At 44.1% G+C, this 144,179-nt stretch overlaps 1 protein-coding gene across 1 annotated transcript; it reads right to left on the minus strand.

The window, feature by feature from the left end:
* Positions 1–30,055: 30,055 nt before the first annotated feature.
* On the minus strand, positions 30,056–98,338 carry LOC144482173 (NACHT, LRR and PYD domains-containing protein 3-like). The gene is given in 10 exon segments (XM_078201381.1): positions 30,056–30,176; positions 30,338–30,447; positions 36,814–38,552; positions 50,848–50,913; positions 50,997–51,168; positions 53,377–53,577; positions 79,072–79,125; positions 82,727–82,791; positions 88,716–88,788; positions 98,201–98,338. Coding segments are annotated over 10 exon segments (2,739 nt in total).
* Positions 98,339–144,179: the final 45,841 nt, after the last annotated feature.

A 144,179-nucleotide genomic window follows, 5' to 3' on the forward strand; every position in this document is an offset into this window, starting at 1 on the left:
TGGCACTGCTACCTCACAGTGCCAGGGGCCCACGTTCAATGTTGTCCTTGATTTGCTGTCGGTGTGCAGTTTGCACGTCCTACCCATGTCGGCATGAGTTTCCTCTGGGTGCTCCGATTTCCTCGCACAGTCCAAGGAGCTGCGAGTTAGGTTGGTTGGCCATGCTAAACTGCCCCTTAGTGTCAGGGGTATGAGCAACGTAAATTCATGTGTTTACGGGCATAGAGTCTGGGTGGAAATGCTGTTGGTGCAGGCTTGATGGCCCGAATGGCTTCCTTCTTCACCGTCGAGATTCTATGTGTGAGATTTTCTGGCTGTATTCACCCCGAAATTGAAAATCCCGCCTGAGGTCAACGGACCTTTCCATGGTCGCTACGATTCACGTGGAGGGTGGAATGGGGAAACTCGCCCCTCCAAATCTATTACTTTAAATAATGTGTTCACGACTTTAAAACAATTATGACATTTATTTATACATGTGAAATAATACTCGTGGTCAATCATTAGAATTGGTTTAAGAATGAGAATTCTAGTGAACCAATAACAGTCTATTAACTACTTCAAAGTTGTAGGAAAATAACTCAAGTGCAAGTACAAACACATTCCTTCCATAAGAGCAGGGGACTCCGTTTTCAATGTCAAACTGTCTTTTTAAATCTGGACCTCAATGGACGTTTCTGGGTTGCTGTGTCATAAGGGGTCCTGGGTTGGAATATTTTGCGATGTGCTGGGGCCTGTTGCGATGGCTGCGCTGAGGGTCCCAGTCGGCTTCACACATCGGGAGTTTCGTTCGAGCTGCTCAGGAAACGTCAATATTCAATTTTCTTTCAATTTTAGGCGGACCGTCGGCGATCAGAGGTTATGGGGCAATATTGAAATGCGAGATAATTATAACTGAATAGCATCATTTAAGGAAACAAAGCCAAAACATACTGATGATAAAGCCCATATTAAAAAGATACCGCTTCAGCAGCTTATTTATTGCATCAGACCAGTGCCATGCTGCACAGTGCAATTAGAGCAAGAGCATGAACATGATAATGTTGAAGTACAGGGTGCAGTGTTGGAGGGAGAGAGGGTCCCTCATGGCGGCCAATGACCCGTGCCGGTTCATGTGCCTCCTGCATTCCTGATGGCGCTGCATCTGATCCAGCAGCAATTGTCTCTGTACGTGGCAGCTCCTGGCCAGATGATGCAGTATGAAGTGCCACCATATTCTTGATAACCTGATGATGGCGCACATTGTGCTGTTTCAGCGGCTCAATTTGCTGTAATGGAATGTCATTATGCTGTCTCACAAACTTGCTTCAAAACCTGTATGTGGTGAGTATTGACGTCAGCAGCGCTTTTCAGCTGCTGGGAGACATGTCTCAAGGTTTCTTCTTGGATCCTTGCTGTGGCCTAATAATTTTCAGCCCATTTACAAACCTCAAGAAACTGAGGATAACGGAATTATTCAGTGACCAGTATGAATGTGACATTAAGGAGGTGTGGGCTCTTCCATTGAAAACGCTGAAGGCTCCTCCCCGCTGAAGGCCCGGAGCCTTCCTTCAACACAGTAGCCATGTCAATGCAATTGTTGCAGTCCTTAACCGTTGCATTTTCCTGTATATCAATGTGGAAATCAGAAATATCATCCTGCTGCACGGCTCCCCCCTGGTCTGCTGCAGCTTCAGTGCTGCACTGCTGTGGTATGCTCGCTTCATATACTCTCTCTCATTCTTCAGTCGGGAAAAAGATGCATAAGTCTAAGGACACATGCCAACCGACTCAAGAACAGCTTCTTCCATGCTGCCATCTGACAACTGAATGGATTTACATCGCATTAAGTTGATCTTTCTCTACACACTGGCTATGGCTGTATCACTACATTTTGCCCGATATCCTTGCCTTCTGCATGAACGGTATGCTGGGCAAAAAGCAATATTTTTCACTGCATGCCAATACATGTGACAATAACAAACCAAATCAAAATTAAAGTTTGTTGCTATAGAGGAGGAGAGGCATAGAGGCTCATAACTGCAGGAGGTTGTTGAGCGCCTCATCATTCCTCTCGCTCTTCGAAGAACTTCAGAATTTACTGCAATCCCCGACATATCAGCAGATGACTGTAGAAAGGCAGTAGTCGTTTGGCATTGACTCTAGGAGGCTCTCGTTGGAGTGGAAGGGGAAGAGTTTCTGCGAATACTCCACCAGTCATGCAGCTAGGTCTCTGACTGCTACACGCCTGAGCTCGCATATGGCGGGAGGAAGATGATTAAATGCCACTGCTCTGTTTGACTCGGGCTTAGTTAGTGAGTAAGAATATGTTTTGTTTAGCTAGTGAGGGATGAACATATTTTTTGGAGAATTTGTTGTGCTGAGCTCTTTTGCTTATCAGACTGCTCCGGGAAGGTTGATTTGGGCACCTGGATTGCTGTGATGTGGTGGGCTTGATGCAGTGACCTTCAGTGTTGTGTAATAAGTGAGTCCATGGATTTTTGTTATGCAGGAATGCTTTATTCTGCTGAGGGTATTGGTGGGCTTCCAGTTTTATGTAAAGCATCTGTTGTGGTGTATTTTCTGTTTTAATAGAGAGATTTTAGGGTTTATCGTGCTGACTCTGTTGCCAAATTAAACGGTATTTGTGGTCATGTGCATGTGCACTGCGGTTGTTTATATGACTGAACCAGTGGCTTCCTTTATCATTGAGGAGGACTGATTTACTTTAAGTAATTAGAATTAACTGAATTTTTCCTTTATCGCTGGGATTTCAAATCAGTACCAGTGCTAATAGGCTGACCGTCCCTAAAGTTGCCATAAAATGGGGCATCTGCAGGACAAAAAAGTGCATCTCAGAATGAAGTTTTGCGCTTGACAGGTCAATGCCTTTCAAATCGTTGTCGACAGTACCAAAATCAAAATTTTTGGATGGAACAAAGGTAAAGTTTGTCCCAGTTGGACGAGTGTTTTTTCTCGATCAAATGAACTTATTGTGAGAAAAGCCAGACACTATTGGACCCCAGACATTACGTTTTCACTGTCCCTTTGGGTTCAAGTCTGTGCATTTGAGAAGTTATGGGCAGGATTGCATCTCCGAAAACTATGGCCAGGATAAGCTGTGAGAAAGAAGATGAAAGAGTGCAACATTTTGGCCTGGCAGCAGCAAGGCAAGATCTGTGCTCTGTGGCATAAACTGAAGAGTAAATCGTGCATGTCGACCCTGATATATCATGAGCGAAACATAATTGGTATCTACTTGGTTGTTTTCCACGAAACCGGAGTAACAACATCATCATCTATATATTAGGTTATGTATACATTATTCTGCCAGAGAAATAACAGAGAAAACGATCATTAGGTTAATGTAAGCTTTGCAGAATAAACCAGCTGACACAGTCCATCGAACCAACAGCAGCAACGTCGGTGTACCACACCTGATATGGGGGTCAGAAAAAAAGAATACCAGAAGCTTCTCCACACAAATTTTCTTCTGCATTGTCAAATATGAAGAACATTTTAATGACATGTGGAAGAAATGATCTCTCCACCAAGTGATCATGCAAAGACATACATTTGAAATGTTCATACACAAGGGCCCACATTGCATCAACAGATCTTGAGGAACGTTGAAAGCCACTGAATTCAATCATCCATGAAGCAAGAGGAACATTATTTGGCATCCGAACATAAAAGTTGGATTTCGGCATTGTCTGCTAAGATAACATAATTCATTATTCCAAAAAAGAAAGCCATGATGAAGAACATACACTAAACATCTGAAGCACAGCATGACCTTCAGGCAAGCAGAACAGCCATGCCAGAAACGGAGATGCTATCCTGGGCAAAGGCAGATCAATTTATGTAAAAAAAAATCACTGCTTACAATGAAGAACGACAAGTTCAGTCAGACTGGTCCCAAAGCCCTGGCAACAACAAAGATTAGTTTCGGAGTCTAGCAGATGCTGAAGGACTCAGTGAAGAAAATAAACCAATTTCCCGCAATGCTTCTAAGATTGATGCCACTGAGTCCGGGCTTGACACTCGCTTCCAAATTCCTACCCCGACTGATTTACATCGAATCTTATAATCATCGGATCCCACAGTGCAGAATGAGATCATGACAATCTGCCTCATTGAACTCATAATGGGAAGCGGCCACCCAGAGAACAGTTGTAAACATGGAAAAGAAAGAATATTTGCTGAACTGCTCAAAAAAAGAAAGCGCCAGCCAGCGCAAGAATATTCAACGTGTTTACTTCTCTGTTGGAAGATAGGCTCTCATCCGCAGCGTGTACGTTAGGCAAAGTCACCTAACGACACACAATCAACGATGACAGAGCAAGCTGCATAAACACAACGTAGTTCTATTCTTAGCACCAGGAACATGTAATTTTATGCGAATTAGCAGAAGAGTCTCCATGTACCAGTGGAACAATGACACTCATGCGAACAGATGTGCTGTGGCTATGATCTAATCCATATACGAATTATTTATTTACTTTATCATATCTCAATTTGGTATTCAATGCTTTTAAAGAAGATGGTGCCTACACAATTGTGAGTACATTTTCTTTTCACACAAGCTGTTCAGCCTCATCCCGTCCTTCTATAACAACATACAATGCATTCCATAATTTCAATTCTCCCATTCCACTCAGACTAAGAATGAAAAATGAGGTGAAATATGGCCTCTGTTCCAGGCAGTTGTGTCATTTCTTTGCCTATGATTCCAATCTGTAGGTACGAAAGGCATTCACTTACTGACTCGGCCAGACTGTAAGCTCTGCCATCTGAAAAGACGTTCAGTGAAGGCAAAAAAGACATAATTTGACATCCTGAACAAATCAGTCATCAAGGCTGAAAATGTTGTAGTAGTCATGGAAACGTTGTGAAAAGTGCTCAGTGAGTCTCTGTCAGATAAATTGAACTGTTTCTTCCTAACTAAACTTGCAAGTCAAGCAGTGATGGTGAGGCTAGTTTTCTGTTTGTGTTTGTGCCCCTGATTAAACTAAATGAAAATCCACAGGAAGAGGATAGCCAATGCAACTAAATTGGGTTCAGGGTGAAATACATCACTACCCTTGAAGCAGAGCCCAAAGCACGGATAGGAAAAGTAGCCAATATCTTCGAACAAATCAAAACACGTGCGCAGGATAACATGGAGCTGACACTTAGGAACAATCTGCTGGTTCGTAACGTTTGCATTCCCAGCGCCAAATGCAATGGTTATGGAAGGTTGGCGGTACATAGCGGCCTAGAATTTAATTTCGCCTCCTTTCATTGGCTGGCTCACCACAGGTCTGCGCCGATTGAAAACCAATCACGAATTCAGAACTCTAACAAAGGGAGAACTCAGAAGTTTTGCGGGAATTATCATATAGAGACAACTTTGGAGGATCACGCACGGCCACTGGATGGAAGAATGTTTCAGACATGTGGCCTCCTATATGGAGAGATAGCCACAACAGATGTCAAAGCTACGGCTGAAGAATGCTGGAAAGAGGTTTACGGCTCTAAACGTCGACTAATGCGGAGTATAGTCAGAGAAAGAGGGAAACAGTGACACTTCATATGAGCTAGCATCCATCGGGACAATTGACAGTGACTGTGGGATCTTGGGAAAAGGCGCCGAGGTCCAACATTACTACCAGCCATGTCACTTGACAGCATCAGTATTGCAGTTTGTGGCAGGATCTGCCTCTCAAACATTTGTCTTGACAAACGCCAGGAAAGATGCAATTACTGACGAGAGGTCAACTAAAGGTATTGCTTCTTCCCTGTACCTTATCTCTCGGAGACAGAAAGAAGTATTTGTGGTCAGCAAATACATCGTAAATTGTTGCGTCCAGAATGAGACACATCATTCCAGCTGAGACCTAACAAGTCATCAGTAATATTTTAATCTGATATATTTTACCATATATCTCCCCTTACCTCCAACGTACGTTCTTTTTCGTTTCTCTCTTCCTTATGAACATTTCCAACTGCCACGATCCTGTTTCACCAATCTTTATCCTCAACATCCTGCATCCAACCCACTCACTGTTTATCACTTATGCAAAAAATGAAGTCATATGAAAAACGGCCCTTCCCCATTCACCTGTGATTCCTGTTTTATTGGAAGAAATAACATCTATGCGGATACTGCCCGTGCATCGATACATTGCAGTTTCCATGACAATTCCGTTACATTGCTCTTGATTGCACAACCTTTCGAAGACCATGCACATGACACGGACATATCTATCTCCTTCAGCCATTTCAGGAAATACAGCAATGACTTGACTAAGTTCATCAGACAAAATTTTCCATTCACATATTTGCGACCATTTCCATTTATTAACGCATTTTCCTTACAAGCAAATAATCCTGCTGTATTTAATTGTGCCCTCTCGGAATTCCATCATCAGTAACATCAGACCAACGGCTAAATTTAGAAGATTCATAACCTTTAATCTCACCATTAAGAAAAAAATCATTCACATCCTGAAAATTAACCTGAATAACTCGCATATACTACCACGAAGGACAGATTTGCCAGTGCATCCAGTATTTCCATCTTGTTTCCCTCAGCAATCCTGTTCTCCCACCATTCGTTGTTCCACTTTATTTTGGTACAAAATGAATTGGAAGGGGATAACTGAACCAGTTTGTTCAGTAACTGGACTGTAATTCATGTCATTCTCAATAGAACCCAACTGTGCCTCTGGAGTGATAACCACGTATATTAACAGGTCGAAGAATGAGGTGTGGCTCAGAATCTGAGGGCAACCGACTCGTATTTTACAACATCGGCTGAGAATGTGAGAATAGTCGATCGAACGGTTCAACAGCGGATCAGAATCTTCTTCACTGTCCACCATGCCACAAATCTTGGTGTCATCGGCAAACTTACTAACCTTGCCTCCTAAATTCTCATCCAAATCATTAATATAAATGACAAATAACAGTGGACCCAGCACCGATCCCTGAGGCACCCCGCTGGTCACAGGCCTCCAGTTTGACAAAGAAACAACCCTCTACAGACACCCTCTGTCTTCTGTCATCAAGCCTATTTTGTATCCATTTGGCTACCTCACCCTGGATCCCGTGAGATCTAACCCAATCCTGTCTGCTTTTGTTTTTAATTTTTTACATTTTTAAACACTGAAACCTCTTGCCCTTGTTGGGAATATCAGTGCGGTTTGAGAAAAGCAAACACTGATCCCACACTCAACACAGGACTGAGCAGAGTTTCTTGTAGAGTACATAGTGGTGGAGGAGAGGAAAGGGTGCAGAATATAGTGTTGCAGTTCCCGATAGGGTGTAGAGAAAGATCAGCTTAATATATGGTAGGTCCATTCAAAAGTTGCCATTCTCCCCAACACTAAAGCTTTCCACAAAGCAAGGCTCACAAATTCAACACCAGTTTCCTTTGTCCCCTCTCCCATCATGCTGTGCGCGGAGTCTCTGATCGATGCTAAGGGCCTAGTATTTGAGGATCTGAGCTGAACCCACAATCTGTCTGATTCTGAGGAAGATTACTGCCCACTCAGTTACAGCTGGCTGCAGTATCCCCTTGAAATATATCTGTTGTGTAAAGAACTGCATGTTTTTCCCCTGTGTCCCTTAAAGAGCTATTGAATAATCTTTAAACATCTGCATTAATTATCACAGAACGGGGCCAACATGGGGGAATCTAGTATCAGGGAGGGCACAGTTTAAAATTCATGGAGCTCCCATTAAAGATGGAGATGAGGAGGAATAATTTATTCTCTCAGGGTGTGGTTAGTGTTTAGAATTCCCTTCCCCAGAGAGCAGTGGGCGGTGGGACATTGAATGTATTCAATGGAAACAAGTTAAAATGTGCTACAAAAGGGAGACCTTCTACACCTCTCTCAATCTGTGTTTCTCTCTCTTTCTCACTCTCTATGCCTGTGTCTTCTGTCCCTCTCTCCATCTCGCTCAGTTTCTGCCTCAATTTAATTTGTTTTTTTCATGATCATTTTAAAACATGACTGCTGTGACAATGTTAAAGATCTGTCCTGTGTCCAGTTTTAATGCCGCTTCTTGTAAACCATTTAAACATATGTTTGTTGTGTCTGCTCAACTGTTCTTTTGTCCTTTTATGGACAATTGAATGAGAGTTTGCTGTGTTAAGCTGTGACGATAAACAGCATGATCATTTTCAGAGTTGTTAGTTCTGTTCAGTTTTAGAGATATTTGCTTTGTACAACTGAAGTGATGTGTGCTGTGACAATTCTAAATGACATTTGTGGTGCACATTTCAAACAATATCTGTTGTGTATATTTTAATTGATAAGAACACTTTATTTTAAATGCTATTTAATTTTAAAATTTCTGACTGTTACTTTTCTGACGTTATTAATTTGTACTTGCATTCCCCATTTAGAATTCAATTTGTGTCCATGTTGTTATGAAGTTGCACATATACGGTTAAAAATGTGGTGTTTGACAGATGTACACATTGAAAAGAAATGCTGAAACCAAAAGAAGAAATCACACAGCATTGTCTCTTTTAAAAGCCTGTGTCTTTGTGCTGGGGGTTTAAACTGTAGAAAGCAGGCTGCAGAAGACAACATTGCAACATTTGTATCCAGAGCAGCATCCAGAGTCCCAGCAGAGCAAAACAGCTTCTGAATTTGGAGCAAGAAGCACTCAGAGACACGGAACCAATTGAATTCAAATCTGAGTGTTGTTGACAGCCTCAAGCCTATCTCACTGTATTTCTCTGTGTATCTGCGTGTCTCTCTGTATTTATACATACAGATACACAGGCAGATACAATGCAAAATACAGAGAGACAGGCAGATACACAGAGAAATACAGTGAACACGCAGATACACAGAGAAATACATAGAGACTGGAAGATACACAGAGAAATACGGAGAGACAGGCAGATACACAGAGAAATACGGTGAACAGACAGATACACAGAGAACTACAGAGAGACTGGAGGATACACAGCTTACCCAAATCAGTGATGTATTTTGTGAAGAGCTGGGATCCAAGAACTGACCCCTACGGGACCCCACTAGTCACTGGCTGCCACTTAGAAAAAAGATTAATTAATTCCAACTGACTGTTTCCTGCCTGCTAACCAATTCTCAATCTGTGCAATTATACTACCCCCAATACTATGGACTTTAAGTTAGCGCACTAATCTCCTATGTGGCATTGGTCCATCCATTAGTGTGCAGTGTAGATATATCAGAATGATAGCAGGATAGCAAGGGTTAAATAACAAGGTGGTGAAATAACACATCGAGGATTTTAGTCCCCGGACAGAGAGTTAACTTCAACGCTGAGCAATGTGATGCATTTTGGATAATAAGTTGAGGAGAGAAAATATAAACAAAATGGGAACAAGTTAAAATGTGCAGCAAAAGGGAGACCTTCTATACCTCTCTCAATTTGTGTCTCGCTCTTTTTCTCACTCTCTGTGTCTGTGTCTTCTGTCCCTCTCTCCATCTCGCTCTCCCTCTCTGGGAATCTGAAAAATATCCACAAACATCAGTCAGCCATTTGGCGTTTCTTCACAGTGGCCATTTTATGTGAACGCAGCACTGACATATTTCTGACAGAGTTGTCTCCTCACTAAGGTAACGTTAGGACGTTAAATGTGACAGCGAAGCAGCTTTAGAGACAAAAACGAGGGTTATGTATCTCTCTGTGTCTGTGTGTGACAATGTATGTGTGTGTATCTCTGTCTAAGTCTGTATGTGTGTGTGTCTCTGTGCATGGTGTATCCATGTGTCCGTGTAAGTGCCTTTGTCTCTCTGTGCATGTGTGTGTGTGTGTCTTTGTGTGTCTCTGTGTGTGTGTGTCTCTGTGTATCTCCGTGTGTGTGTGTTACTTTGTGTCGCTGTGTCTGTGTGTTCATATTTGTGCATGTCTCCGTTGTGTGACTGTGTGTGTGCGTGTGTGAGACTGTGTGTGTGTGTTTGCGTGTGTGAGACTGTGTGTGTGTCTCTGTGTCTGCCCATTTAGTGCGTCATTCTAACTAAATTTTTTGTGGGGTGTTTTACTTGCAATCTTGTCTTCATTTGAATTCAGATTATCTGTGAGAGTTGCTGTGGCCGTTTAAGGCAATGTGCTCTGTGGTCATTTTCGATAATGTTTGCTGTGTTAGTTTTATATGAAAATGTAATTTTATTTTTCCCGTCGAAGTCATAAGATGTGATCATTAATCATATTTTCTGTGTTCATATTAATGGATATTTTGGTGGATTTCTGCATATTTTCTTTTTTGCCGTTTTGAATAATCGTGTACACCTCGATCAGGTCGCCCCCTCAGTCTTCCCTGCTCCAACGAAAACAACCCAAGTCTATCCAACCTCTCTTCATAACTGAAATGCTCCATCCCAGGCAGCATCCTGGTGAATCTCCTCTGCACCACCTCCACTGCAATCACATCCTTCCGATAATGTGGCGACCAGAACGGCACACAGTACTCCAGCTGTGACCTCACCAAAGTTCTGTATAACTCCAACATGACCTCCCTGCTTTTCAAATCTCTGCCACAATTGATAACTTCCTCTGTAAATTTAGAAACCCGACAGTGCTGAAGGAGGCCATTCGGGCCATTGTGCCTGCACCGACAACAATCCCACCCAGGCCCTATTTCTGTCACCCCACATATTTACCCTGCTAATCCCCCTGACACTAAGGGGCAATTTACCATGGCGACTCAATCTAAACTGCACATCTTTGGACTGTGGGAGGAAACCGGAGCACCCGGAGTAAACTCATTCAGACACGGGGATAATTCTCTCTGGACTCTCACCAGTGGTGACCACAGCTGTATACTTGATCCTAACTGTGGTCTACACTTTATATGTCCTGTTTTTATATGTGTCTCTATATGCCCTGTTTCTGAACTGAAATCCCACTCACCTGATGAAGGAGCAGCGCTCCGAAAGCTAGTGGCTTTTGCGACCAAATAAATCTGTTGGACTTTAACCTGGTGTTGTGAGACCTCTTAATGCATTCTATACATCGGCCAGTAAAGGAAAGTATTCCATCTGCCGGTCGAAACCACTTTATCGAGCTGTCCTGCTACCTTCAGCAATCAGTGGACACTCACTCAAAGATCCCTCTATTCACACACACAGGGAGATCTTATTAGAGAGAGGGGGGATTATTATGGGAGATTAAAAGGCCCAATGTGTCATATGGTCTCAATCTGATATCTCTCTGCCTCAGAATTATTCAATACTGGCTCGGTGTGTGTGCATCACCAGAATCAAACACATGCCGCTGTTCTTCACATCCAACTCTGTAGCTCGGCCTTTTGTCCCCTTTGCCACATCAGGGTGTGGTGTGAGTTTGGATCTCTCCATCACATTGGAAGTCACCGGCAATGTCCAATTTCAGAATAAACTTCAACTTTGTTCCAATGATGTTTAACCTTGGACTGAGCCATTGTTTTAATGTGGACCTGGTCACCGACCATCACTGAGATTGACCTGAACCTGTCAATAAATGTTCCATTGTTTTGTAAATAAAGATTGCGACATTTGCAGCGTCTGTGCCTCTGGTTTGTGTCTCTGTTGGTTGGTCACAGTTGGCGATGGGGCAATGTTAAATGGACAGTTTAATGGGATTGGATCACCATTTGGATTTATAAAAGTGTTGCCCCGGGGCTGGGGAATGGCGGCGATGGGGAAAGATTGGATTGGCCAGGGTTGTGTTGCTGGGAACACAGGAGGCTGAGGGGTGAGTGAACTGAGGTGTCCAGAATGGTGAGGGTGGGAGACAGGGTGGAGAGGAAAGGGCAGTTTCCCCCGAGCAGAGAGAGGTGACTTACCCGGGAGGGGGGGGGGGGGGGCAGTGGGGGGGCTGCCACAGATTGAAGGGGATTGCTGGCAGCATTAGAGGGGACATTAGGAAGAAGCTTTTCACTCAGAGGCTGCTGCCTGTCTGCAATTCGCTGCCTAAACTGGAGCTTCAGACACAAAGCCCTGGGCTTCACTCCATCAGCAGCCGCACCTGGAGCTGAAATGCTCCCGGCTGGAAACAGGGGGCTGGGGGCTGCCTGACTGGAAGCTGCGGTTACAATGGGCGGCTAGTTTCCATTCCCCGAGCTGCTGCCGCTCTGATGGGCTGAATGGCCTCTTTTTGCGCCGGGGGCCCGGCTTCCAATCCCGGTTTGCGGCTGCGCCACCAGCACTCACCGCCGGCGGCCATCTTGCGGTTGCCAGGGGAGACGGAAGGCGGCCATCTTGCGGTTGCCAGGGGAGACGGCTTCAATGCGGCGGCGGCGGCGTCCCGCGCGCGGCCCTCTGGGAGAATTGCCCTCCCGCACTTGCGCACCGGTAGGTAGATGTTAATTATTACTAAATGTTGTTGGTTTTTATTTCTAATCCGCTCCCGGCAGAATTTCGGTTCCGATTCGGGATCGTCGCTTTTTAAAAAATTGTGTGTTTAAAAATCTGACCCGCGCGGTGCAGTCTGGGAGAACACACCGCGCATGCGCGGTCCCGCCCCGGCCTCTGGCCATAAATATGGATTTGATTTAATTTTGATTGGTTTCCTGGCGGGGTTTCCGGCTGGGAATTTCTCGCACTTTCCCCATTGCTGAACACTCACTTCTTCCTTTTTATTTAAAAATAAACGGCGGCGAAGGAGGGGCTCGCCGTGACGTCGGGTCAACATGGCGGCGGTCCCGCCCCTCCACAGGCCCCGGATGTTCCGCCAACGAGCAGCGGCTCGGCCGGTTACGGCAGGAGGTGACACTGGGAGGAGCGGCAGCAGCAGCAGCCGGGAGTGTTACAGCGACCCCTGGTGGCTAGGGAGGGAAACAGCAACAGCACAGTCTCTGCCCCAAAGGCTTCCCCAATTCAGCTGCTCAGAGGCACTGGGAACCTCTTCAAATGTAAACTCCAGCTTCTCAAATTCTCCATCCATCTATCTCACCCTCCCTGCATCCATCTCATCCTCCCTGCATCCATCTCACCCTCCCTGCATCCATCTCATCCTCCCTGCATCCATCTCACCCTCCCTGCATCCATCTCACCCTCCCTGCATCCATCGCACCCTCCCTGCATCCATCTCACCCTCCCTGCATCCATCTCACCCTCCCTGCATCCATCTCACCCACCCTGCATCCATCTCACCCTCCCTGCATCCATCTCACCCACCCTGCATCCATCTCACCCTCCCTCTATCCATCTCACCCTCCTTCCCTCTCTCCATCCATCCCTCTCCTACAACAAGAACCATTCATTCAGCACAACATCTTCCCACTCATTCCCCCAGTCTGTATTCCAGCCTTTATCAAATCCACTCAGCTCCCAGATACTTTAAACCATTAGATATTACAATTCAAACATTATCATCTCTCCAATTTAATATTTGTCCAAGGCGATCACAGACAAAGGAAATTTGGCATGCCCACTACGACTCTCAGCAACTTTTACAAATGCACCACGGAAAGCATTCTTTCTGATTGTCTCATTTTTTTATGGCTCCTGCTCTACGTCTGAGGTCGCGTTCCAACCGACTCAAGAACAGCTTCTTCCCAGCTGCCGTCAGAGTTTTGAATGGACCTATCTTGCATTAGTACACCCTCGTGCATTGCTACACCCGAGCTATCACTGTAACACTACATTTTGCACTCTCTCCTTTCCTTCTCTATGAATGTTATGCTCTGCCTGTCTTGCGTGCAAGAAACAATACTTTACACTCTATGTTAATACATGTGACAACAATAAATCAAATCAAAAGATAAATCATCCTTTAAAATCCCAGCAGATGAGAAAGCGACTGGAAGCTGCATCTGAATCTCCTGTTGTTCGGTCAACCATGACAGACAAATCTGGGACATTGACATGTAATAAATGACTTTATCAGCTGAGTTTTATTTGTTAACTTCAAGTTCTGTACCACATTTAGAAATTAAAATATTTTGTGCCACCAAAACCAGGGATGTACTGCTGAAGCTTTATAAGGCTCTGATCAGACTACCTTTGGAGTATTGTGAGCAAATTTGGACCTGTATTAAAGAATGTGCTGGCCCTGGAGAAAGTCCAGAAGAGGTTAACAAGAATGATCCCGGGAATGAAAAGCTGGACATTGGAGGAGCGTTTGAGGACTCTGGGTCTGTTCTCAGAGTTTAAAAAGATGAGCGGGTCCTCATTGAAACGTACAGAATACTGAAAGGCCTGGATAGAGTGGACATGAGGAAGATGCTTCCATTTGTAGGAGAGACGTTGATCCGAGGGCACAGCCTCAAAATAAAAGGATGACCCTTTTGCACCAAGATGAGGAAGACTTTCTTCAGCCAGAGGGTCGTGAATCTGTGCAATTCATTGCCATAGAAGGCTGTGCATGGCCAGTTCATTGAGTGTATTTAAGACAGAGATAAATATGTTCTTGATTGGTAAGGGGATCAAATGTTATGGGGAAAAGACGGGAGAGTGGGGTTGAGAAACTTATCGGCCATGATTAAATGACGGAGTAGACTCAATGAGCAGAATACCTTAAATTCGGCTCCTATATCATATGGCCTTTTTAGTTTCACGCTCACTGTTAGCTACAGTATTTACACTAGTCCCCCACTCTTTATTAGCTTCAGTGTATGCTTTAGTTTCAGCATTCCAACCGAGCAGTATTCAGTTCAAACTAGCACAGACCAGACAACACAATAAAGTCAGTTTAAATTGACATAATAGATGATATGAATAGTTTGTTCTGAAGAAATGATACTAATTTGAAAGTGATTAATTCATAGTCTTTGAAGAATTTCCCCGATTCAATGTGATGCTTTTAATGGTGTAGAATATCTACCACTTTTCAGCGCCGGCATCTGCAACTGTAGATGGATGAAAAACAACAATCCGACAAACACCAGGTAATATCTGTCATGGTAAAACAAACAGTTTTATAAATAATGGCAATATCTGACATGATGCATCTGTCCTGAGATCTTTGGGATAATCCAAAATAAATCATACATTCAGAAATTAAATAAAGCTGAGGCGAGTGTGCAGGAACAGAGTGAAATTGTGAATTCTACCTTTCTATGGTATAGCTCTGCATCTGCTCAGTGAGATATGAGAAACAAGGAAAGAGGGAATCGCATTTCCAAAGCTCCGATCCTGTGCAATGCTGCGCCAGTGTTGCTGTGTTGCTTTCGTTCTAGGGATGTCTGTTTCAGAGGAAATGCTATTACTTTTGTCCAACTTAACTTTAATTTGGATACGGGGCGCTGAGAAGTCAGTAACCGCTGTCGTGCATGAGTTTGTTGCTTGTAGTTTGTGATCTGTGCGTGTTGTGTGTATTTAAGAGAGATTCTGTGTTTCTCTCTGTAAGTCTCCCTGTCTATCAGTACACGGGTAAGAGTGTGGAAGTGTCTGGGTGTGTGTGTTTGTGATAGTGTGTTTCTCTGTGCCTGTGAGTATGTGTGTGTGTGTTTGTGAGTATGTGGGTGTCAGTTTGTGCCTGTGTGTCTGGAAATAGGTGCAGATGTGTTATCTTGGAAACAGGAATTCCAGAGTGCAGCAGAGTTTACCCACTCCCATTCTGAATGGGATTAGTGTCTGAAAACTGCACCAAATGTACACATTACAGTCTGAGATCATCCCCAACTACAATCTCCAGACAATATCTCCCATAGGGAATGAGGGAACAGAGTTCATGTACAGTGTCTGGTGATAAAAGGGTTAATTCACCAGCCGGGGTTCCTGCTGCAAACTTCAATCCCTGTCAATATTGTTCAATATTCACGCTGCAGGAACCGGTTCCCTGATGCAGACATGGGACTTACTGAACTTGTCTGAGGCTCACAGAGAGCAGCCCCTGCAGTAGCTGTGAGCCACCAGCAGATAGTGGCATTGTATCACTTTAATCACCAGATAGTGAAAGAGGTTTTGAGGAGAGGCTGGTGGAGCCTTTAGTTCATTCACAGAGACAGAGAGGAAACTCTGACAAGATTGACCAATCTGCCCTCTGCTGGGTACTGTCAGAATCACACACACTGTTCTCTCTCTGGAGAATGATCTCTGCTGCTCCATTTTGAAAGGAGGGTGAAGTCTCTGTTGCTGAGAACACTGACAACACATTGCTGCTTAAACAATGGTTTGCAGCAATCTTTCCTTCAATGTGGAGTCTAAAACTACAACAGTTTCCCAGCTGGGAAACCAGGTAAGCAGGGAAATCACTGCCAGGCTGGAGGAGCTGATGGAATAGGGAGGGAGAGGGGCAGGAATGAAGGGTTTGGAAGGAGCTGTCGAAGATCTTCACAATTCAGGATTTCACTGTAACCGGTGGAGCAGCAATGTTTATAGATTGAAATGTTCACAATGTCACTCTCAGTCCCCGTCTGGATCCTTGCAGCGACTCCAGATGTCTCTTCGCATTTGGACTGAACTGATTACCAAACAGCCTGAAACAGAGTAAAGAAGAAACAGGAAATAAACAGATTGAACAACAGATTAAGTAACAGGAAACTGTAGTTAATGGGACAAATCCTCTGGTCTCTGGATCGCCAGAGGCCAGACACACATCCGAAGATGAGCATCGGGACCCTGTGGATGTCCTGACGCACTGATCTACCTGGGAATTGTCCCAGAGATATTAACTACAATTGGGGAATTCCCCTGCTGCAGTTAGAGTCAGATACTTGGGACAGATCCACAAAGTTTACCTGGATAGTTAATCAGGTAATGTTAGACAGCTCACCCCCTGGGCTAATACCTGAATAGCACACCCCAGTCCCCCAATCACTTCTCACTGATCCCCATACTACACCTCCCACAATCCGACTAGACCCACTCATAGAGTCTCAGAGGTTTACAGCATGGAAACAGGCCCAACTTGTCCATGCCACCCTTTTTTTTAAAAACCCTGAAACTAATCCCAATTACCCGCATTTGGCCCATATCCCTCTATACCCATCGTACCCATGTAACTAGCTAAATGCTTTTTGAAAGATAAAATTGTACCCGCCTCTACTACTGCCTCTGGCAGCTTGTTCCAGACACTCACCACCCTGTGTGTGAAAGAATTGCCTCTCTGGACACTTCTGTATCTCTCCGCTCTCACCTTAAACCTTTGCCCTCTAGTTTTAGACTCCCCTACCTTTGGGAAAAGATATCAACCAACTAGCTGATCTAAGCCCCTCATTATTTTATAGACCTCTATAAGGTCACCCCTCAGCCCCCTACCCTCCAAGGAAAAAAGTCCCAATCTATTAGCCTCTCCTTATAACTCAATCCATCAAGTCCCAGTAGCATCCTAGTAAATCTTTTCTGCATTCTTTCTAGTTTAATAATATCCTTTCTATAATAGGGTGACCAGAATTGCACACAGTATTCCAAGTTCGGCCGTGCCAATATCTTGTACAACTTTAACAAGACGTCCCAACTCCTGTATTCAATGTTCTGACCGATTAAACCAAGCATGCTGAATGCCTTCTTCACCACTCTATCCACCAGTGACTCCACTTTCAAGGAGCTATGAATGTGTACGCCGAGATCTCTTTGTTCTGTAACTCTCAACAACGCCCTACCATTAACTGAGTAAGTCCTGCCCTGGTTCAATCTACAAAAATGCATTACCTCGCATTTGTCTAAATTAAACTCCATCTGCCATTCGTCAGCCCACTGGCCCAATTGATCAAGATCCCGCTGCAATTGGAGATAACCTTCCTCACCGTCCACCATGCCACCAATCTTGGTGTCATCTGCAAACTTACTAACCATGCCCCCTATATTCTGATCCAAATCATTAATATAAATGACAAATAACAGTGGACCCAGCACCGATCCCTGAGGCACACCACTGGTTACAGGCCTCCAGTTTGAAAAACAACCCTCGACAACCACCCTCTGGCTTATTCTGCCAAGGAGCCAATTTTGTATCCATTTAGCTACCTCACCCTGGATCCCGTGAGATTTAACCTCATGCAACAACCTACCATGTGGTACCTTGTCAAAGGCCTTGCTAAAGTCCATGTAGACATCAACTGCACTGCCCTCATCTACCTTCTTGGTTACCCCTTCAAAAAGCTCAATTAAATTTGAGACATGATTTTCCACTCACAAAGCCATGCTGACTGTCCCTAATCAGTCCTTGTGTCTCTAAATGCCTGGAGATCCTGTCCCTCAAAATAATCTTCCAATAATTTACCCACCACAGACCAGTGAGGGCCTGTAGTTTCCAGGCTTTTCCCTGCAGCCTTTTCTGAACAAAGGCACAACATTTGCCACTCTCCAATCTTCAGGCAGCTCACCCGTGACTATCGATGATTCAAATAACTCGAATAGGGGAACCGCAATTTCCTCCCTAGCCTCGCACAAGGTCCTGGGATATATCTCATCAGGTCCCGCAGATTTATCAACCTCGATGCGCTTTAAGGCTTCCAGCACCTCCTTCTCTGTAATATGTACACTGCTCAAGACATCAATATTTATTTCCCCAAGTTCCCGAACATCCATGCTTTTCTCAAAAGTAAATACTGATGAGAAATATTCATTTAGGATCTCAACCATCTCTTGTGGATCCGCACATAGATGACCTTGTTGATCCTTAAGAGGGCCTACTCTCTCCCTTGTTACTCTTTTGCCCTTTATGTATTTGGAGAAGCTCTTTGGATTCTCCTTTGCCTTATTTGCCAAGACAATTTTGTGTCCCCTTTTTGCCCTCCTGATTTCTCTCTTAACTCGACTCCTCCACCCCCTATACTCTTCAAGAGATTCACTTGATCCCAGCTGTTTATGCACATCATGTGCTTCTTTCTTCTTCTTGACCAGGGCCTCAAAATCCCGAGTCATCCAGGGTTCCCTACTTCTACCAGCCTTGCCCTTCACTCTGAGAGGAATGTGTTTACCCTGAACCCTGGTTAACACACTTTTGAAAGCATGCCACTTACCAGGCGTCGCTCTTCCTTCCCACAGACTCCCCCAATTAACTTTTGAAAGTTCCTGCCTGATACCATCAAAATTGGCCTTGTCCCAATTTAGAATATTAACTTTTGGGACAGACCTATCATTCTCCATAGCTATCTTAAAACTAATAGAATTATGGCCACTGGTCCCAAAGTGATCCCGCACAAACACTTCTGTCACCTGCCGTTCCTTATTTCCCAAGAGGAGGTCAAGTTTTGCCCCCTCTCTAGTCGGGCCATCCACATACTGAATAAGAAATCCCTCCTGAATACACTCAACAAATTTCTCACCATCCAACCCTCTTATACTATGGCTGTCCCAGTCAATGTTGGGAAAATTAAAATCTCCGACTATTACCGCCCTATTTTTCTTGGAGCTATCTGTCATCTCCTTACATACTTGCTCCTCAATTTCCCGCTGACTATTTGGGGGCCTATAGTACAACCCTATCAAAGTGATTTCCCCCTTCTACCCATATCGACTCAGTGGCCGAACCCTCGGATATATCCCCTCTCAGTACGGCCGTGATGCTTTCCCTGATCAAAAGTGCAACTCCCCCTCCTCTCTTACCTCCTGTTCTATCTTTCCTATAGCACCTGTACCCTGGAACATTAAGCTGCCAGTCCTGTCCCTCCCTTAGCCATGTTTCAGTAATTGCTATAATATCCCAGTCCCACATACCCATCAATGCCCTGAGTTCACCTGCCTTGCCCGTCAGGCCTCTTGCATTGAAATAAATGCAGTTTAATCTGGACTTCCCTTGCTCTCTGTCTTGCTTCTGTCTTATGTGTCTGGTACTAGGATTACTGACACTGCCCTTACTAATTAATGTGCTCTCTTTAACTTCCGTGCTGTCCTCAAACTTCTCTTTTGTCTCCCTACTGCTTTGGATCCCACCCCTCTGCCAAACTAGTTTAAACACTCCCGAGTTGCTTGAGCAAATCTCCCCGCCAGGATGTTAGTCCCCCTCCAGTTCAAATGTAACCCATCCCTCTTGAACAGATCAGCCCTTCCCCAGGAAAACTCCCAATGATCCAAAAATCGAAATCCCTGCCCCCTGCACCAGCTCTCAAGCCAGTCATTCATCTGTCTAATCCTACTATTCCTACTCTCACTAGCACGTGGTACTGGTAGTAGTCCTGAAATTACTACCTTCGAGGTCCTACACGTTAGCCTTCTGCCTAACTCTCTATATTCACATTTCAGGACCTCATCCCTTTTCCTACCTATGTCGTTGGTACCAATATGTCCAACGACCTCTGGCTGCTCACCCTCCCCCTTAAGAATGTCCTGCAATCGCTCAGAGACGTCCTTGACCCTGGCACCAGGGAGGCAACACACCATTCTGAAGTCTCGATTGCGGCCACAGAAACGCCTGTCTGTGCCTCTAACTAGCGAGTCCCCTATTACTACTGCTCGTTTGCTCTTTGCCCGACCCTGTCCCACAGCAGAACCAGCTGTGGTGTCACAGGCCTGGCTACTGCTGGTATCTCCCCCTGACAGGCTATCACTCCCGTAAATCATCTCTCCCTCCCCTCCAGCCCGACTACCTCCCACTAGCCCTTGAACAAATCTGACTAAACCTCCCAACTTGGCCTCATCCTTCCAAACCTCTCCTGAACTGACATAGAAACATGGAAGATAGGAGCAGGAGGCGGCCATTTGGCCCTTTAAGCCTACTCCACCATCCATCACAATCATGGCTGATCGTCCAACTCAATAGCCTAATCCTGCTTTCTCCCCATAACCTTTGATCCTGTTCGCCCCAAGTGCGATATCCAGCCGCCTCTTGAATACATTCTTGGCTATATCTCTGACTTAAACTGATGACTCAAGAAGCAACCCCAACACACTACTCTCCAAAGCTATTAACCAATCCCAACCTCCGACCACGCAACCAAATCTAACGAGACACCCAACAACATGACCAACTCCCAGCCACCATCCAAACTGCTGATTAACCCTCCAAACCAACACAATACAACTCGACCACCCTCCCGACACCCAGAACTAATCCTTGGAACTCTCCTCAGTTCCCTGACTAACCATTCATCTCGCGACACACCAACCCATTCACTGCCACAATCAACTAACACTTATGGAGCTCCCCGGAGTCATTCTACTGTAAATAAGGTGTGCTCGCTCTACCGCGACTCCACTCTGCTCTGATGGAGATCGCCGGGGTCACTGCTGTAAATAGGGTGTGTGCTCTCTCTTCCCCGACTCTACTCTGATGGAGCTCCCTGGGGTCACTGTGCTGTAAATAGGATGTGTGCTCTCTCTTCCCCGACTCTGCTCTGCTCTGATGGAGCTCCCCGGGGTCACTGTGCTATGAATAGGGCCTGTGCTCTCTCTTCCTCGACTCGAGTCTGCTGTGCTGGAGCTCCCTGGGGACACTGTGCTGTAAATAGGGTGTGTGCTCTCTCTTCCCCGACTCTACTCTGATGGAGCTCCCCGGGGTCACTGTGCTGTAAATAGGGTGTGTGCTGTCTCTTCCCCGACTCTTGTCTGCTCTGATGAAGCTCCCAGGGTCGCAGTGCTGAGGATTCTGGGAGAAATATGCAGCAGTTTCAGGTTGGGGGAATTTTTAAACATACCGGCAATCTGCTTACCATTGCTGCTGCTTGGAAGATTCAGGCCCATTTATATTTTAAATCCATTTATATTTTAATTGTTACACTAAAAATTAACACAAACACTCACCAGATCTCCTCCAGACTCCTGCAGGTCAGTATGAGGCGGCGGAGAGCAGGGACAGATTGATCTGTGAAAGAGTTTAATCCCAGGTTCAGAATCCTCAGTGTCTGGTTTGTACAGAGAGCGGAGGTGAGATCCTCAGCACAAGAATCTGTCAGAGCGTTCTTATCCAGACTGGAGACCAGAGAGAGGAATAACAGGAATCAGGCTCAATCCCGGTGTTTTAAATAATAATGTTAATAACAATAATAATGTATTGTATCAGACATTCCAAAAACACAACTTGCATTTCAGTAGAATGAGGAAATACTCAATGCTGAAAATGAAATATAAATAAATTGGAAATGCTCAGCAGGTTAGGGAAATATTTGTGAAGAGAGAAACAGGGGTAAAGTTTGAGCTTCCATTGGAACTGGGAACGGGCAGTAAATTGACAGGTTTGAAGTGACAGCGGTGGGTGGCTGGGGAAGAAACAAAGAAAGGATAAACTGGAATTACAGGAGTGATTAAATGATAAAAGTGATGATGGGACAGGACCATAATCATAGGATCCCCATGTCCTTACTCGGAGTGGCTCGGGAGGGACATGGGATGGTCAGTGGTTTGGGAATGCAGTTTGTGGTGAGGTTGAAGATAATGGCTGTGATTTTATCAGAAGCTCTGAAGTCCCAACATGGGGATTGGAAATGGGTGGTGTGTCCGTCCGGGCAGGATAGGCAGAGTTATGAAGGTGATATTGTCAGAGGCGGACAATTAACGGCTGGCAGGCAGGGGGAGGGGCCCACTGAGGCAGCCTTGTCAGGGGGCAGTCCCGGTTCAGGCAATGCTGGCACCATCTCCAAAGGCAGCCAGCAGGACTTTCAAACACAGCAGCTCTGGAGGGAGCAGCGAGGGAGCTCTGCTTATTGAATGAGGGGCTGAAATGACAGAAAGCAGAGCAAGGGTTGCTCCCCAATCACTAATTCCTCCCTGGAGGGGCTCCTCCCGGCTGCTCGGGTTCAGAGGGAGATCCTGTTTCCTCAGGATGGAAGGAGAAGATTATCCCATCGGTACAAACAAGTCTGGATGGAAATTGCTGGGAGGTGAGCAGGTTTCAGACACGTGGTTACAGAGTGGAAAAGGATGAATGTCCTGATGTGTTCTGCCACGGTGAGTGCAGCACAGCCTGATATGTGAATAAGGATGAGAGGGAAATTGTAGATAGAACATCTCCACCCAGACACTGGCAATGCAAAGGCAGCAGCATTGACTGTCAGAGACATGTCCGTTAGGCTGGCACAAGCATAGGCTCGAGCAGGGTTGACCAACATATTCACTGGGCAAACACACGTCAATGTTTTTCTCACTCAAGGGGCCGATAAGTAAATTTCAGAATGATAAAGTTTGGCACAGCAGAAATTTCAATTAAAAACTAAACTGAGATATGAAAAGAACCAACCTGCTGAGCACAATAATGAGTAATAAATAAAGATGATTATTAGAGTTTAATCCTCATCAATCACAAATTGTTTCTCTCCCACATTTGCTGCAGATTGGCTCAAAAACCTATCAGCAGCAAACATGGGAAATGAATGGGATGTGATTGGAGGAGTAGCTCCATGCAGATTCTTCCAATCAAACTGAACTGTGTGACTGAGATTCTTGAAACTCGCTCCGGGGGCCGCATTGAGGGGCTTCGAGGGTCACATTCGCCCCTTGGTCCACACGTTGGACAACCCTGGGCTACTGCATGTGTTTGGTGAGTGAGTAACAGTTTATGTGTTTGGAAAGAGAGCAAACATCATCAGGGAATGAGTGAAGACGAATGGAGACATCCAGGTCTTGCCATCCTTACGCCAATGGAAGATGAGGTGCTGGATCAGGAAGGCCTGGGGACAGAGTGGGTAATTACTGCTGGTGAGATGGGTTGAGTGGGTGGCCTAATGAATGGGCACAGGAGAGCGTCTGGTGAGGACAAAGCATAGAGCTTGTTTATCCTTCACTGGTCATAGAGAGCAGTCTGAAGGACGTATTGGGATAAGAACAAAATAACTAGGAGCAGCAGAAGGCCATTCAGCCCCTCGAGCATACTCCATCCCGTCTGTTCTAATTGCAGTCACAATTATTTTCCCGCTCGCTCCTCTGTAACCCTTGATTCGCTTCTCAATCCAAAGTCATTGCTAACTCAGCTTTGAATATATTCAATGACTCTGTCTGCACTAGTCTCGAGGGAATAGAGTTCCACTCTCCCGCGACCATCTAAGAAATAAATTTCTCCTCATCTCAGTCTTAAGGGACTGACAATTACATTTTAAAATCTGTCCCTTGTTCTGGTCTCTCTTACAAGAAGAAACAGCCTCTAAGCAACCACCCTGTCTCATCCCCTCAATGCGATCACTCCCTGAGCCTCTCCACATCCCCTTGAAATATTTTTGCATCCTCCTCACAATGGTGCGAGGGGCAAGGTTTAAAGGAGATGCACGAGGCAGATTTTTTACACAGAGAGTAGTGGGTGCCTGGAACTCGCTGCCGGGGGAGGTAGTGAAAGCGGATATGGTGGTGACTCTTGACAAGTACATGTACATGACAAGTACATGAATAGGATGGGAATAGAGAGATATGGTCCCCGGAAGGGTACGGGGTATTAGTTAAGTCGGGCAGCATGGTCGGTGCAGTCTTGAAGGGCCGAAGGGCCTGTTCCTGTGCTGTAATTTTCTTTGTTCCTTGTATTTCTCTCCAATAGAGAGAGACAATTTGTTACATGTAGCTTCAGGAACAAAACTTAACAAACGTGCGGCAACGGGAGGAGATGGGATTCCATGAACCCCACAGCCGGTAAGAGGACCAAGCCCTCAGATTTAGCATCATTCTCCATCACACTCTAAACACCAAACCAAATGAACTAACCAACTCCACATATAAGCAAACAGGCACATTAATATCTGACAGGTGAGGGGAATCCGTCCACTCAGGCAGCACAGGCAGAATCACTGAATTGTTACAGAGCAGGAGGACGCCATTCGGCCCATTGTGTCTGCACTGACTCTCCGAATGAGCAACTCACTAAGTGTCATCCCCCTACCTTCCCCCCAAAACCCTGTGCATTCCAGAGCTTAACCACTGGCTGCAGGGGAAGACCCCATTCAGGCAATGCTGGCATCAGATGTAAAGGCAGCCAGCAGCACTTTCAAAGGCTCTGAAGGGAGCAGTGAGGGAGCCCTGGTTAATGAACAAAGAGCTGAAATGGCAGAAGGCAGATTAAACCCAATTCGCTGACACTTACCTGGAAATTCTCAAGGCTGTATCGGTTTGGAGGGAGGTTCTGTTCCCTCAGGAGTGGAGGAGGAGTCCTGTCACATCAACCCAAGCAAGTCCAGATGGAAACTGCCGAGGGCTAGAGCAGGCAGCACGTGGCTGCAGTGAGGCAAAAGGATCAATAACCGGATATGTTCTGACAAGGTGAGCGTTAAACTTACAGGCTGATATGTGAATAAGGATGAAAGAGAAATTGTGGAAAGAACATCTCCACCCAGACACTGGCAATGTCCAGACAGCAGCATCAATCTTCAGGAACATGTCAGCCTCTCTATGATGGGTTCCAATCAGTCAGAGATGACTGCTGCACTGCCGACACTGAGTGACCATCCTGGTGGTTCCATGATGGGCAGTCTGGCAGCATCATAGGCTTGTGTGTGTCTTTGTTGGGTGAGTAACAATGGAAATTTATGTGCTTGTAGAAGAGGGCACACAGCCTCAGAGAAGGAGCCAAGAGTGACAGTGTCTGGATTGTGTCATCCTTATGCCAATTGAAGATGCAGTGCTGGAGCTGGGAGACCTGGAGGCTGGGTGGGCAATCGCTGATGGTGAGATGGGTTGTGGATCCAGAGAGAGTGAGTGAGTGAATGGATGGGCACAGGACAGACTCTGCTGCTCGAGTCCATAATTTGGCAATTGTGTGTTCACCATTGGTCACATGGAGCTCTCCATTAGGAAGTCTGCAGGACATGTTGGAATGTGCATTACCCTCTAACATTCTTCACTCTCTCACATAAAACAACAGCTGCTGTGAGCGGGAGACGGCGTGCAGCTCTGCAGATGAGGAGGGGTCGCCAGAGGATGGATTGTCATATTATTCCCCATAACGTCTGCCAGAGCAGATACTGCCTCACACGAATAGCAAAGGGGTTACAATCTGGCAGCACAGGACAGCACACACAAATCCGAGCAGCTTATGGAGGCAGCAATAGCTGAGTTCACTCACACTCTTGAGGGGAGAGGGAAGAGCCAGCTTGTGGAAGGTGAAATGTGACTGGAGTCTTTAACAAGGCAGCAGATACTGGAGCTGCAGCGCAAGGTATTCTAACATCGGGTGGAATTTCCAAAGGCTCTGTGTATCCATACACAAAGGATGGAGGAGTCAATCCAGGCCAGCAGTGTTACCATGTCTCAGGTATGAGCACAAATAACATCCTCCACAGAGAGATTGGTGACCTTCATGGAGAGTCACATTCAGCCTATCACCCACAGGAAATACAAATGAACCTGCATGTTCTCAACACCTCCATGAGCTCTGTGGAACACGGGCTGCGGGAGGGGTGGGAAAATGTGTCTGGAGTAACTGTCAGAACTTCCCCGCTGAGCAGGGAGGGTCCAGTTTGCCCTGAATGGATAGAGGTGCGGCTGCCTGCAGCATTTGGGAGCTCCTCTCAGGATGCCCCTGGTGTGGACAGTGCGTCCTCTTCTGCTCCGACTGTGACACAAGCACCTCACGAAGCTATGATGACAGAGACAACTCCAACATCTGTGCAGAGGACCCGCAGTTGGCCGGATCCTTCCAGGACTCAGGAAATCCGAAGACAAAGGCCACGGTCATCGAAATTCTCAGAGGAGAGGTAAAGATCCTGCCTGCAGCTCAGCGGAAAGTGCGGGGATGGGGGTGGTTGTCATGGTGGGGTTGCTTCCTTGGGTTTCACAGGGTGAACACAGTAAGATGTTTAACACCACCAGGTTAATACACACAGGGTTATACTTTGTTGTTACCTGTCACTTTGTTATCCACGTATTTTCAGTAAATTCAGAGATGGAGCACCACTAAAAAACTCCTTCACCATATTACTGGGTCTTTAACAGTTCACTGGGAATGGGAGATGGGAAATACAGCAGTGAATGAGGTCAATACAATTCCAATACCTTTGTTTCATGTCGTGACGGCTCCAGGGAAATTATGGAACATTCAAAGAAACAGCAACAGTGCTGGAGATGGTGAAGATTTATTACATCGAATGGCTGTGTGAATTCAGGTTCTTGGAAAACATGTCAGTATCACTGAATCTCGATCCTTCCTGACACATATCCCATGTCCCTGGCCTGTGGTCCATGGGGTTCCTCATCATGAAGCACCTGGTCAACATTGTGTTGCATCACACTTTGTTCAAAGCTTCGCCACTCTAACTCCACGTTGTATCACACCAGGACATTTGAGACCCTCGCTGAGTATATTGAATAGTTCCACCAGATCTATCTTTAGAATTCCTCTGGCCTGCGCAATGGTCACACAATTTGTCCTGTCGCAGCTGTTTTTTCTCTCTTCTGTGACTGTGTTTGGGTTACACACAGGCACAATTACCCATCCCTACAGTGGGTAACGCTTGTCTTTATTAATTCTTTCAAGGGTTGATGGTACCACTGGCAATGCAAACACTTGCAGCCCATCCCCAATTGCCCTTGAGAAGGAGGTGGTGAGCCAGCTTCTTAAATTCTGCAGAGCATCTGGTACAAAACCGCTAGGAAGGGGCATCCGGGACTATGATCCCGCATCAGTGATGGAAAAGCACTTTATTCCAAGTCAGAATGGTGTGTGGTTTGGAAAGAAATCTGAAGCTGGTTGGTGTTCCATCCTTCTGATCTCCGTGCCCATCTCGGTGATGGATAGTGCCTGTTTGGATGATGCTGACTCAGGAACCTTGGTGAGCTGCTACATTCCACCTTGTATGTGGTAAAATACTGCCACTGTGCGTCAGTGGTAGAGACAGTCAATGTTTAATTTGGTGAATGGCCAGCTGATCCAGTGGGCTCCTTTTTCATGGATGAGCTTCTTCAGTGTTTTTGAAGCTGCAGTCAATCCAGCAAGATGAGCGGATTCCAACACATTGCTGACTTGTGCCTTGGAGATGGTGGCAAAAATTTGGGAGACAGGAGGCGAGTTCCTTCTCTCCAAATTCCCAGACTGTCATCCACCCTTGGAGCCATAGTGTTTACAGTTCAGTGTCTGTTCAATGGTCCCAGTGCGCCCCTACCACCTAGGATGCTGATGGTCGAGGATTCAGCGATGGTGCTGCCATTCAACGTAAAGGGAATATGGTTAGATTCCCTTCTGTTGGAGATGGTCCTTGCCTGGCATTTGTGTAGTGAAACATTACTTGACATTTATCAGGTTCAGCCTGAATGTTCTTCAGACCTTAAGACGCTATCTCTGTCGAAGAGTCATCCAGATTCGAAGGATTAGTTGTTCTCTCTCCACAGAAGCTGTCAGACATGCTGAACCTTTCCAGCATTTTCTGTTTTGTTCAGGTCTTGCTGTTTATGGACATGGACTGCTTCAGTCTCTGAGGAATTGTGAACAGTACTGAGCATTGTGCAATCATTAGTGAGCATCCTCACTTCTGACATTATAATGGAAGGCAGGGCATTGATAAAGCAATTGAAGGTGGTTGGCTTTGGACATCACCCTCAGGAACTCCTGCAGTGATGTTCATGAGGCGCTGGAAGGATGACACTTTTCTGACGTTCAAGAGCAGACTGATGGAGCAGCAATTCATCAGATTGGATTTGCCCTGCTTTGTTCCACATTGTCCGGTAGATCCAGTGTTGTAGCTGCACTGGAACAGCTTGGCGAGGGGAATGGCTAGTTTGGAGCACAATTCTTCAGTACCATTGCTGGGGTACTGCCAGGCTGACAGAGTTTGCAGTATGCAGCGCCTTCAGTCATTTCTTTACCTCACATGCAGTGAATCAAATTGTGATCTGTAATGCTGGGGACCTCAGGAGGAGGCCGAGATTAATCATTCTACTCAGCACTTCTGGCACTGATGCTCTGGCCTCCCTCATCAGTAATGATGGAATTCTTGTGGCATGTTTATAGAATCATAGAATTCCCGCAGTGTACAAGGAGTACCTTTGGCCCACATAGTCTTCACCAATTCTTTGAAAGAATATTACACCCAGGCCCTATCTCTGTAACTCCACATACTGCATTCATCGTGGACCCAAATGTAAGGATTTCATTTTTGATGAGACTTTGTAGAAATTGAATTGTTACACAACCTACACACCCTGAGACACCGAAGGACAACTGAGTATAGCCAATCAACCGAACCTACACATCTTTGGACTGTGGGAGAAAATTGGAGTATCCAGATAAAACCCACACAGACACTGGGAGAACGTGCAAACTCTACACATAAAGTCACCCAAGGCCAGAATTGACCCTGGGTCCCTGGCGCTGTGAGGCAGCAGTGCTAACCACTGTGCCACCTTGTCGCCTAATTTAACCGGCATGTCCAACATTTTGCGGCAGGTCTAACACTAGTTATGACTGTATATGGCAAGACAGCAGATCTCTGATCTGATCCATTGGTTTTGGTGTGATTGAGCTCGGTCTATCATATGCTGCGTCCACTCTGTGGTCTGGTGGCCGTGTGCTGGAGCTTCACATCTCATCTTTAGATAAACTCAAGTCTCATTTGGTAGTACATGTAAAGAAAATTAGTCGTAGTAACACAGTACTGGTTGCTGGGGAAAGCCACTGTCAGCTTCCTATAAATGAAAAGGTACAGTTCACCTCTCCTGCCTGTTTCCTGTCACTCAGATAACTTCATATCCAGGCTGCCTTTGCCTCTTTTATTTCATGGTCTCCAACTTTGCTGCCAAGCTTATTTTGTGTCGACTAATAGCGGACAGTGTTTTTAATAACACGAATACTGATAGCAATGGTATATTTAGCATCATTATTTGTGTTCTTGAAAACAATGTCCATTATTAATAGGGACATCATTCAGACTATTCTGCACTGTGATTATTGCCATTGCCAGCTGAGCTGTGCCTTGAACTGCTGGGTTGTAAGCTCTGGAATTATCTTCATAACCCTCCCCACCTCGATCTCTGTATTCTCTTTTGAGATGCTCCTTAAGCTCCGTTTAACGTAAATTTGAGAGTGGATCCATTGGAGTAAAACTCATCAGAATTCAATGTAGTTTGTAATCTGCCTTGGCGTTTGCTACCAAATAAACCTGTTGGACTTTAACCTGGTATTGATTGACTCCTTACTGCACCAATATACAGCAGTTTTCTATGTTTAATCAAATTGAGAAGCCGACAGACATAAACATCTATAATCTGAATGACAAATTAAAATAAATTGAATATGTGACCAGCCATATCTGCGAATTCTATAAACATTTAGTTGTTTTGTCCATCTTTTTTATTCTCATGAATGGTTTTGAGAATAATTATAAGTGATTAGTTAAATCTTTCACTCCTGAATCTTGCAGTTTATTGTAACTCAGGTTCAGATACATCACTGACTGGTTTGTACTGAGAGCAGAGGTGAGAATATCTGAGGCTGTTACTCTCCAAACTGGAGATCAGAGAGAGAAAGATTTCAGGAATCAGAGTGAATCCGTGGTGCTTAACACGCACACTGACAGGAATAATGTGGAATGGTTACTAATGACACTATTACTGACACTGATAATAATTTACAGTGTGAGACATCCACTGATCATTAACACAATCTCACACAGTCTGATACTTACTCCAGTTTCTGTATTTTACATTCTGGATTCCTCAGAGCCACAGACAACAGTTTCACTCCTGAATCTCCCACTTTATTGCCACCCAGACCAAATGGAGAAAGTGAGAAACACATTAAATTTAGATTAATGTTCAGCAGAAAAAATAGCTGAATCTATTTTTGTGTCAGAAACTTAGCACCAGTGGTGAACTGATTCAAGTTACGATACGATACCTCACCCAAGTTGATCTTTCTCTACACCCGAGCTGTGAAGGTAACACTACATTCTGGACCCTTTCCTTCCCTATGTACGGTATGCTTTGGCACTCACAAATGTGACAATATTAAATCAGATAATATCAAACCCTTTCTGTTGAATGGAAAAGGCAATAATTGAAAAGGCAGCATTGAAAAATGATGATCAATTCACTCTCATTGGTTTCCCTACTGGGGGCAACCACTTTTACACTTCTCAAAATGTATATTTTGTTTAATTGTCCATGGGATATGGGTGTTGCTGGCTGGATCAGCATTTATTTCCCACTGCTAAAGGCCCCTTGAGTAGGTGATGCACACATCCTGTGAACAAGCAAGTAATTTTTAAACATGTCCCACATTCTGGTTTTGTTTCCTGATCCTCAGAATTACCCTCCTGAATCTCACTGAACCTGCTAAGTTTCCGGAAATTCAAATCATTTCTGCTGTTACATAAATCCAGGATTTTCTGAGAATTGTACATTTTACTGAGAGCTAAATGATAAAGCTGTGAGAGTGGATCGCTCGGGATACCCTGTGCTTCTTAACTATTGACATTATAACATCTGTATAATGTCTCAGGGTGAGTTAAACTGTGAAACTGTGCTAACTGTTGCTTTAAGATCCATCCCCTAGATTTGATACACGGAAATATTATTCTCCCATTAGAAAGTTGAAATATATCTGTTTGATTAGTTTATAGGGGAGGGGTGTCTCCCGCTACATTCCACAGTAAACGGGCTCTACTTTTTCTGCAGGTATGACTCGTGTTCTATCTCCGGGAATTACCGGGAGTTCCCTCTTCCCGGTAGATCCTCACATAGAAAAAGGATTATCCGAAAATCCTGTTTCATATCAATGACAGTCTGACTGGAGAATTTCCAGCAGCAGGTTTCCTCATGCAGGAAATTCTGGTTTCCTCGGCTCAGATGCAAGCTCTGCAGTCCTGCCACATTTAGTTGTGAATGGTAGTGGACGATGAAACAACAGAAGGAGGAGGCTCCACAAATATCCCATCCTCATGACGGAGGAGACTGGCACATCAGTGCAAAAGATATGGTTCAAATATTAGTAACTAACTTCAGTGGCTGAACCATCCAGAGGTCCCCAACATCAGAGATATCAGCTCATTCCATTCACTCCACATGATGTCAAGAAATAGCTCAAGATAATGGATGCTGCAAAGACCACTGATCTTGACAATATTCCAGTAACTGTACTGAAGATTACTGCTCCAGAATTTGCTCTGTTCCTCGCCAAGCTGTTCCAGTGAAGCTACAACACTGATGTTTACCCAAAATAGTGGGAAATTGCCCAGATATGACCGTAAACAAAAAGGAGAGAACAAATCCAATCTGTCCATTTACCACCCCATCAGTCTACTCTCAATCATCAGCAGAGTAATGGAAGGCGTCATCGAGACTATCAAGTAGCACTTAATTAGCAATGACCTGCTATCTGACTCTGAGCTTGTGCTTCCTCAGGGTCACTCAGCCTCCTACCTCATTACAGCCTTGATGCAAACACGGACAACAGAGCTGAACTCAGGATGTGAGATGAGAGTGTCTGCCCTTGACATCAATTCAACGTATGACCAGATGTAGCAAAAAGGAGCCCGAGAAAAACTGAAGTCAATGGAAATGGGGGGGACAAAAAACTCTCTACCGGTTGGAGGAAGACCAGCACAAAGGAAGACAGTTCTGGTTGTTGAACCATCTATAAGATGCAGTGCAACAGGCACCATGGCCCGTTACACAGCACCTTCCAAACTGGCGATTTCTATCCCAAGAAGGACAAGGGCAGCAGATGAATGGAAACATCACCACCTGGAAGTTTCCTTCCAAGGTACACACCATCCTGACTTGGAAAACTATCACCGTTCCTTCACAGTGATTGGGTCAAAATCCTGGAACTCTCTTTCTTACAGCACAGTGGGTGCACCTACACCACAGGAGTCCCTAAATGCAATGCTGGTGATATAATTGCGAGCATAGTTGCTCTCCAAGCATTTGATACAGGTTTAATTCCCTGCTTTCCCAGTTTATTGGAGTGTGTGAACAGAGGGTCATCTCATCTCCAGGAAATTACAGCAGGAATTTCTCAGGGGAGTGCCCTCGGCCCAACCATCTTCAGCTGCTTCATCAATTACATTTCCTCCATCATCAGGTCAGAAGGGGAGATGTTTGCTGATGTCTGCACAACGTTCAGCACCATTCCTATCTTCTCAAGACAGTGATGCAGAACATTTCCATGTTTAGCAAGGCTTGAACAAGGGAAGGGCTGACAAGTGCCAGGCGATGACTATCTTCACCAAGAGAGAATACAGTAATTCCCCTTTACATTCAATGGGATTATCATCCCCATGAATCCCCAACTGTCAACATCTTGGGTGTTTGTTACCATTGATCAGAAACAGATTAGCCACCGAATACTGCAGCTATAAGTGAAGAATAAAGGCAAAGATTTCTGCACAGAATAACTCACCTCCTCACTTCCCAAAATATTTCCACCATCTACAAGACACATGTGAGGAATTTAATTGAACATCATCCACTTGTCTAAATGAGTGCAGCTCAAAATTCAGGAAGCTCGCCACGATCCAGGATAACTCTGCTTGTTGACTGGTTCTCCACCCATCACCTTCAACATTCATTCCATCCACCACAGAGGTACAGAGCTAGCAGTGTGTACCATCTACAAGATGCAGTGCAACAATTCACCATGGCTCGTTACACACCACCTTCCAAACTTGCGATTTCTATCCCTAAGGACAAGGGCAGCAGCTGAATGGAAACATCACCACCTGGAAGTTTCCTTCCATGGTACACACCATCCTGGCTTGGAAATATATCACCGTTCCTTCACAGTGACTGGGTCAAAATTCTGGAACTCTCTTTCTCACAGCTCTGTAGGTGCACCTACATCACAGGAGTCACTAAATGCAATGACAGTGATATAATAGTGAGCATAGTTGCTTTCCAAGCAGTTGATACAGGTTTAATTCCCAGCTATATCAGTTTGTTGGAGTGGATGAAGAGAGGGCCAGGAGGTAGTAACCACAACTGAAAAGAGTGGGTCAATCCAATTTAGTCAAGTCTGCGGCTCCAGCCTTGAGAAGTAATGTGAAACTTAGCTGAGGGTCTGAGGGTCAGTTGATCATTCAGCTACTCTGAGCCGGCCCACGCTGAGTTCAAAAAGGAAATGGTGAATCTAATAGTGACACAGAGGAAACGAAATTCGTTGGTTGTTTAAAAAATGCAGTTTTTGACTGGCTTTATATTGCTGTGAATTGGAGGAAGCAACAGAAAAGTTCAATGATGGTTCTGCTGTTGATGTGGTGTACATGGATATTAAAAAATCATCTGATGCAGTGGCACAACAGACTTGTGGTATAAGCTCATAAAATAAATGGGAAAGTAGCAACGTGGATACAAAATTGGATGAACAATGAGTAATGGATATTTTTAAGGCTGGAGGATGTCGGTAATGGAGAACCCTAGAGGTCAGTATTGGGATCTTTGCTTTTCCCTGATATATATGAATGATCTGGGTATTTGCAGTGTAGAGGAACATTTCAAAGTTTGTTGATCACAGAAACCTTTGAGGCATCGTAAACTGTGAGGAGAGCTTGGACTGAAAAACGGACTATGGTGGAGGGTACAGATTAAGTTCAATGCAGACACGTGTGAGGTGATACTTTCAGGAAACATGCACACGAGCAAGCAATATAAAATAATCGGTAGAATTGTTAACGGATTGCAGGAACAGAGAGACTGGATGTATATGTGCATCGATCATTGCTGTTCGCAGGGCAATTGTAGGGAGCACTTAATAAAGAATACAGCATCTTCGGCTTTACTGTTATGAAATAATTTACGTTTGTGGGCATTAGAAAATAAATCATGAGTTTAAGTTTAATTTGTGTTTCTCTGCTTGTGAGCTCAGAAATGGCTAAAACTTTAATTTCGCTTCATGTTAAACAAATCTGCCTGCCTGCAGGTTTTTGGTTTCACTTTAAACTGTCCCTGCATTTTAATTTAAGGTTTACGATGTTGTAAGAGTTATGGAGGTTTAAAGAAATGGTTGCTTCTATTCACAGGCCCACAATGAATGATAGAAGCACTGAGTTTCAGTTACAACCAGTTAATCCAGGAAGCAAGATGGAGTTCACAGAGGCTGCCAGTCGAGGCAGCGCAATGCTGGGATTCAGAAATCAGGTCCCAAAAGATAAGTCGCCGTCAGATACCAAGGAGGAAAAGAGGAGTGCCAGGAAGACAGAAGTCAAAGTGTCAAAAAAACCTGAATCTGAAAAAGCTACTGCTCCCGAAGTTAAACAGAGGAGCAGAGAGAAGCTCCCAGTTAAAGACAGAGCTGCTCGGTGCAGACATGTTTAAGGTTGCTCACGAGAACCCAGACATCTGATATAATCCTAAAGTTGATGACACCTTAATACAGACTATGAAACACTGGTGTCTGCTGGCATGGCTGAATATGAAGGAATAATGAAAGGAAACATTGAATACTGAAGGGGGGTCCTTGGTGAAGACATCTGAGAGAAAGCATTGTTTGTGAAAAGATTCCAAAAGCTGTTTTTTTTTCGAGAGTGAAGCTTAGAGACACTCGTGTGAAAGCAAGAGTCCCAGTGAGACGAGATTTCTCACAGTGTGACAAACCTTGGGAGGATTTGAAGAAGAATCCACTGAAGTTACTTTGGGTGGCATTTGTCCATTAGTTTCACAGTGTGGTGTATCTGACCACACGTGGCTTGTTGGTTTTCATTGACTGTGTACTTTCTGAGAACATTAAAGCATAAGATCTATTTGTTAACTTGTGACATCCTTACAGATCTGCAGACATCTATGAAGTTACATGGGGTGAAGTAGTGGTGCATTATAGTTATTTTTTAACAAAGATTTTAGTATTTTGTGAAAAGTTAATCGACTACCTTGTTATTCTGTTCATCTACATTTTTAAATAATAAAACAATAAATAAAAGTTATGATCTACTGAGCCAGCTCTTAGCCCTGACTGTCCAGTAGTCAGATGGGATCGTAACATTGTCAATAGGGGCATAGAGCAAAGAGTCTGTGCTGAACCTGCAAAATACATCAGTTAGATCCCTGTTCAGCGCGTCATACTTTAGGAAGTCTGAGAACACATCGGAGAGGGTGCTGAAGAGGTTTACAAGATTGGTTCAGGGATATGAAACTTCAGTCATAGGATCGATTGGAGAGGTTGTTCTCCTTGGAAGGAAGAACGCGAAGAGGAGATTTGATAGAAATGTCCAAAATAGGGATGGTGCTGAACAGAACAGGTAGCAAATAAAAAAGTTGCTGCTCAGACAAGGATCAAGAAAAGATTTAAAGTGATTTGCAAAAGATGCAAATAGTGTGAAAAAAGCAATTCTTTTGAACACAGTGAGTGGTTCAGGTCTGGAATGCACTGCCTGGAATTGAGGTGGAGGCTATTTTCTTCTGGGCCTTTTATGAGACTGCAGTCAGAACCATGGAACAGAAAACTCGTGGGCTGCTGTAACCTAACAGGGAGATTTATTTTCATAACTGCACACTGTAAAGTTTAATACAAGACTGAACTGCCACTGCGACCATGACTGATGTCACCAGTGATCACATGACTTATAAAGGAACACTGTCCCGTTATAACACACACCAACTATAATAGATAACAGAGGCAGCGTGCAGGAAAATAATCCTGACAATAATTAGCCACAAACTGTAAGCTATACTGAACACAAGAGAAACAAATTTCTTTCCAGCATCATACATAATCAGATGGTTTCTGTTGGGAGAGTGACATATCCTTTTTTTTAAATTTTGCAGGGAGGCCTTTGCACCTCTAATTATTTAAAATTTATGCCAATAATGCTTTTATTCACTCAAGGATTGTGTCATCGCTGGTTATGCCAACATTTATTGCCCATGCTGATTTGCCCACGAGAATCTGCCTTCTTGAACCGCTGTAGTTTTATCAGAGAATCAGATTTATTACAGGTTCAGAAGGAGGCCAATCGGCCCATCATGTCTGCAGCTGCCCTCAAATGAGCTTTATGACTTTGCGCCATTCTCCCGCACTTTCTCTGTGACCATTGGACACTGTTTCCCTCTTGATTTCCTCAACTGAACATGTCTCTGCTTTATTTAGAACAAAGGAAGTAGCTTCTCAATGAAAATATCAGGGACGAGACCAAACAAACAGTTACCTCAACTCCTGACACTTGTGCAGAACACGTCCCAGCTGCTGGAGGCCTTCACACTGAATGTTGCAGTTCTGTAGATCGAGGTGTTTTATTGTATCACAGAGTCCAATGACATGAGACAGGACCGCACAGTCAATCGGGGTCAGTCCGAATCCGGCAAATGAAAGTTTTTCCATAGATCCCACTGTGTTCCGAGCCAGTGCTTTATTCTGAGACTCAAATAGGGAGTGGAATGTGTTCAGGAGCTTCCTCTTCCCAATTCTAAATCTTCTGTTTTCATTCTGTCCTTCAAATTTCTCCTTCACCCAGGCAATCACTCGGCAGGTTGTTTGATGAAGAAATGGACCCAGAAACTTCTCCAGGGGTCGAGCTGACTGTGGGGAGGACAGACCAGCAACAAAACGGAGAAATATCTCAAATCGCCCATCTTCCATCCTGTCGGCTTCATTGAGGAATTTCCCGATCTCCCCAGGATCTGGAGTCAGGAATTGTGTGAGTGCAGCTGCAAACTCTTGGATGGTGAGGTGTGGGAATGTGTAAACCACACTCTGGGCAGAAACATCTCTCTCTAAAAGTTCCATCAGAAATCCAGACAGGAACTGGGAAGGGTGTAGATTGTACTCAATCAAATCTCCATTTCTAAACACAATCTTCTTCTCGGAGACTCCTGTGTAGGCCATCTCACCAAGCTTCAGTAACACATCACGGGGGTTTTCAATCTCTCGGCCATGGTTTTTCAGAATGTTGTAAATATAGTAGGAATATAGTTGGGTGATGGTCTTGGGAACTTGCTGCTGTGTCCTGTCTCTTTGTGTAAAGAAGGGACCCAGTGACAGACCGAGGATCCAGCAGTAAGAAGGGTTGTAACACATGGTGTACAGGATCTCATTCTCCTCCACGTGTTTGAAAACAGCTGCTGCCACCGTCTGATCTTCAAAAAACTTGTTGAAATATTCCTTCCGTTCATCACCAACAAATCCCAGGATTTCAGCCCAGACACTGACGTCAGCCTTTTCCAATAAATGTAATGCAGTGGGGCGGCTGGTCACTAGCATTGAACATCCTGGGAGCAGCTTGTGCTGTATTAAACTGTACACAATGTCAGACACTTCACACCAGCATTCAGGATCTGTGCACATGAACTGAGGTTCTGTATTTCTCCGATTGTCGGCAAAATCAATCCTGTCCTTGAATTCATCCAAACCATCGAATATAAACAGCAATCCCTCTTGGTTCCTCCAGAGCTCTCCCAGAATATTCCCAAAGTAGGGATACTGATCCAATATCAGATTCCTCAGGTTTATTCTACAGTTAATCGTGTTTAAATCCCGGAATTTAAAACTGAAAACAAATTGAAAGTGTAGGTATATTTTCCCAGTGGCCCAGTCATAAACAATCTTTTGTACCATTGTTGTTTTTCCAATTCCCGGCACTCCGCTCACTGCTGCTGAATTCCCAGATTTGGATTTTCTCTGGGAAAAGCTGCTCTGAAACAATTGATCAGTTCGGATTTTTTCCAGTTCTCTCCGGAGATGTTTCTCTCTCCACTCTTCATGGTCTCGGCCTCTTGCCAGCAGTTCATGTTCGACAAGTGTCCGATCTCGAACAGTAGAAATAACCGTCAGCTCAGCGTATCGATCAACCAGCTGGAAAATCTTAACCTTCTCCTTTATGAGGATAGTGTTCACTCTCAGTGTTTCAGTTTGTACCCGGAGTGTCTCCTTGTGTTTCTGTTGGAGATCTTCAATTAGAACAGAGAGAAAATGTTAGTTGCATTAAAATACCATCTTTGCTGAATTGTTAGACTTACTTTACAGTGTCAGTCAAGGTTTGTGCAGGAATTGAAATTAAGTTATTGGAAACCTCGCTTCCCAAGCACCAATTTTCAATTAAAGTTTCAGATCGTGACTTAACTCTAATATTTCCATAACTTGTCCATTTGATGAAGGTGATGTTTCCTCTCTGATGGTTAATGCTTTCCAGCCTGCCCTTAATACAGACACCTCACTGGGAGTCTGCAAGGATCGTGGTTACATGTTAGACGATTTTTTAGTCCATTAGTCTGTGAACTAGTCGGTGTTCCCAATCTGCTGCAGAAATGGGATATTGGATATGAATGGGAGATGGAGAGATTGTAATTGTTCAGGAGTCTCACTGTGACTGCATCCCTCCTTCAACAGGTTCCCTTTCATACTGTGTGAGCATTGGAATTCCAACAGTTTTGAACATGGAAAGTTCTCCTATTCTATCAGGCTGTAACCTCGTCACCCATGTTACTGGGGAGCCGGTTGGCTCAGTTGGTCAGATTGTGGGCCATATTGTGTCAGCAGCATGGGGTCCGATCCCCGTTGTATCTGGGGCAAATTCCGGACCTCACTCCTTGCCTTACCCGTGCCGGAGATCATTCAGCCGTGGTTCAAACCTGCCTTCAGACAGAGAACTCAAAGAATACCCACCCCTTTGATGTAGTGTATTTCAGTAATCAATAACTATGTTTCAGCAGTTGTACATGTAGATACATTAACTGTGTTTTGATAACCATTCTGCCATGATGGCAACAAGAAAAAGAACAAGGAGCTACTTTACGAAGTGTAATATGAAACCAGGAAACATTCACAGTTCATTTGAACTATTTAACAATAATTATAATTCATGGTTAATTATGTTACTTGTTTCCTATCACCTCGTTTTGGGAAATGGAAAATGTATTTATCTTCGTTCATACATTGGGTTTGAAGGAAAACCCTGAATTAAGGGATTCTCCTTTCAGTAGAGTAATGTGCTCTCTTTAACTACCATTAGGAAACTAACCAGTAATTTTGTAATAAGCCTAAATATTCCCTTTTCCTCAGAGACATTCTTCAGATTAATGTTCAATTGTGTGAACACCTGTAGTATCATCATTTTTATCAAAGGTTGTCTGACCTCTCAATCTGTTCTGTGATATGGGAAAGATTATTGGGGGCGATTCTCCCATCCCAACGCTCTAAATTTTTAGTGCGGCGGGCCGGAAGAATCGCTTGTGGGCCGATTTGTGGGATTCAAGCATGCATTCCCGACGCGCACGCATCTCCGAGTGCCGGATATCCAGCACGGTGGGGACCACGCTGAAAACCAGTGGGAACAACTGGTACGAGATTTTAATCTATTTTAACCTTATTTTAAAGTTATTAGCGGGCCCAGGACTGAAGCCTCCGAACCCGCAACATCTCCCACTCTCGTCAGTGCAATTTCACTCCGGCGCCGTTCAGATTCGCTCCCCAGTTTCAGGGAACTAACAGGAGACCCCGCTGGAGTGAAGGGAGGGGTGCAATTGGGGCCCCTCAGGGGGTTGGGTGGCTTCAGGTTGTTCCCCCCTGGGTATGGGCACTGTGGCAGGGCCAGACTATGCTCCCGGCACTGCCTAATGGGCAAAGTGCCCATGCCCATGGGGCACCTTGGCACTAAGAACCAGGCATGGGGCAGTGCCAAGGGGGCAGGGCCTAGGTGGCCTCCGTGGGCGGGGTGTCTGCATTCTTTGGTGGTGGGGGGCATCTGCTGGGCGGGACTAGGGTGTCTGCCTCCCATTGGTTGGAGGGGGGGGGGTAAGAGAGAGAGAGAGAGAGAGAGAGATCCGGAGAAGATCGCGGTGCTCCGGGACGGGAGAGGGTCGGGGCTGGCCTGGGAAGTTGGGGGGGCCGTTAGGGGCGGTGGACCCAAGGGGCAGCACTACGAGGGTCCCGTGGCGGGCCAGCAAACTGCAGGCTGACAGCTCGGGGGCACTGCGCATGCGCAGAGGTCAGGCACTGTCAGCCTCTGGAGTGAATCGGCCCCACCCCCCAAACCTTTAATGAGATTCACGCTTTTGACCTCTGCATTGCACACTGTGTGGGAGATTAGAGTTTGAACTCCCACTGAAAAAACAATCGTCATTTATACAAGTTTCCCGCCAATTCAGCACATAGAACCCTTTTGGGAGAATCGCCCCCAATGTTCCTCATTTCTTTACCATTTTCCCTACAGTTCAAAATGGAACAAATCAGAGCCCCGGAAGTACAGGCCTCTCAGCCTGACCACTGTTATTGGGAAGATACTGGAAGGGATAATAAGAGATATTCTTTATGAAACATTAGAAATTCACAATAAACTTCCACATTTCGCCCTAACGTGGGGAAAATCAGAGCTAGGGAACTGCAAGTCGACCAGCCAGACGTCCGTTACCAAGTGGACATTGCAAGTGATAATATAAAGTTTTCCTTATGATCACTGGGAAAGGGAAGAGACCATTAGAAATTCACAGAAGAACTGAAAAAGGTCCAACTTGCTGGAGTTTGAGGCAGTGAGCAGAATCATAAATGATGGAAATACGGTGGACATTGTCTCCCTAGACTTTTAGAAAGCCGTTGATAGGTTTCCTCACCAAAGAATGTTGTTATATCAGTGGAAATTTGAAACTCTGCTTCAGGAATCGTCTTCAATATTGCAACTAAAACTTAGTGGACCAGATGTAGTTTGGCTTGAAGACATGTCACAAATGATCTGAACAGAAAATATTGGGTAAGATCAGCATCCATGGAGACAGTAATTATCATTTTTATTCCATATGGCGGTACCTCAGAACTCAGTCACATTGGACTCAAAATGTTAACTATCGTTCTTTCTCCAGGTACTGCGAAAACTAAGTCTATCACACTTTTTTTTTGTTTTTACAGATTTCCACATCCATAGTTTTATTAAAAATGTTAGCCCGGGACTCTCTACTCCTCACAGTCTGATATTCAAGAGCTGAGCAAGGTTTAACATATGAACTAGGAGCTTGCAGCATTAACGTGATGTCTACAGTAAGTTTGCAGATGCCAACAATACAATGGTTTACATGGTAGAAGGCAGTGAGATAAAGAAAAGTTTAGATCTGTGATAGCAGTGGGCACTCATTGTTCATAAGTTAATAACATATAGGAGTAGAATTGGCCATTCGGCCCATCTCGTCTGCCTCGCCATTCGATCATGGCTGAAATGCTCCTTATCTCAATTTTCCAGCCTTCTCCCATTACCAATTAAAAATATGTCTCATTCCTCCTTAAATTTACTCACTGCCCCAGCACCTCAGGGTCGCCAATTCCACAGATTCGCAAAACAACGTATTAAGATAGATGTATCTCATACATAGTGGTCGAGCCAATATTGAACAGACGGGTTCTTTGCGCGAAAGATATTGAGACACAGAAATAGATCTCAGTGCCAGCATACACATATCATTGGAGGTCTGTGATCAATGTTGAGAATCTGTAGCTAAAGGTAACACGACATTGGGTTACATTCACAGAACCAATCAATATTAGATAAAGAAGCAGTAGCTACAGGAGAGTGAGAGCAGAGGACACCGGGGCAGACATTCAATAGCCCTTAGGGGAGAGAGAGTGAGAAGAGAACACTGGGATACTGAGACAGACAACAGAACCTAGAGGAGAGCGTTAGAGGACGACACTGGCACAGACATTCAACAGCACCGAGAGGAGAGTGAGAGGGGAGAACACTGGAATACTGGGACAGTCAGCAGCACCTAAAGAAGAGGGAGAGAGAAGGACACTGGGACAGACAGTCAGCAGCACCTCGAGGAGAGTGCGAGAGGAAGACACTGGGTCACTCAGACAGATAGTCAGCAGCATCAAGAGAAGATTAAATATACAGCAAAGACTGCAGTGAGAAATTTGAACACTAGCTTGGAGTTTGGAGATGCTGTGTTGATATCAGGATTCAAAAATGGTGCGGGGCCAGGGGAAGCAGCTGATTGGGTAAGTATGATCGGGTAAGTTTTTATTGGTTTTATCACTTATGGTTTTTAAAGTCTTTATTTTGTGGTTTCTCGTTTGTCCCTGCCATTATGCAGGAACAAGGGACCGGGAAGAAGCGATGTAGAGTATTTGATATTATTTAATTTTAGATATCTTTCAAAAGGTAGAGGGCTAGGTCATGGCAGGAGATCTCAAAGTTGTGGTGTGCTCCTCGTGTTCCATGTCGGAAGCCCACGTGTGCAGCAAGTGTCTCCAGCTGCAGCTGCTGGAAGCCCATGTTTTAGAGCTGGAGGTCGGCTGGGACACTATGGAGCATCCACAAGTATTGAGGATTACACTTATGGACAGGTGGTGACACCGCAAGTTAAGTCTCAACAGGCAGGAAGGGAATGGGTGACGACCAGGCAGATCAGGAGAACTAGGCAGGCAGTGCAGGAATCTCCTGTAGCCATCCCCTGCAAATCAGGTATACCGCTTTGGAAATGACCTCTTAGGGGAAAGCAGCAACAGACAAATCTGTTGCACCAGGGTTGGCCCTGCTGCATAGAGGATGAGAAAAAAGTATGGGAATGCAATTGTTATCGGGGATTTAATTGGAAGAGAAATAGACAGGCCCTTCTGTAGTCACAGACAAAATTCGTGGATGATACGTTGCCTCCCACGTTCTAGAGTCAAACATTTTTCATGGACAAGTTAAAAAAAGACAGTAAGGGAGATTAAGAAAAGTGATAGGCAGATAAATCAAGGGCCAAAATCAAACAGTGCCAAAATGAACACACAGTGGGAATGGGACAATTGACAAAAAGACTTTGTGCTTTAACGCACAGAAAATTTGAAATAAAGTGGATGAATTAATCGTGCAAATAGATGCAAACAGGTGTGATGTCGTCGGGAATGACTGCAGATTGACAAGCGATGGGACATCCAGTGCTGTTCACTATCTAGGAAGGAGAGTCAACAAGGGAAAGATGATAGAGCTGGTTTGCTGGTTAAAGAGGAAATTAGGTAAATAATGAGGTAGGATATGAGCTCTGATGATGTGTAATCCGCATGGGTAGTGCTGAAAAGGCTCAGAGGTTACAAAAGTTTAACTTGGATAAGTGTGAGGTCATGCATTTTGGTCACAAAAATAGGAAGGCGACTTATTATTTAAATGGGGAGAGACTTCGGGGTGCTCTGGTGCAGAGGGATCTGAGTCACAGAAAACTACAATGCAGGTAGAACAGATAATAAAGAAAGCGAATGAGATGTTGGCATTTATATCGTAAGAAGTTTAACAACACCAGGTTAAAGTCCAACAGGTTTATTTGGTAGCAAAAGCCACACAAGCTTTCGGAGCTCCAAGCCCCTTCTTCAGGTGAGTGGGAATTCTCTTCACAAACAAAGCATATAAAGACACAAACTCAATTTACATGAATAATGGTTGGAATGCGAATACTTACAACTAATCAAATCTTTAAGAAACAGAACAACGTGAGTGGAGAGAGCATCAAGACAGGCTAAAAAGATGTGTATTGTCTCCAGACAAGACAGCCAGTGAAACTCTGTGGCGGTTACAAATAGTGTGACACGAACCCAATATCCCGGTTGAGGCCGTCCTCGTGTGTGCGGAACTTGGCCTTCAACAACCAGTTCTTCATCCAGACACACGGAACAGCCATGGGGACCAAATTCGCACCTCAATATGCCAACATCTTCATGCACAGGTTCGAACAAGACTTCTTCACCGCACGGGACCTTCAACCGATGCTATACACTAGATACATCGATGACATTTTCTTCCTTTGGACTCATGGTGTACAAGCACTGAAACAACTCTATGATGACATCAACAAGCTCCATCCCACCATCAGACTCACCATGGACTACTCTCCGGAATCGGTTGCATTCTTGGACACACGCATCTCCATTAAGGACGGTCACCTCAGCACCTCACTGTACCGCAAGCCCACGGATAACCTCACGATGCTCCACTTCTCCAGCTTCCACCCTAAACCTTAAAGAAGCCATCCCCATACGGACAAGCCCTCCGTTGACACAGGATCTGCTCGGATGAGGAGGATCGCAACAGGCACCTCCAGACGCTGAAAGATGCCCTCATAAGAACAGGATATGGCGCTCGACTCATTGATCAACAGTTCCAACGCGCCACAGCGAAAAACCGCACCGACCTCCTCAGAAGACAAACACGGGACACAGTGGACAGAGTACCCTTCGTTGTGCAGTACTTCCCCGGAGCGGCGAAGCTACGGCATCTCCTCCGGAGCCTTCAACATGTCATTGATGAAGACGAACATCTCGCCAAGGCCATCCCCACACCCCCACTTCTCGCATTCAAACAACTGCAGAACCTCAAACAGAACATTGTCCGCAGCAAACTATCTAGCCTTCAGGAGAACAGTGACCATGACACCACACAACCCTGCCACAGCAACCTCTGCAAGACGTGCCGGATCATCGACACAGATGCCATCATCTCACGTGAGAACACCATCCACCAGGTACACGGTACATACTCTTGCAACTCGGCCAAAGTTGTCTACCTGACACGCTGCAAGAAAGGATGTCCCGACGCATGGTACATTGGGGAAACTATGCAGACGCTGCAACAACGGATGAATGAACACCGCTCGACAATCACCAGGCAAGACTGTTCTCTTCCTGTTGGGGAGCACTTCAGCGGTCATGGGCATTCGGCCTCTGATATCCGGGTGAGCGTTCTCCAAGGCGGCCTTCGCGACACATGATGGCGCAGAGTCGCTGAGCAGAAACTGATAGCCAAGTTCCGCACACACGAGGACGGCCTCCACCGGGATATTGGGTTCATGTCACACTATTTGTAACCCCCACAGAGTTTCACTGGCTGTCTTGTCTGGAGACAATACACATCTTTTTAGCCTGTCTTGATGCTCTCTCCACTCACGTTGTTTTGTTTCTTAAAGACTTGATTCGTTGTATGTATTCATATTCCAACCATTATTCATGTAAATTGAGTTTGTGTCTTTATATGCTCTGTTTGTGAAGAGAATTCCCACTCACCTGAAGAAGGGGCTTAGAGCTCCGAAAGCTTGTGTGGCTTTTGCTACCAAATAAACCTGTTGGACTTTAACCTGGTGTTGTTAAACTTCTTACTGTTTTTACCCCAGTCCAACGCCGGGATCTCCACATCATGACTACCATCGGCATTTATATCGACAGGAATAGAATATAAAGGTAAGGAAGTCGTTGCAATTATGCACGGCATTGGTGTCGCCGCACCTGGAGTATTGTGCATAGTTTTGGTCCCCTTATTTGAGGAAAGATGTCGTGACATTGAGGCAGTTCAGAGGAGATTCATGAGATTAATTCCAGAGATGAGGGGTTTGTTGTATGAAGAGAGATTTAAAATAGATTCAGCTATACTCTCTGGAATTTATAAGAATGAGGGGAGATCAAATTGAAGCTGTTTAAGATGATAAAAGGTATTGATAAAGTCGGCATGGAGCGGATGCTTCCGCTGGTGGGGCATTCTAGGATGAGAGGTCATAGTCTTAGGATAAGGGGTAGCAAATTTAACACAAAGTTGAGGAGAAACTACTTCTCCCAAAGGGTTGTGAATCTGTGGAATTCACTGCCCGAAAGTGCGGTGGACGCTGGGACAGTGAGTACATTTAAGGAGTTAGACAGATTTTTAATTGGTAATGGGCTGAAGGATTATGGGAAGAAGGCACGAAAATGAGGATAAGGAGCATATCAGTCATGATGGAACGTTAGAGTCTACTGGATGGGCGGAATGGCCTAACTCTGCTCCTATATCTTATGAACTTATGAAAACTTTAATGGGGTTGTAGATAGACCCACAAACTGTAGTGGTGAGGTTGGGGATGGTATTTAAAAGGAAATTAGTGACGCATGTGCTGAAGGAACATCAGTAATTGTGGGTGATTTTAATCTCCATATAGACTGGCCAAGTGAAATCAAACACAATAACGTCGAGTAGGAGTTCCTGGATTGTATACGGAATAGTTTTCTGGAACATTCTATTGGTAGTGGGGAAAATGCTATAGTTCATTAATTGCACTTGAAGACAGTGGCAGGATTGGACAGTCAGCATGGATATATGAAATGGAAGTCTTGCTCGACAAATCTACTTGATTTTTTTCCAGGAAGCAACGAGCAGAGGTGACGAAGGTGAGTAAATGTTTGTGATTTATTTGGACTTTCAGAAGGCTTTTGACAAGGTCCCAGGTAAGAGATGAGCCTGTAAAACTCAATACATTGATTTGGGAGCAGTGTATTATGATGGACAGGAAATAAGCTGGCAGGCAGGAAACAGAGTAGCAATAACTGGGTCTTTTTCCAAATAGCAGACTGAGACTATTGGGATACCGCACGGATCGGTGCTGGGAGACCAATGAAATGGTTAATGTCACCCAAGCTGCGATGAAAAAAAAGTTCTTATAAAAGTTTTCACAGATAAGCACCAAGACGAGTAGCTTAAGGGGACTGTGATTGGTTTTAATATCTGAATGATATGAGCTCAATCAATAACTGAGCGGACTGAGGTAACTCCTAAAATGTGATTGGTGTATGCTAATTACCTGCAATTGAATTTGAGGCTATAATTGCTTCTGTATTTAGGAATTCTGTATTCTGGCTCGTTACAGACTGTGACCTGTGACTTTCCAGAGACTTCACTACGTAGATGATTAAAACAGTTGTTTAAGAGAACTCCGTGACTTGGTCTAGTTCCTTGACAGATAAAGTTGTGATCAATTAAAAGGCTGATACCAATTACTACAACATCACTTATTCATGATATATATTAATGATTTAGATGAGGGAACTAAATCTAATATCTCCAAATGTGCAGACTACACAAAACTGGGCGGGTGGGTGAGCTGTGTGAAGGATGCAGAGATGCTTCCATGTAATATGGAGAAGCTGATTAAGTAGGGAAATGCATGGCAGATGCGGTGTGAACTTAGCCACTTTGGTCGCAAAAAACTGGAAGGCTGATTACTATCTGAATGGCTATAGATTAAGGGAGATGTGCAACGAGACCCGGCTGTCATCGCACACCAGTCACTGAAGGTAAACATGCTGGTGCAGAAGGCAGTAAAAAAGGCAAGTGGTGTGTTGGGCTTCATGCCAAGAGGATTCGAGTACAGGAGCAGCGATGTCTTGTTGCAACTACAGGGACTTTGTGAGATTACACCTGGATATTACATGCAATTTTGGACTCCTTATCTGAGGAAGGTTGTTCTTGCTATAATGGGGGTGCAGAGAAGGTATACCAGGCTGATTCCTGGGAGTTCCCCACGCCGGCTGCCCCGGCCCCGCCCCCACCGACCGCCGCCCATCCCAGGGTACAGAGAAGGTATACCAGGCTGATTCCTGGGATGGCAGGACTGATGGATGAAGAAAGATTGAGTCAATCAGGATTATATTCACTGGAGTTCAGAAGAATAAGGGGGGGATTTCATAGCAACCTAAATTCTAACAGGGCTAGACAGGATGGATGTAGGTAGTATGTACCCGATGGCGGGGAATTCCAGAAATGGGATCGCAGTCTGAGGTCACAGGGTACACTATTTTGGACTGAAATGCAGAGAAATGCAAAGAGTCATGACCGTATGAAATTGGCTATTACAAAAAACAATTGAAGCTAAAACATTGTATGTTTTCAAGAAGGACTTAGCTGTACCTCCAGGAGCTAAAGGGCTCAAACAATTTGCCGGGATAAGGCTAATGAGTTGAATGTTCAACCATGATCATAATGAATGGTAAAGAACATAAGAACATAAGAACATAAGAAATAGGAGCAGGAGTAGGCCATCAAGCCCCTCGAGCCTGCCCCACCATTCAATAAGATCATGGCTGATCTGAAGTGGATCAGTTCCACTTACCCACCTGATCCGTATAACCCCTAATTCCCTTACCGATCAGGAATCCATCTATCAGTGATTTAAACATATTCAGCGAGGTAGCCTCCACCACTTCAGTGGGCAGAGAATTCCAGAGATTCACCACCCTCTGAGCGAAGAAGTTCCTCCTCAACTCTTTCCTAAACTGACCCCCCCTTTATTTTGAGGCAGTGCCCTCTAGTTCTAGTTTCCTTTCTAAGTGGAAAGAATCTCTCCATCTCTACCCTATCCAGCCCCTTCATTATCTTATAGGTCTCTATCAGATCCCCCCTCAGCCTTCTAAATTCCAACAAATACAAACCCAATCTGCTCAGTCTCTCCTCATAATCAACACCCCTCATCTCTGGTATCAACCTGGTGAACCTTCTCTGCACTCCCTCCAAGGCCAATATATCCTTCCGCAAATAAGGGGACCAATACTGCACACAGTATTCCAGCTGCGGCCTCACCAATGGCCTGTACAGATGCAGCAAGACATCTCTGCTTTTATATTCTATCCCCCTTGCGATAGAGGCCAACATCCAATTTGCCTTCTTGATCACCTGTTGTACCTGCAGACTGGGTTTTTGCGTCTCATGCACAAGGACCCCCCAGGTCCCTCTGCACAGCAGCATGTTGTAATTTCTTTCCATTTAGATAATAATCCGATTTGCTATTATTTCTTCCACATTGAATAACCTCGCATTTGTTAACATTATACTCCATCTGCCAGATCCTCGCCCACTCACTCAGCCTGTCCAAATCTCTCTGCAGACCTTCTACGCCCTCCACATGATTCAATTTTCCACTTATCTTTGTGTCGTCTGCAAACCTTGTTACCCTACACTCAGTCCCCTCCTCCAGATCGTCTATATAAGCAGGTTCGAAGGGCCGAATGATCTGCTCCTGCTCCTACTTTCGATATTTCTACGACATGATTTTGCCTGCACACTTTCCTGCTCACATCACAACTGGATAGTGTGCACAGCTGTGGTTACCCCCCAACATAGAGTCAAAAACTCACAGAAGCAAGCTACAAAAGTGATTAACAGCTTTGAGAAGCTCAGCTACATGGAAAACATCAAGGACCATGGTTTATTTATTTTGAAGTACTGATACAAACTCTAATTGAAAGAGGTCGAGTCAATATCTGAGTGAGTGCAGAATTACTATTGATAGATGATTCCAGTCTTCAAATTGTGTGGGATCAGATAGCACATGTTTGAATTATGTAAATGCAGGAATAGAGTGGATGTTCAGCGTTTCGTTATCTCCAGAGAACTATGAGCCTCTGTAAGGTGTTTCGAGTAGCTGTGGCGACTCTAAAGAGGAAGCCAGTCGAATCCTCTCTGGCACAGAGACTGCATCATGTGGAAGAGAAGTGCATATGAGGAACAATGGGGCAACGGGATCTACACGATTGGATTCAGTCAGCTGAGGGATTCGAGGGGAATATTAAACACAGCATTTTTCCATTTAAACTCGAGGCGTTTCTATTTTTGCTGCTACAAGAAGATTGCATGGTCATTGTTCGTGGCAGAATTTGGACTGGGAGGCACCAGTGGAAGATATCATTCGCCATGATGCCTGAAACCTTGTTATCTTTGTTTGATTGACCTTCTGGGATTTTCATGCTCAGTATTTTGGTTTGTGTTTGTTTCGAATGATTTCTATGGAACCATAGAATCCCATCAGTGCAGAATTCGGCCGATCAAGTCTGCACCGACTCTCCAATAATGCATCTTACCACGGCCTACGTATCCCTCCCTCCCTATCCCCGGAACGCGACACATTAACTACGGCCAATCCACCTAACCTGCGCATCTGTGGACTGAGAGAGAAAACCGGAGGACCCAAAGGTGTTCGACACAGACACGTGGAGAACGTGTAAACTCCACACAGACAGTCGCCCGAGGCCGGAATTGAACCCAGGTCCCTGGCACTCTGAGGCAGCAGAGCTAACCACTTTGTCACCGTGCCACCCCAGTGTAGACAAACCTTAACTTCTGGAGCAAGGCTCTACTCTTCACTGCCATCCAGACCATTCATGCACACACATAGGTTTGTATGAGATTCATATTGTAGCAGGATTCTGTGAAGTGTATAAGACATCAGAAATACTAGAAATGAGCAGCTGATTAAGTGAAAAGATGCAATGGCAACACATTAACAGAATGCAAGAAAAATGCTATGAATTGTAATTTGAATCTCTGCATAGTTGAGGATCAATGACAAACCCCAATCATGTTCAGCCCTGTTACCCCAGCCTTTATCTTTCTGATTCTCAGGTTTTTGACTACCTCCTAAACAAAGGCGGTAATTAATCATTCTGATTCTCAGAAGTGAAATGGTTTACAATCTCAATTTCCTCTCTTACCTTTCAGGTGACTGGGCAATTCAGATAAATCTTGTGCAAAGTTCATCTCATCGAATGCATCAGAACCTGTTTAAATAATTCATGAAATCAAATCAGTGATATCGGCAGTGTGTAAATGTGAAATTGAATTCACTGTGATTTTACCGTACCAAGCTCCTGTATTTCTTTCAGTATTTTATCCAGCTTTGGGACTCCGTGACGCATTCTGACAAAGGATTCCCACATCACCCTTCGAGCCCGAGATCCTTTTTCCATCACCAGATTGAGAAGAAGTTTGGAACTGTCCGCCCGGTTTCCCTTATCCACGAGCTCAGTGACTTTCTATGAAGAATAGTGATGAAGAATAATGAGACGCAGAGTGAAAGGTAAACACTGAGAATGAGATGGAATCTGCTCAGTGATGGGATTTCCCAGTTGTTTTCAGCTCAGAAATCAGTCACTGGGCCGGGTCCTGATCCGCAATAAACATGGACTGAAAATTCTCTTCACATCACATTCCAGTCATTAACGATTAAGAAATGAGAATCAACTAAACTCGAATCAAAAATATATTTCAAGGAGAGTGAGGGATCACTGAGAATCTGCAGTATTTTAATGTAATTAGTTGTCTGCCCTTCAGAGTCCAACATGACATCTGGTTGGTTACTGATTGACAATATGATCCATTTCTTTCTCTCAATTCCTGCTGCATCACTTTGTGATTTACTCCGAAATCCGGAGGTGATGAGGTAGTTTGTTTCTCTGAGGAGGTCATATGTCTTTGGAACTCTCTTCCTGAAAAGGCCATGGACTAATTCTAAGACGGAGGTAGATGGACACTTGGTAAACAAGGGGGTGATAGTTTATAAGGGATCGGCAAGATGCAGATTTGAACTCACTATGAAATCGGCCACAATGATGTTAAACAGAGGAGTGGAACAGCCCACTCCTGTTCTCTGTATGTAAATAAAACAGTGGCGAGTAAGAACTCAGGGAGCAAGGATAGGATGCTTCTGATTATTACGTTATTTAAATAGAAGAATGGAAATCCTAAAATGAAAATTAGCTGATGAATAAACTTTTGACTAACCCAAACACCGACTCTTGATTTATGTCCGGAGAATGAAGCAATAATAATGGTGAAAAATCTAATCATTTAATCATTTCTACTCATTAACTCAAGTGTCAGAAACAGAATGTTATTTGTCAATTTATTTCTGGCATAAAAGCTCAGTAAGGAGGATTGGTGAGTTAGATAGTTGAGAGATAAACATGTTCAGCTGCAAGTGGGAGTCTGAAGAAGTGGCTGTGCAGAGTCAGAGCAATGGAGAATTTCAGACTGGAGTTTACAAAGGAAAGTTTCAAATTCATTAACTCATTTAAAATAGAATATTGCTGCTGCCTCACAGCGCCAGGGATTCAGGTTCGATTCTGGCCTGGGTCACTGTCTGTGTGGAGTTTTCACTTCCTCCCTGTGTCTGCGTGGGTTTCCTCCGGGTGCTCAGGTTTCCTCCCACAGTCCAACGTTGTGCGGGTTAGGTTGATTGGCCATGCTAAAATTGACACGAGTGTCAGGGGGAATAGCAAAGTAAACATATGGGGTTACGGGAATAAGGCCTGGGTGGGATTGTGGTCGGTCCAGACTCGATAGGCCGATTGGCCTCCTTCTGTATTGCAGGGATTCTATAAATCATTCTATGAATATAGACCGGTTGGAGACTTGGGTGGAGAAATGGCAGATGGTGTTTATTCCGGACAAATATGAGGTAATGCATTTTGGAAGATACAGCATGTAGGAATTATTTAGTAAATGGTAGAATCCTTAGGAGTATTGACAGGGAGAGAGATCTGGGCGAACATGTCCACCGATCACTTAAAGTGGCAACGTAGTCAAGAAGCATACGGCATGCTTGCCTTCATCAGTCAGGGCATTGAGTTTAGAAATTGACAGGTCATGCTGCAGCTGTACAGAACCTCAGTTAGGCCTCATTTAGAATATTGTGTATAATTCTGATCACCAAAGTACCAGAAGGATGTGGATGTGCTGGAGAGGGTAGAGAAGAGGTTTACCAGGATGTTGCCTGGTCTGGAGGGTATTAGCTATGAACCCGGTTTGCTCTCATTGGCATGACAGAGGTTGAGGAGTGACCTGATCGAAGTTTACAAGATTATGAGTGGCATTGACAGAGTGTATAGTCAGATGCTCTTTCCTCAGGTCGAAAAGTCAGGTACTTGGGACACCGGATTAAGGTGTATAGGGAGATGTTCAGAGTAGATGTGCGAGGGAAGTTTTTTTTTACACAGATGGTGGTGAATGTCTGGAACGTGCTGCCCAGGGGGTGGGGCGGTGATGGGAGGAGGTACGAAAGCGGCATTTAAAGGCCATCTGGATGAAAACATGAATTGGATGGGAATGGAAGGATACGGACTCTGTAAGTGCATATGGTTTTAGTTTAGGCAGGCATCATGGTCTGCGCAGGCTTGGAGGGCCGAAGGGTCTATTCCTGTGCTGTACTGTTCTTTGTTCTATCCTGGGTCCCTCCCTCTTACCCGATGCTCCTGTCCAGTGAAAATCCTCTCATACGTTAACGATAAGCTGACTCCATCCACTCCTCCTTCCATTGCCTGTTCTAGTCTGTCCCGGTAGAATTTTGTCAATTTGAACAGTTGATAATCATCACACTTTGTCAGGAACTGAGGAATTGTGGAGTTTGGATCTGTAAACACAAATGGAGTAAAATAAACACATTTCTGTCAATGAATTCCTATTAATGTTGTTACACTTCCCTTTACAGAGAGCAACTAAAGCCTCCTGTGAGCCACATTATCAAACACCTTCTGGGAACACAAACATTCAGTGAAAGCATATTTGACCTGACTATAATCACCTTTGTCCTAAATCCATTCTCACCCTTGGTTAACAAGAGTCCATCAATTTCAAATATAAAATCAACATTTTTTACATTGGTCAGTGGGTGTGAGGGTTCCAGGCAAGGCCGGGATTTGTTGTGAATCCTTAATTGTTATTGGAAAGCTGCTGAGACACCATTCTGAACTACTGCAATTTGCATGGTGCGTATACACTGAGTACTGCTGGGAAGGGAACACCAAGACTTCTATACAGGAAAAGTGAAGCAGCAATATTGTTCAAGTAAGAATGGTGTGTGGATTAAAGGGCAACTTACAGATGATGGTATCCCCATGTATCTGCTGCCCTTGGCCTTCTAGGGTGGCAGAGGTCTCGGGTTTGGAAAGTGTTGTTGAAGGAGCCTTGGTAAGGTGCTGAAATGCATCCTGTAAATGATGCATATTGCTATCACTTTCATCGGTGGCAAAGAGAATGAGGTGGTGGATGGGTGGTGTCAATCAATTGAGCTACTTTGTCCTGGGTGATGTTGAGCTTTGAGTGTTCATGGAACCACAGTAGACAAATTGCAAATTTTCAATTTGTGCCTTGTACATTGTAGACTTTGGGGAGACAGGAGATGACTTACTCTCCAAAGAATGCCTCGCATCTGACGTGCTCCTGTATTGATATGGCTAATCCAGTTCAGTTTCAGGTTAAAGTCACGGTGAACAACTCTTAGGTAAGGAAATACCTCTGGCATTGGAATGGGCAGGTGAGCGGCTACCAAGCATGTAACTGCTGGGGCAGAGGAGTTTGCAGCAGGTTGCTTCGTGACGGGTCAGAGCCAGAAAGGCTGTGCCTTTGCGAATACACACAGCGCATGTGCAGAATTGGAAACACAAAATTTCAGGACAACAAGCATCCTGGCAGGAGACAACCCAGAGATACAGGGCTCAAAAATAGGACAGTGCAGAAAATCTGGATGTTTGATTACCCTGGTCAAAAACAATCTCCAGAATGTCAAGAATGGCCAATTCAGTGATGGTAATGCTGAACTGACTGTCAGCCGCAGATGGTTAGATTCTCTCTTGTTAGAAATCATCATTCCTTGGCATTGTATAGCACAAATGCTGCATGCTATTTGATCAGCTGGATAACTCAGAGCCAGGACATCCTTCTTGATGGCAGTTTAAGTCTTGCCCTGACCCACTTTATGGTCCTGTGACCCTTACATTGTTCAGAAAATTCCCTGTCGCATGAAGGCAGACACTTAAATTTTCAGCCTACACCGCCTTAATGTAGGATTCCGCCTCGATTTAGGCTCGAGTACGAGGCGGCATAGTTAAAATAAGGCGCCCTTTCACTACATGAAAACCCACAAGAAATGAAAGCATGAGTAGGCCACCAGTTCCTTCAAGCCTGCCCCGCCATTCAGTACAATCATCGCTAATCGATGCCGGCCTCAACTCCTTTCCTGTGCCATTTCCCCATTGCCCTGCATTCATCCATCGATCAAATATTTATCTACCTCTGCTTTAAATATTTCGCATGATCCAGTCTCCATCCACCTTTGGAGCAGAGAATTCCAGAGATTGACTTTCAAGAGTGAAATTAGGAGAAGATTTCCCACACAGGAACTCTCTTCTGTAAGTTATGCGAGATGTGAGCTGATCTAACTGTCTTTGACATCACGGGAATATTTGACCAATTGTGACATTAGGGAGTCCGGGTAGAACTGAAATCAGTGGGAATCAGGGAAATCTTTCCACCGGCTGGAGTCACACCTAACAACAATTGTTGTGGTGGTTGGGCGCCAACCATCTCAGCTCCAAGAGTTCTTCAGTGATGTGCGAGGCCCAAGCATTTTCATTTGCTTCATTAAAGACTTCCTTTCATCAGAAGGCCAGAAGTGGGGATGCTGACTGATTGCACAATGTTCATTTGATCTCATAACTATTCCAATACTGAAGCAGTCCTTCCCCATATAATACAAAGAAGACTATACGCATTCATGGGATGCTAAGTGGTAAGCACCCCCCAGTCCCTCTCACCCACAGCACCACCCATCCAGCCCCACCCACCCTGCCCACTCCCACAGCACCACCCACCCAGCCCTATGCCCCAGTCCCACCCCGCAATCCCAAACACCCACGCAGCCACCCCTTGCAGTTCCTCCCAACCAGACCCTGAACTTCCCCCCACCCACAGTCCCACACACGCAGCACCCGCCACTGCACTCCCACCCACCAAGCCTCTGATCCCCACCCCACATCCCACTCGCACAGCCCTCCCACTGCAGTCCCAACTGTCAGGCCCCCTCCCTGCAGTCCCAGCCACCGAGCCCCAAGTGCCCCTCACCCATGCACACACCCAAGCCCCTTATTGCCTCGCCCACGCACCCCCACACATCCCCCCCTCAGTCGCTCACTCCCACACATCCCCCACCCCACACCCCTCCACTCAGTGCCTCACTCCCACTCACTAATCGCTCTATTCGCAGCGAATGTTGGGGAGATCCAGCCCCACTGCAGTTTGTCCCACCCAGAGATGCTTTTGCTTTTCTCATACCAGCCTTCAGCACACTGTTCACTGTGCCACCAATCGTGGTTTGTTTCTCTCATTCACAGTCAATAGTCGACAAATCAGCAGCAATGGGAGAGAGAAATTACCTCTGATTGGAGGATCAGCTCCAAGCAGAATCCTGAATTGAAACTCAGCTGTTTTACAACAATTTAGAAACTGTCTCCGGTGCCGCGTAGAGGAGCTTTGCGGGTCACACCCGGCCCCCTCGGTCCGAAGCTTGGATAATCCTACTCTAAATGGTCACTCTCCCCCACTTTCCACTCAGTCCCTGTCCTGTTCCCTCTTCCTGTTTGAGCTGTAGACAGGATAGAAATTATATTTGTAGTTTTGTGATCCTACCTGTGTCCATTCTCATTTTTGATGAAGCTGCTGTATATTCTCTCCTGTTTGAACCTTCAGCCATGATATTGACAGGCCTTGCCTGATTCTGAGACTCTGTAATGAGGATAATATCAATGTCAGGATCAGATGTAAGTATTGAAATCAGAAGCAGGGCGTTGAGATCTTGACTAATATGCAAGATATATTTCAGAATATTACAGTCTCAGATATGTTACTGTGATATTAGTAACAGTTGTTTCACAAAGTATCAGTTGCCATCATCACGTCCGTTGAAAAATCCTTTTCCCTTTCAATCCTATACCCAATTTCCAGTTTCCACTTTGCTCTCCAAAGTCATTGAAAATGTTGTTACCTCCCAAATCCATGACCATTTTTGCAGGAGCACCTTGCAGCCAAGTTTGAACCTGCCACTGCTCTTGAAATCACAAATACTATCCTATCCGACTCTGACAAAAGTCAGTGAAGTATCTTCATTCACCCATCTGCAATCTTTAACGTGCTTGACCATGTTATCCTTGTCCAACTCCTCCCCCTTGTCGTGCAGCTGAGTGGAAATGCATCAAAGGCCCCTGGTTCAATTCTGATCTATTACTTTACATCCAGAGAATCAGTGACATTGCTTTCTCTTGCCACTCCCACACCATTATCTCTATCATTGGCCCTCTTGTATTTCTCATCAACATGCTGCCCCTCGGTAACCTGGCAGCAGGTTCAACATGCAAACTGCTGATATCCAGCTCTACATTCTCACTGCTCTGAAACTCTGCTTCCTGAATCCTGGCTAACTCACACCACGTCTCAGTTCATTCACCTGAGTTCACCAACTCTCACTGTCTCACAGCCTGACAACAGCTCAATTTTAAAATGCTCAAACTAGCTTTTCAATCTCTCCATGGCCCCTCTCTTCCTATTCATGCAGCCTACAGCAGCCCCAGAAGCCAGCGACATCTCTACCTTGCCCAGTCTGACAAGTTGTGTATCTTGAGGATAATTTGTCCACAATCCAGACCAATTACTGAGCTCCGGAATTCCCTCCCGAAGCCTCTCGGCTGCTTTACTTTTCCCTCTTCTCAGATTCACCTTAAAAGGATTAACAATCTGACAAAAATTAGTCACCTGCCCAGCTATCCCTTCGAATGTTTTATGTATTTGTTTTCCCACTGAATTGTTCTCTTGTTGAGTGTCTTGGGATGTTTTGCTACGTTAAAGGTGCTATACAAATGCACGTCACTCCATATTCCCCACTCGTGTGGATGTGTCAGTGTCTGAGTCCCTATACCTGTACCCCGAATCAAACTCAGCTATTGTCCTCTCCTTTCTCCGATATGGAAATGGAAAAGTGATTCAGACATTTAATTTCTTCAAATTAGAATTGGAAGTTATTCAACAGCAATAATTTACAACCAAGGTTTAAAACCAGCAATGTAAAATGCAGTTACCCGTTTCACTCTTAATCTCGTAGAACAACACAGATTTCCAGTGTGTCTGATTTTGTTAAAAAAAAAATCCCAAAGCACAAATTCATTCTCCCTGATGGGTCGCTTCAATTTAACACTAAATTTACAATATCATTCTAGCGAGGCTCTGTAATACACATCTGGTCATCTGAACAGATCCGGATTTATTCCTCATCAACCCCAATGACCCGGCCTCGCCCACACCGAGCCAGCATCAGTTATTGGGTGATTCCACGTTGACTTTCAAGAGGGCCCCAGAAATTTATCAGTGCCTCGAAATGGCTGCAATGCAAAAGATATCCAGAAGGCCAATGGTGGTGCGCAGGAGGGGACACTGCATCAAGTAAAGAAAGAGGCAGCAAGAAGAACGGCGAAAGCAATAGAATGTGTCAGGTGTTGAGGGACACATTATGTGGATCATTGCAAATGCTTTGATGCTGTTTGTCGGCACTGCAACAAAAATGGGGGTTTAGCCACGAACTGCAAAGATGGTAAGAGCAAGTCGAAGGTGGAGCAAGGAAATTCAAATTTAAAAATGCATGAGTCAGCTACACATCAACTGGAAAAATCAGAACAGACACAGAAGCAAAGGATTCCATATAATTCCATAGGATTTCGGGGAGCAATGGAGAAGGACAAGAGTGGCCCTTGGTTCAGGACGAGAGCCAAATACTTACAAGTTAGAGAGGATCAGGGGAATTTGGTTGGGGAGCGGAAATCTGACGGCAAGTCCAGGTCTGGCATGTGGGCAGCTTTTAAAGGCCGGTTAACGGAATTGCAGAACATGCATGACCCATAAAAATGAAGGCTACTAATAGCAGAATTCGGGAACAATGGGCGACAAGGAAAATTGTAACCTTAGTCAAAAAGAAAGCATACAATAGGTCGAGGCAACTAAAAAACTGACAAAGGCCCTGAGGAGTATGGAGAATATAGCAAGGAATTTAAACGCCAAATTAGGAGGGCTAAAAGAGACCATGAAATGTTGTTCGCAAACAGGGAGATGGAGAATCCCAAGGCTTTTATGCATGTATTCGGAGCAAGAGGGTATGCCTCCACCACCCTACTTGGCAGCGCATTCCAGGCCCCCACCACCCTCTGTGTAAAAAACATCCCTCTAATATCTGAGTTAAACTTCGCCCCTCGCACCTTGATCCTGTGACCCCTCGTGAACGTCACTTCTGACCTGGGAAAAAGCTTCCCACCGTTCACCCTATCTATCGCCTTCATAATCTTGGACACCTCTATTAGATCTCCCCTCATTCTCCGTCTTTCCAGGGAGAACAACCCCAGTTTACCCAATCTCTCCTCATAGCTCAGACCCTCCATAGCAGGCAACATCCTGGTAAACCTTCTCTGCACTCTCTCTAATGCCTCCACGTCCTTCAGGTAGTGCGGCAAACAGAATTGGATGCAGTACTCCAAATGTGGCCGAACCAGCATTCTATACAGCTGCATCATCAGACTCCAGCTTTTATACTCTATACCCCATCCTTTAAAGGCAAGCATACCATATGCCTTCTTCACCACCTTCTCCACCTGTGTTGCCACCTTCAAGGATTTGTGGACTTGCACACCTAGGTCCCTCTGTGTTTCTATACTCCTGATGATTCTGCCATTTATTGCATAACTCCTCCCTACATTATTTCTTCCAAAATGCATCAGTTCGCATTTATCCGGATTAAACTTCATCTGCCACCTCTCCGCCCAATTTTCCAGCCTATCTATATCCTGCTGTATTGCCCGACAATGCTCTTCGCTATCCGCAAGTCCAGCCATCTTCGTGTCATCCGCAAACTTGCTGCTTACACCAGTTACACCTTCTTCCAAATCATTTATATATATCACAAATAGCAGAGGTCCCAGTACAGAGCCCTGCGGAAAACCACTGGTCACAGACCTCCAGCTGGAAAAAGACCCTTCGACCACTACCCTCTGTCTCCGAGGCCAAGCCAGTTCTCCACCCATCTAGCCACTTCTCCTTGTATCCCATGAGCCGTAACCTTTTTAACCAACCTGCCATGTGGGACTTTGTCAAAAGACTTACTGAAATCCATATAGACGACATCCACGGCCCTTCCTTCATCAACCGTTTTTGTCACTTCCTCAAAAAACTCCACCAAATTTGTAAGGTACGACCTCCCTCTTACAAAACCATGCTGTCTGTCACTAATGAGATTGTTCCGTTCTAAATGCACATACATCCTGTCTCTAAGAATGCTCTCCAACAACTTCCCTACCACGGACGTCAAGCTCACCGTTCTATAATTTCCTTGGTTATCCCTGCTCCCCTTCTTAAACAACGGGACCACATTCAATATGCTCCAATCCTCAGGGACCTCACCCGTGTCCAAAGAAGCGACAAGGTTTTCCGTCAGAGGCCCAGCAATTTCATCTCTCGTCTCCCTGAGCAGTCGAGGATAGATGCCATCAGGCTCTGGGGCTTTGTCAGTTTTAATGTTCCCTAAAAAACCTAACACTACCTCTCTTGTAATGGAGATTTTCTCTAGCGGGTCAACACCTCCCTCCGAGACACTCCCGGTTAACACGCCCCTCTCCTTCGTGAATACCGATGCAAAGTATTCATTTAGGATCTCCCCTATTCCCTTGGGTTCTAAGCATAATGTGTTGGCCATTTGGCAGAACAGGTAACAATTAGACACTGCAAATTTCGTCTTTTGTGCTGTTGTATCACACCTTGAAATGAAGCAGGAGACATAAATGATCAACATTGAGGGAAATCGTTTCTGCATTCATCCTTGGTAATTAAATCAACGCTGCATTCAAGTATAACACAATTATATCGTTCTTTCCTGCGAAACTACGAAATAGAGAATTACATATTTAATTTCAAAATCTCAATCAAACCCGTAGCTTTATTTTGTAACTGACATTGTTCTCGCCATCAATGCTTCGACAGAACATGTATTGACGATTGTGATCCTTTCTGGAAGAAAGTGTGGCCTCTCCAAGTGCGTAACAACCTACCTGGTGGCCATGGCAGCGGCGGATCTACTGGTGGTAATATTCGATCTGATATTCAGACAAACACCAATTGTTTTTGAAGAAGAATTTCACTTGTGATGCATATCCCTCTTTGTAACATCCACGCTGCCGTACTTTATGCCACGACTGATTGTTCTGTTTGGTTGACTGTCTCTTTCACCTTTGATCGATTCGTGGCCATTTGTCCTCCAAAGCTTAAAATTAAATATTGCACCGAGAAAATAGCAGCTGCTGTGTTGGGAATATTAAGCAGTCTGAGTTGTTTAAGGAAAGTTTTCTGGTATTTAATGCTTACAGGTCACTATCAACTGAGGAACTCTCATTTGTTTTGTTTCTCAGAATTACATGTCCTGTTCTCTGCTATTTTTCCTGATTGTGCTCCTCAGCATTTTCACTGTCCGACATATTTTAACATCCAGCAGAGCCCGCAGAAGACTCTAAGGGGACAGTCCCAGAGACCCAGAGATTGAAAGTCGAAGAACATCCATCGTTCTACTATTTGCCATCTGGGAAAATTTCATTATTTCAAGGCCAACGTTAACGTTTTATTCTATATAGTGCAGAATGAGCGATTTGGGGTACTATTCCATGAATCTACATCTTTTTGTGAAATAATTAGTTTTCATGCTGCAGCTCATGAGTTGCTGCACAAACACTTGTATTTATGCCGTAACACAGACTAAATTCAGAAAGCAATTGAAGAATATGCTGATGTATCCTTTTACTTCAATTGTTCAATTGTTTCAACTATCGGAATAACGGGATCGCTGGCTGTGTCCAGAATTACATTGTTTTCTTCCCCTTCTGGCTTTCTCGTTAGACAGTGGTGATGTCACTGTCATGATAGAGCAGACCTTAATATGCATTTCAGATTTATGTGGGATCAATGAATGTTGGTGTTGATCAGTATGTCAATTGGTGGTGTCCCGTTCTCGTTCTGTAGTCACAGAGCAGAGGTGATGTTGTCTATTTTGGGACTGTTTGAAATGGCTTTAATTGCAGCAGTTAGACCAAACGCAAGATCTGTAGCTAACGGTTGAGAGTGGATTCAAGATCAGTGTTTATGACCAAAGGGTTGAAATGAGATGCGTCCACGTAGGGACAGAACAAAGTGAGTGGCTCTACGTAGTGGCATTGATTTAGGTAGGATGTAGGTATGATGTATGTACGAAGAGCAGGGGGGAGGGGGTCATACGAGAGCAATTCAGCGAGATGGGTGCGAGGCTAAAAAGTAAGGCCTCCAGGGTAGCAATCTCTGGGCTGCTCCCGGTCTCTAGTGCAAGTCAGGCGAGGAACAGGGAGATTCTACAGTTGAACGCATGGTTAAAGGACTGGTGCAAGAGGGAGGGTTTTAAATTCATAGATAACTGGGAAGTCCTCAAGTCAGGATGGCAACTGTACAGAATGGATGGATTACACCTTAACTGGAAGGGAGCAACTATCCTGGCTGGACGTTTTGCTGGAGTATTTCGGCAGGATTTAAACTAGTGTGGCAGGGGGGTGGGGAACAAATCAGTAGGTGAGTAAGTACTGAGGCTGGGGTTGAGCTGGGGGCCAGGGCAAGGCTAGCTAAGAAGAGGAGCACTCTGGAAGAGGATGATCTCAGTGAGCCTGGAGTTGTCGAGTGCATCTGCTTCAATGCGAGGAGCATAACGAGTAATCAGACGAACTTAGGGCCTTAATGCTTACGCGGAATTTGAATGTGGTTGCGGTGACGGAGACTTGGTTAAAAGAAGGACAGGACTGGCAGCTGAATGTTCCGGGGTATAAGTGTTTTAGGCAAGACAGAGGATGGGCTAAAAAAGGTGGGGGAGCAGCGATATTAGTTAAGGAGCATATTACCGCGGTGCAGAGTGTAGACAACTTAGAGGGGTCATGTACTGAGTCACTGTAGGTGGAACTCAGAAACAGGAAGGGTGCAGTCACTATGCTGGGGGTGTACGACAGACCACCCAACAGCCCACGGAAAGTGGAGGAAAGGATATGTCAGGAGATTCTGGATAGGTGCAGAAAAAATAGGGTTGTTGTAGTGGGGGACTTTAATTTCCCTGGAATAGACTGGAAAGTGCTGAGAGCTGGGGTTCCGGACGGGGAGGAATTTGTAAAATGCATACTGGAAGGTTATTTGGAACAGTATGTAGATAGCCCGACGAGAGAGGGGGCTATACTGGACCTAGTTCTGTGAAATGAGCCCGGTCAGGTCGTCAAAGTTTCGGTAGGGGAACATGTGGCAAATAGTGACCACAACTCTGTTAACTTTAGGATAGTAATGGACAAGGATGAGTGCTGTCCTACGGGCAGCGTGCTAAATTGGGGGAAGGCTAACGGTAGCCGGATTAGGCAGGAATTGGTGGACGTTGAATGGGAGAGGATGTTCAAAAGTAAGTCCACGTCTGGCATATGGGAGTCTTTTAAGGAACAATTGATAAGGCTGCAGGATAGGCATGTGCCTGTAAAAAGGAAAGATAGGAAATGTGGGATTCGTGAGCCATGGATAACCAGGGAAATTGATGATCTGATTAAAATGAAAAGGGAGGCGTACGTTAAGTCCAGGCAACTGAAAGCAGATGGAGCTCTGGAGGAATACAGAGAGAGTAGGAAATAACTCAAACGGGGAGTTAGAAGGGCAAAAAGAGGTAACGAGATGTTCTTGGCAGACAGGATTAAGGAGAATTCTAAGGCATTCCATTCATACGTTGGGAACAAAAGAGTTGTCAGGGAGAAAATCGGACCTCTCAGGGACAAAGGAGGTGAATTATGCTTCGAACCCAAGGGAATAGGGGACTTTCACGAAGGAGAGGGACGTGTTAACCGGGAGTGTCTCGGAGGGAGTTGTTGACCCGTTAGAGAAAATCTTCATTACAAGGGAGGAAATGTTCGGTTTTTCAGGGAACATTAAAACTGACAAAGCCCCAGGGCCTGATGGCATCTATCCTCGACTGCTCAGGGAGACGAGAGATGAAATTGCTGGGCCTCTGACGGAAATCTTTGTTGCTTCGTTGGACACAGGTGAGGTCCCTGAGGATTGGAGGACAGCGAATGTGGTCCCGTTGTTTAAGAAGGGTAGCAGAGAAAACCCGGGAAATTATAGGCCGGTGCGCTTGACGTCCATGGTAGGGAAGTTGTTCGAGAGGATTCTTAGAGACAGGATGTATGTGCATTTAGAACGGAACAACCTCATTCATGACAGACAGCATGGTTTTGTAAGAGGGAGGTCGTGCCTTCCAAATTTGTTGGAGTGTTTTGAGGAAAGGACAAAAACCGTTGACGAAGGAAGGACCATGGATCTCATCTGTATGGATTTCAGTAAGGCACTTGACAAAGTCCCACATGGCAGGTTGGTTAAAAAGGTTAAGGCTCATGGGATACAAGGAGAAGTGGCGAGATAGGTTGAGAACTGCCTTGGCCATAGGAGGCAGAGGGTAGCAGTCGAAGGGTCTTTTTCCGGCTGGAGGTCCGTGACCAGTGATGTTCCACAGAGCTCTGTACTGGGACCTCTGCTATTTGTGATATATATAAATGATTTGGAAGAAGGTGTAACTGGTGTTATCAGCAAGTTTGCGGATGACACGAAGATGAATAGTGTGGAGGAGCAGAGGGATCTAGGTGTATGTGTGCATAGATCTCTGAAAGTTGGGAATCAAGTAGATAAGGTTGTTAAGAAGGCATATGGTGTCTTGGCGTTTATTGGTAGGGGGATTGAATTTAGGAGTCGTAGCGTTATGTTGCAACTGTACACAACTCTGGTGCGGCCGCACTTGGAGTACTGTGTGCAGTTCTGGTCCCCACATTACAGGAAGGATGTGGAGGCTTTGGAGAGGGTGCAGAGGAGGTTTACCAGGATGTTGCCTGGTATGGAGGGGAGATCCTATGAGGAGAGGCTGAGGGATTTGGGATTGTTTTCGCTGGAAAGGCGGCGGCTAAGAGGGGATCTTATTGAAACATATAAGATGATTAGAGGTTTAGATAGGGTGGATAGTGATAGCCTTTTTCCTCTGATGGAGAAATCCAGCACGAGGGGGCATGGCTTTAAATTGAGGGGGGGTAGTTATAGAACCGATGTCAGGGGTAGGTTCTTTACCCAGAGGGTGGTGAGGGATTGGAATGCCCTGCCAGCATCAGTTGTAAATGCGCCTAGTTTGGGGGCGTTTAAGAGATCCGTAGATAGGTTCATGGACGAAAAGAAATTGGTTTAGGTTGGAGGGTCACAGTTTTTCTTTTTTTTTAACTGGTCGGTGCAACATCGTGGGCCGAACGGCCTGTTCTGCGCTGTAATGTTCTATGTTCTATGTTCTATGGCTGGACTTGCGGATAGTGATGAGCATTGTCGGGCAATACAGCAGGATATAGATAGGCTGGAAAATTGGGTGGAGAGGTGGCAGATGGAATTTAATCCAGATGAATGCGAACTGATGCATTTTGGAAGAAATAATGTAGGGAGGAGTTATACAATAAATGGCAGAGCCATCAAGAGTATAGAAACACATAGGGACCAAGGTGTGCAATTCCACAAATCCTTGAAGAAGGCAACGCAGGTGGAGAATGTGGTGAAGAAGGCATATGGCATGCTTGCCTTTATCGGACGGGTATAGAGTATAAAAGCTGGAGTCTGATGATGCAGCTGTCTCGCACGCTGGTTAGGCCACATTTGGAGTACTGCATCCAGTTCTGGTTGCCGCACTACCAGAAGGACGTGGAGGCGTTAGAGAGAGTGCAGAGAAGGTTGACCAGGATGTTGCCTGTTATGGAGGGTCTTAGCTATGAGGAGAGATTTGGTAAACTGGGGTTGTTCTCCCTGGAAAGACGGAGAATGAGGGGAGATCTAATAGAGGTGTCCAAGATTATGAAGGGGATAGATAGGGTGAACGGTCGGAAGCTTTTTCCCAGATCAGAAGTGACGATCAATAGGGGTCACGGGCTTAAGATGAGAGGGGCGAGGTATAACTCAGATATTAGGGGGATGTTTTTTACACAGAGGGTGGTTGGGGCCTGGAATGCGCTGCCAAGTAGGGTGGTGGAGGCAGATACGCTGACATCGTTTAAGACTTACGTGTATGGTCACAAGAGCAGCCTGGGAATGGAGGGATACAAACGATTGGTTTAGTTGGACCAAGGAGCGGCACAGGCTTGGAGGGCCGAAGGGCCTGTTTCCTGTACTGTCCTGTTCTTTGTTCATTGTTCTTTGTTCTTTGATTTGAATCAGGGCTGCCAGCAGAGTAACTAAGCAAGGAAGATATTTGTGGCTCTGCTAACAGGGAGCAAACCCGTTGACATGTCACTTACATATGGCTCAATATCTCCTTCAATTAAAAGTCATAGGATATATAATTCACTTTACAACATGTGCTTGCAAGTTTACCGACATTGCCTGCATGTTCAAGTCGGTTTAGCATTTCAGCTTGAAAATGGAGGGAGGATATAATGGTAACATTGAATCGGCACTCCACTTAGTCCTGATAACATGACACACATTTCTTCACCAAGAATCTATCCAGCTCTGCCTGAAAAAAAGAAAATCTCCACTTCCAAAGGGTTTAATAACGAGATATACAGTGGCACTGTGGAGTGGAGTAACAGAAGAACAAGAAAATGGCCTCAGCTGAGGAGGTGAAGATATTGAAAATGTTTGGGCTGATATAAAAGAACAGCTGCAGTAGATTGCGGAGCCATTCACAGTAGCGAAACATTTGGAAACTCCTCGCAGTTGCAAATAATTGAGCCTGCTACATATTTACTGCAATAATTATGGAAACCATTAACTTTCAGACAAATTGAATGAATCGAATTGTAACTTGAATTTTAGAGGAGGCGATCCAGGAATATATTTGTTGTTGATACTCGGAAGAATTCGCTCTGGAACTCCACAGAAATCAGGCGATTTTCGGCCAACTGATGTGCAACGAGTCGGCGTTAATTACTTACGTCACAATAAATATTTTTGGAGAGTACATCATGCTGAAATATCATTTGCAGTTTGGGAACGAGAATTGTGAATCTATAACAAATGCTTCACACTTAAAATACTTTGCAACATTATGAAGGCACAACCTGAGGTTAACTCTATCAAGTTAGTCAGAAATGCTGCGTTTTTAAATGCTTCATGCTTTTGTTAAAAACGTGACATTGCTATCAGGCACCGTCAGAAAGGGAAAGGGCTATTCCTGACTCTTACCAGCGATTTAATGCATTGAAGAAAACCGTATAGAAAATGTACCAGTCTTTTATGACAAGGAAACATATGGACGACATCATGATGAAGTAAAAGGCGCAGATATTTGAGAAGCTTAGTTTCAAGAAACATGGTCGGGGAACATTCTGAAAATAGCACATAATGCAGAAATGAAGGAAATTTGGAATCCAACATGATGCTATCAACGAATAGCAAAACTGAGAGTAAAACCTCTCGTCAAGTTATGTAAACATGCAACTAAGAGGAGATATAATTATCTCGTGTCCCTCTTTCAAGAAGAGAAGGACAGAGTGCAGATATTTACGACAGAAGATAATCCAAAAAAGAAATCCAATAGTGAAAGCAGAGGTGGAAAAGTTGTATGAATAATATGAAACAATTATAGACAATAAGATGAAAGGGACAAAGCAAAATCAGCGAACAAACTGCTGAGATGTCTGCTCGCATATTGGTGTGCTCGGTTCTTAAATAGTCTGCTGAACATATAGTTGAAATATTGCTGGTAAGTTACAAAATCTTCTCTATTCTTGAAAGATCCATGAGGATAGCAATACTACAATTGAAACAACACCTTTTAAGAAGTGGGGGAGATGGGGGTGGGTGACTGGGGCATGGTGGAATAGAAAACTTATGGCAAGTTCGACCAACTGCTGTCAAAGGAGAAGTGCACTCACATTCATTATTGGAGAGGTGACCGGGACAGTTAAAACATGCGGGGACAATGGGCATTAAGAAAGGGACCTGCGACAGCACTGCCGATGTATGTTCACCACCGAAAATGCTTTTACTCGGGAAAGCAGCACAATATCACATTCAGAAGGACATGTGGAATGTATAATAAATGCTGGAATAGCCAGATACTTTGAGCGTTGTTATTTTTTAATGTTTTCAGCAATAGAGAAATGTGGAGTTAGGGCCATTGAATGAAGCAAGTCAGCCTAGACGAACAAAGAAGGCAGTGATCTGAGTTCCGGCAGGAATTTGAATGTAATGTCAGGTCAACAATTAACGGGCTGAACTGCCTCAAGGGACAGCGTGAAAAATTCCTGCCTCCAAATGATTCGGTTTCCTATCGTGGAAAAAAAGCACCAGTTGAGCATTACACATTGTGAATCACTTTGCGATCAGGTATAACATTTTACAATCCAAAAGCACATTTTACAAATGTGCATACATCTCTAAAATCCCATGCATGCATTTCTAAGAGGTTAAACTCCTTCATTACCATCTAATCATTTTATAAAACTGTATCACCATGTTTCACGATATACAAAGTGATGCTTTATAATTATTCTTGAATATGTTTAACGCTTTTAAAATGAAAAAAAAACTCTCTAATTTTATTTGCAACAGTTCCAGATAATTTATGATTCTTGAACATGCTTGAGTCATAACCATGGAAAATGTTTTGCTGTCGTTCAAAAAGTTCCAAACAATTTTAAGCCAATTGGAAAACTTAGCAAAAATATTCAGTGGAACTACGGACGTGGGAGATTGTGACTGCCCCTCATATTATGGCTGAATTTGGCTGATCAAGGAGCATGGACAATCCAGCAATAGTTGGGATTCAGTGGGAAAATTCACCGCTGGTTGCGCCCTGCATCGCTCCAAGGAGCATGGTTTTGGTCCTTGGAGGTCAATCATGTCAGCTCGATGGCATCAATTCAGGATGCCCACGCGGGAGTTTACTGGGCCCAATCATCCTTATCTGCTCCATCAATACTCATTATTAAATCATAAGTTCTGCCGATATAACTCATCAATTCCCAGGCTGGTGATGTGCGATAGGTTACTAAACCCTGTGTTCAAGCCATAAATCATAGGCATGTTATTAATCATGTTATGTTTAGATTATTTGGTTTTCTGCACAGCCACACATTGTTTTATGGTCCATGAGTATTGACACCTGCAGTGTTTCTGTCTGTGAACTAGCAGTGTACATTTTTATCCCTATGGGTATTGACTCACAAATAGCAGTCTCTATAATTAGTTCCTCTCTACTGCATAGTTTATCCCTTTTAGTGATATTCGTATGGCTAGTAGTTCCCTTCACTATTGCAGATCTTCATTTATTTTGTTCTCCAATTTTCAGAATGAAACATTAGAACACTACTCCAGAAGAATATGTGGGTGTTTTGTTACATTCTGGAGTTCGCAATAGCACGTTAAGTTGCACTTTTGAAGAACAACTCAGTGCTCTGTTCTACTCTATTAAACAAAATACATCATTCAGCGTTAATGTAGATGAAAACTTTGTGTTGCATTTAACTGATTTTTTCATAAGAAGACACCCATCTTTTTTAACGATTACATGTGTTTCAATTCATTAACTTGTTCAAAATAGCTGATGCAATGTAAAGCAGAAGGGTATCAATGTTAAGTTCCACGCTCTTGTTCACAATAACACATCTCGCTAGAAAGTGAATGTCTCTTTTACTTAATGTTCCATGCCCAAAATTATACAATAACCTGCTCTGCAGAAGGAGCTATTTTCATTCCATACTGGTTTATTGTCCATAATATACATCCAGCTGACTTGTGGTGTTCCAACACTCTCTATTCTTCAAAACGATCTTCAAACTGTCCTGGAGAAAAACATTTCTGTCTTCAGTTCCACTCTACTCTTTCTAATAACACTGTCAGTTGTTGTATAAATTAGCATCACCATGTGCAATGTTTCTCTTCTCCAGATGAACTGATCTTACGTCAGTTGTATGGAAATTATTGGAGAGGATTATTCGAGACAGGATTTACTCCCACTTGGAAATAAGTAAACGTATGAGAGAGAGGCAACATGGTTTTCTGAAGGGGAGGTTTTGTCTCACTAATTTGACCGAGTTTTTCGAGGAAGTGGCGAACGTGATTGACATGGGTTGGTAGGGAAGTGGATGTTGTCCAAATGGACTTCTAAGGCCTTTGACAAGGTCCTTCATGACAGACTGGTACATAATGTGTAGTCTCACGGATCAGAGGTGAGCTGGCAAGGTGGATACAGATCTGGCTGGCTCATAGAAGACACAGAGTAATAATGGAACGGTGTGATTCAGAATGGAGGGCTGTGACAAGTGGTGTTGCTCGGGGATCAGCGCTGGGACCTTTGCTGTTTGCAATATATATAAATGGTTTGGAGGAAAATGTAAATGTTTGATTAGTAAGTTTACAGACGACACAAAGGTTTGTGGATTGGCGGGTAGCAAGGAGGACCGTCAAAGGATGCAACAGGTTATTGCTCGACTGGAGACTTCGATGGAGAGATGGTCGATGGAGTTTAATACGGGCAATTGTGAGTCAATGCATTTTGGATGGTCTAATACACATCGGAAATATACAGTAAATGACAGAACACTTAAGGGTACTGATAGGCAGATGGATCTGGGTGTACAGTTATGAAGGTCACTGAAAGTGGCAACACAAGTGGAGAATGTCGTCAAGAAGGCATGCAGCATGCTTGCCTTCATCGGCGGGGGTATTGAGTTTACAAATTGGCAATCATGCTGCAGCTTTATAGACCTTAGATAGGCCCCACTTGGAACATAATGTTCAATTCTGGCCTCCATACATCCAGAAGGATGTGTAGGCTTTGGACAGGCTACAGACAAGATTTACCAGGATGATGCCTGGTATGGAGGACATAGCTATGTGGACAGTTTCGAGAAACATCGTTTGTTCTCACTGGAACGACGGAGGTGCAGGGGCGACCGGATGGAAGTCGACAAGACTTATTGCCCGTTGTGGAAAAGTCAATTACGAGGGGGCAGAGGTTTAATGTGCGAGGGATAACGTTTAAAGGAGATCTATGAGGCCCGTTTTTGACATAGAGTGTGGTAGGTGACTCGGACTCGCTCCTGGGGCATTTAGTGAAAGCAGATTCAATAGTGACTTTTAAAGGGCGTCTTGACAAACACATGATTAGGATGGGAATAGAGGGATATGGTCCCCGGAAGGGTAGCGGGTTTCAGTTCAGACGGGCAGCAAGCTTGGAGATCTTTATTGTTTGTTTGTATCAAAGCATGAGGCTATACCATAGAAGAGCAGGACTTTGTTTCATTAAACACTCCACTTTTAACTGCAAAATCCGGTTTGTGGTAGAAGATCATTTATTTGTCCCAATGTATTCCATTTTTCACAATTACACATCAAACTCTACTTCAGAAGAGCGTTCGAATCCGGTTGTACTGTGGAAGATAATTTAATTGTTAAAATCCATTGGTTTTCACAATTGCACAGGCAACTGAATTATAGAGAGCATTTATATCCGGCTATATTATAGAAATTTTTTTGAAAATTCCAGTTCATTCCATTTTGCACAATCACACTTCCAACTCGACTGTAGAAGAGCATTCGTTTGTTGTATTCAACGAGATTCTTCACAGTAACATGTCAGGTTTCTTCACAGAAAATAACTGTTTTATTCCAATCCATTTTTTCTCTGAATAACGCAGCGAGGTGCGCTGTAGAGGAAACAATATTTGGTAAGTTGCTCTCTATGTTGTACCGTAGAATAGCAATCACACCTTATGATAATGCTAAAAAAAAAGTACATCCTTCCCTGCCATTTATCGCATTCAAACTTTTTTCTCATGAAAGCTTATTCAGCTCCGTGTAGTTGAGCACACCACTGTTCTTCATCATTCTAATTTACTCAGGTCAATCAACACTATGAAAGAATGTGTTTATGTTACATTGCACATTCTCAAACCAAGGCGGAAATATTCTGGAACATCGCAGCAGGTCTGAACAGCATCTGTCGAGAGAGATTCGAGGCAACGTTTGGAGTCTCGATGATCCTTCGTCAGAGCTGATGAAGTGCCATTTAGACTCGAAACGTCAGTTCTATTCTCGCTCCACGGATGCTACCAGATCTGCTGAGATTTTCCAGCATTTTACAGCATTTGTTTCCGGTTCTAGGATTTGCAGTGTTTTGCCTTAATGTTACATTACCTTCTAAGCCCTGATTGTTCAGAATAAGAGATCTGTCAGTCGTATAGAATAAGCTTTCCGTTTCCATTCTATACTTTATTTTTCTCATAGTTTCACCTCCAGCTTTAATATGCAAAATCGTTCCGTGTCATATTACATTATATTGTTCAGAATAAGATGCATTGGAACAACTGAAAATTGGTGCGTTTTTAAATTCCTCTCCATTGTTCACAATAAAGCAACCAGCCATACGAACGAAAAACATCTTCGGTACTTTTTCCTCCATAACACCGTGTATGAGAACATGTGCGCCTTCCATTGCAGTTTATTGTTCACAATTACACGACCATCTGGAGCACAGTTGGATATATATTTATGCAACCGTCTACATTATTGTCCACAATTGCATTCTTAGCTGCATTTTAGAAGGGCCTGCAGGTGTTATATTCAGAAGATTTTTTTTCACAATATAACATTTCTTTGTCCTTTGGAAGAAGATCTCTGTGTTCCATGTTTAGATGTTATCCATAATAACGCATACAATTCTACAGCAGAGGAGCATTTCTGTTTTCTATGCAAATCGTTTTTTTCATCGTGACACATCAAAATCTACTGCAGGAGTACATGGATGATACATTTCAATCTATTGTTCATAGCAATGCATTCAAATCTATTGTGAAGGAAGATATCTGCCAAATATGTCCTATGGTTCACAATTTGTGTTAGCCAAGGCCCCACATGACAGTCTAGTGCAAATAAATCTCATTCGATTGGGGATGGACTGTCGAGATGGATACAGAAGACAGAGAGGAGTGGTGGAAGGGTTTTTATTCAAAATGGAGATCTGCAGCTAGTTGTGTTCCGCAGTTTTCAGTGCGAGGACCTCTGTTGTTTTCAATATATATAAAGGATCTGGAGTAAAATGTGGGTGGTCTGGTCAGTAAGTTTGCGCCGGGAATTGTAAGAGATGCAACAGCATATAGATAGATTGGAGACATGGGCACGGAAATAGCAGACGGAGTGTGATCTGGACAAACGTGCTGCATTTTGGAGGATAAAATGTAGTGTAAATTATACTGCAAATGGCAGAAGCATTAGGAAAATTAGCATATTGAGTGGCCTGGGAGTGCAGGTGCACTGTTACCGAAAAGTGGCAACACAGGTGGCCAAGGTGAAATTAAAGCATATGGCATGAATGCCTTTGTCGGCCGGGACATTGAGTAGATTGACAAATCCTGATGCAGATTTAAAAACCTTCGTTAGGCCGCTTTTGGAGTATTGCATGCAGTTCTGGTGGCCACTGTACCAGAAGGACGGGGAAGCTTTGGAAAGAGTGCAAATGCTGTTCAGTAGCATGTTGCGGGGTCTCAAGGGTGCTGACTATGAGGAGAGGTTGATAAAACTGGCATCGTTTTCACGGGAAAGACGGAGGCTGAGGGGAGATGTGATAAAGGTCTACAAAAGTATGAGAAATAGAGGCAGCGTCGATAGTCGATACTCAGAGGCTTTTTCGCCAGGGTGGAAGTGGACACCCAGTTACAAGGGTGCACAAACTCAAGATGAGAGGGGGAAAGTTTAAGGTAGCTGTGTAGTGCATGTTTTTCAGAAAGCGAGTGATGGGTGCTTAGAAAGCGCTGTCAGAGAAGGTGTTGGAAGCAGACGCATCAGCAATATCTAAAAGGCATCTGCATGGATTCATGGATAGAGATGCAATATAGCGATACGGTCCGAGTATGGACAGAAGCTTTATTTTCGTTTAGTTAGGGCATTATGATCGGCACGGGCCAATTGGAGGGCCGAAGGGCCATTTCCTGTGCTATACTTTCCTCTTTGTTCGAATTACGCATTCATTTTTTTCAGCAAAAGAAAATAACTTTGGTGCATTCCGTTATTTTGTTCATAAGTAACATCCTGTTCCAAGTAAAAAGAACAATTCTGTGTTACGATCCACTCTTTCATTCAAAACTAATTTGTACTTATTCTGTGAGTTATCATCTATCTGTTCAGCACACGTTACCATTCAAAATCATAGAAGAGGACCACGAGATGTTAGTGAAACTGAGAACTAAATGATGCATTGGGAATTTGGCAACTGGAGTGGGATTTCACTTTCCAACTTAAAGGTAAGGCAGTTTGGAAAGTCTAATACAGATAGGAAATATACAGGAAATGGCAGAACCCTTATTGGTATTGATAGGCAAAGGGATCTGAGTATACAGGTACACAGGCCACTGAAAGTGGCAATATCAGGTGGAGAAGGTAGTCAAGAAAGCATACGGGCATGCTTGCCTTCATCGGCCGGGGCATTGTGTTTAAAAATTGGCAAGTCATGGTTACAGCTTTATAAAACCTTCGTTAGGCCACACTTGGAATATACTGTTCAATTCTGGTCGCCACACTACCAGAAGGATGTGGAGGCTTTGGAGAGGGTACAGAAAAGATTTACCAGGATGTTGCCTGGTATGGAGGACATTAGCTATGAGGAGAGGTTGGAGAAACTTGGTTTGTTCTCACTGGAACAACGGAGGTTGAGGGACGGACCTGATAGAAGTGTACAAGTTTATGACAGGCATGGACAGAGTGGATAGTCAGAAGCTTTTTCCCAGGGTGGAAGAGTCACTTACTAGGGGGTAAAGGTTTAAGGGGCAAGGTTTAAAGGAGACGTACGAGGCAGATTTTTTATACAGAGAGTAGTGGGTGACTGGAACTCGTTGCTGGGGGAGGTAGTGGAAGCGGATACGGTAGTGACTTTTAAGGAGCGTCTTGACAAATACATGAATAGGATGGGAATAGAGGGATCTGGTCCCCAGAAGGGGAGGGAGTTTTAGTTAAGTCAGGCAGCATGGTCGGTGCTGGCTTGAGGGCCGAAGGGACTGTTCCTGTGCTGAAATTTTCTTTGTTCTTTAAGTAGACGATTTAGAGAGATATGTGACTGAAATACAAATCATTTTCAATCGCTGGATTGCGCTTCTCATGGGACCTGAATTTGTTTACAGCAGCAGGAGATTGAACGAGAGAATCACACTTCAAACATTCATTCAATATAGAGATATTTCATAGCTGTTAACCGGTAAGAGGTGCAGAACCTGTAAGGGAGAGCTCAGCCTGAGTGAGATTGGGACCAGGCAAACACATTTGTGAATTTGGTTCAAGGTAGCAATTTGGTGAGAAGTGTTATTTACATGTTTGTTTTCGGGCGTTATATGCCATCAGCGAAAGTTCTTATCCCCTCTGACTTATTGGTGACTATTTCAGCTGACATGAGGCAGCAATAGAAAAAGAAGAACAACGAAGTCGTCACAGGAAACTTACGAGCAGATTAAATACTCGGTGTTATTGTTTTGAAGAACAACTTCAGGAAAAGGCAACATTTAAGCCTATGTAGTCAGTTAATAAAATTAATCCCAAGTCGTAACATTCAAGGTAAGAGAAGTAAGTAGGAAGATGGCAGTGCAGCCCAGTGGAATGTGTGTCCAGTAACATATGCACAGTCATGGACTTTACATTATCCTTGGTGACCATATGTGCTGAAGGTGCTGACCGCTGCAGCAATCTGAAATCCGGGTGTGACAAATTGAGAGGCAGGTGAAGACAACGTGGCTGAGATCAATGTGGATTGTAAATTCAGAGAGGTGGTAACAGCTTAAATTAAATGCATCGACGAAGGGGGAACTGGTCAATACTCAGCTTCAAATGAATGCAAGTAGATAGTGCGTGGGTCACAATGTTCCTGCTCAGTAATTTATATGTAATTTCAGATGCTGTTTCCTCTTGGCAGTGAATTTAGAACAAGGTCTGTGAAACGACAGGAGAGGAAGGAAGTGTAGAAGAATTGAAGATGAATAGTGATATTGAAGTGATTGTTTCGTGATATAAAGGCTTACGTTGTTGGAAAGAAATCATAGAAACCCTACAGTACAGAAAGAGGCCATTCGGCCCATCGAGTCTGCACCGACCACAATCTCACCCAGGCCCCACCCACTAATCCCTCTAATCTACGCATCCCAGGACACTAAGGGGCAAATTTTAGCATTACCAATCAACCGAACCCACACATCTTTGGACTGTGGGAGGAAACCGGAGCACCCAGAGGAAACCCACGCAGGCACGAGGAGAATGTGCAAACTCCACACAGACAGCAAAGCTCCACACAGAAAGCTTGATTCTTGCAATTTATATTGCCTCCATGGTGTTAAGATCAAATATGTCACAGAGCAGATGTAGGGCATTCTTCTGGGAAGGCGGGAGGAGTGGATAAACAGCTGAAATCTGCGGAATTTATTAATGATCTGGATGAGGGTATAGTTGGGTGGATTAGCAAATTTGCTGATGACACCAAAGTCGGTGGTGTGGTAGACAGTGAGGAAGGGTGTCGTAGTTTGCAGGAAGACTTAGACAGGTTGCAAAGTTGGGCCGAGAGGTGGCGGATGGAGTTTAATGCGGAGAAGTGTGAGGTAATTCACTTTGGTAGGAATAACAGATGTGTTGAGTATAGGGCTAACGGGAGGACTTTGAATAGTGTGGAGGAGCAGAGGGATCTAGGTGTATGTGTGCATAGATCCCTGAAAGTTGGGAATCAAGTAGATAAGGTTGTTAAGAAGGCATATGGTGTCTTGGCGTTTATTGGTAGGGGGATTGAATTTAGGAGTCGTAGCGTCATGTTGCAACTGTACACAACTCTGGTGCGGCCGCACTTGGAGTACTGTGTGCAGTTCTGGTCCCCACATTACAGGAAGGATGTGGAGGCTTTGGAGAGGGTGCAGAGGAGGTTTACCAGGATGTTGCCTGGTATGGAGGGGAGATCCTATGAGGAGAGGCTGAGGGATTTGGGATTGTTTTCGCTGGAAAGGCGGCGGCTAAGAGGGGATCTTATTGAAACATATAAGATGATTAGAGGTTTAGATAGGGTGGATAGTGATAGCCTTTTTCCTCTGATGGAGAAATCCAGCACGAGGGGGCATGGCTTTAAATTGAGGGGGGGTAGTTATAGAACCGATGTCAGGGGTAGGTTCTTTACCCAGAGGGTGGTGAGGGATTGGAATGCCCTGCCAGCATCAGTAGTAAATGCGCCTAGCTTGGGGGCGTTTAAGAGATCCGTAGATAGGTTCATGGACGAAAAGAAATTGGTTTAGGTTGGAGGGTCACAGTTTTTTTTTTTAACTGGTCGGTGCAACATCGTGGGCCGAAGGGCCTGTTCTGCGCTGTAATGTTCTATGTTCTATGTTCTATGAATATATTGATACTAATGACTCAGAAGGATAGGCCCCCTCCTTTACAATTGCGGGAGCTATGTAGAACATGAGCAAGCAGAACAAGTGTCACGTGCAAGCTAATAAAGAGTAGGACAATAAGACAGAAGGATTCTTGGCTGGAAGAATGGTGCAGGAAGGAGGCCTTGAGACTAATTGGACGCTGGGCCTTTCTTTGGTGTCAGCACCATTTTGACATATGGAGCGTTGCACCAAAATAGACAGGGCACTGTGTTTCTGCTGTTGCGAGGGCTTTAAAATAACTCGATCAGGGTGGGATCTGTGAGGAAATATTAAACAGCATCAATATGATAGAGAAATGACACCAATCGGTAATAAGAACGAGTATACAGACGAGCAAGTTAAAAAGGTGCAATTGGAGGAAAGGAGAATGTACTGAGGTCAAGCCGGGATTAATCTGCATGTATGTGATTGCATTGAATTTGACACATGTAATTAGTGCATTCCAGATGCATATTGTCTCGAACAAATGTGATGTTGGAGCGATAACAGAGTTGTTGCTCAAGGAAGGTCAGGGCTGGGCGTTAAATATTCTTGGCTCCAAGTCATTCCGTTTATGTTGGAAATGTTGGAATAGGAGGAAAGGAGAAAATAGCACGACATTGATTAAAGAGAGCATTGCAATGCTGGTTGAAGACTACGTCCCACGGGGATCAATAACATAATCAATTTTGCTCGTGCTATGGAACAATAGAATTGCAAATAAGTTGTTCAATATCTTCGAGAGACCACCAGCTCGTGAGAGTGATGCAGATAAATAAATCTGCAGGAAAATTACACAAAGATAAAAACATTATACATGCGTCAGACTGCGTGACTTTCATAGCATAACTGTAGGTGGTGGCATTGGTAGTTTAAAGGGTGTATAAGGACAAACAGTGTAAGGTCGGATGAGATGGGTCATGCAGGTTAATGGATAAACATTCAGGAAAAATTATCATTGTATTGTAACATCCGAGATGAATACATAAACGAAAAATAATTGTTCTGGTTAATCTAACAAGTGTATATTTTTTAAAGTGTGCTCAAATTTTATTGATGCAGCATCGCACCTGTCGCAATAGCTGGTGTAATGCTGTTCTTGTGGTGTACAATGGTCTTTCAAAACTGATTATACAGAGTGCTAAGCACAGACCCGTGTGGCAAGGGATAAAAGGGTCAGCCGAATCGTTGATACACAATGGGCAAAATCACAGCCAACTGAGAGGAATCGTCAAATAATAGTTTTAGGGGTGGAGAAAGGTTTGCATTTGAATCCCCCAGAGATCGATATTACGACCACTGAGTTTCTTGATGTTGTGTACTGACTACAATATTGGTGTACAGTGGTAAATTTGATCTTTGTTTCTCCTTTGACACAGGAGGCATTGTACTCTGAGAGACGATAACGATAAAGAATACATGGACAAGCAGGTGGAGAGAGCTGATAGATGACAGGTGAAATTCAATGCGGTGAAGTGTGAGGTGATGTGTTGTGGTTGGAAGAATACTCAGATGCGGAGACGGAACAGACATGGCGGGCCACCAGACCTCTTTCTGTTCTGCAACAATTCTAAGATACTGTGATTCTGCCCATTAAGTGTGCAGCATCAGACTCGTGTACAGGTTTACTGGACGAGAGAAACGTACTGTTTTGGTTGATCCATGTGACGAAGAGGGAATGTGAACATTCAGGTCAGCTACCTGGAGACAAGAGAAGCACAATTGTGTATTCTCAATCCTGGAACCTTCGGAACAAATGAAAATGATTGACTCATTCCCAATGCGTCAATTATTTTCATCGTTGAAATAATTGAAGAATTGGAGTTAAGGGATACTTGAGCACATTCTTTAGCTGCTCTCTGAACATTGTCTGTGTAACGGCATAAATAGCAGTGTTCGTGCAGCAACTCAGGAGTTGCAGCATCAATCCCAATTCCTGAACATATGCATCTAACCATATGTGCCGATATCCGAAGTAATACATCCGCCACCATATAGAGTAAACCATTAACATTGCCCATAATAGGATGAAATTTGCCGATATAACAAACAATAAAATGATGGATTTCCTTCGGCTCTCCATCTCAAGGTCTCTGGGGCTTTCGTGACTCTTGTTCTTGCGGAGTCTCTTGCGGGCTCTGCTCCTTACTACAATGTGCCTGACGGTGAAAACATTGAGCACCAAAATGACGATAAATGGGACACATGGGTTCAAAAGGTTGTGCAAGAACACAACAGTCCCCCAGACTGGAGAGAACAAAACATAATTCGGGTACTGGCAAAACCAAGGGATATTCCTCAACCTATATGCACCCTTCAGCATAAGGGACCAGAAAATGTTCTTCAAACAGCTCATCACAGTCGCTGTTCCCAGCACGACAGCTGCCGTTTTCTCACTGCATTATTTACTTTTCAGTTTTTGGGAACAGATGGCCACAAATCGATCAAAGGTGAAAGTAACAGTGAACCAGACAGAACAGTCAGTAGCTGCATAAAGCAGAACCGCGTGGACATTGCACACGGGAATATACTGCAGGAAAAGAAAGTGTTCCCAATAAACAATTGGAATGTGTCTCAATATCAGATCGAGGATAATGACCAGTAGATCCGCTGCTGCCATGGCCACGAGGTAAGAAGTGACACATTTTGAGAGACCACATTTTCTGAATTTCAGGACCACCATCGTGACAATGTTCACTGTAAGGAATGGAACCAAACAAGAAAATTAAGCTTTGAGCCTGGAAAATAGTTAACAGTTTGATTCAAATGTTATTGCATGTGCTGCGAAATATTGAAATACATTAAAATGTTAGAGAACAAACCGAAAGATCTGCAATGCTGCAGAAGAAAGCAAAGATTCGGTAACGAAAGTTGAAACACAGTAGGGAGGATACCACAAGTAAGGGTTTCCACAGGCCATGGGGAACCCAGGAGCAAAATGAGATCTATTCATTACAGTGTGATCAAGATGTGTTGATGGAAGGAATCGGGGAAAGCTGTACCTTCGGTGAGTGACCAGATGTTATGGTTGTATTACCGACAAGGACGCCTGTTGCACAAAACATTTTTTTCCAACTTCACTAACACCAGCAATACGTTGTATTTCTCGGAAAGAATGTTAAACCCTTCCAGTGGTATAATTGCAGATCAGTCACAAAACAGGCGTCCATGTGAACTTAGACATGAAACGCAAGCTTTACAATTTGCTCATTGCAAATCCAGAAAAAAAACGTCACGAAAGGTTTTTCTCAAAATTACATTTGATCAAGCCATATCCAGAAATTTAACATGCATTTAGATTATCAGAAGGGTTGAATAGAAAAAAGTCACTTATTTCCAGTCTGTAATATAATGCATGAAATTGTTGGAGGCCTGAAAGATTCGTTTCCCGTGTCTTGAAGCAAAATGAAGGTTGCAATTTGTTCGCTTTCACTCAAATATGTGTTCGGGCGCCTGGAGAAACGAAACTCGATTCCATGACAATGGATGCATTAACGCTGCTTACTGCCAGGCTTTTATATTCTGTTTTTTTTTTGCTGGAACATGATCTCGTTCATCAGCGACTTCTTTTTTCGATTAAATAACTCCCACACTGGGAAAAAATCCTGTTTTAAATGTTTCAATAATGACCTCATACAACATCAAGTACAACATTTTTTGTTACAGAATAAACTGCTTCCCTGTGATGTGACATGATGAGGAATATCTGATGCCTACACATAACCATCCCCATTCTGAAAATTCTCTGATGCTCTGCTCCACTCACCGCAACATTCCCACTGTATTATTTTGTGGCTGTAGTAGGAGTCAGAGTATAGGGACAGGGAGGCAGGGGAGTGATGGGTGAGGCAGGAGGGAGAGAAACAAATCTGCTTTGAAAATTTACATGACATGGACACAAGCACTGGCCCAAAATAGTTACAGCTTGAAACTAAAAGGCCAAGTGAGGGAGAATGTTCCATGGCCTGAGGGGAATTGTTTTTCAATTCAAAACTACTGTGGCAGCAGGATGGCAATCAGAGCAACAGATCAGCAAGTGAAATGACCGACGAGGACTTCGAGTTTAAAAGCAATAAGCCTCAGGGGAAGGCCCGTCAGAGAGAGGTTAATCAGCAAGGCAGGGATGGCGGTCTGAAATTTCTTTGTGCTAACTTTAAGAGTATGACAGCTCAGACAGATCAACTTGAAGCTCGGATTAGTACAAATAACTATGTTGGTGCAGGTATTGCAGAGACTTGGATGAGAGAGGGGCGGGACTGGGAGCTTATCGTTGCAGAATTTGGATATTTCAGGCGTGATAGAGAGGGATGTAAAATAGGTTGGTGTAGTTGCATTCCTGCTTAGGTGGAATATTTCAGCTGTACTGAGGGAGGACACCTTGGAGGGGGGCTCATCCAGCGAACCCATAAGTGTAGAGTTCAGGAATAGGAAGGTCGCAATCACATTGCTGTGGTTGTACTGGGCCTCCCAACAGCCAGGGAGAGATAGCGGAACAGGTATATGGACAGATTTTGGAATCACGTAAAAACTACAAGGTTGTTGTGGCGGGTGATTTTAACTTCCCCGATATTAACTGGGACTCCCTTCGTGCCAAAGGCTTGGATAAAGTGGTGGGGAATTTGTAAGGTGCGTTCAGGAGACATTCTTTATGCATCATGTAATTAGTCTAACTAGGGAGGGGGCCATGCTCGGCCTGGTATTGGGGAATGAACTCGGTCAGGTGATCGAAATTTCAGTGTGGAGCATTTTGGAAACAATAGACATAATTCTGTAAGCTATAAGTAACTTATGGATAAGTATAAGTGCAGCCATCTGATGGAGTTACTAAAATGGGTAAAGGCTAACTACAACAGTATTCGGCAGAAACTGGGGAATTTAAATCAGGGGCCACTGTTTGAGGGTATGTGGAAACGTTTAAAAGGGCAGTGGATTATAATTCATGACCAACATGTCTGCGAAATGAACGAAAACGATCACAAGTTTTGGGAGACTTGGGTGACAAGACATATAGTGAGGTAAGTCAAAAAGAAAAAGGCGGCATAAGTACGATTTAGTAAACTGTAGGCAGACAGAACCCGCGGAGAATATCAACAAATGAGGAAATAACTGAATCAAGGAGTCTTTCGGTCTGAAGAGGACTATGAAATGTCCTTGACAAACATGGTTAAGGAAAATCCCAAGGCGTTTTATATGTATATAAGTGGGCATGCATGCAAGTGGGCAGCTACGGAAAATGTAGGCCCACTCAAGGCTAAAGGAGAAAACGCCTGGGTTCATCTTCAGAAAGTGAGTGAGGTCTTACCGAATACTTTGCATTCATATTCACAAAGGAGGGCATGTTGGGTGGTGGGTCGAGAGGGGAGCATGCTGATATAAAGAATAATAAAATGCTCGGTTCTTTGAAAAGCATTCAGGTAGGCAAGTCCCCAGGACATGCTGGGATTCATCCCAGGATACTGAGGAAGGAGAGGGAGAAAATTGCTGGGGCCTTGTTCGGAATCTTTATATCCTTTATATTCATAGGAGAGGTCGCAGAGGACAGGCTAATAGCCAGTGTTGTTCCTTTGAATAAGGAGGGCAATAAGGGTATTCTCTGAAATTACAGGCTGGCGAGCCTTACACAAATGGGAGGAAAATTACTGGACAGGATTCTGAGGGACAGGATTTACTCGCAAATGAAAAGCACTCTCACGGACACAAACTCCGACAAACAAACGAAACGCTCAGTGTTTGTTTATGTGTATATATTGTCTATTTGTAAGTCTTGCAATTTGTGAGGCAGTTTGTCCTGTGTGTGTTGGTGAATATATGAATGGCAGCATGTTAGCTCAAGGGCAAGTACTGCTGCCTCACAGCTCCAAGTTCGATTTCAGCCTCGGGTATTTGTGTGTGATGATTTACCGTGGACAATCAGTCTAGCCTTCAGGGCTCTGGACAGTGGAAGGAAACCAGTGCAGCCGCTGAAAACCCACTAGGACACAGGGAGGACATGAAAAGCAGATTTCAGATCTTGGAGCACACACACAAAGACACACACACACACACACCGACACACACACACCGACACTTGTTTGTCTTGTGAGGAGGTCGGTGCGGTTCTTGAGCAGGTTCCGATCAAACACTCCAGACGTTCAAAGATGCCCTCATAAGAACAGGATATGGCGCTCGATTCTTCGATCGAAAGTTCCGACGCGCCACAACGAAAAACCGCACCAAACTCCACAGAAGACAAACACGGGACACGGCGGACAGAGTACCCTTTGTCATCCAGTACTTCCCCGGAGCGGAAAAGTTCCGACGTCTTCTCCAGAGCCTTCAACATGTCATCGATGAAGATGAGCATCTCGCCAAGGCCATCCCCACACCCCCACTTCTTGCTTCAAACAACCGCACAACCTCAAACAGACCATTGTCCGCAGCAAACTACCCAGTCATCAGGAGAACAGCGACCACGACGCTACACAACCCTGCCACAGCATCCTCTGCAAGCCGTGCCGGATCATCCACATGGATGCCACCATCTCACGTGAGAACACCATCCACTCGGTACACGGTATATCCTCTTGCAACTCGGCCAACGTTGTCTACCTGTTACGCTGCAGGAAAGGATGTCCCGAGGCATGGTACATTGGGGAGACCATGCAGACGCTGCGACAACGGATGAATGAACACCGCTCAACAATCACGAGGCAAGAGTGTTCACTTCCGGTTGAGGAACACTTCAGTGGTCACGGGCATTCGGCCTCTGATCTTCAGGTAAGCGTTCTCCAAGGCAGCCTTCACGACACACGACAATGCAGAGTCGCTGAGCAGAGACTGGTAGCCAAGTCCCGCACACATGAGGACGGCCTCAACCTGGATCTTGGGTTCATGTCACACTATCTGTAACCCCCACGACTTGCCTGGGCTTGCAAACCTCACTAACTGTTCTGGCTGGAGACAATACACATCTCTTTAACCTGTGCTTAATGCTCCCTCCACTCACATTGTCTGTATCATTAAGACTTTATTACCTGTAAAGACTCGCATTCCAAACATTATTTTGTAAATTGTGTTTGTGTCTTTATATGCCCTGTTTGTGAACAGAACTCGCACTCACCTGATGAAGGGACAGCACTCCGAAAGCTTGTGGATTGTGCGACCAAATAAACCTGTTGGACTTTAACCTCGTGTTCTGAGACTTCTGACTGTGCTTACCCCAGTCCAACGCCGGCATCTTCACAACATGAGATTAGATAACAAGCGAATGCAAAGGCACTGTGATTGGTAATTGTAACGTGAGGAAGATCTTTTTTTTTCTTGGTAAGCAGAGTGAATTGCTTTTCGAAAGCATTGTGTGACTGGGTAGTGGGCACAAATTCGTTTATTGATTTGAAAATAGAAAATTTACGTCTGCAATTGAGCATAGATGGTGAAAGCTCGACGGACTGAAAGTCCTGCTCCTGCTTACAACTTCCTATATTACGATTTCACTGTAATTGCCTACCTCTCTCGGGAACTGGGCATCATGCCTTTACAGAGAACGACACACAAATCCGACCCGAACTGTCTGGAAAACCACGACAGTGATTCATGCATTGTCCGTCCCTCATGTCAAGGTAAGTGCTCATACTTCCTTTCGAATTTACACGTGTGTTATACGTCAATCTCCAAGCGCTTTTTCTTAGACTCACTCGGAGTTGAACTTCCTCTCACCTATGGACCCGTCGTCTTCGACCACGGTGCTCTTTATGCTAACAATGCTGAATCTCCTGAGACTTAAGGGTGCAGGATCCTTTTTGCCACACACATGACGAAACAAGTATTTTACATTAATTTCTGAATGCTGCATCCTTTAAAGATGCAGTGAAACTCTGTTGTTGGCAACATTGCTGGTTAAGGAAGGCGGGAACTGTCTCCTCGATCTCCCCAACCTATCCCTTGAAGAGCACACTCTGAATTTTCAAAACTGAAGACAACGCTTCCAGATTTTCCGCAGTGTCGCCTCAATGGGAGCTGCACTGGATAACCGAAGCCTGTTTCTGCTGAGTGGGAGTGTTCAGTTGGAGATAATGTAAATTGAATGCCTGGGCTGATAAAGTGCTCAGTGAAGGATTAGTCCTGATGGTTGAGAGGAGTGAAGATGTGATAATCTGTGGGGCGGAGGGGGCTGGAAAACATCAAATAAAGGCCAGAGAAGGGAATGGCAACAGGTGGTTTAGCAGCTCGGCGAAAGAATACTGTCTCGACGGCTTGGTATCTGTGCCGGAAGTGCTTAACGTCCGAAGAAGGAGTGAATATGGAACTCTTTCGCGTTGAGGGCTGTAGAGGTCGGGTTGCCATGTTTGCCCCACTCATCTGATGAATGAACAGCGCTTCGAATGCTCGTGATTCCAAGTCAACGTATTGGACTTTAACCTGTGAGACTGCTTACTGTGCCCAACCCAGCATCTCCACATCATGTTTTTTGTTTCAATGCTGAGATATTCACATTTTTAAACAGTAAGAATTCAAGGGCTATGCGAATAAGTTGTGAAAGTGAAGCAAAGGTTTGCCATATTAGATCAGGAATAATCTCATTGGATGACAGATAAACTAGATGGGCCGAATGGTCTACTTTGGTGCTACTGATATTGTGGTCCAGCTGTGATGTGTACATGTCAGAAAAATCATCTCAACATAACACCTCCTATTTACAACACCAACTAACTCCAACATGAATCAAAGTATAACGTCGATCACAAAATTCTCAAGAGTGCCTACAGGCCATGATTCAGAAATAACATCAACATTCTTCACCTCACACTCTTGCAACTTCCGATGATTCAGAAAGTTTTCGGAAATTCTCCATGTAATCGCAACTGTTCGGCTCTCATCCAAAAATCCACATCCCATTTTATACAGTTCATTGATGAACAAAAGCTGCCAGATTATTAGTCACAACAGCTTTAGGAAAGAGATACTGAAATATATGCTGAAGCACGGTTCGTGCGGTGGCGAGGGGAGGGGGGGCGGTGGCTGGGAGGGGGACGGGATCCAGAGAAGAGACGGAGAGAGAGAGTGGGATGTATAGAGAAGCCTCACAACATTAATAAGCAAGCCCTTACGCTTAAAGTTTGCAGTGCGTGAATCAGAAGTCAGTGAATGATCGCTTGCGTGCCAGCTCACGCTGATGAACATTTTGCTGCGGCCTGTAGGTGTGATCAGGATATTATATTGAATGTTAGCAGGCCCAGCTGTGATTTACTTTCCGTGGTTCATTGTCACAGCATCTAATGCAGCACGGGACAGGCTGGCACCATCACAGTGCTGCAGTGGGAGCTGAGACCGCAGTCATGGAGTCCATGTTTGCGGCTGTGTAGTCTCAGACTGCTGTCACCATGTCTGTGGACATCACTTCCAAAAATACCATGCCAATTATTTCAGCTGTCAGGAAATTCCTCCTGCAGCACATCACTAAGATTATAGATATTCCACCCATTTAGAGTTGAAGTGGACCCATTGTACTTCGACTGCTTTCCCTAAGATGCCAGCGTTTGCTCTCCCGTCGCAGACACTCGGCACTTTGTAGCGATGGGAGTATTCTGTCAGCGAACTTTGTTGCTGCACACATCGTGTCGGTGAAGTTCGAATATGAGCGCCCAAGTACTAGAGCTGGGCGAGGGTGTCCATCAATGCTGCAGGCCATCTCAGCCTCTACAACTCAGCAGCCTGCACCAGCCAAACTGCAGGCACTGGGGCAGCGCTGTGCAGGAACACCATGCAAGTTGAAGAAACCCATTATATAGAAAATAATATAATGTTTCAGGCTGAATATTTCAGCTTTGTTCATATAATGGGCTGTGCAGAAATGATAATGAGAATATTTAGTTGTTGGATTATATTGTCGAATGGTGACCAGTACGAAGAGTGATAGGATGCCTCAAGTGGATGCACTAGTGGAAAATCAGGGACAAATAATGGGAAAGGATAGTTGTCCGACCAGAAACAGATACTGTACAGGCTCCATCTGACAGGTTGTTTGATATGAATGCATTCAAGAAAAAAAAACATTATCTGTCTTCTCACCACCCTTCTCTTGAGAAAGCCATGCGTAAATTGGAACATTAGGGCGAAGATATCAGGAATTACCATGGGAGAAGGCCTGGATAGATGTCATGAAGACTTGTATTGTTTGTGAGCGTTGTAACATTGGCTGCACTGACTCTGCAAATGCGGAGAGCAATGTTAGGGAAAGAACAGAGGAAGAGTGACTCTCTCAATTACTGAGGTAATTGGTCACGTCTTGAAGCAGTAAATGCAAGAATATGGGAAATGGACAAATTGTGTGGGCGCGACCACAGAATAACGAGAATGAGATGACAAGAATGGCTATATTACTGAACCAGAAACCACAATATATATATATTTTTGAATTGTAGTAATATTTGAACATTATTCTTTGAAAATTGTAATTTGAGAAGCAGAATTTTATATTTAATGCTCTTCTGTTTTTGCTGGGATGCTGGACAGCAAATATTTTCACAAGAAAATACAGATGATGATTTAAAGAACTGCTTTTTTTTCGAGGTAGAGTTTCATGGTAGGGAAGTGTTAGAAGGGAGCGCTGGGTGATACAAGTTGTAGGAACTTGAATTCAGCTCAGGGTAAATGGAATTTTTGATCTTGTGAGCAGTCGAGTTGAAAGTGCGCTCCAGGCGAGAGACAGTAATAGAGTACTTTGGTGCAATTTCCCAAGTGAAGAGGTTACAGTTGACATTCTGAATGTTTAAATGACAAGAACAGTAATGTGCCGAATCTTATTTTGCAGATTTTACTGTTGGATAGTGAGAGGTAACAGACGTGCCTTCTGAACGAAAAAAAACAAGTGAGCTTGCAATAATCATGCTTTTAAAAATTAAAGTTCTATTTATTATTCACAGGTAGGTTTACATTAACACTGCAATGAATGTACTGTGAAATTACCCTAGTTACTATACTCTGGCGCCTGTTTGGGTATACTGAGCGGGAATTTAGCATAGCCAATGCACCTGACAAAAAGTCTTTCAGACTGGAGGATGAAACCAGAGCACCCGGAGAAAACCCACTCAGACATGGGGGGAACGGACAGATAACGCACAGAGAGTGCCCAAATCCAGGAGTCAAACCCGTGTCCCTGGCGCAGTGCTTAGCACCGCAACACCTCGAACTAAGAACAATTGGAAACTTCCACTTCGCAGAGGCGGGGAAAAGCAGCACGGGGCCAGAATAAACAACAATGTAGCAGAGCTGAAAATTGCGGATAGAGCAAGTAACTTGATATTTAGACTTACCAGGTACCCCAACAATAGCAAGGAAGGGATAGTACACGTACTGAATAATGTAAAGTGCATATTCAATCCGATGCTTTAATAATAACACATCGTAATATGTAGAAAAATACCAAAGGTAAGACGATAAACTCTTGCCGTTTCTTGCAACATTCCAATCGTGTGTTCTCACATTCTGATCCATTGCTGTAACATTGCAGTCGTGTGTTGTCAGTTTCTGGTACGTTGTTGAAAGATTACAATCCATTATTTTCAGATTATGATCTCCCTTCTCCCTCTATTTGGAGCACTTGGTCCTTGTTCGTACCTGAACTGCTCGATCCGCTGACACGATGGGAGAATACATTGAAATGAATGCCTTATTAATAGAAGAAGGAAAGCTTCCAGTGGCACCGTTAAGTGCCATGGGTAATGACATTAATTACAGTCATCAAACAAACAGATTCAGTTAACCTGTTACAATCCAACGTTTTTTTACCCGGTCCAGATGTGTTGAGTGAGGGTCGGTGATGGAGGGAATTGGGAATAGGGGAGGCCATGACCCTAAACTTTCAATCATGTTTGAATATGAAACGGATCCCGAAGGACTGGAGTATTGTATTTTTTTTCAAACTTGATCATTATAAAAGAGGGAGAAAACATGGAACTACAGGTGATTCAGCTTAGTGACAGTGAAATATAATATTACGTTGAAATTCTTTCAATATTAGAGAAGATATGTTTCTGTCCTGGATCAACCATTGGTTTATAAATGAACAGCAGCACAGTTGTGACAATTGGAACTGATGTCCCATAATCTGATGCAGTTAATTAATGTAGTAATGGAGAACGTCACAGTCATACGTATGGTTATTGAAAACGCGTGGAAACAAGTTCTCTTGACCTGGGTTGCTAAAAGCAGCATGTAAAACTGGATTAAAGGGACACAGAGAGTGTGGACTAAGACATAATGTCGAACTGCATGCTGACCGTTAGTTATTTCTACCTGTAGGTTGCTAGAAATGACAATTCACAGGGATCGCTATTCCAATCACTGATCTTCTTTTATATACGTTGTACTGAATGGAAAACAAAAGTCTATATTACAATCATGGCACTCTGCCTGCTGTCGGAAATGTACTGAGTAGGAGAGCTTTTGGAGGATAGAAACATACTATTGACATGTAGCAAACGTTGATGATTTTGGAGGATAGATATAGATCGGTGAAATGTCACAAGCTCTGCTGAGGGTAGCGTAACTATTTGAGGGAGTAGGGTCATGTTGCTGAAATGCAGACCAATGTGATTGCGGTATGTTTTTGAGGGCACAGACACATCGCTGAGTGCAATAAACTATGAGGAAGATATCAGGAACATTTGGGGGCCCACCGTTATACCGATGAAATGTGGGTAACCATTTAGGATAGCAGAGGATTTGGGAGGAGAGAGGTAGGTTGGTGAAAAGTCCTTAATAGTGAGGAAAACGCATGATTTGAGAGGACAAAAAGATAGATTGGTGACAAATAGGAAACAATGAGGAGATAACAACACCATATTGAAGGACAGAGAAGGAGTACTGTAGCAGACAATGAGGAACTAATCGGAATTAGAGAGTACAAAGACAGATTGATGAAAAATCGTAAACATTGAAGGGAAGAGGAGGAACTATATACATTGCTGAAATGCAGCCAACATAATGGATAATATTAGTTCTTGGCAAGGTATAGATAGATTGGTGAAATGGGCACACACTTCGCAAATGAAATCTCAAGCTATGGATTGTGATATTGGTACTTGGGAATTTTTATTAAATGCGGTGAACGAAAATTATACTTGCATGTTTGAAAGTTTTAGAGATGGAATAACGAACGTTAATGACTCGTGAAAGGTACACAATACATGTCTTCACTTATGGAAGCATAGAATTGCAAATCAAACGCAAGATGTTTGCTTTGATGTTTATCTTGAAATCTCTGATTTATCCCCCAATGCCACATTGGGCCTAATTCTGCCCACCCCATTTTTGTAAGACAGTCAGGGCCCAAGGTTAACAGGTTGTTTTCTTAGGAGTCAGAAGATGGACTTCAAACACAGGCAGAGACTGGAGAAGCTGTGGTTATTTTCATTAGCGCAGAGGAAGTGGAGTGAATGCAAAATACTGCAGATGGTGGAAACCAGAAATAAAGGAATGTTTGATGTTCTCTGCAGGACTAGCAGCGCCTGTGAAGAGAACAACCTAGCTACACAATAAACACACACACGCACACGTGCGCACACACACACACAAACAAGCACACACACACGTGTAATTGTGTAAAATGGAGTGGAATGGAGAACTGAAAATACTATCATATAGATTAATGTGTAACTCTGACCAATAAACTGATATAAAACAAAGAAAACATTTATAGAAGGATAGGATCATAGATTTCCTGCAGTAAGGAAGTCGGTTATTCGGCCCAATAAGACTGCGACGACTCTCCAAAAGATCAACTTACTCATGCCAACTTCCTACTGTAACCCCGTAAACCTGCGTATTTACCAGGTCTCCTTCACCAAACCTAAACATCTTTGGACATTCAAGGGAAAACTTAGCATGGTTATTCCATCGAAACTGCACATATTTGGGCTGCGTGAGGAACCAAGGCCACTCCGAGGAAACTCATGCAAACACAGGGAGAACTCGCAAACACCACAAAGACAGTCGCAAAAGCCGAAATCTTAAACTGATCCCTGGCAGTGTGACATCTACATTACAACAGATTGTATTCCTTTGAGAAGCAGAGATAAAATTCACAGACCCATTGTCTCCTATGGAAAAGCCGGTTGATTCATGCGAACAAGAAGTTGTCATGGAAACGAGATGTTGCTTTGCAGCAATGCTTGTTCCCACATTATGAAGAAAACTGGAATGCAGTGCAGATATCTTCGTGAGTGCAGATGGATATGTTATTTTGAACATTGGACAGGAATGCAAAATTAGATGTCCTTCCACAGAGCAGTTCGAGACCTCAGTCTGAACATTGTTTTGCAACACAGACGTTCTATACGATAGTTTAGTTCACTATACGATAAATGGCAGAACCATAAAGGGTGTAGATAGGCAGAGGGACCTGGGTGTGCAAGTCCACAGATCCTCGAAGGTGACGTCACAGGTGGAGAAGGTGGTGAAGAAGGCATATGGCATGCTTGCCTTTATAGGACGGGGCATAGAGTATAAAAGTTGGGGTCTTATGTTGAAGATGTATAGAAAGTTGGTTCGGCCGCATTTGGAATACTGCGTCCAGTTCTGGTCGCCACACTACCAGAAGGACGTGGAGGCTTTGGAGAGATTACAGAGGAGGTTTACCAGGATGTTGCCTGGTATGGAGGGGCTTAGTTATGAGGAGAGATTGGGTAAACTGGGGTTGTTCTCCCTGGAAAGACGGAGGATGAGGGGAGACTTAATAGAGGTGTATAAAATTATGAAAGGCATAGATAGGGTGAACGGTGGGAAGCTTTTCCCCAAGTCGTTGGTGACGTACACGAGGGGTCATAGGTTTAAGGTGAAGCGGGGGGGGGGGAGTTTAACACAGATATCAGAAGGACATATTTGACACAGAGGGTGGTGGGGGCCTGGAATGCGCTGCCAGGCAAGGTGGTGGAGGCGGACACACTGGGAACGTTCAAGACTTATCTAGACAGCCATATGAATGGAGTGCGAATGGAGGGATACAAAAGAATGGTCTAGTTTGGACCAGGGAGCGGCACGGGCTTGGAGGGCCGACGGGCCTGTTCCTGTGCTGTATTGTTCTTTGTTCTTCTCGGATACTGATGGAATTGTATTTGTCAGGCTGAAAGTGAAGGCAGTGATGTAGCTCCGGGGTACAGTTGGATCTGTTATTATGACCAAATAATAGGAATGTATTGGAAAGGCTCTTCCACAGTGCTACAGGGTGTGTCTTTGTGAAACAGGCGGATACGACAAAGGGTGTACTTCATTGGAGCTGGACATGCTATTGTAAACTATATTGTAAACTATTTTACTTGGAACAGTTCTTCTGCAGCACCAACGGACATGCTATTCTGAACAATATTGTGTACGACTACCCAAAGTTATTTCAGATACTTACTTATGATGAAAGTGAGGAGGTGTGGGATAGAGGGAAAGTTGGCCGATTGGATAGGCAACTGGCTGTCTGACCGAAGACAGAGGGTGGTGGTCGATGGAAAATTTTCGGATTGGAGGCAGGTTGCTAGCGGTGTGCCGCAGGGATCAGTGCTTGGTCCTCTGCTCTTTGTGATTTTTATTAATGACTTAGAGGAGGGGGCTGAAGGGTGGATCAGTAAATTTGCTGATGACACCAAGATTGGTGGAGTAGTGGATGAGGTGGAAGGCTGTTGTAGGCTGCAAAGAGACATAGATAGGATGCAAAGCTGGGCTGAAAAATGGCAAATGGAGTTTAACCCTGATAAATGTGAGGTGATTCATTTTGGTAGGACAAATTTAAATGTGGATTACAGGGTCAAAGGTAGGGTTCTGAAGACTGTGGAGGAACAGAGAGATCTTGGGGTCCATATCCACAGATCTCTAAAGGTTGCCACTCAAGTGGATAGAGCTGTGAAGAAGGCCTGTAGTGTGTTAGCTTTTATTAACAGGGGGTTGGAGTTTAAGAGCCGTGGGGTTATGCTGCAACTGTACAGGACCTTGGTGAGACCACATTTGGAATATTGTGTGCAGTTCTGGTCACCTCACTATAGGAAGGATGTGGAAGCGCTGGAAGGAGTGCAGAGGAGATTTACCAGGATGCTGCCTGGTTTGGAGGGTAGGTCATATGAGGAAAGGTTGAGGGAGCTAGGGCTGTTCTCTCTGGAGCGGAGGAGGCTGAGGGGAGAGTTAATAGAGGTGTATAAAATGATGAAGGGGATAGAGAGAGTGAACGTTCAAAGACTATTTCCTCGGGTGGATGGAGCTATTACAAGGGGGCATAACTATAGGGTTCGTGGTGGGAGATACAGGACGGATATCAGAGGTAGGTTCTTAACGCAGAGAGTGGTTGGGGTGTGGAATGGACTGCCTGCAGTGATAGTGGAGTCAGACACTTTAGAAACATTTAAGCGGTTATTGGATAGGCACATGGAGCACACCAGGATGATAGGGAGTGGGATAGCTTGATCTTGGTTTCAGATAAAGCTCGGCACAACATCGTGGGCCGAAGGGCCTGTTCTGTGCTGTACTGTTCTATGTTCTATGTTAGATGGCAGTACAGCTGGATGTCTTATTCTGCATAGTCAAATGGAATGCAACATCTAATTGATCATATTCAATGCAGTTTGATGTGCTACTATTGGCAGTAAGCTACAGTGTAACACAGAATAGTTCTATACACAGTGAAATGTGTATTCCGTTCAGTCTAATGGATTGAGAAACATAGTTCTTCAGCTGGATGTGAAAACGAAACAGAGTTTCATCGTACAAATGAATGCTCCTCTATTGCGCAACTGGGTGCGTTAATTTGAACTATGGAATGAAAATGATCACAGAGCTATTGTTCTCCAATACAGCTGAATATGATAACGTGAACACGAGCGTGGGCTGGAAATGTGGAATATTCTTCTGCTCTGCAACTGGATGTGACTGTGTGAAGATTAGAGTGGGATCCTGCATAGAGATGGTCTTCGGACATAAAGCTGGATACGTGATTTTGATCAACGGCTTGGAATTGAGGTATTTGTGCAAGCTTACAGTACAACTAGATGTCATATTCTGAGCATTGTAATGTAATATAGGATCGATATTTTCTGCTGCAGAACAGGTGGCAGGAACACAAAGGTGCTCTTCTTCGGCTGAGCTGGAATGGTTATTGTGACCAATTGAGTCGAATGTAATACAGAAAAGCGCTTCAGTGTTCCAGAGGGATGCCTTTTGTTTTCTGAACATTAGTATATGATGGAACATAGAGATGATCTTTGACAGTACAACTGGATGGGTTCCCATGAAAAACGACGTGGAATGACATAAAGAAAATATGCCCTTGTCTCGACGAACAATACAGTGGAATGAATCATAGAAATCATAGAATCATAGAAACCCTACAGTGCAGAAGGAGGCCATTCGGCCCATCAAGTCTGCACCGACCACAATCCCACCCAGGCCCTACCCCCACATATTTACCCACTAATCCCTCTAACCTACGCATCCCAGGACTCTAAGGGGCAATTTTTAACCTGGCCAATCAACCTAACCCGCACATCTTTGGACTGAGTCAAATATAAATTCTTCAGCAGAGCTGGAAGTGTAATTGGAACAAACAACAGCAGTGGTTCAAAGACCTGCCCTTGTCCAGAATAGTGGAGTGCACTGGAACCGATATGTTTCTCTCATGCACAGCCGGTTGCATTAAGATGGATTTTGTAATGGATGGAACACATATATATTTTTTGCAGTACAGTTTTTCAACAACAGAGAGCACAATGCAACACAGGATTATCTGACGACAGTACAGTAGATATGTTAATGTAAACATCAAATTGGAATTTGAAACTAAGTTATAATACTATCAAGAGGGATGTGCCATTGTGAAAAATAGAGTCCAATAAAACAAGCAATTCTTCTTCTACATTGTATCTAGATGAGTTCTTGTGAACTGTAGTTTAGAATGTAACACATAGATGTTCTTAGACTGTATGGCTGAATGTGATATGCTAAATAAAATTGCGTGATGTAAATACAAAACTATTCTCTCACGATAGTTGAATGGGTAATTCTAAGGAGGAGTGCCATGGTGCCCGGAGTTCTTCCTTGACAGCACAACTGTGCATCCATTTATCAGTGTATCACATTCTAATAATTTCCTATTGCCCAACTGAAATCCTGGTTTGAACACGCCCACAGCAGACCTGGAGGCATTGCCTTTCGGAACTGGAACACTCGTTTTGTCAGATACGTTAAATACAAAAAATATACTTACTTCCGTTCAAGTCAGTAAAAGTCTGTGTCCTCTAGTTCTTGATCCCTTGAGTGGGAAGAAAGTTCCTCTTTTTAATACCATGGAGAGATAGAGACCATTCCAACAACAACTTTTTTGGTGAATATATTCCTCTCGAAGGATTGAATTTGCACCAGAGAATTTACAGATCCTCAATGAAAACAAAGATGCGAAGAAAATAATATACTCGCAAGTTGGAACCAGAATGGAAGTTGTCAGTTGCATTTGAAGAAAGGCCTGATAATTGTGTCCTCAGACATAACTCCGTAATGTGTTTCATGAAAGGCCAGTGCTCCACTTGAATTGTGATGCTCTGCAATGATCGTGTGTTTTCGTGTATGTGCACATGCGCTGTGTGTTTGTGTGTGTGTGTGTTGTGTGTACGTGTGTGTTCGCATGTGTGCACATGTGTGCGCATGTGTGTGTTATGCGTGCATTTGTGAGTCTGTATGTCCCTGTGAACTTAATGGATTTTATCGTTAATTATTCCTTCTTAAATCCAATATGTCATATTTCGCACCAAATCAAGTTCAAGAACACAAACAGAGCAATTGTATCGTTATATTTCTTGATTGCTCTATTCATTTTCAATGACTGATCATTGAGGACCTGGCACAATTTTTGGTGATGCGATTGACATCTTCGAACTAAGACTGTTGACTCACGGTCAGTCCTGATGGGATATGATAATGTATATCCCTAAATATTTTGTCGTTCCGAAACATCCACGTGCAATATTATGCTTATTTCTTATCTTATCTATCACTCATTGTTCAAATTCTGTAGCACCTCCTCACACAAAATCATCATCATGCATCATATCGAAATGGCTTCTTTCTCCTTCCGACATAATAGGATATTGTGGTATCTGCATTTCATTGAATGCAACCAGTTTCCAGCAGGAACGCTCTAACTCAGACCTACCACAACCTTAACTAACGCAATAAAACACTTGTTTATTTCCAACGTTTAGCTTTTTTATCATTAACTTCTTCAATTGGTTTCAAAGCAAACTATCGATTGACATTTATCACGCTGTACCAATGGAGATTGAATGTCAATTGTTTCCTACTGTCAGCGGCTAAAGAGGGAAGGCTAACTTCATTGTAAATTTTCTGTTGTGGGAGTACTCTGGGAGTACTCTGATATCTCGATCATCAAGTCTTTCTTCAGAACCTGTGGTCCTGCTCTAGGTTTAGACTTACTTGTGCCTTCAGAAGTACGTTTGTTACTGTGCATATCCAGTTCTGTGATATGGTTGCCATTCGCGCTCTGGCACTTCGGTGTATCCATCAGATCATGTCCAACTTTCCAATTCGTTTTAGTTTGCATCCAGTTTCAACTCTCAGCTAATATTTAGTAGTCACGAAAATATCTCCATCATAAGGGCTTCTACTTCTCATTCCTAGCTTGTAATATTGTCATTGTCATTGTCACAGTACGAACTGATCCTACCCTCCCTCTTCTTGCTGCTGTGATACGATCTCTTTCCAAAGTTCAGCATTTCTTTCGAAAGTATTTCCTAGTATTTTCCTACTGCCATGATCACTCCCTGTTTCATTTCCTAACCTCATTCGACGTTATCTCACCTGACGCGAGGATGTTAACATCTCTCCGTCACCTTGCATATCTTGCACATTTAGCCAATATGCCGTATCTGCCACGTGTATATCCTATTCGTCCTGCGAATGTGACATCCTTTTATTTACGCTGACGGAATCTATGTTACTTTATTTACTTAGATACTATATTCGATCAATTAATTTATCCTGCCGTTCTAACCGGTGCCATCACTGTCCTCGGTATGCCTTCCACGGGGAGGTTAACATATAGCGATACACACTCAAAACCTGAGAACGGATTGTCTGTGCTCATAACGGAAGCATTCATTTCCAAAATTTTCCCTGATGCCATAATGCATCATGTAGTTTGGAGTTCATGCAGAGAAGTTCCCAGCTTGAACCTCTCCACAATGTGTAACTCTAGTGGTTCGCTCCTGGTGGGTGAAACTGGGACATTCCATGCAAGGTACGATCCTTTGAGGACGACAATTTTGGAGCTACACGATACCAGTGCGACCCTGCCTTTGAATACCGATCCCACCCTCACTGTTAATATCCTGACAGAATGACCAGAGTGAGAAGTGAGACAGGGATAGTCGTGATAAATGCAGTGAGTTTTATTCAAATGATAAGCATAGTGTCAGTGGGTCATTGCATAGACAAAATCATCCAGAGATCCAAATAACAGGAATTAACATTATCCTCAATCTGATCCACCGGCATTGAATCCCGATTCGGTAGAAAATAAGCTTCTCTAACAGAACGAAAATTGTAGCACCTTAAAGTCTCTGAACATTATGCGGGAATTTTGTTTTCCTCTTCTTGAAGCTGGTGAGCTCCATAGACTCCTTCATTTTCTTCACATCTTACCAAACAAATCCAAAAGGATCAATTAATGCCACTGCCCAAGAATCTCAAGGGTCCTCGCCTAAGAAAATTATGACTCGGTAAGCAATTGCTTCTCCTTGCACAGCTTAACCGAATTGCTTGCACACTCCAAGCGAGCAATGCACTTTGTGTGCTGGTCGACGTTGCTTGACATTTGTGTTCGCAATACGCCATTAGCAGCCTTGCCGACAGGTTGCTGTGAACAAAGCTGTGGAATGTCCTCTGTCATCCTATCCTCTTCTCTTCTACTGTTTAAAGATCGTCGCCAAATTATCATTTGATAAATATTTTTCGAGCAGTTCCATGCGTGAGCTAACCAAAGAATAGAAGTAACTGTATTTGTGCCAAGTAGCCGAAGTGAGGAGTGCCCATGTTAGGGGCAGGCTGGAACCATGTACTGCGTTCCCAGTGTTGTCTCGCAAATTCATGTGCAGACCAGAGTTGAATCGTGAAACAACTTATCACGTTTTTAGCGCTGAGAAAACAACGCCCCAGTCTGCCTGCCAGGAGCAAGTTGGAAAGAAAACTACCAGCAAATCACAAAAACAAATTTCAGTTAAATGTGGATACAATCTTGTTGGAAGATTTTCGTTTTGAAAAATGGTTTGAAGGATGAGAAGAGAATTGATTAAAATGAAGGATGTTTTTAATGTTGGAGTATCTTCCAGACACAGTGAAGTGAGTGGCTACGGAGGTTTTCAACTGTGCTAGATAGTTAAACCACCATATCACTGAGGGGAAGCATGGGCAACTAACATACCCGAGGCTGCATAACTAACGCACGTTAAAACATCGATTTTTTTGTTCAAAGTTTAAAAATGACATCGTTACATTTCCATTTAAGCAGGCCGTTATCTGTTGTCCAGCCAAGCGGGGCTAATTAATTTTAGGCAAATATCAGCCATACTTTGTTGGAATGATACTACAGGCTGAAAGGACAGAAAGGCCTACAAATGTTCCTCGTGAAGTTTCAGTAGATCCTTAACTGAGAAACGAACTGACCTGCAAGCCGATCCCTTGAGTTCATTCGTTTATCAGCATTGATCGATGCAGCAGCAGTCGGAACGCAAATTATGACAGAAGAGTTTTCCTCATTTTCCAGCCCAGTGTCACAGTTTGACGAGTGGATCAGGGATGTTGTTTATATACTGTTGCCCTGTCGTTCATGGGTAATGATCACAGGGACATTTGGGGCCTAACATTAGCTTGTTAAATGAATGGTTCATTAATTGAGAGGACCAGTGACTGGAATCAAAGAATAAATCATTCTCCAAGATTTACGTGTCATTTTGGTGATAATCAAAATCATTTGTGTCTGATGATTGATTCGGTGAATTTTAAATTGAAATTTTCACCGTGCCTAAAGTAATGATAATTCTTTAAGTAGGCTGCCATTTAGCCCATCGTCCCCATGTTGGCTCTTTGAAAGAGCAACCGAATTGTAGCTATTCAACATATGCTCTTTACTCATAACGATTCTTTTTTATTCACTTTGAAATACTTCTGAAAGCTCCTTTTCAAAATTTGCTATTGAATCTATTTCCATTTTTCGTTCGGGCGGCTGACATCTGATCTTGACATCTCCTTGTGTGGAAAAGGATTCTAATGAAGAGCCATTGAGAGTTTTGCTCAGTTTTCCTCATTTTTGTTCTGATGAGTTCCATATTTCCCTCCCATGTACATTTCCCACTGTCACTCCAAGAAATAGAACTCCACAGTTCTTCCTAGTGTCCTTTGCCCAATATTCACCCATAGACCATTATTTTGAAAGCTTGCTGTGCAGATATTATGTCAACTCTGATTGAGCGATGTTGTTCCGGAAAATTAATTTCTTTCCACCATTTCAACTGTGATAACAACTCAGTAGCGACTTAATATATGTACAGAGCTCTGTGACATTCTGTGTTGTTCGTGCAAAATCCTTCTTTTCATTTACAATGTTGCATGAAATTAATCTCTCTCTTCATGCTCTTTATGTGCCGCACCCACCCTTCCACCATTCATACATTTCACTCTCACTCTCCCTTTCTCTCTGCGTCTCAGTTACTCTGTCAGTCCCAATCTCTAGATATGTCCCAACATCTACCAGTACAGCTGTCCTTACTCTCTCGCTGAATCGCCATTTTGTCGCTGAAACTGATATATCGAGTTATTATCTCCTTGATGATTATTGGCCTGGAAGCACTGAAGGCAGGTCAAGATCAAACAATTTTTAACATAGAAATGTGGACAGCCTCTACCTGTGAGCTTTTCCCCAGACCGTTCAGAACAATACTCCCAATTCACACTGCCAAGTATTTCTCTACTCTGGGAAAATCAATCTCGCTCTCTCACTTCCGATCTATATCTGGTATTTACATCTCTCTAATAACATCCCCTCTCATGGTTTCCTCCTTTCTCTCAGATCCTTGAATTCCCCGTTCCGATTCTATATTTCCCCCGACTACGTTCTGTTACCCCATCTCGTCCCTTCCTCGCTTTCTTTATTTGTGACTGCTTACCCTTCCCTCACCTTCGCCGTCTTCCTCTCAGGTGCCCCCTCACCCTGCACTATCCAGCTGCCAAGTTGGTTCATTAATTGGAATTTCAATACACGAACGTATCGTTAAATACTTGTCTCCGAAGTGGAATTTGCCTGTCAACACTTGCCATCCAGTCTGACATTTCCTCCCAAGTGCGAGGAATGAGCTATCCCTGGATATGAAACAATGCTCCATGCCAGTCTATGGGGCCAATGCACAGAATATCAGCTATAGAGTGTTAATTTCTCACCAACACAATCAATTAGATAGAGCAACAAGAGTGTTTTGTTTTTATATGAAAGGCATTGGGCTGGCTAGAATTTCACCAGTTCGCATGGAATATATGACAGGCCATGGCATAACTGCAAGATGCGGCATGTGTTGGCATGGACGTCTGTTGGGTGAGAGCTGTTGCGCTGTTTTTGCTTTTTGCAGCTGGGAAAAATGTCCTGGAATACCAAGGCAGAACTGTCTGACCCTGTGGTTACCTTGACATTGATTCTGGAGCAGCATCACTCCTATTAACAACTAGATCACTCCAAAAAACTCACGAAACTAATTCGGTAATAGTTTCTCAACTCAGCTTTTCAGAATCTGGAAAATACACAATTCGAATGATAATCTTTCATTCGCCAAGTAGAATTTTCCCAACTTCCACAAGATATCAACAGAACTGAAGTCCATAATGCCTGGAAGTAGTTTCATTGCGCCTTGATTGCACTTTCTGTCATGCCTTCACTCTCTTTGTAAAGTGTAATTATAAACTATACTGCAGTTTGGACCAGTAATAGATTGACTTTAACTGGTGCAGTACATGTTGTTTTCTATAGTATATAGTCCTATTGATAAGTGACCCTGCTTACATATTTTCCAGGTTCTCATTTTAATTTTCCTTGTTTTTCAGCATTATTCAATTTTTATTGATTCATTTGGGGGATTTGCCCATCCCTAATTGGTTTTGAACGGAATGGCTTGATGGGTGATCTCAGATTATTGAAGAATCAATCAGATTGCTCTGGATTTGAGTTGGACGCAGGGCAGTCCAGGCGAGAACGTTATCCTTCTTAAAAGACCCGACTGAACTAAATGGGATTTTGCGACAGTCGACAATGGTTTTAACGTTCACTATTGGATGTATAATTTCAGATTTTTATTGAGTGCAAATATTTCAATCCGCCTGGAGTTGAAACTGGATTTGGAGATTTTAACGCTGGATCTCTGGAAGATTATCCAGAGAGAATCCCGCTCCGCCACCGCCTCCCAGGTCACCTATTTGTCCTAACGTGATGTGAGAATTGTTTTGCTGATGTATTCCCCGTGGATAGTGTGTCCACTTGATGCAGCTTATGTCCCACAGTCATATCATGAAATGTCCCCATTCCAGTTGGACAGCGAGCATAGAAATCGAAGTATTATCCTGAAAACATTTCGGAAAACTTTCTCATTCCTATGCTTTATTCCAAAACTAACCATCTGACTGGTAAATAAATGGGTTTTAACAGTCGTCACTATATATATATTTTTGCATAGTTTACATATCTGTCTGATATCTCTGTAAATTTGGAACTGGATCTCAGGTATTTTTTGGAGCCCAGTGGAATGCCCACATAAACGTGGCCATGCAAAATTCATGTCACAAATCCAGCTGAATTAGTTCATTCATTCTTCTCTCAAGGTCTTGCGAGTTGTGCTCACATCATGGAAAGAAAACATAGCGTTGAGGTAGCGGTATGTTTGGTATTTTGATGGCGATGTTTTCTGTCATACAGCTGAAAGCAGAGTTGCCACCCTAGATATTTGTGTTTGAATAATGCCGCGTTTCAGCTGCTTACCATTTGGTTAAAACGTTGCGTTGCCCACAAAAATGACAGGAAATGAAACCGCTGCTCCCGGTTGCTGCAGACTGCGGCCCGCAGACATTTGGATCCGAATCGCCCCGTCATCGAACTTAGCCGTTGAAATCTTCATGTGCAGGCTTTTTAAAATTTCAAATGTGGTCATCCAATAACATACTGGACTCTTTATTGCTTGGCTCTTTTAGGCCCACTGCTAAGCCTATCAGCAGCCAATGTAGGGAGGACGAAGCCTATGCTTGAACCAGCAGCACGCAGTCAGTCCCAGGTTAGTTATTTTTTTATTCCAATTTTGGGAAGAATGAGTGACAGGTCAGTGCAGCCTGGAGCAGCTGCAGAATCCCGGCGGCTGGAATGATTTGATTTGATCAGGCCGCACTTCCTGAGGCCCGAGGGAGCGTCTAATTTAATTTGTTCCGGTCATGGGAGAGGGGTGTGGTCAAATCGCCAGTGCGGTTCCTCAGAAAGTTAATGCGGGACTGGAGGGAGATATGTCGTGATGGACCGGGAACAGGGGAAGTCGCGGAGCGGCTGAGATGTGTGAAGCCATAGCTGGAATGGGATGTGAAAGTCACAGCTGGCTTGGGATGTGTGAGTCACGGGAGAATTGGGATGTGTGAAGTGATGGCGGACCCAGAGAGAGAAAAGTTTCGTTGAGTGCAGGCATGGTGATCTGGTCACGATGCGGCAGTGAGAGTTTTTAGCGCAGTGAGTTTTTTTAGTGAATTCCTGCGCCACAGTGAGTGAGACCGTGTGTGGCAGTGATTGTGTGTGTGGCGTTCAGAGTGTGTAGCTGTGTGTGATGTCAGTCAGTGTGCATGACTGTGAGTTTGCGAACGTTGAAGTGAAATTGAGTGATTTTGTGTGCGCAGCCGTAAGAATCAATGAGAGTCAATGGCAGTGACAGCATGTTTCTGTAACATTGATAGTGTTGTCACTGAGACTGGGTGTACATCTGCAGCATTGAGGAAATGAGTGAGGGAGTGTGACTGTACCTTACTCTCAGTCCCACGACTCTCCATGACTCTCAACTTTCTCCACCAAGAGATACACAAGAACCAACGCGCAGTGACTGAGGATGAGTTAGTGAACAGTTTGAGACTGGAAGGATCACATAATTGCTGAAACCTCCGCTTGGTAATTTTTGCTAAATTTTCGCTTCAACTTTTCAAGTTAATGAAGTGACATTATTTTCATTTCTCTCAGCATTTCAAAATAATGTTCATAAAACCTGAACAATATATTGAAGTTCAGTATATTGTGGTGTCAAGCTTTATCATTCCAAAATGTTCTATCAGCCACTGGATGGAGACGGAGATGGAGAAAGCATGCAAATATGATTCCCCGAACGACAAGTTTGCAAGAGCCAGATCCAGCACTAATAAAGCGACTCCAGTGATCACGGTCTTTGCACCAAGCAAATCTGTTGCATGCACCTTAATCTCTGCACGAATCGCTCACATGCACAAATGGGTATGTAGAAGAATGAGATTCTCAATTTCAGCTCGCAAATTTTCTGGGAAAGGGAACAATTTGTTAATTTTCTTTTACATTGTTGAGATAGGCACCCTCCGCAGTTCAGTGTATAGTTCACATGGTCAGGCAGTGAGCTACTGATCCACTTGGGAAATAATTTACTCCGATGAATAGTTGCAGTTTTTCTGACCGTGTGGCGGGAGGTTTCCGATCTATTTCATGCATGTGTCAGCAAATTGGTTGGCATATACAGGGTTAATAACAATGTTCGTCTTGTATGATGCTCTTGTTCTGTGGTAACTGAAATACATAGTTTCAGTCTGCATAGGGTATTTCAGGAACTAAAACTGGGGGTCGTGTAACTCTGAATAACGAGAACGAAATGTGAGTGGAGAAACTTGGGAATAAGGGCCACAGCGGTTGCCCTGCAGATAGATTGGGCAGTACGTGGGCTCAGAGGCGGCATTTTGGGGCAAAAGGCCGAATAAAGAGGGATAAGAACATAAGAACATAAGAAATAGGGGCAGGAGTAGGCCATCTAGCCCCTCGAGCCTGGCCCACCATTCAATAAGATCGTGGCTGATCTGAAGTGGATCAGGTCAACTTACCCACCTGATCCCCATAACCCCTAATTCCCTTACCGATCAGGAATCCATCTATCCGTGATTTGAACATTTTCAACGAGGGAGCCTCCACCACTTCAGTGGGCAGAGAATTCCAGAGATTCACCACTCTCTGAGAGAAGAAGTTCCTCCTCAACTCTGTCCTAAACTGACCCCCCTTTATTTTGAGGCTGTGCCCTCGAGTTCTAGTTTCCTTTCTAAGTGGAAGGAACCTCTCCACCTCTACCCTATCCAGCCCCTTCAAAGCAGTTCTTTGCTAATTCTTTCGGAGAATATTCGAATTGCCCGAATCCGATATGTGTCTGGGACGAAACGTTTGTGAAGTTGGAAGTCATTGGTAGCATTGTGGCACTGCTACGGGACTTACAATAGGACAGACTTCCCAATATGGCATGAAATGTTTGTATAAGCAAAGTCCTCTTACTGTGACAAGATGACCAGCTGCAGTGTGTTCGGTATACAATTGAACAAACAATATAACTGTTGTAGTTGGTAACACTCATAAGGAATATAAGCAGGAGTCTGTCAATCTGCCGGTCCAGCCAGCTCAATCATTCGACCATATCATGACTGACCAGATTGTGACGTTAGCTCCACTTCCCTGCCTGTTCCACAGAACTCCCTTGTCAATCAATTCTCAGTCAGCCAGTTGAAACACTGAATGGTTTTCCTCAAGTACTGTCAACATTCCTTTCAGAATTCCCTTCCATTTTCCATCATTATGTGATACTCGCCGCAACATATTCCTGACCCTTGAATCAGCTGGAAGATCGCATAGATTCCCGTCACATTTCCATCAGCCAGCCTCTCAACAATATCTCAATCAATTCCCTCATCAATTCCCTCTTTCCGCACACCCATCACATCACGTCTTCAAACACTTCACCATTAATTTCTGCATTTCCCACTTCACCCAGACTTCCGTCACTCTCTGTCTCGCTCCGTGTGTTGAGCCTATCTCTTCCAAACATTCCCAACACCTCTGCTCCTGCCTCCTTAACTCCAGCATCGCAGTCTATTATGTCTATTCTTCCAGCTCCAATACTCCCATGCCGTCCATTGCCTTTATCACCATCTCCATACTTTCACTGTCACCCAGACATTCCTCAGGACAATTTCATCAATTAGTCCCAACACCCCTCTATACCAAAGCCCTCCCATTTCTGGACATCTTGAGTCAAACCGCTTCCCACTATCAGGGAACCTATCTGCCAACTGAACATCAATCACCCCCTGTGAGCCTCCATAACTTCGACTCCCAGTGTTTTCTAATTTCAAGGAGACAATTAACTCCTCCATGTGATCGGAAATCAACTCCACAAAGCTCTTAACCATATGCTGCCCATGTCCTTAACTGTAATATTTCACGCCACCAGTTCTATTCTCACCATGTCCATATTTCTTAGTGCATATCCTCAACTCACCACACATTTAATCCACTCCCTGCTCATTACTTGATTCTCGAAACATTTTCCATTATATCAGTGCCAATTCAATGGCTTCATTATCCTGTTATTGTGTATTGGGCGGCACGGTGGCACAGTGGTAAGCACTACTGGCTCACAGCGCCAGGAACCCAGGTTCAATTCCAACCTCGGGTCACTGTGTGTTTTGAGTTTACACGTTCTCCCCGTATCTGCCTGGGTTTCCTCTGGGTGCACCTGTTTACACCCCCAGTCCAAAGATGTGCAGGTTAGTTTCATTGGTCATGCTAAATTAACCCTAGCCTCAGGGGGATTTTCAGGGTAAATATGAAGGGTTACAGTAATAGGTCCTGCGTGGCATTGGTGTCGGTGCAGACTCGATGGGCCGACTGGCCTCTCTCTGCACTGTCAGGATTCTATGATTCCATGATTCTATTCTATGATTCTACCCTCTTTCTCCATCTCTGCAAACAGCTCCATGGCCACCTCCACGCCTCCGCTGCCATTCATAGAAACATACCGACATAGAAGGTAGGAACAGTAGGAGGCCATTAATCCCGTCGAGCCTGCTTCGCCATTGATCACCATTAATGGTTGTTCATCCAACTCAATAGACTAATCCTGCTTTCTCGCCATAACCTTTGATCCCATTCGCCCCAAATGCTTTATCCAGCCGCCTCTTGAATACATTCATTGTTTAGGTATCAACTATTTCCTGTGGTAATGAATCCCACAGGCTCCCCACGCTTTGGGTGAAGAAATGTGTTCTCACCTCCGTCCTAAATGGTGTAACATTTATCTACAGACTGTGACCTCTGGTTCTGGACAGCCGCACTTTCGGGAATATTCTTCCTGTAAATACGCAGTCTAGTTCTGTTAGAATTTTATCAGTCTCTATGAGATCCCCCCAGCACCCCCCCCCCCGCCCCCTCATTCAAAGAACAAAGAACAATACAGCACAGGAACAGGCCCTTCGGCCCTCCAGGCCCGCGCCGCTCCCCGGTCCAGGATTGAATCCTGAATCCAGGATCCCCGCCCAATTTTCCAGCCCATCTACATCCTAATATCCTATCCACCGAGCTGTCCCTCACAGCTACGATGCTTTGTTCATCACAACCTATTAACTCACCCCAACCCCCCATTCCAGACCATGTGATCTCCAGGGAGAGGCGACAACCCAGAGTGAAAAGCCCAGGGCCAATATGGGGAAAAAAAATCTGGGAAATTCCTCTCCGACCCCCTGAGGCGATCGAAACGAGTCCAGGAGATCACACTGGCCCTGATCAGAAAATGCTTCCCAACCCTATTCATTTCCACTTCTGCTTTACGAACACCATCGAATTCCCTGCCCCCGAGACAGGTTCCCAACTATCCGCAGTCTCGCTCTGTACTGGCACCAGCAAGATGATCATAGAATGAAGCCTTGAAACGAGAAACAAAGAACAATTAGCCCGCGCCGCTCCCTGGTCCAAACTAGACCACTCTTTTGTATCCCTCCATTCCCACTCCATTCATATAGCTGTCTAGATAAGTCTTAAACGTTCCCAGTGTGTCCGCCTCCACCACCCTGCCCGGCAACACATTCCAGGCCCCCACGACCCTCTGTGTAAAATATGTCCTTCTGATATCTGTGTTAATCCTCCCCCCCTTCACCTTGAACCTATGACCCCTCGTGAACGTCACCACCGACCCGGGGAAAAGCTTCCCACCGTTCACCCTATCTATGCCTTTCATAATTTTATACACCTCTATTAAGTCTCCCCTCATCCTCCGTCTTTCCAAGGAGAACAACCCCAGTTTCCCCAATCTCTCCTCATAACCAAGCCCCTCCATACCAGGCAACATCCTGGTTAACCTCCTCTGTACTCTCTCCAAAGCCTCGTCGTCCTTCTGGTAGTGTGGCGACCAGAACTGGACGCAAAAATGCGGCCGAACCAACGTTCTATACATCTGCAACATCAGACCCCAACTTTTGTACTCTATGCCCCGTCCTATAAAGGCAAGCATGCCATATGCCTTCTTCACCACCTTCTCCACCTGTGACGTCACCTTCAAAGATCTGTGGACTTGCACACCCAGGTCCCTCTGCGTCTCTACACCCTTTATGGTTCTTCCATTTATCGTGTAGCTCCTCCCTACATTATTCCCACCAAAATGCATCACTTCGCATTCATCAGGATTGAACTCCATCTGCCATTTCTTTGCCCAAATTTCCAGCCTATCTATAGCCTTCTGTAGCGTCTGACAATGTTCCTCATTATCTGCAAGTCCTGCCAGTTTGGTGTCGTCCGCAAACTTACTGATCACCCCAGTTACTCCTTCTTCCAGATCATTTATATAAATCACAAACAGCAGAGGTCCCAACACAGAGCCCTACGGAACACCACTAGTCACAGGCCTCCAGCCGGAAAAAGACCATTCCACTACCACCCTCTGTCTTCTATGACCAAGCCAGTTCTCCACCCATCTAGCCACCTCCCCCTTTATCCCATGAGATCCAACCTTTTTCACTAGCCTACCATGAGGGACTTTGTCAAACGCTTTACTAAAGTCCATATAGACAACATCCACGGCCCTTCCTTCGTCAACCATTCTGGTCACTTCTTCAAAAAACACCACCAGGTTAGTGAGGCATGACCCCCCTCTCACAAAACCATGCTGACTATCGTTAATGAGTTTATTCCTTTCTAAATGCGCATACATCCTATCTCTAAGAATCTTCTCCAACAACTTCCCCACCACGGACGTCAAGCTCACCGGCCTATAATTACCCGGGTTATCTAACATAACGGGGCCACATTACCTATCCTCCAATCCTCTGGGACCTCACCTGCGTCCAGTGACGAGAGAAAGATTTGCGTCAGAGGCCCAACGATTCGTCTGAACTCCAGAGAAAACAATCCTAATTTAGTAAATCTTTTCTCATACATCAGTCCCACCATCCCTGGAATCAGCCTGGTAAACCTTCGTTGCACTCCCAAGAGAACAAGAACATCCTTCCTCAAAACTGCACACAATGTTCTCGGTATGGCCTCATCAATGCCCTGGATAATTGTCACAACACATCCCTGCTCCTGTATTCTAAACATTTCGCAGTGAAGGCCAACATGCCATTTGCCTTCTTTCGTGCCTGCTGCACCTGCATGCTTACCATCAGCGACTGGTGCACAAGGACAATCACTTCCCGCTGCATACTCCTCTCTCCCAATTTACAGCCATTCAGATAATAATCTGCCTGCTTGTTTTTGCTTCCAAAGTGAATAAACTCATATATATCCAAATTATACGGCATCTGCCATTGAATTGCCCTCTCACCCAACCTGTCCAGATCATGCTGAAGAATCTCTGCATCCTCGTCACAGTTTACCGTCCCACCCAGCTTGGTATCACCTGCGAACTTGGAAATATTACATTTTCAAAATATGATTCCAATTATGATTATTGTTTTCCAAATCCGAGAGAATATTGTTTTGAAAGTGGAACCATTTTCTAACTGTTATTGACATAATCCATTTCATGAATAATGTGGATAAACGAAAGTTATTTTTCACAGGCAGAGGAATGTATCAATGAATTTCAGATTCAAGGGAAGAAAATTCAGCACCGAAGTTATGGGAACTGGGCTAAATTATTAGACTGGTGCAAATAAACATCCAATCTGTAACTGACAGCGTCGATGAACACTTACATATTCGGATTAAATACTTTTATAACATGTATTCCTTAGCCATTCAATTGCATGTGGTGGTGAATTAAATTTTCAACTAACTTTTCACAACAGCTCGATTTGTAACTGATTTATTCAGCGCCACTGTTGGTTGGATTCGGTAAAATCTGGTGACGATTTTGATCTGGTTAAATTGTGTGAGTGAGAATGTGAGTTCCTCTTCACTGAAGATCCCCCTCACATTTCACTAATTTCCCAATCAGTGTAAGGGGATATTTGATCACACTGATAAATAGATTTCTGAACTGTCTCTGGGTTATTGTGTAAATAGCTGTGTTTGTACAGGAGCTCAGAAGCTGCAGCATAATTCCAGCTTCTACAAAAGCGGGGAAGCCGCTAAATATAAATCTGCGATTGAAGGCTCCTGTAATTCTATAGTGTAAGAAATGTATAACCGTTGTCATCCAGAGCAAGATAAAACTACTGGATATTGCAAAGAGTAACACAATGGATTTTCTGCGATTCATCAGCTCAGGATCCTTTTCATTCCCGGCAATGTTGCGATGCCGGAGGCTAATTCTTCCGCGATTGGCTCTTAAAATGCATCTGACCGTGACTATGTTAAAGAATAAAATCATAAAGAATGGAATCACTGGGGTCAGCAGCTGCTCAATCCAGGAAAATGCAATCCAAGTAGGTGAAATGTAAACATTTGTTGATAGCAAGCAACCCAAATCTCCATAGCTGTTATAGGCGAATGGCCAGGGAATGTTCTTTAAACAGAACAGCGAGCTCACTATACTGATAACCACAGCAGCAGTTTTGTCGGTGCAGTATTTTGTTTTCAGTTTCTGACAGCAAATTGCCACAAGGCGATCAAAGGTAAAACTGACCGTCAACCAAACAGAAATGTCAATGGCAGCCGGAGACATGTAGAGAATGAATCTGCATACGGGAGTGTAGAACAGGAACGTGTCTTGACAATAAATTGCAGCAATGCGATGTAAGATGACATTACAGACAATAACCACGAGATCCGCTGTCGCAATAGCCACCAGGTAACGGGTGATGCATTTACTCAGGCCACAATTTTTGGAATACAGAATTACAATTGTTACGATGTTCACTGTGTGGAATAGAATGGAGAAAAACAAGTAATATAACCTGTCCGTGATTATGCTGGAAGAACAGTCCAATAGCTGGCCAAAAATAAAAATAGACGATCTGCTGGAAACATGGCCATTTGAAGTTAAACACACTGAAACCCCAATCCCAGGCTTCTGCATTCCTCTCTGAATATCCAGTGCAAGGAATATGGGATCATTGTGGTGTATAATACTGCAACAGTAATGCGGTGTTCATTAGCTTTTAGATAGCAATCGTTAGCTACTTAAAATGATTGTGTTAAAACTGAGCACAAAGCCGATTCGAAGCGCGGGGGGGGGGGGGGGGTGGGGGGGGGGGGGGGGGTGGGGGGTGGCGGAGCGGGGATGTCCAGGATTAACGGGCTGAGGAAGCAGACAATACTAATGATGAGCGGAGAACCAAACAATATTGATAACAGCAGAAGGGTATTTGTAAGAGGGAGGTCGTGCCTCACAAATTTGGTGGAGTTTTTTGAGGAAGTGACAAAAACGGTTGATGAAGGAAGGGCCGTGGATGTCGTCTATATGGATTTCAGTAAGGCATTTGATAAAGTCCCACATGGCAGGTTGGTTAAGAAGGTTAAGGCTCATGGGATACAAGGAGAAGTGGCTAGATGGGTGGAGAACTGGCTTGGCCATAGGAGACAGAGGGTAGTGGTCGAAGGGTCTTTTTCCGGCTGGAGGTCTGTGACCAGTGGTGTTCCGCAGGGCTCTGTACTGGGACCTCTGCTATTTGTGATATATATAAATGATTTGGAAGAAGGTGTAACTGGTGTAATCAGCAAGTTTGCGGATGACACGAAGATGGCTGGAATTGCGGATAGCGAAGAGCATTGTCGGGCAATACAGCAGGATATAGATAGGCTGGAAAATTGGGCGGAGAGGTGGCAGATGGAATTTAATCCGGATAAATGCGAAATGATGCATTTTGGAAGAAATAATGTAGGGAGGAGTTATACAATAAATGGCAGAGTCATCAGGAGTATAGAAACACAAAGGGACCTAGGTGTGCAAGTCCACAAATCCTTGAAGGTGGCAACACAGGTGGAGAAGGTGGTGAAGAAGGCATATGGTATGCTTGCCTTTATAGGACGGGGTAGAGAGTATAAAAGCTGGAGTCTGATGATGCAGCTGTATAGAACGCTGGTTAGGCCACATTTGGAGTACTGCGTCCAGTTCTGGTCGCCGCACTACCAGAAGGACGTGGAGGCATTGGAGAGAGTGCAGAGAAGGTTTACCAGGATGTTGCCTGGTATGGAGGGTCTTAGCTATGAGGAGAGATTGGGTAGACTGGGGTTGTTCTCCTTGGAAAGACGGAGAATGAGGGGAGATCTAATAGAGGTATACAAGATTACGAGGGGTATAGATAGGGTGAACAGTGGGAAGCTTTTTCCCAGGTCGGAGGTGACGATCACGAGGGGTCACGGGCTCAAGCTGAGAGGGGCGAAGTATAACTCAGACATCAGAGGGACGTTTTGTACACAGAGGGTGGTGGGGGCCTGGAATGCGCTGCCAAGTAGGGTGGTGGAGGCAGGCACGCTGACATCGTTTAAGACTTACCTGGATAGTCACATGAGCAGTCTGGGAATGGAGGGATACAAACGATTGGTCTAGTTGGACCAAGGAGCGGCACAGGCTTGGAGGGCCGAAGGGCCTGTTTCCTGTGCTGTACTGTTCTTTGTTCTTTGTTCTTTAAGGGAAGAAGGCAACAACCAGGATAAAGGGCTCAGGAGAACAGATACGCGACTGAGGTAAAAAGAACAGAACGTAAACCCGACACTACATTATAAAGACAGTACATCATCAACATGAAGTTGGCGTGACACAGACAACTCTCAAGTGAGGAGGAAAGGGTGCTTCAGAAAATATAAATAATTAGAATAATCAGAAGAAAACTTCAATATCAAAATGTTTAAGTGTAAAGGACGGTAGCAAAATCAAAACGATAACGCAGTAATAATCTACAGGATTGGATTAAAGTCGAGAGCAGATAGTTATCCTGATATTCAGTTGGAAGTCTCACAACACCAGGTAAAAGTCCAACAGGGTTATTTGGTTGCAAATACAATTAGCTTTCGGAGCGCTGCTCCTTCGTCAGATGGAGTGGAAATGTGCTCTCAAACAGTGCACAGAGACACAAAATCAAGTTACAGAATACTGATTAGAATGCGAATCCCTACAACCAGCCAGGTCTTAAAGATACAGACAATGTGGGTGGAGGGAGCATTAAGCACAGGTTAAAGAGATATGTATTGTCTCTATATTCAGTTGAACATGGGTAAAGAACAACGCACACTTCACTCAAAATTGGAAGCCAATATAATTCATTTAACCAGTGCAGAGGATAAAGCAGAAACAAGTTCAAAAGTTCAATACATCAAAGTAACTTGCCAGGTCCTCCGACTGCTGCCAGTATAGGATAGTACACAGCTGCTGTCTCTGGAATTGCTGACCAGCGCATTTTCTGTGATTCAGGAACCGCGCTGGCTTTGGAGAATAACTTTAATCAGTGGACTCTGAGAGAGTAAAGAAAAATGAGTATTTATTTATATTGAAGTAGCTGCTTAGTGACGTTAAATATACACATACCCAATGACATTACTTATAGGCTGTGTAACAAACAACCTGCCGACAGCAGGTGTTCTCTCACTATAGAACTCATTCGGGATTGCAGCAAAATAGATTAACCGTTGGGGATCAGGGTGAATGCTGACTCTGTTATCTGTGCAATGTTGGCCATTTCAATGCCCAGCCGATCAACAGAATTTTTTTATGTGAAAACTGGCCACTGTTTTTCCAAGCCTTCGCATTCTCTCGTCGCTGACAATTTCCCTTTGACTGTCGTTATTAAGTTTCCTCATCTCAATTTGTTTCATTTTCCCACGTTCTCTTTCTCTGGTGCCTCTCAGTCCTTGCCTGCTGGATTATTTGGTTCCCTTGTCCTCTTCCCATTTCGCGAATTGGGAATTTAGAAAAAACCCATTAAGATTGGCTGTGTAGTGGGTATTTTAGATGATCGCTATATTCTCCCAAAGCTTCCCATGGTTTGGTGGAGTGGGCGATAAAGTGGCAGCTGGATTTTAACACAGACGTTTGAGGTCACGCATTTAGGGAGGTCAAAATCAATTATACGGAATGCACAATAAGTGGCATTACACTAAGAAGGGTAAATGAAGAGAGTGATATTGTCGTTGAAGTGCACAGGTCCCGAAGTGCAGCAGTTCAACAGACAAGGTTCTAAAGAACGCCTATGAAATGTTCTCCTTGGCAGAGGCATAGAATACAAAATAAGGATATAATGTTGGAATTACATAAAGCACTGCTGAGGCCACAACTGGAGTGTTGTGTGCTGTTATGGTCACTACATTACAGCAAGAACGGAATTGCTGTAAAGTGAATGCAGATGAAGTTTACAGGAATGTTGCCAGGCATAAAATAGTGAAGCAATGAGGAGAGATTTGATGTGCTGAGGTGTCTTCCTTGGAGCAAGAGTTGAGGAGTGATTTAAATGATGTGTCAAAGTTATGAGGGAAAGATATAGAGTGGTCAGGATTTTTCTTTTTCACTTGGTAGAGAAATCTAGAACCAGGAGACATAGACTCAAGATAAGCAGTGGAACGTGCAGCGGTGACATGCGGAATGAAAGATTGGTGCAAAGAATCGTGGATGCCTGTAAATCGCTGCCTGAGTTGGTGGTGAAGCCAGCAGCCCTTAACTGCTTTAAAAAGTACCTGGATTCGCATCTCAATTGGCTGGAAGGATCAGAGCTATGAATCAGTTACAGGAAGTTGGGACTATAAGGGACTATTTTACCTCGTTTTGGCAAGGAAAAGTGGCCCCAATGGTCTCATTCTGTGCTCTTTTTTTTTCTATGTTTTCATATTTCCACATGAAACCAACACTATCTTCCCTTGTCTTCAGTTTACCTCCATTCTTTGCGTCTTTAAAATTCGTCTATGGGTCTGATTCCCTTCATCTCTTATCTGTTCTGGCCTCTCACTGCAACATAGCTGTGAAGCCAAGTGGTGAGAATGGCACAAAAACGTTACAGGGGGATATAGATAGGCTGACTGTGTCGATGAAATGTTGGCAATTTGAATATCATTTGGAAAATCTGATGTTATACATTTTGGTAGGAAGAATCGCGCAGCTGAATATTATTAAAATGCAAACGTCGTCAGAAACCTGCAGCACAGAGTGATTTAGGGTACTCATGCATGCATCACATTAACCTAGCATGCTAGTTCAACAAGTTATAGGGTCGGCATATGTTGACCTTTATTTCACTTTGAATGGATTATAAAAAGAAGGAAGTCTTCCGATAAATATAAACGGCACCAGTTAGAGAACACCAGGAATGCTTACCGTGGGTGATGACACTGAATGAATTGGAACAAGGCCAACAAGAGATGGGTATTTTGCTGTAATAATTCAGTCGCACGACAGTTTCCCATCGCCAGCCCCCTTATTGTACATCAAAGAAAAAGGCCGCTCCTGTGGACTAAAACAAGATAGCCCTCACCTCGGGATCTATAGCTCTGGTCCAGGTAAAGATGCAGGTTTAACAACGCCCGCTGGCTGCTTCTCATTGGGCTCCCTGAATCCAAGGATAGATCTATTGACGTTCCTCGTGGCTGACCTGTTCGTTATAACATCCCTCCCCCCTGAGGTCCGTGTCAGTCCCAGCGCCCCCACCGAGGTGGTCCTTCCCATCGCTTGATGCTGCCATGAGGTCTGTTGAAGGCGGCGCTGGGTCAGGTGGTGTAAACCAAAGAAGGGAGCATTCTGTTTTGGAGGGAGCAGCGCACATATACCAAAGCAGGTTCTTCCTCAGTTTCCAATTTAGTCTCAGAAATTGTTACTGCAATATCGGGAAGGGCCAATGCCGATCAGCTTCAAGCTGAGGCCGGGCACTGGCAGAGGCTATCTCCATGGACAGTGGGTGGGAAGGCAGAGACTCCCGAGTTCTCAGACTGTCCAATAGGTAGTTGAGGTTTTCCCTGCACTTTGACCTTGCAAGGTATTGGTCCTGTTCTCGCACTAACGGGACCCAGCGGTGAGGATCCCTTAAGCACCCGACATGAATCAAATCACCCGTTGCATTTTTCTGCCCTGGCACAATGGAAATATATTTTTTGAATTTCCTGTTGGGACTCAACCCTCTCGACCATCTTTGGGAATAGTAGCTTCAGTCAGGTCTAAAGCTATGGTCCCATTGACATTTCTGCTGGATCCACACTTGTTGTGGTGTGCAGTGTGGTCCTGTAATCAAAGATAAATCGTACCAGTGTGGTCACCATGAATGCTGCTGGTTGTTTCTTAAAACCATCGTTGAATGTTTGAACTGCCCGTTCTGACAGACCATTAGAGATGAGTGATAAGATGAAGTCCAGACTTGTCACAATCAGAGCGCAAGAATTTCTGAAGATCACCACTAGAAAAAGGCTGTGTCATTATCGGAAACCAAGAATTCCGGTATTCCGTGCGATGAGAAAAATATAACGGTGTAAAGGGACCTACAACATTTATATCTACACGGACCCATGTCCTGTTAGGCGACTCTCATGTGTGTCGGAAGGCTGAACATGGGATATTTTCCTGGGACAGATCACATCGCGTCACCAAGCCTCTGATATCAGAGTCGCAACCCGACCAACAAACATACAAAATGGAGAGCATCGTCATTGCTGATATTCCGAGGTGGCCATTATGTATTTGCTTTCTTACTGGACCTTGCTCTGGGGGTGGAAGAGTTACTCTGGACTTACTCTAATGCAGAGAACGATTCCATCCTCAGCACGAAGTTCGTCTTTCCTAATGAATGTCGTCCTTGGAATACACCGTTTTGGCTCATGTCCCTTATTTTGGACAAGGCTGAGTCGCTTGGGAGGGGCAGGTAGTATTGAGGAGGTGGGGAGCCTGCAGAAAGATTTAGACAGTTTAGGAGAGTGGTCCAAGAAGTGGCTGATGAAATTCAACGTGGGCAAGTGCGAGGTCGTACACTTTGGAAAAAAGAATAGAGGCATGGACTATTTTCTAAACGGTGACAAAATTCATAATGCTAAAGTGCAAAGGGACTTGGGAGTCCGAGTCCAGGATTCTCTAAAGGTAAACTTGCAGGTTGAGTCCGTAATTAAGAAAGCAAATGTAATGTTGTCATTTATCTCAAGAGGCTTGGAATACAAAAGCAGGGATGTACTTCTGAGGCTTTATAAAGCACTGGTTAGGCCCCATTTGGAGTACTGTGAGCAATTTTGGGCCCCATACCTCAGGAAGGACATACTGGCACTGGAGCGGGTCCAGCGGAGATTCACACGGATGATCCCAGGAATGGTAGGCCTGGCATACGATGAACGTCTGAGGATCGTGGGATTATATTCATTCGAGTTTAGGAGGTTGAGGGGAGATCTGATAGAAACTTACAAGATAATGAACGGCTTAGATAGGATGGACGTAGGGAAGTTGTTTCCATTAACAGGGGAGACTAGGACGCGGGGGCACAGCCTTAGAATAAAAGTGAGTCACTTTAGAACAGAGATGAGGAGAAATTTCTTCAGCCAGAGAGTGGTGGGTCTGTGGAATTCATTGCCACAGAGGGCTGTGGAGGCCGAGACGTTGAGCGTCTTCAAGACAGAAATTGATAAATTCTTGATTTCTCAAGGAATTAAGGGCTATGGGGAGAGAGCGGGTAAATGGAGTTGAAATCAACCATGATTGAATGGTGGAGTGGACTCGATGGGCCGAATGGCCTTACTTCCGCTCCTATGTCTTATGGTCTTATGGATCCATGCTTTAAGCTACTTGACTGACACTGGCAAGGTCGCCAAAAGGCCCAGAGTCATCACAACCTCTCCCAATGCTGGTACAGGGGCCAGGCTTGTGGAGAACGGGAGGTGACTCAATGTATCTGCAGTAGCTTCGTGGGTGCCAGGGTGGTGTAAGTTTCAGAATATATCTATTGGCTATATCAAGGTGGTGAAGAAGGCATATGCTATGCTTGCCTTTATAGGACGGGGCATAGAGTATAAAAGCTGGAGTCTGATGATGCAGCTGCATAGAACGCTAGTTAGGCCACATTTGGAGTACTGCGTCCAGTTCTGGTCGCCACACTACCAGAAGGACGTGGAGGCATTAGAGAGAGTGCAGAAAAGGTTTATCAGGATGTTGCCTGGTATGGAGGATCTTAGCTATGAAGAGAGATTGGGTAAACTGGGCTTGTTCTCCCTCGAAAGACGGAGAATGAGGAGAGATCTAATAGAGGTGTACAAGATTATGAAGGGGATAGATAGGGTGAACGGTGGGAAGCTGTTTCCCAGACCAGAAGTGACGATCACGAGGAGTCACGGGCTCAAGGTGAGAGAGGAGAAGTATACCTCAGATATTAGAGGGATGTTTTTTACACAGAAGGTGGTGGGGGCGTGGAATGCGCTGCCAAGTAGGGTGGTGGAGGCAGACACGCTGACATAGTTTAAGACTTACCTGGATAGTGACATGAGCAGCCTGGGAATGGAGGGATACAAACGATTGGTCTAGTTGGACCAAGGAGCGGCACAGGCTTGGAGGGCCAAAGGGCCTGTTTCCTGTGCTGTACTATTCTTTATTCTTTGTTCTTTTCGACCAATACAACGGCTCAGCGATGTACTTGAGCGGAGGCGATTGTGGGAATTGCTTTTTTTCCTAATTTGAAGAAGCCCAGTAAGTGTTTATTGTCGGTAACTATAGGAAATCCACATACTATAGTCGCAATGATGAAACTTCTTCACGGCAAATCCAACCGTCAAACTTTCCTTCTCAATTTGAGAATATAATTTATGTGCCTCGCAAATGGTCCTGGAGGCATATGCGCTGAGAATCTCCATTCTGTCTTTCCAACGATGTGAGAGCAGTGCACCTATCCCATATAGGAAAACACCACAAGTTGAAACAAATGATTTATTCATGTGGAAAAGGGCCAGAAGGTTATTGCCAGTATCTGATGTTTATCTTTAGAAAAACCTTCAACGTCTAAGCTTCTCAGGACCACCTTAAGTTTTTTTTTGTAGTCGCGTATGAAAGGGGGTCAGCATGGAAATCAACTTCGGGATAAATTTTCCATAATATGTGGCTAACCCCAGGAAGGATTTTCACTCCGTAGTGGTCCTTGGAGTCCGTGCTTCCTTGATGGCTTTTATTTGATCCTCGACTGGATGAACCCACTTGCCATCGACTTGGTAGCCTAAATAACTTACTTTGTCCCATTGCAAAACGCATGACTCCGTCTTCAAGTGAACTCCCGCTCTGGGAAATCTCTGTTAAACTGCATCTATTTTGGCCAGGCGATCCTGTTCTGAAGACCCCGTGAGCAAGACGTCATTTAAGTATACCGCTACTTTGGTAACCCTTGAAAGATTTTCTCCATAAATCGTCGGAAAATAGCACACGCTGACGAGACTCATGGCACACACTGAGGTGAACCAAAATGACAGATGGATATACTCGTATGGTCCCTGACGTGTGCGGATTATCTCATATATTCCATGAGGACTTGTCCAATTAGAGTCATAGAGTCATAGATGTTTACAGCATGGAAACACGCTCTTCAGCCCAGCTTGTCCATGCCGCTCTTCTTATTTAAATCCCTAAGCAAATCCCAATTGCCCGCATTAGGCCCATATCCCTCTTTACCCATCTTAACCATGCAACTTTCTAAATGCTTTTTAAAAGACAAAATTTTACCCGCCCCTACTATTACCTCTGGCAGCTTGTTCCAGACACTCACCACCCTCTGTGTGCAAAAATTGCCCCTCTGGGCACTTTTGTACCTCTCCTCTCTCACCTTAAAACTATGCCCTCTAGTTTTAGACTCCCCTACCTTTGGGAAAATATATTGACTATCTACCTCATCTATGCCCTTTTTTATTTTATAGAACTCTATAAGGATTTCCCTCAGCTCCTACGCACCAGAGAAAAAAGTCCCAGTCTATCCAGCCTCTCCTTATAACTCAAACCATCAAGTCCCACTCGCATTCTAGTAAATCTTTTCTGCACTCTTTCTAGTTTAATAGTATCCTTTCTATAATAGGGTGACCAGACCTGCACACAGTATACCAAGTGTGGCCTTACTAATGTCTTGTACAACTCCAACAAGGCGTCCCAACTTCTGTATTCAATGTTTTGACCAACGAAACCAAGCATGTCGAATGCCTTCTTCACAACTCTGTCCACCTGTGACTCCACTTTCAAGGAGCTATGAACATGTACCCCAAGATCTTTTTGTTCTGTAACTCTCCCCAACGCCCAACAATTAACTGAGTAAGTCCTGCCCTGGTTCAATCTACCAAAATTCATCACCTCGCATTTGTCTGAATGAAACTCCATCTGCCATTCGTCAGCCCACTGGCGCAATTGATCAAGATCCCGTTGCAATCGGAGATAACTTTCTTCACTGTCCACAATGCCACCAATCCTGTTGTCATCTGCAAACTTACCAACCATGCCTACTATATTCACATCCAAATCATTCAAGTTGAATAGAGGTGGGACTCATCACCAAGTTGGCGGAAGGTTTGACGCTTGTTCACTTAGCGTAGAAATCTCCAATCGTGGACATTGGCAACTATCGAGTTTGAACATCTGGTTGACTGTCAGTTTATAGTCCTCACAAGGACAAACTGTGTTATCCATGTGTAATAACAGGGACTAAAGGAGCGGCCGATTCTGCAAATCGCACATGCCTGAGCGTACCCAAGTTTTCAATGTGCCCTCATTCAATTTCCACGGACTCCAGGGTGGAGTAAGGGACTGGTCTGGCTCTGATGTACCCAGATGTCACATCAGAATTAACTTAGATCTGGACCTTGGCTCCTCCAACTTTCCCCAGGTCTTCGTGGAAAACTTCAGCTTATCTGTTGATAAACTTGCAGCCTCCCCAGGCCTAATCTGAAGATCTCGAAGCCGTTTAGTCAGTGCTGATGGTGCCAATCCATAAGGCTTGTTCCTTGTCCGTGTACATCAATGAGTGGGAGACGAGTTAATTTCTGCCTCAAAGTCACGAGGGCAGTCCAGTGCCTTTGACTTGTAAAGGTTCCCCGTGTATGTGGCTAGTCTGACCTTCGTATCTTCCAACGTCAGGAGTTGTATGCGTGATTGAAGGTGTTTATAGGGCTGTTTTCCGATAACGGAGACTGTGGCTCCCGTGTCCACCTCCATCTTCATGGAATGGCCATTTCCTACTATTTCCGCTATTATCGGAGCAACATTATTTGTTAGAATATAATTCAGTTGTAGTGTCCCTCTTTTTATTGTAGAGGGGATATCTGCACTGCAAAGTGAGGTATTAACCTAGTCTTTCTCCCTCGACAGCATGCATTTGCCGATTCCTGAATAATTGTTCTGACAGTGCTTTGACAGTGCTTACAATGATCTATCATCAGGCAACTATACTTATCTGGATAACGTTCTTTAATGATGCGGGAGTCTGCACGGCCGTTCCTTCACTGTCTGGTGATGATATTACGGTTTGTATATCGAACGAGGCCCTTTAACACCTGATTGACACAACCACTCTGTATCAAGGACTGGTTGCATGATGGGCCCCTCCCCAGTTGGAATACTTCGCAATGTCATGCCGCTTGTAGCTCCTCAACACCTTTTCCTGCGCTCTCTACTGACAAGACGACTTGAAGTCATCATTGGATTCTTCCAACAGCATTTTGTCGATTGTTAAGTCTTCTATGCTGGATGCCAATTTGTCCCCCAACATTTAATTAAGTGATGACACAAATCCGCAGTGTTCAGCTAGTTTCTTCAAAAAGCCAAGAGCTCAGTGATAGCTTTCCCAGGGGATTCCCCCGAACACGTTGGAGTGTTATCCTTGGGGAATTATTGGGGCTTTTGTCACTGCATTTTAAACAGAAATACATCATTTATGAATTAAAATGGAGAGAGATTATAGAAGTCGAAGATACAGACGGATCTGGATGTCCTCACACATTAATCAGTTAAAGGTAATTTGCACATACAACAACTGATTAGGAAAGCACATAATATGCAGTCTTGTATTACAACGATAATGGACTATAAATGTCAGGATGATTCAGAGCAAAGCAAACAGAAGAAAATATGTCTCGGTCAAACGCCATCGGTCATATACTAAGTTAACAGACGCTTCCAAAGAGCTCTACAGAGACTTTCTTATAAGAATTAATTGCATTTGTTGAAACATATATGACGGTGGTTTGGATACGTGCATCCTCGGCGTTTCACATAGCAAGTAGATTCAGATCGCAAAGGGTGTGCAATATTTTAATATACTCTCTGGGTAAACATTGTTGTACTTAATTGCAAATGCTATTCTCTGCTGTTAAATGTAAGTGTTGTTCTTTATTGTTAATTATAAATGTTCTTGACTGTTAACTGTTAACGTTGTTTTTATAATGGCATAATAAGACAAAGTCAGCAATCACTAATATGTTTGACGAATCTATTGGAATTATTTTGAGAACGTAACTAGTGGAGTTGACCAAGGAGGTTTTGATTTTGATTTGATTTATTATTGCCACATGTATTAACGTAAAGTGAAAAGTATTGTTTCTTGCACGCTATACAGGGAAAACATACCGTTCATAGAGAGGAAACGAGAGATTGCAGAATGTACTGTTATAGTCATAGCCAGGGTGTAGAGACAGATCAACTTAATGCAAGGCAAGTCCATTCAAAAGTCTGACAGCAGAAGGGAAGAAACTGTTCTTGAATTGGTTGGTACGTGACCTCACATTTTTGTATCCTTTTTCCTGAAGAAGAAGGTGGAAGAGAGAATGTCTGGGGTGCGTGGGGTCCTTAATTATGCTGGCTGCTTTGCTGAGGCAGACAGAGTCAATGGATGGGAGGCTGGAGGCTGTGGCTTACTCAGACTTACAGAAGTCTTTAGACAAGATCTGACATAGCAGGCTACCATGTAAAGTCAAAACACATGGAATTGCGGGTAGTGTCCTCAGATGGATAGAAAGCTGGTGAGCAGATATGAAAAAAAAATGTTGGCAGCAATGGGACGTTTTATCGATTGGAAGGTGGAAGATGAAACTGAAGGTATTATCTCCAAATTTGTAGATGATGCAAAGTTGGGTGGAAGCGTGAGTGGTGAGGAGCATGCAGAGAAGCCACAGATGCTTCAATTGCACAGGGCTTTGAGGAGGCCACAACTGGAGTACTATGTGCAGGTTTGGTGTATTTTTCTGAGGAAGGATATTCTTGCTATTGAGGGAGCACAGCGAAGGTGTATCAGGCTGATTCCTGAGGTGTCAGGTCTCACATATAAGGGGAGTCTAGGGAGGGGACCTCACCGAAACTTATAAAATTCTGACAGGGTTAGACCAGTTAGATTCAGAAACAATTTTGCCGATGGTGGGGCCGTCCAGAACCATGAACCATTGATTGAGGTTAAGGAGTATTTTTGTAGGGCTGAGGTAAGGAGAAATTTCTTCACCCAGGTGATGGTGAATGTATGTAAGTCAGTAGCACAGAAAGTAGTTGAAATCAAAACGTTGTACGATGTCAGGAAAAAAGTAGATTTCACCTCTTGCGGCTAAAGGGATCAAGGCATATATGGGAAAGGGGGGATCAGTATATTGAATTTGATGATCAGCTATGATAAAAATAAATGGTGGAACAGGCTCAAAGGGCCCTAACGAAAATCCCACCCAGGCTCTATATCCATAACTTATTTACCTCATTAACTCCCGCGACACTGAGTCAAGAATTACCTTGGTCTATGCACGTAACTCCTGCATCTTGAAGTTGTGAAGAGGAAACCCATGCAGACACGGCGATAAGGTGTAAACTCCAAACAGGTAGTCCACTGAGACCTGAATTTAAAGCTGGCCCTTGCACTGCGACGTATCAATGTTAACTATTCTGTCACTTTGCCACTCTTTATTGACAATTGTCAATGTTAGCTACTGTTAATTTTAAATATTCTTCTTTACTGTTGTCCTTCTTGGTGTTTGTTTCAAAAGTCTATAATCGTTGGTTTATTTGAATCATTTACAACATATCTGATCACTTGTCTTCACCGAGTTGATGTGCTTCCATATGTGTTACAATTAAATATAATAAACATTTTGAGATGTGTTCGCATTGAATATCAGCCGGTTCATAACAGTACGTTTGAAGTCATGGGAAAAATGTTAATCAAATATGGGAATCATATAAATAGAATGGTTCTGAGGACAGAACAATGGTCCTGCTGCAAAGTACAAACCTCCTGATCCCCAACTCTGTCTGCATTCTACAATGCACAATTCAGGAGTGTGATAGAATACTCTCCAATTGCCTAGATGGGCACAACTCCAATAGCATTCAAGAAGTTTGACACCATCCAGTACAAGTAGCCAGTGTCATTGGTACTCCTTCGCAGACATTCGCTCTCTCCAGTACCGAAGCACAGTGAAAGCCGAGATAAATACGAAGGAGTGAGACTGCCGGAACACACCGAGGCTCCAGGGGCAGCACCTACCAAATCCATGACCACTAGAATCTAGAAGGACAAAGCAGCAGTCACATGGGAACACCTCTAGCTGGACGTTGCACTTCGCCCTCTCCATCAATCATCGTTCTGACTTGGAAATATGTCACCTTTACTGTCGATGGGTCTGAAGCCTGGAACTCCCTCCCTAACAGCACTGTGGATGTACCTACGTCACATGGATTGCAGCGGTTCAAGTAAATTGATTAAAATAACAATGCACAATACTGGGAATGTAAACGAATAAAAACAAAGATTTGGAAAATTAAGCAGATCTTTTGCATACTCCAAATCCTTTCCAATTCCTTTTGAATACACTTGGGCTGTGAGTTCCAGATTAATGTGATCACATTTTGCACATATTGTTATCGCTCCTTTCACTCGTTGTTATACATTGGTGGTGCCATGTTCTGAATTCCAGCCATGAGTGATGATGTTGACACTGAACGTTCTCGCCGTTTCTATGTCGGTTTCCTCTCAGAATCCAAAGATGCCCAGGTTAGGTGCATTGGCCCTTAACATCCCACCATATGCACATGAGAGGGATTAATGGGGTAATTATGTGGGGTTACGGCGATAGGATGTGGGTAGGATTTTCTGTCAGAGAGTAGGTACAGACTCGATGGGCGGAGTGGCTTCATACAGCACTATACAGATTGAATGATTCTATTATCATTCAACCAATGTTAACAGTTACAGTTGCCCCCTCTCTGCTATTTACAGACAATGATGATTTTCCATCTTCCTCTCGACATGTCCTCTCTGCATCTTTTTCCGTCAGTGGAACAGTTCCAGTTGTTACTGAAATTCTTCCTGTCTGGATACATCCACGTGAATGTGTATGGTTTACATCCTCATAACATCACATTTGTGAGAGGTCTGATGGACAGCACAGTTTAATATTCGAGCTTAACTCAAAATAGTGTGACATAGTGTTACAGGCCAGGAATTAGCGTGTCCTTGCTTTTATACTCCATGTCGCTCTTTATAAAGCCCAGGTGTGTCATATCAACTGGTTGACACACAAACCATGTGTTATATCAACCCGTGAGGCTACTTTGTGACATACCTTGCGCTCATAAACCTCAGGTTAATATTCTGTGTACATCCCCAGTTTATTTTTGCTCCGTCACCTCCTGCAGTATTTTAACCTGTAACATGTTTCGTCTCTCTGCGTTCATAACAGCACAATGAATCATTTCCCACTGTTCCGCAGGACATTCCTTGTCAAATATTCACCCATTCCCAACAATTATCTTTCCATTTGAATTCTCCAACATCCTTCTAATAGTTTGCAATATTTCCATGTTTTGTGACGATGGCAAATGTTAAAATTTTGTCCTATACACCCAGACCTCATTCTTAATCTCGTCTTCAATATCTTACTTTCCCGTTCATTCCACAGGCTATTATGTTGGAGAGTTGGAGAGAGTTATAGAACAAGAGATCGAGGGGTACAGTTTCATAGCTCCTTGAAAGTGGAATCACAGGTGGATACAGTGGTGAAGAAGGCAAACGGTATGCATGGTTTCATTGGTCAGAACATTGAATACACGAGTTGGGACGGGTTGCTGTTAGGGAACTTGGGGAAATAAATAGTGATGTATTGAGGAGTGTACATATTACAGAGAAAAAGATGCTGGAAGTCCTAAAGCGCATCAAGGGAGATAAATCCCCGGGAGCTGATGCAGTGTGGGAGGAGCTGATGAAGGAAATTGTGGGAGGCTGGGGAGAAAATTGCGGGTCCCCGAGCCGAGATATTTGAATCATCGATAGTCCCGGTGAGGTGCCTGAAGATTGGAGAGGGGCAAATGTTGTGCCTTTGTTTAACAAGGGCTGCAGGGAAAAGCCTGGGAACTACAGGCCAGTGAGCCTCACATCTGTGATGGGTAAGTTGTTGGAAGGTATTTTAAGAGACAGGATCTCCAGGCATTTAGAGACGCAAGGACATATTAGGAAACAGTCACCATGGCTTTCTGAGTGGAAAATCATGTCTCACAAATTTGATTGAGTTTTTTGAAGGGGTAACCAAGAAGGTAGATGAGGGCAGTGCAGTTGATGTTGTCTACATGGACTTTAGCAAGGTTTTTGACAAAGTACCACATGGTAGGTTGTTGTAAAGGTTAAATCTCACGGGATCCAGGGTCAGGTATCTAAATGGATACAAAATTGGCTTCTTGGCAGAAGCCAGAGGGTCATTGTAGGGAGCTGTTTTTCAAAAGATTTACTAGGATGCTACCGGGACTTGATGGTTTGAGTTATAAGGAGAGGCTGGATAGACTGGTACTTTTTTCTCTCGAGCATAGGAGGCTGAGGGGTGATTTTGTAGCGGCCTATAAAATAATGAGGGGCACAGATCACCGAGATAGTCAATATCTTTTCCCAAAGATAGGGGAGTCTAAAACTAGAGGGCACAGGTTTAAGGTGAGAGGGGAGAGATATAAAACTGTCCAGAGGGGATTTCTGTTTCACACAGAGGGTGGTGAGTGTCTGGAACCAGCTGCCAGAGGTCGTTGTAGAGGCGGGTACAATTTTGGCTTTTAAAAAACATTTAGACAGTTACATGAGTAAGATGAGTGAAGAGGGACATGGCCCAAATGCGAGCAATGGAATTAGCTTAGGGGTTAAAAAAAGGGGTGCCAGGACAAGTTGGGCCGAAGGGTCTGTTTCCATGCTGTAAACCTCCATGACTCTCGAGGGCAGAGGTTTAAGATGATTCGAGAGAGATACAAAAGAGTCCAGAGAGAGAACTGTTTTTCACACAGATGGCGCTGAGTGTCGAGAACAAGCTGTCAGAGGTTGTAGTAGAAGCGGGTAAAGGTTTGTCTTTTAGAAAGCATTTGGACGCTTACATGAGTAACATAGGTATAGAGGGACATGTTCCAAATGCAGGTAATTGGGACTAAATAGTGGTTAAAAAGGGCGACATGGACAAGTTGGGCCGACAACCTGTTTCCAGGCTGTAAACTTCTATGACTCTCTGACTCTGTCACCTGTATTCCCAAAGTTAGTACAGCAAATACCAGCAATAAATCTGTACTACTAACAGATTGTTCATTTGCCTTCCAAAGAATAACACAAGCATACACAAGAAGCGTTGCACATTCGAGCGGAAAACAGTGAGCTTTAGCAGTATGCCATGAACAAATTGGAATTTTCAGTCCAAGAGCGTTCAGCACAACGGTGGGGGTAGTGTTATTCATCTACAAGACCTACCACAGGCGCTCGTCCATGCGCTAGGGACATCTGTTTCCAAACTCAAATTTGAACAACCTTGGCAGGGATGAACAAAAGAATCATGGTAGTAGCACCACTTACTTGCCAACCTGCAAGACACTCATCACCTTGATTGGAATGCATCTCGCAGGCTCTTCACTGCCTGTGCGTGAAACTTTCTGCACTTTTATTCCACATTGCAGGTTTGATTTGCCTGAATTTCATGGACTTCATGGACTTTCATGAGCTTCAAGAGGCGGTTCACCACCACCCATCCAAGATTAATTTTGGACTGTGAAGAAAAGCCAAATGCAGGAATCATGTCTTATGAAAGAATCGGATATTTTCAAAACATATGGAGCGCGTGGGGGAGAATGTCCCTGCAAATAATATTCCTGTGCCCACGTGAAAAAATAACTGCAGAGCAGGGACGCTGCTAATATGTTCACACCAATAATCTATTCCACAATGTAAGCATAAGTATTCCCAGACCTCTGGAGACACATTGCTTCTATCAACCACTGTCAGAGGTTTGCTTTCGCACAGTCTCAATTCTTACATTGGAATATTCCCCCAAATGCGCGGTATTTCCCTCATTCTCTCACTCCCTTTCCTTGCTTGTGATGACGCCCACGGATCTCGTAAAGCTGGGTCAGATTTCCACAAGAAGTTCAAAGATTACGTGTTGTGCTTATGTTGGAGGAGGTTCTGTTGCTTTCTGGATTCTTATCCCGACACTCTCTGTCGGGCGACCCAGTGGCACAGACAGACAGGCTCTGCAGATAGCAGTTTCTTGCCTCTGTTTCCACACTAATCTTACACATTTGAATGCGTTTTTGTGCACATTCTACACAAGCTTCATCCCATTCACTCAGTTCATATGTTTATTTTCCTCCTCGGCCGTATTTCACCATCTATTATTATAAACATCCTTACATTTATTTTATCTTTTGCTGCTACACCGTCCATGTCTATGTATTTATTCTGGAATCCCGATTTCTCAGTCTCTCTTCCATTACCTGATATATTCTCTATATATTCCGATCTTTCTTTAGGTCAATCATCCTTTACCCCATCTCGCCAAAACTCGGCAGACCCCATCCCTCTCTCTCATCTCTCTCTCTCTCTCTCCCCCCTCCCTCACACCCCCCCCCCCCCGCCCCTCTCTCTCACTCTCTCTGAATGTATGGTGTTACCACTCCATTCACTTTTATTTTTTGTGGTTAATCTGTCATTCGGTCTCTACTGCTGTTAGTCTCTCCCCTTTTTCAGTCGTTTTGTTTTAGCTCACTTGATTTCCCTTCTCAGCTTTCTCTGCCATGAGAAATTTTACTCCGTTTTTCAGAACTTCTCTATTGTACTTTTGGGTTTGATTATATCTTTGTTAGTCTTGCCTCCAGCTGCCTCTAGCACTGACGTTTGATCTTTTCGCGTTCTGCATTGCCTTACCTACCTGTGCATCTCTTATCAAATTCTGCTGTCTTTGTGTCGGACCCCTAATTGGTGCATTCTTATTCCAGCTGCTGCTTGTTGAATATTGCTGGCCACAATCTGGCTGCAATGTCTGCCTGCAACATGGCCACAATTCAGCTCTCATGTCTTTCATTTATTTTGCGAGAGATTAAACGTTTAGCATGTATCGACCATCCCAAATTCATTTTTGAAGCTGGAGGTAAGCCTCCCTCCAAATCCTGCTGCAGCGATAGTGATGGTCGTGCGATATAGTTTCAAGTGAGAATTGTGTCTGGAGTTTCGATGGAAGTGCCTCGTTCGTGTCCCACCTGCAGCCGCTTCAGTGCCCTCCTCGTAACTGATCTCTTAGGTTTGTAAGATGCTTGCTAAGGACAACTGCGATTTGATGCCATAGGTGGCCCTCGCTGCTTGCAATACTCGGCAGGTTGAAAGATTATTGTTCATATGGTGGATTGGAAATCGAGCGTGGAACTTAATTTGCTCGGATATTTTCGGGGTATTCGAATGGTTCTTCACGGTCCAGCCTATATCTCTATTGAAGGGGACAAATGGAGCGCATTCCAACTCAGTCCAAATGTGAATCATGATGATGGTGGAGCGGGGTTTGGTGAGTAAGTCGATGAGAGGCTGGCCTCAGTGGTTCCAGATCCAGTTATGTAAGCAAATATATGGGCATTTTAGACTTTGCAATTTCTGGTCAGTCGTAATATCCATGATGTTCATAGCAGATCCCTAATCGATATCAATGCCGTTTCAAGTCAGTGTTAGATTTCTTCTTAACGAGTAAGGGCCTTGCCTGAATGCAGTGTGAGTAGAACAATGTTTGTGCTGAGTTAGACAAGAATGAACCTTGTTAAAGCTTGTTGGATGTATGCAGTTCCTGGGTCAGAGAAGATGTGAATGGAACTGAACACTACGCAATGATCACTAAATATGCAAACAACTAACCTTTAATTGGAGAGTTGTTCATTGCTTAAAAAGCAGAAGATGTTTACCTCTTACGGATACACTGTATAACTACAGCACATTTGTCCTGGAAATGTGAGTATGGCCCTCTCACAATTTCAACCATTTACTTTTGTGCGAAGTGTGACCACATAAGAACACGACAGCATAAGAACTACGAGCAGGAGTAGGCCATCTGGCCCCTCGATCCTGCTCCGCCATTCAATAAGATCATGCCTGATCTTTTCGAGAACACAGATCCACTTACCCGCCCGCTAAACATAGCCCTTCATTCCTTTAATGTTCAATATAGATATATACTATATATATATATATATATATATATATATATATATATATATATATATAAATGCCTTAATAAAATTCAATGAGGTAGCCTGAACTGCTTCACTGGGCAGCGAATTCCACAGGTTTACAGCACTTTGCGTGAAAAAGTTCCTCCTCAACTCAGTCACAAATCTGCTCTCCCTTATTTTGAGGCCATGCCCCTGAGTTCTAGTTTAAACTGCCACTGAAAAAAATTCCCTGCTTCTCTGTCATCTATTCCTTTCATAATCTTAAATGTTTCTATAAGATCTCCGCTCATTCTTCTGAATTCCAATGAGTATAGCCCCAGTCTCTCCTCATCAGCCAACCCTCTCAACTCCGGAATCAACTGAGTGAATCTCCTCTGTACCCCCTTCAGTGTCAGTATATCCTTTCTCAAGTAAGGAGACTAAACCTGTACACAGCACTTTAGCTGTGGCCTCACCAGCACTTTATACAGCTGCAACATAACCTTGCTGTTTTTAAACTCCATCCCTCTTGCGATGAAGGACAAAGTTCCTTCTTAATTATCTGCTGCACCTTCAAACCGACGTTGTGATTCATGCACAAGGGCACACAGGTCGCTCTGCACAGCAGCATGCTGAAATGTTTTACAATTCAATAACAGTCTATTTTGCTGTTATTCCCACGAAAATGGATGACCTCACATTTGCCAACATTGTGCTCCTTCTGCCAGACCCTTGCCCGCTCATTTCGACTGTCCATATCCCTTTGCCGACTTCCAGCGTCGTCTGTTCACATTGCTCTTCCACTCATCTCAGTGTCACCTGCGAATTTTGACACACCACACTTGGTCACCAACTCCAAATTATCTATATAAATCATAAACAATTGCGGTCCCGACACTAATCCACTAGTCACTGATCGGCAATCAGAAAAACACCCATTTACACCCACGTTTTGCTTTATGTTAGTTAACCAATCCCCTATCCATGCTAATACATTACCTGTGACACCGTGCAACTTTATCTTCTGCAGCTGCCTTTTAGTGCACCACCTTGTTAAAAGCCTTCTGGAAATCCACATCCACCGGTTCCCCATTGTCCACCGCGCATGTAATGCTCTCAAATAATTCCACCAAATTAGTCAAACATGACCTGCCCTTCATGAACCCATACTGCGTCTTTCCAATGGGACAATTTATATCCAGATGACTCGTTATTTTTTTCCTTGATGATAGATTCAAGAAGTTAAGCGAACTGGCCTACAGTTACCTGCCTTTTGTCCACCTCATTCTAAACTGTGGCATCACATTTGCTGTTTTCCAATCTGCGGGAACCACCCGAGTCCAGCGAATTATGCACTTGTGCATTTGCTATTTCTCCCGCCATCTCTTTTAGTGCCCTGGGACGCATTCCATCAGGGTCAGGAGACGTGTGTACCTTTAGCCCCATTAGCTTGCTCAACATGATGTCTTTCGTAATAATGATAGTTTCTAGGTCCTCCCCTACCATAACCTTCTTGTCATCAATTTTTGGAATGTTGTGTGTGCCTTCCACTGTGAAGACCGGCACAATATACCTGGTCAATGCCTCAGCCATTTTCTCCATTTCCAGATATTTGCATCCCCCTTCTCATCCTCTAAATGACCAATGTTTACTTTAGACACCATTTTTCCTTTTATATGTTTGTAGAAACTTTTGCTACCTTTTTTTTTATATATTCTGAGCTAGTTTACTTTCATAATCTATCTTACTTTTCTTTACAACATTTTGCCTGGCTTTCTGTTGACCATTAAAGATTTCCCAATCCTCGAGTTTCCCACTAATCGTTCCCAATCTGTATGCATTTTCTTTCATTTTGATATCCTCCTTTATTTTCTGAGATATCCATGGCTAATTATCTATTTTTCTACAGTCCTTCCTTATCACTCGTACATACTTTCGTTGAGAATTGTGGAAAATCGCTTTGAAAGTCCTCCACTGTTCCTCAATTGTCCCACCATAATACTTTTGATCCCAGTCTACCTCAGCCAGCCCTTCCCTCATCCTATTGTAGTCTCCTTTGCTCAAGCACAAGACACTGTTATTGGATTTTACCTTCTCACGGTCCATCTGTATTTTAAAATCAACCATGCTGTGATCGCTTCTTTCAAAAGGATCCCTAACTGTAAGATCATTAATTATGCGTCTGTCATTGCACATGACGAGGTCTAGCATAGCTTGCTCCATCGTAGGTTCCATTACATACTGTTCATGGAAGCTATCGCGGAATCACTCTATGAGCTCCTCCCCAAGGCTGCGTTGACCGACCTGGTTTGACCATTGATATGTAGATTAAAATCCCCCATGATAATTGCTGTGCCAGTTTTACATGCATCAGTTATTTCATTGTTTATTTATCGCCCCACCATGATGGCATTATTTCATGGCCTATAGACAACGTCTATCAGTGACTTTTTTGCCTTACTATTTCTAATTTACACCAAAATGGGTTAAAACCTTTTTCCATAGAACCAATATCATTTTTCAGTACTGCCCTGATGTCGTCCTTAAATATCAGAGCTACACCACCTCCCTTACCTTCTTGTCTGTTCTTCAGAGCAATCTGATATCCCTAGATATTTAACTCCCAGTCATGACCACCCTGCAACGATGTCTCTGTAATAGCCACCAAATCATACTCATTCGCGATGAATTGCGCCATCAACTCATTGACCTTTTTTTGAATGCTACGAGCATTCAGATAAATACCCTTGTGCTAGTTTTGTTACCTTCTTTTTGAATCCTAACACCTCCATTAATAACACCTTCTGAGTTCTTCTTCCTTTTAACTTTTGTCCAGATTTTTGTTGTCGGTGGAACCTTCTCTACACATGCTAACCTGCTGCTTTGCTTTCTATTAACCGTTATGTTTCCCATAGTTTTACTCTTCCCTTCCCCCAACTTGCTAGTTTAATGTCCGTGTGACCACCCTATCTGTTTCGCTGGAACACTGGTCTCAGATCGGTTCAGGTGAAGACCAACGCAGCGGTACAGATCCCTGCTGTTCCAATACCCCATGAAATGGAATTCCTCTTCCCCGCACCATTCCTTTAACCACGTGATCACTTCCCGAATGTTCTCAGCCCCATGCGAATTTTCACGTGGCACGGATAGTAATCCCGATATTATAACCCTTAAGAACCGGCTCTTTAATTTAGTTGCTAGTTTTTGATAGTCCCCAAACAGGTCCGCTTTCCTAGTCTTGCCTATGTCATTTGTCCCAACGTGGTCCACAACAAATGGATCCTCCTCGTCCAATATGCTTTCAAGCCGGTCGGAGAAATCCCTCACCCTGGCACTGGGCAGACAAAATTCAGGATCCCCCTGCCTGCCTTACTTGCAGTCACACCCTTCTGTCCATGACCGGTTTAGAAGTACCTAATCTACCGTGTTTGACTGCCTTCCGAAACAAAGTGTCCAGGTAACTCTCCCCCTCTCTGGTGTGCCACAGCATCTCAAACTCGGATTCTGAGCTGAAGTTATTCGAGCAACCAATTCACAGTGGAAGACACAAATAAAATGCTAAAAATGATGATCAGAAGACTATGGCAGGTGAGGACCTAGAACCTATCATTATCAGTAGTGTTGGGCAAGTTAATTTTCATAGTCGCAGTCACTGCTTCCAGAAAGTGGACCTACGGAAGACACCCTCCATGTTCGAGAAAAGGAATTCACCCAGCAGATGTGGTCACTACAGTTCGCAATGGGATGTACCATCTCCCACATCATACAGCACATCACCGGCTCAGCAATCTCTCCTTAGTTAATTTAATTTAATTAGCTTTGTTTTCTTTTTAGTTTGGCAGTTTTCTTTTTCAAATTTAGCACAGATTTTCTAGCAGACAATCAGGTCACAGTGTCACTTTTCAGCTTTTTCTTCCCGGAAGTTAGACTTATACTCACATTGCTGCTGCTGCTCCGCCATCCGACTGCTCCCTGGCGACTTTCCCTTGCTTACAGTCCACACCGTGATGATGCTTTTTTGATTAGAGTTGAAGGTAGGGAGGGAAACAATGAAGTTGTGCTCCAGGGTTAACTTTTCTTTTACAACAGCTGCTCCACAAACTACTTTCTGGTCACAGCGACTGCGCCGTTGAAAGTTTTCCCGCAACAGACAATCAGCGTCTCCGCTCTGCTGCCCTTGCTGCATGCTTGCCTTCACCCGAACAGGGACGGTGTCTCCCGAAGGTCCACTTTCTGAAAGCAGTCAATGTTCCGATGAATACTTTCCCCGCAACAACCGAACGGCGTCGCTGCTCTGCTGCGCTTGCTGGTTGTTTGCTTTCATTCGAACACGGAGTGAGTGTGTCTTCTGAATTTCCACGTTCTGGAAGCAGTGACTGCGCCTTTGAAAATTTTCCTTGCAACAGTCAATCAGCATCACTGCTCTGTTGCCCTTGCTGGATGCTTGGCATCGAACACGGAGGGTGCCTTCCGTGGGTCCACTTTCTGGAAGCAGTGACTGCGTCTATGAAAATTAGCTTGCCCCTCACTATTGATAATGATAGTTTCTCGGCCCTCACCTGCCATAGTCTTCTGGTCATAATTGTTTGGCATTTTATTTGTGTCTTCCACTGTGAAGACTGAGACAAAATATCTGTTCAATGCCTCGTCCATTTCCTCCTTTCCAGTTATTACAACCCCGTTCTCATCCTCGAAAGGCCCAATGTTTACTTTAGCTACTCGTTGTCATTTTATATATTTTGTTGAAACTTCTGCTACCTGTTCGGCTCAGATAGGAAAATTATTATTTTATGCATGACATGTGGCATCATCCCTTAATGCCAATGTTACCAGGCTTCAGAAAGGAGATGGATGTTGCCTGTCCTCCAGTTAATGACGTGTGTGAAATATTAGATGCAATGCGCATTAAGAGAAAGAAGTGCTGGTGGGACAACCATGCCTGAAAGGAGATAGATGATTAATTTCTTCTCATGCACTGAAATGAAGCTGAGGATGAGAGAGTAGATTTCCTCAGGATCAGCTTTCAATCTTCACGCGGCAGAGGGCAGAGTACTGAAAGCCTGGAGGCTTTGTTGTACCTTTGTTTACACACAAGTGTGATTGATAGGCCAAATGGCTATAAGCCAGTCATTCTGCGACAGTGGGTGTACAGTTTCGTAGAATATTTTCTCAGAGACAGGATGAAGTGTCGCTTTAATCAAGGGCAGTCTCCGTGACTTTGCTCTGGGTAAGTTGTATATTAAAATCTTAATTAAAATATTTCAGGAGCTAATATGGATGATTGATCAGTTCAATTTTGCACATGTGGTCAACATGGATTTAATCGGGAATATGATCTTTGAAACGTGGCTGCGAAGTAAAATCCGCTGTTACAGCAGAATGTGGAAGGTTGGATTGGCTCAGTCACCGGAAACAAGGGATTATAATTCACACATTTTGGTGAATGGGATGTGGTTTCCAGTGGAATTTCACATAGCTCAGTCCTGGCCTCCTGCTGTTGTTATCACATTCCATTGACATGGAGTTATCGGTGGGAGGCATGATTGGTAAATCACCTGTTGATTCAAAAAGCGATCGAAAGTTAATGGTGAAAACCATAGCAGTTTTCTCCAGAATGACACCAATATTTGGGTTTAGAAATCAGAAAAGTGGCAAATAGAAGTCAGCTGGAGAAGCGTGAAGTGATGCATTTCGGAGGGAACAGAAAACAATGGAATTCATCACAACTGAGAAGATTTTGGGAACTGTGAAGGAAATTAGAGTTATTGCAGTTTGTGTCCAAATTTCCCTGAAAGTGACAGGACAGGTCGGTAATCCGGTAAAGAAGGAAAATGCAATGCTTTCCTTAATTGGACCAAGTAGAGAATAAAAACCCAGTGCGGTGATGCCGGATTGATAGGAAAACACCTGTTAGGTCACAGCTGGATGTCTGCAACCGGTTCTGTCAATCACATTACAACGAGAATATAATTGTATCTTCTTAATTGTGTAAAAAGACTTGCAAGAATCGTGCTGAGCTTGATAATTGTACATATGAGGAAATCTGGGCAGCTTAACATTGTTCACCGGGGAACACAGTCGGATGAGTTGTAACTTGATTGCATCACAGAAGTCTATGTTGGTTCTAAAATGAGTTAGCAAGAAATATTTGTTTCGCCTAATGGATAGAACAATTACTGGGGAGCATAGATTTAAGTGGCTTGATGGGAAAACTGGAGGTTGCATTTGGCAAATTGTTTTTCATGCAAAGGGCAGTTGTAGTCCGGAATTAGCTTCTTCAATTGAAACAGAAACCTAAACTGATAAAACTGTACCGGGATGCGAATCTGAATTGCTGTAACTGACAAAGCTATCAGTCGGGTTCAGTTACGTCTGATGGGAATATATCGACACAGACACGATCACTGAATGATCACTTGTCCGTACCCTACTTTTTATGATGTTGTATATTTTTGTCTCTGTATCTATGCAGCATGTTTTGTATCTGATTTAATGTGTACATTTACGTGCTGTGTTACGCAAGTTGCACTCTCTTTCTCTTTCTCCCGCTTTGACAATCCTTTGCTCACCGTGTATCATTCCAATTCATTTTTCTCAGATTCTGCTCCAGTGTTTCTGGAGACAGTGTCTTTTGATTATTATCCATGTTTTATAATTCCAATATATGTTTTCAGATTCCGTTTTCTTCTCTCCCTCTCTCTCGAGACGCTGTTCAATCTTTATGACATCGGCGATGCTCCACCTGGCACATAGATAAGCACTGTTCAAGAGACTATTTATTAAGAGAAGAGGGCTGCCCTCCAGTGGTACAATTATGATGCGAGGAGAATTAAATTAATCACAGTCAGTGAAAAGCAGATTCATTCACACCTTTAAATCCAATACGTTTTACTATCACAATGAAGTAGAGCACGTACCCACTCTGTGTGAGATGTATAGTACTTGCAGATTCAGGATATACTGGAGGCCGCAGAGTCTTTAAACACTCCTTATCTATGGAATTGAGTCTCTGGACAGTGGGTTCAAAATATTCCACATTCTTTATAAAAAGAGAGCGGGAAAATCCGTGCGACTTCAGACCAGTCCATGCAATATTGCTGAAACGATGCATCAAGTTTCAAGTTCCATAATTAGGAACAACATAGTGTTTGCCTTTTTAAAAAAAAGCAAACGACGACTCGCACAAGAATGTTAATAATAAATAATATCCGATAAACTTTGGTTGATCCATGTGACGAAGAGGGAATGTGAACATTCAGGTCAGCTACCTGGAGACAAGAGAAGCACAATTGTGTATTCTCAATCCTGGAACCTTCGGAACAAATGAAAATGATTGACTCATTCCCAATGCGTCAATTATTTTCATCGTTGAAATAATTGAAGAATTGGAGTTAAGGGATACTTGAGCACATTCTTTAGCTGCTCTCTGAACATTGTCTGTGTAACGGCATAAATAGCAGTGTTCGTGCAGCAACTCAGGAGTTGCAGCATCAATCCCATTTCCTGAACAAATGCATCTAACCATATGTGCCGATATCCGAAGTAATACATCCGCCACCATATAGAGTAAACCATTAACACTGCCCATAATAGGATGAAATTTGCCGATATAACAAACAATAAAATGATGGATTTCCTTCGGCTCTCCATCTCAAGGTCTCTGGGGCTTTCGTGACTCTTGTTCTTGCGGAGTCTCTTGCGGGCTCTGCTCCTTACTACAATGTGCCTGACGGTGAAAACATTGAGCACCAAAATGACGATAAATGGGACACATGGGTTCAAAAGGTTGTGCAAGAACACAACAGTCCCCCAGACTGGAGATAACAAAACATAATTCGGGTACTGGCAAAACCAAGGGATGTTCCTCAACCTATATTCACCCTTCAGCATAAGGGACCAGAAAATGTTCTTCAAACAGCTCATCACAGTCGCTGTTCCCAGCACGACAGCTGCCGTTTTCTCACTGCAATATTTACTTTTCAGTTTTTGGGAACAGATGGCCACAAATCGATCAAAGGTGAAAGTAACAGTGAACCAGACAGAACAGTCAGTAGCTGCATAAAGCAGAACCGCGTGGACATTGCACACGGGAATATACTGCAGGAAAAGAAAGTGTTCCCAATAAACAATTGGAATGTGTCTCAATATCAGATCGAGGATAATGACCAGTAGATCCGCTGCTGCCATGGCCACGAGGTAAGAACTGACACATTTGGAGAGACCACATTTTCTGAATTTCAGGACCACCATCGTGACAATGTTCACTGTAAGGAATGGAACCAAACAAGAAAATTAAGCTTTGAGCCTGGAAAATAGTTAACAGTTTGATTCAAATGTTATTGCATGTGCTGCGAAATATTGAAATACATTAAAATGTTAGAGAACAAACCGGAAGATCTGCAATGCTGCAGAAGAAAGCAAAGATTCGGTAACGAAAGTTGGAACACAGTCGGGAGGATACCACAAGTAAGGGTTTCCACAGGCCATGGGGAACCCAGGAGCAAAATGAGATCTATTCATTACAGTGTGATCAAGATGTGTTGATGGAAGGAATCGGGGAAAGCTGTACCTTCGGTGAGTGACCAGATGTTATGGTTGTATTACCGACAAGGACGCCTGTTGCACAAAACATTTTTTTCCAACTTCACTAACACCAGCAATACGTTGTATTTCTCGGAAAGAATGTTAAACCCTTCCAGTGGTATAATTGCAGATCAGTCACAAAACAGGCGTCCATGTGAACTTAGACATGAAACGCAGGCTTTACAATTTGCTCATTGCAAATCCAGAAAAAAAACGTAACGAAAGGTTTTTCTCAAAATTACATTTGATCAAGCCATATCCAGAAATTTAACATGCATTTAGATTATCAGAAGGGTTGAATATAAAAAAGTCACTTATTTCCAGTCTGTAATATAATGCATGAAATTGTTGGAGGCCTGAAAGATTCGTTTCCCGTGTCTTGAAGCAAAATGAAGGTTGCAATTTGTTCGCTTTCACTCAAATATGTGTTCGGGCGCCTGGAGAAACGAAACTCGATTCCATGACAATGGATGCATTAACGCTGCTTACTGCCAGGCTTTTATATTCTGTTTTTTTTTGCTGGAACATGATCTCGTTCATCAGCGTCTTCTTTTTTCGATTAAATAACTCCCACACTGGGAAAAAATCCTGTTTTAAATGTTTCAATAATGACCTCATACAACATCAAGTACAACATTTTTTGTTACAGAATAAACTGCTTCCCTGTGATGTGACATGATGAGGAATATCTGATGCCTACACATAACCATCCCCATTCTGAAAATTCTCTGATGCTCTGCTCCACTCACCGCAACATTCCCACTGTATTATTTTGTTGCTGTAGTAGGAGTCAGAGTATAGGGACAGGGAGGCAGGGGAGTGATGGGTGAGGCAGGCGGGAGAGAAACAAATCTGCTTTGAAACTTGACATGACATGGACACAAGCACTGGCCCAAAATAGTTACAGCTTGAAACTAAAAGGCCAAGTGAGGGAGAATGTTCCATGGCCTGAGGGGAATTGTTTTTCAATTCAAAACTACTGTGGCAGCAGGATGGCAATCAGAGCAACAGATCAGCAAGTGAAATGACCGACGAGGACTTCGAGTTTAAAAGCAATAAGCCTCAGGGGAAGGCCCGTCAGAGAGAGGTTAATCAGCAAGGCAGGGATGGCGGTCTGAAATTTCTTTGTGCTAACTTTAAGAGTATGACAGCTCAGACAGATCAACTTGAAGCTCGGATTAGTACAAATAACTATGATGGTGCAGGTATTGCAGAGACTTGGTTGAGAGAGGGGCGGGACTGGGAGCTTATCGTTGCAGAATTTGGATATTCCAGGCGTGATAGAGAGGGATGTAAAATAGGTTGGTGTAGTTGCATTCCTGCTTAGGTGGAATATTTCAGCTGTACTGAGGGAGGACACCTTGGAGGGGGGCTCATCCAGCGAACCCATAAGTGTAGAGTTCAGGAATAGGAAGGTCGCAATCACATTGTTGTGGTTGTACTGGGCCTCCCAACAGCCAGGGAGAGATAGCGGAACAGGTATATGGACAGATTTTGGAATCACGTAAAAACTACAAGGTTGTTGTGGCGGGTGATTTTAACTTCCCCGATATTAACTGGGACTCCCTTCGTGCCAAAGGCTTGGATAAAGTGGTGGGGAATTTGTAAGGTGCGTTCAGGAGACATTCTTTATGCATCATGTAATTAGTCTAACTAGGGAGGGGGCCATGCTCGGCCTGGTATTGGGGAATGAACTCGGTCAGGTGATCGAAATTTCAGTGTGGAGCATTTTGGAAACAATAGACATAATTCTGTAAGCTATAAGTAACTTATGGATAAGTATAAGTGTAGCCATCTGATGGAGTTACTAAAATGGGTAAAGGCTAACTACAACAGTATTCGGCAGAAACTGGGGAATTTAAATCAGGGGCCACTGTTTGAGGGTATGTGGAAACGTTTAAAAGGGCAGTGGATTATAATTCATGACCAACATGTCTGCGAAATGAACGAAAACGATCACAAGTTTTGGGAGACTTGGGTGACAAGACATATAGTGAGGTAAGTCAAAAAGAAAAAGGCGGCATAAGTACGATTTAGTAAACTGTAGGCAGACAGAACCCGTGGAGAATATCAACAAATGAGGAAATAACTGAATCAAGGAGTCTTTCGGTCTGAAGAGGACTATGAAATGTCCTTGACAAACATGGTTAAGGAAAATCCCAAGGCGTTTTATATGTATATAAGTGGGCATGCATGCAAGTGGGCAGCTACGGAAAATGTAGGCCAACTCAAGGCTAAAGGAGAAAACGCCTGGGTTCATCTTCAGAAAGTGAGTGAGGTCTTACCGAATACTTTGCATTCATATTCACAAAGGAGGGCATGTTGGGTGGTGGGTCGAGAGGGGAGCATGCTGATATAAAGAATAATAAAATGCTGGGTTCTTTGAAAAGCATTCAGGTAGGCAAGTCCCCAGGACATGCTGGGATTCATCCCAGGATACTGAGGAAGGAGAGGGAGAAAATTGCTGGGGCCTTGTTCGGAATCTTTATATCCTTTATATTCATAGGAGAGGTCGCAGAGGACAGGCTAATAGCCAGTGTTGTTCCTTTGAATAAGGAGGGCAATAAGGGTATTCTCTGAAATTACAGGCTGGCGAGCCTTACACAAATGGGAGGAAAATTACTGGACAGGATTCTGAGGGACAGGATTTACTCGCAAATGAAAAGCACTCTCACGGACACAAACTCCGACAAACAAACGAAACGCTCAGTGTTTGTTTATGTGTATATATTGTCTATTTGTAAGTCTTGCAATTTGTGAGGCAGTTTGTCCTGTGTGTGTTGGTGAATATATGAATGGCAGCATGTTAGCTCAAGGGCAAGCACTGCTGCCTCACAGCTCCAAGTTCGATTTCAGCCTCGGGTATTTGTGTGTGATGATTTACCGTGGACAATCAGTCTAGCCTTCACGGCTCTGGACAGTGGAAGGAAACCAGTGCAGCCGCTGAAAACCCACTAGGACACAGGGAGGACATGAAAAGCAGATTTCAGATCTTGGAGCACACACACAAAGACACACACACACACACACCGACACACACACACCGACACTTGTTTGTCTTGTGAGGAGGTCGGTGCGGTTCTTGAGCAGGTTCCGATCAAACACTCCAGACGTTCAAAGATGCCCTCATAAGAACAGGATATGGCGCTCGATTCTTCGATCGAAAGTTCCGACGCGCCACAACGAAAAACCGCACCAAACTCCACAGAAGACAAACACGGGACACGGCGGACAGAGTACCCTTTGTCATCCAGTACTTCCCCGGAGCGGAAAAGTTCCGACGTCTTCTCCAGAGCCTTCAACATGTCATCGATGAAGATGAGCATCTCGCCAAGGCCATCCCCACACCCCCACTTCTTGCTTCAAACAACCGCACAACCTCAAACAGACCATTGTCCGCAGCAAACTACCCAGTCATCAGGAGAACAGCGACCACGACGCTACACAACCCTGCCACAGCATCCTCTGCAAGCCGTGCCGGATCATCCACATGGATGCCACCATCTCACGTGAGAACACCATCCACTCGGTACACGGTATATCCTCTTGCAACTCGGCCAACGTTGTCTACCTGATACGCTGCAGGAAAGGATGTCCCGAGGCATGGTACATTGGGGAGACCATGCAGACGCTGCGACAACGGATGAATGAACACCGCTCAACAATCACGAGGCAAGAGTGTTCACTTCCGGTTGGGGAACACTTCAGTGGTCACGGGCATTCGGCCTCTGATCTTCAGGTAAGCGTTCTCCAAGGCAGCCTTCACGACACACGACAATGCAGAGTCGCTGAGCAGAGACTGGTAGCCAAGTCCCGCACACATGAGGACGGCCTCAACCTGGATCTTGGGTTCATGTCACACTATCTGTAACCCCCACGACTTGCCTGGGCTTGCAAACCTCACTAACTGTTCTGGCTGGAGACAATACACATCTCTTTAACCTGTGCTTAATGCTCCCTCCACTCACATTGTCTGTATCATTAAGACTTTATTACCTGTAAAGACTCGCATTCCAAACATTATTTTGTAAATTGTGTTTGTGTCTTTATATGCCCTGTTTGTGAACAGAACTCCCACTCACCTGATGAAGGGACAGCACTCCGAAAGCTTGTGGATTGTGCGACCAAATAAACCTGTTGGACTTTAACCTCGTGTTCTGAGACTTCTTACTGTGCTTACCCCAGTCCAACGCCGGCATCTTCACAACATGAGTTTAGATAACAAGCGAATGCAAAGGCACTGTGATTGGTAAATGTAACGTGAGGAAGATCTTTTTTTTCTTGGTAAGCAGAGTGAATTGCTTTTCGAAAGCATTGTGTGACTGGGTAGTGGGCACAAATTCGTTTATTGATTTGAAAATAGAAAATTTACGTATGCAGTTGAGCATAGATGGTGAAAGCTCGACGGACTGAAAGTCCTGCTCCTGCTTACAACTTCCTATATTACGATTTCACTGTAATTGCCTACCTCTCTCGGGAACTGGGCATCATGCCTTTACAGAGAACGACACACAGATCAGACCCCAACTGTCTGGAAAATCACGACAGTGATTCATGCATTGTCCGTCCCTCATGTCAAGGTAAGTGCTCATACTTCCTTTCGAATTTACACGTGTGTTATACGTCAATCTCCAAGCGCTTATTCTTAGACTCACTCGGAGTTGAACTTCCTCTCACCTATGGACCCGTCGTCTTCGACCACGGTGCTCTTTATGCTAACAATGCTGAATCTCCTGAGACTTAAGGGTGCAGGATCCTTTTTGCCACACACATGACGAAACAAGTATTTTACATTAATTTCTGAATGCTGCATCCTTTAAAGATGCAGTGAAACTCGGTTGTTGGCAACATTGCTGGTTAAGGAAGGCGGGAACTGTCTCCTCGATCTCCCCAACCTATCCCTTGAAGAGCACACTCTGAATTTTCAAAACTGAAGACAACGCTTCCAGATTTTCCGCAGTGTCTCCTCAATGGGAGCTGCACTGGATAACCGAAGCCTGTTTCTGCTGAGTGGGAGTGTTCAGTTGGAGATAATGTAAATTGAATGCCTGGGCTGATAAAGTGCTCAGTGAAGGATTAGTCCTGATGGTTGAGAGGAGTGAAGATGTGATAATCTGTGGGGCGGAGGGGGCTGGAAAACATCAAATAAAGGCCAGAGAAGGGAATGGCAACAGGTGGTTCAGCAGCTCGGCGAAAGAATACTGTCTCGACGGCTTGGTATCTGTGCCGGAAGTGCTTAACGTCCGAAGAAGGAGTGAATATGGAACTCTTTCGCGTTGAGGGCTGTAGAGGTCGGGTTGCCATGTTTGCCCCACTCATCTGATGAATGAACAGCGCTTCGAATGC

This window comes from Mustelus asterias (assembly GCF_964213995.1).
Source record: "Mustelus asterias chromosome 26 unlocalized genomic scaffold, sMusAst1.hap1.1 SUPER_26_unloc_8, whole genome shotgun sequence".
NCBI classification, from domain to species: domain Eukaryota; kingdom Metazoa; phylum Chordata; class Chondrichthyes; order Carcharhiniformes; family Triakidae; genus Mustelus; species Mustelus asterias.